Source organism: Plectropomus leopardus, chromosome 20 (genome assembly GCF_008729295.1).
Source record: "Plectropomus leopardus isolate mb chromosome 20, YSFRI_Pleo_2.0, whole genome shotgun sequence".
In the NCBI taxonomy this organism is placed as follows: domain Eukaryota; kingdom Metazoa; phylum Chordata; class Actinopteri; order Perciformes; family Serranidae; genus Plectropomus; species Plectropomus leopardus.
Window position 1 is genome coordinate 19506411 of NC_056482.1, and position 144179 is coordinate 19650589.

The 144179-nt window shown below is 39.3% G+C and overlaps 2 protein-coding genes and 1 long non-coding RNA gene across 6 annotated transcripts; 1 reads left to right on the top strand and 2 right to left on the bottom strand.

The window, feature by feature from the left end:
* Positions 1 to 4288: 4288 nt before the first annotated feature.
* Positions 4289 to 60641, top strand: plppr1 (phospholipid phosphatase related 1). Of its 3 annotated transcripts, none has more exons than XM_042509927.1 (8): positions 4289 to 4482; positions 22186 to 22295; positions 35183 to 35371; positions 44801 to 44933; positions 49258 to 49508; positions 52754 to 52930; positions 58833 to 58964; positions 59335 to 60641. In XM_042509927.1, the coding sequence occupies exons 2-8, from the start codon at positions 22236 to 22238 to the stop codon at positions 59338 to 59340; spliced, it is 948 nt and encodes a 315-aa protein (XP_042365861.1). In that variant the 5' UTR covers positions 4289 to 4482; positions 22186 to 22235; the 3' UTR covers positions 59341 to 60641. The 3 variants fall into 3 exon arrangements, with proteins under 3 accessions (XP_042365861.1, XP_042365862.1, XP_042365859.1); XM_042509928.1 differs by having other exon boundaries at positions 59338 to 60641; XM_042509925.1 differs by having other exon boundaries at positions 59570 to 60641.
* Positions 35301 to 37978, bottom strand: LOC121960278. Of its 2 annotated transcripts, none has more exons than XR_006106954.1 (3): positions 37938 to 37978; positions 35954 to 36111; positions 35301 to 35366 (listed from the first exon to the last, which is right to left on the bottom strand). It is a non-coding gene; the product is annotated as an uncharacterized LOC121960278 (long non-coding RNA). The 2 variants fall into 2 exon arrangements; XR_006106953.1 differs by having other exon boundaries at positions 35954 to 36173; positions 37938 to 37965.
* A 4660-nt stretch (positions 60642 to 65301) lies between the features above and the next one.
* grin3a (glutamate receptor, ionotropic, N-methyl-D-aspartate 3A) lies at positions 65302 to 117149 on the bottom strand. The gene is given in 11 exon segments (XM_042509602.1): positions 65302 to 65884; positions 74321 to 74391; positions 74775 to 74936; positions 82162 to 82313; positions 83160 to 83275; positions 88100 to 88143; positions 88145 to 88246; positions 89328 to 89711; positions 91435 to 92104; positions 107821 to 108536; positions 116391 to 117149. Coding segments are annotated over 11 exon segments (3759 nt in total).
* Positions 117150 to 144179: the final 27030 nt, after the last annotated feature.

A 144179-nucleotide genomic window follows, 5' to 3' on the forward strand; every position in this document is an offset into this window, starting at 1 on the left:
AAACTCATATGTAGACATGACAGAAGACAATGCTTCAGATATCAATGCTGAGGCAAAGATGCAACAAATTCTAAAACATGAGATCACACACATCTGAACCAGACTGCACAGAAAATCTACACGATCACCACAGTTTCAAAGTGGCCACCAAAGATTTAACAATTCACAAGCTGACCAAATGTCTCCCCTTCTGCTCCTGAATTGTAGAACTGAATAATGTCCAGATATGTGTTTTTGTTTAATGATGTCACAGTGAAGTTGACCTTTGGATATAAAATGCCATCACTTCACCAACTTCTTTCATGCATTTATGTGCAATTCTGTCATAATTATTGTACAAATTCTGTTGTGGCCCAAAACATATCTTGTTAGGTCACAGTGACCTTTGACTGCCAAATTCTGATCAGTTCATTCTTGGGTCCAAGTGAATGTTTGCGCCAAATTTAAGAAAACTCCCTTAGTGCCTTCTTGAGATATTCTCTTCATGAGAATGAGACAGATGCAAGGTTACAATGACTTTGGCCTTTAGCCACCAAATTCTAGTCAGGTCATTTTTAGGTCTTAGTGGACGTTTGTGCCAAATTTGTTGAAATTCCCTAAAGGTGTTTCTGAGATACTGCGCTCAAGAGAATGGGAAGTACGGATGGACAACCTGAAAACATACTGTCTCTGGCCATGTTAATTACTGATATTGAGGCATAAAAAATGAATTTATGCATGTTTGACTTCTCACAAGGCACTTAAGATTGGGTTCAAAATGCTGCCTCAGATTTTATTGGAAGTTGATGCTTTATCTGTTCTAACATCATCCTTCTTCACATTCGTACACAGAGACAAACCTCTGGAGTGACTAATACATCCACAGTCTGATTGTGTCAGCAATTAGCCTGAGCCCTGAGCCATTTATAGGTAAAATACCTGGCTCGAGAGTACAGTGTCAGTAATTTAGACAAGATTTTGTAGACTCCGGCCAACTTTCAAGATGATCTGGGAATTTATAACCCTCAACCCTCCAGTCCTGAGCCTGATTGTCTTCCTCTGGGCCACCACTGACCCCATTAAGATCCAGTATAACACCCCAAATTTATCCAACATGCCTTCAAACCACTTTAGCACCACTGTTAAATATAACTTGTGCTGACTGCACATTTCTTGATTTTACAGTAACATCAGTTTTTCTGCTCAGTTTGATTAATGTGACTGAAGGCCACAGATGAGAGACGAGGGGAGGAGTAAAAGAAGTGGGCTGAAAAAGCAGAGGATTGGAAGAGGGGGAGCCTAAGCGCAGAGTGTAATGTAGCGTGCTCCCTGAATCTAGATCACTGAGCACACCAGTGTTTCTTCAGTAATGTCTTGTAGCAGAGATGGGTACACTGGTTTCACTGCAATGTGTCTGTCCCACTTTTGGCAGCAGAGCATTCATAGAGCTAATGCCACAACTAGCCAGGTCACAGAGGTGGGACGGTAGATTTAGACTTTGAGACAAGATATGTTATGCAATAAGACAACTCAGTGGTGTGAAGGAAGGAGACAGAGATGGCTAGGTTCCCTGGTCATAACCTTAAAATCCTTGTGTGTGTGTGACACCACAGTCTGCGGTAAAATTAATCTTAGTTTTGTATTGTTGATTGATTTGGAAGCTATATGTATGTGTGTGTGTGTGTGTTCTTGAAAATCTAAATTAAACAAGTCTTATTAATAAATAAGCAAAGATGATATTTGCTTTTAAGCACCAACATGTTTTTGTAAAATTAGAAGTTTCAGCTAAAAGATTTTTTTCTTTCTTCTTAAATAATTTCAATTCCATCTGAGTTGTCTTGGAAACTACATCTAGTGGTCATTAGAGGAACTGCATTTTAAGCCTCTTTCACGTTAGTTTTAAACAAGTAGTCTTGTACTGTTATTTGCACAGATATCTTTAAATATCTACCAATCATAAAACCAGTTTGTAAAATTTTATTTCTATCAGAATATTTATTTGTTTAGTTATGTGCCATTTACAATATATATACAGTCATGGAAAAAATTATTAGACCACCCCTGTTTTCTTCAATTTCTTGTTCATTCTAATATCTGGTACCACTAAACGTATAATACAATGAACACAACAAAAAATGCAGCTGGTCACATAATACTTATGTCCTATTTGACATTCTTAAGCTTAATTGATTCCCAGGGTATATAAGAGGCCATTTCATGTCACAAGCAGCACTGCACATGCAAAGGCCTAGAGTGGTTTCCTGCTTACATTCAAGCCGTAGCACAACTCAGAAGTTGTCAGCTCTCACATAATGCCTAAAACAAAAGAATTATGTGAAGCCACAAAGGCAGCCATCTTGGCACTGCTGGAAATTGGCAAATTGGAGAGACAGGTAGCGAAAAAACTGAAGATCTCCAAGACAGCCGTTCATTACAACAAAAAAAAACAAGCTGAACATGGCACTACCAAATTGCTACCTGGCCGTGGCAGGAAACGTCTTTCTACCCCACGAGATGACCGTGCACTCATCCGTTCCTGTGTCAGGAATCGTCGTCAGACCTCCAGGGACCTTAAAAATGAGTGGGCACTGTCGAGAAATGTGACTTGTTCCGCAAGGACAGTTCGAAACCGACTTGTTGAAGCTGGTTTGAAGTCACACAGAGCACGCAAGAACCCTTCATCAATGAAAGGCAGAGGAAGGCCCGTTACTCTTTGCTCGAGACCACAAGGATTGGACTGTTGATGATTGGGCTAAGGTTCTCTTCAGTGATGAATCCAATTTTGAATTGATGCCCACTCCAGCCAACTTACTGGTTAGGAGGAAGCCTGGAGAAGCTTACAACCCAGACTGTCTTGCCCCTACAGTAAAACATGGGGGTGGATCAGTCATGATCTGGGGTTGTTTCAGTCTGAGTGGAACAGGGCAAATGCAATTGTGTGAAGGCCGAATGAACCAGGTCATGTACAGGACTACCCTTGAAAACAGTCTTCTTCCATCAGCTGGAAAACTCTTTCCTGCCTCGAATGACTGGATTTTCCAACAAGACAATGCCCCTTGCCACACGGCAAGGTCAGTTAAAGCCTGGATGGAGAACCACAACATTCGCCATGCCTTGGCCTGCTCAATCACCAGATCTTAATCCAATTGAAAACCTGTGGAAAATCATCAAACTCAAAATGGAGAACCACAAGCCCAAAAACAAAGAAAATTTGTTTGAATTTGTCCAACAGGAATGGGCTGCTGTGACAGCAGAACAATGTCAGAAGCTGGTGGAGAGCATGCCAAGACGCATGGCTGCAGTCATCAAAAACAATGGTTATGCAATCAAGTATTAACTCTTGTGTGTATCATGTGTTTAAAGCAAACAGAAAAGAAAACATGGAATGCTTAAAAGTAGTGTGTTTTTGGCGGTGCAATGCCATAGCTATTGATGTAAGAATTTAAGTAATTTTGGTTATTATCAAGAAAACCATGGAAAATGAATAGTTCTTAGTTCTTAAATTAAACTCTCATGAGCTATTTTTGTTGTTATCATTATAATTGTCCAAACAAATGTACCTTTAGTTGAGCCAGGCATTAAAATTAACAAGAAATTGAAGAAAAACAAGGGTGGTCTAATAATTTTTTCCATGACTGTATATATATATATATATATATTTGGATTTATAGTGCATTTGGAGGTGAGGTGTGTGCATTTTATAGCTGTCAGATAAATCTTTTCACTTACAGACTTTTAATGCTCCATACTTTTCTAACTAAGAGAAACATAGTTGAAAAATAACACATTGTAATGAATGAGAAATTACATTCTTTGGCAAATAACATGTTGCGTCTGCTGGCAATCAGATGCTCATGCAGGGCAATGTGTTGGCTACCCTATGGTATAGAATATTTGATACCTAGCCCAGCAAGGAGAAAACCAAAAAGAAAAAGAAAAACAAAAAATATGTTGTAAGTTGTATGTCGTATCAGTTTAAGTTTGGTGGGGCCACTTGACAGTGAACCCCGGGCTGTTTCTTGGTTTCACTCCGCCCCTGCCGACCTCAACAGCAAAGCAGCGTCTCAATGAACGTGTGAAGCTTCATGAATATGAAGCAGCATTGAAAAAAGCCACAAAGCTGCCGCCTCTCCACTCCGGGATAAAGACAGGAGTGTTCCTATAGGACCTGCAGGTCTATAGGGCGGGCTGGCTGGGAGTATGCGGGCTAGACGGCAGACTTGCTTGTAACACAAGGTCCCTACACAGAATTAAGTACGCTCCACTGGACCCGAGTAAGCGTCTTGTCCCCGCCTTCCCCTCCCTCCCGACAAGGCACAGCATCCATCCTCACGCGCTCACACGCTGCGTGATCCCCATCACAAACCGAGAGCTTTGCTGAGCCGATGGAGTAGTAGTATAGTAGTAGTGGGAGTGCTCACGGCTTCCTTTTCGCCCCTTTCTCCTCCTTTTTTTCTTCCATGGATTCGCCTTTTCTCTGGAATATTGCTTCATCAAATCGCGGTAAGTGTGAGTGATGCGTGCAGATGCTGTGGGGGAGAAACAGGAGGAAACGGGACTGTGCTGCTATTGTCTGTTGCTGAGGCAAGTTCGGACCTTAAATCAAGTCACAACGCAGGGGGAGACTCAGCAGATAACAAGAATCAAAGCGCGTAATGAAAACGGTTATGTGAATAGAGCAAATTCAGTACAACATGTGTGTGTAATAGTGTTTTAATGGTTAGAAAGAATCGATATCGGTATTTAGACAGACACCTGTCTCTATCAGCAACAGTGACCGCCCTCCGGGGCTTATTTACGCCCCTTCAAAAATGCATTTTGCCAGATAATGTGCGTTTCCGCGCTGTGCATCCCTCATTTATGGCACTTAGAGAAACATTTGCTCAAATGTTTCGCCCTCGCTGCCGAGCAAATGTGTCTCCAGTCCAGCAAGGAAAAATTTCGGCCCATCTCCCCGCCCCCCAACATCACAGGGTGGCTATTCCTCCCCAACCAACCAGCCAACCAACCAGCCCCCGTAGACACAGAGGCACAGCGCAGTTGATGCTTTTCAGATCTCTGAAAGACTGAAATCCCATGCTTGTTAAGATGCCTTGTTGAGCTGTATGGGGTAATTAATTCAGTGCAGCCTGTGTCATCATCCCATTCTGATTGCTTCTCCTATCATCATATCGAAGAAAACGGCAGCGTGCATGTGCAGGTTTGGCCTTTGCGAATAGAAGACGCGAATCTCAATATTCTTTTATTGCTCCTTAAGGATATGCCAACACAAAATGAGAAAAATCTGGTGCAAAAAGATAGTGCTTTTGTGTGAGAAATGTCTGTCATGCAGCTGCTTTTTGCACATAAGGTCAAATTGCATGAATAGAGTTTACTGTAAGTTGTATCTTAGGCTTTGTAATGCCATCAAACAATGCAGTTCAAATCGTGTGAAAATTTGCAGTTGAGAGGCATTGCAGATGAGCTGAAATGCTCAGCAGACCCATATCCAAATGGTTACTGGACCCTCACTGTAGTAGAAGTCAATCTATTGTCTAAAAAGTGCTGCTTATTCTCTTATTATTGGATATTATGTCTGCAGTGAGGGGGATATATCGCTTTTGATGCTTCCTAACTGCCTGTCTTCATGCTGCCATCTGTATTGAATCCTCCTCATGTCCCTCGGCTGCAAGAAAGATAGTATCACCCACCCAGAGACTCACATATTCCTACCAGCTATTTGCAGCGGGCACCTGTGAATTGGTGCGTTTTGCTGTGTGTGTTTATATTTGACAGCCAGGTGTATTCATACTCGTCCCCGTGGTATCGCAGGCGAATGGTATTATTCAGCAGACAGATGGCAGGTGGCTGGGCATCAGGTGAGCCTTTCCTCGGCTGTCAGTGGGGCCCGCCGAATACAAGAAACCTCTTGGCACACACCCACGGACAAGATGGGCTCTACATAAGTACGCATTGACACAGTATGTGTGTCTGTTTGTTGTAGCTTTGCATACAATTGAATGCACACAGGAGTGCATGTGTAAAAGGTCCTATTCTATACTCATACAGGAGGCCTTGTTTTGTGGTAGGGTGCATGTGTGTGTGTGTGTGTTTGCTCTTCCTTGAAAGGTTATGTCACTTTTGACCAATGAGATGGCAAACCAGGCTGAGGTCACAATGACATCATCATGTCGGGCAGTGAGATACTGTAGTGATGTTGGCCTGTGACATCAGCAGCTGCGTCAAGTGCTCTGATGTGAGGTCTCTGACATCAGCACATCTTTAACTAATCATTATTGTGATTATGTTGTCACAATTTGGACACCTTATTTTAATGGTTTTAGTCTTGTTGTTTTGACAAAAATATGCAAGTTCTGGTGACATTTTAGTCAGTTAAGTATTGTTAGTTTTATTCCAGTTTTGTTTAACATGACAATAGATTTTGTTTTAATTCTTTCAAATTCATGATTAGTCTAATATTGTTTTTTTTACAGTGTGATGGAAACATTTTGGACCTATGGCTACTGTACGCTCCAACTTTAGTGTAAACTGTCCCCTTTCATTATCCTTTGGGACAGTTTTGATTCATTGTTTTCATTTTGGTCGTAGAGAGAAGTCAATGAATATTTTATAGTAGCAGAATTTGTTTTCAAAAATGCCTCTTTGCAGTCTTTTGGCCCTTTAAAAACAAAACAAACAAAAAATATAGATGTTCCAATAACATTTTATCCTTCCTGATACAGACTCTAACCTGAAGTTGCATAGCAGCAGATACAGAGTACTGACCCAATACTACTGTGTTATAAACAAAACAAAACATAACCAAAAAAGCACAAGGCCTATACCTCTAACCCTGTATTGATGTGAAATGATTGATATCTGTATGGCATGGCAACAGTAGTGCCACACCTGGAAACTGAAGCTTTGCATAGCACATGTTGCCTTTTTACTGACGGGACTTTCTAGTGAAAATATTGCCAAATTTTGCTTACAGCCGATGTCACACTATCTAAAATTAATTCTTCTTTGCTGCGTGTTGCAACTTGCTCTGTAGGCTACTTTTCAGAGTCGTGACTAAGAATTGTTTTCAGGAAAAACTGCAGATGTAACCGGGTGTGAAACTACTTGAAAGTAACAGATCACATAGACTGGTGCATATGGTCTATGTCCCATCCAGCACTTTAGGTGGTATTGGAGGAATTGACGATACTAGTATTGTTATCAGAACAAATCTACCAAAAACTCATCTTCATAGGCAAACCTTTTTATAGATCTTCATCCACATCTCATGTTTTGGTTTTGGTTGTCTCTTTGCGCTTTTTAAAAATGTTGTTATTATTTTTTAATTGATGTATTATATTTAGTGTGTGTGTGTGTGTGTGTGTGTGTGTGTGTGAAGCACCTTGTAATTGTGTTTTGAAAAAGTGCTATATAAATAAAGCTTACTCACTCATTTACTTTTGTGTGATTTTGGGATATGGCACATCTAGCTCCGCAACATTTAGAGTAACCCTGCAGAACATGCCTGCCTTATCATCAGATATGTCCATGTGGAGAACAATGAGAGGGTTGCTTGCAACAGAGCAGAGCATCCCAGGAGATCTGTCAAAATGAAAATCAGCTCTAGTGTGTGATTACCTCCTCATATCGTGAGTGATAAATCAAACCATACAAGTGAAATGCAACATGCCGTAGTGAGTGAGTGCTTAGGGAAACTGGATAGACAGAATCACTTCTGGCACTTCTGGCTTCATATATATGCCTATTGGAGCACACAAAGCTGCTGTAGGACATGTAACCTATTGTAACACATGGCAAAAAAAAATCATATAGACAAAGTGCTGTTTCAAAATGTCTTAAAAAATTACAATAATAACACCAGCAGAGGCCTTTTGTTGTTAAAAAACACACCATGCAGACATACTGTAGTAGTGACGCTGCAGGAAACACTGACCTCTGAACTCATGTCTGATATCTAACTCCTCCTCCACTCCCACACTAGAGACTGCTTATTGATCACATACACACACATACATTCAGACTGCCACACACATAAACCATTTCCACGGTCCATTGATAGCAGCTATTTGATTACCACAAGATGTGGGGGCAGTGTTATTAGAGCAGTAGGGTGTTCTGATTGGGTAATATATCTGTCAGTGGGATGTCTCTGGGGAATGCTTAGCCCTAAGGTGAGATAAGGCATGCCTCTGGAGACAGAGTGGCCTTGCCTTTATCTATAAGAATACTGATACATAAGGCTGATATGGTGTCAGTGAGGAGCAGGAAGAGTGGGAGCGCTGTCATGAATATTTTTGCTCGGTTTGCCAGAAGCCACACAATCCTGCTAATGTGGCTGAACATCTATATTTACAAGGACGCTTGATTAATTTGAAGGAAAAATTGTACGTTGTAAAGTGGTTAGTATACAAACACACCCAGTATTTGTAGCATGCCAGAATGCAGCGTGAGCTTCTCAGCTCAGACTTGTGTATATAATTAGTTTGAATGGGAATGGGAGCTAATGGAGAAATACTTGGAATTGCAGCCAAATGTCCCTGCTGGCTGAGAGCCGGGGTTGTGTTTTTATAAACATGGTCACTGACCACATTAAGGATGGATTTGAGATCGCTAGTTTACTTATTTAGGTATACACTAAAAATAGAGTTTGATTTAAAATGTAAATATGTGCAGAGTAACATGATTTTATTTTATTTTTTTTGTTCATCACTAGTTTTCAGTGTCTGTTTATTTGTCTAATCTCATAAACAAATATTGCAGCAAATTAAAATGATATATAATATACAATAACTTTGCCTCCAAAACCTACAGTCAAAACTTGGTTTAAAGTACATTTAATGGCTAAAGAGTGTGTTAAAAGTGTCTATTAGGCATTCAGTGCAAACTCACTCATCGATATCCAAAACTCTGTGGTCTCAGACACATTGAATCTTAAACTTTGGCTTCAGGAACATAATACTTAGAAGACGACAAAGTCCTGTATTATAAACAAGTGATAGTGGCTGGTTAATCAAAGCAAAGTATTGTTTAAGAGCTTTTTGTTTTTTGTGGGTTGTCTTTGGACATTTTTCGATTGCTTCTCCAGTGTTTGCTGCAAAGTTGGTTCTTGCTATCTCCCACTAGTACTGGTGGACTCCTTGAGTTCTTGCATCAACTACTTTAGTCGACATAACTCAACTGACAAGAGGGTAACATCACCCCGTCGTAAAGTGGTATCAGAGGCCGTTGTTTCGGAGCCATTTTATGAGTGTGATTACTAGTACATGCGTGTAGTATTAGACCGATATCTGATATTGGTATCTGTATTGGTGCATCCGCACTCACAGAACTCTGAAGTTTGATATCCAGTTAAACTGTAACAGTAAAGACTGATCAGTCTAAATTGTCAACATCTCACAGGGCAGCACAACAAAGCAAAAGCGAAAACAAACATTAAGTTGATGGATGGCTTTATATGATTACTCTTCATCTTTTCAGAGTTATCACTGTGCTAGTGTTTGTGTAGTTTTAGTCCAAACTGTGATGGTGGGTAGCAATTGTCGATTTCATTATCCTATTTTTGTGATGATTCAGCGGTTTGTGAAGTTGTAGGCAATGGTGTGGTGGTGGTTATCTGCAGAAGATTTATTTAGCTGTATGTGAAATGCCCATTTGGGAAAACTGCACTAACAAGAAGACTTTTGTGTCTTTTAGAAGCATAAAGTCACAAGAGGTTAAGAAAAAGGTTAAGAGCCTTTCTATATACAGTATCTTTACACAACGTGTTACAGAAAGTACAACACATCAGTGCTTGCGAATTAAATTATTGTAAGGGTGATGAAAATACATACAAGCATGATATTGCAGAAAAACTGAGAAATCTCAAAGGGGAAAGACTTCTTTATCTCCAGCTGGGTCAGGATGACGGCGCTGTGATGGCCCTGATGTTGTTATTGGACTGAAAAATAGCTGAACACTTGGAGATCAAGAGCTCGTTTGATCTAAATATAGATCGAAATCTGGAGATGTTACAGCACCATGACAAAAAAACCTTGCATAGTGTCATTCAGCATGCAACACGCAGAGTGAAGACACACACACACACGCAGAAGCCTCGGAGGACTCGTGGAAATGCATTTTCCTAACTTAAGAATTTACATTCATACATATGCAAATGCACCTGAAGCACTTGCAGTTGTTTACTAATGGCATTTGTTGGGATGCAAAACAACAACCAACATTCCTGCAGCAATAATTCACTGCATTAGCTTAACCCAAACTGTTGATTTTAAATATAGAATTTAATTTATGAAAAAGACAATATTATAAAATGTAATTTAACCTTATGAAGACTCAATAAGAAGTCAATAAAAGTAGAGCATATTAGGAATTTCCAACTAAAATGAACCAAAAGCTTCTTAAAGTCACTGCACTGTTTATTCAATAGTAATAATGAAGTAGGTGAATATTGAATTTGACAGTATTTTTTGCATGATTAAAGAAAAAAGCAGACAGAGGTATGACATTGAGGCAGGACTGATCAAGGCCATGGTGGTGAGCTAATATCAAACACCACTTTGCTTAATGTGGAAAAAGATATGAGGTTGAAACTCAGGCCAGCAGCTGCAGGAAATGCTTGATATGTGAAAGTACAGAATAGTGTTTGAAGACTTTTTTGTACGCATTGCTGGTTAGCAGCATCTAGGAAAAGAAAGCTTAATATCTCCTCAGTTCGTCTCTGCTGCGTCTTCATGCCGTGATTCTTTTTCACATACTGTAAGTTTCTCTCTGGGGGAATGTTTTTTTTCTTAGTTTGAGAAGTTTTGATTTTTTTCTAAAAGGATATTCCTGAAGTTTTGATTCGCTTCTAACAGGATATTCCTGATCTTTTACTCTCAACTTCTCTCTGTTTCTGATCTCATTTTACTTGTCTCTGTGTTTGACATTCTTGTGTCCTCTACTGTGCTATTGCAAGCTTTCCCAGTTACACTTTCTGTCATAAAAGATATAAAAAGCAATTCCCATAGCAATTCCTCACCATCAAGTGATGCTTTTCATTATTACTGTAAGAAATAACCATTTAACACGCATTAAAGACACAATGCTCGGCCTGTTATGATAATTACGTTATTATCATCATAAATCAATCAAGCTTTTAAGGTGATCTTTAGGCTGCTTGTAAGATTCTTGCTAGCTACAGTGATACAATACTGTACAATATACTTTTTTGTACCTATAGAGAAATTTGTCAGGACATAATCCCTCACTGGCTTCCCACGAACAACACTAGAAATTAATCGTGTCTTTTGGAATGGGCGACCAAGGCGAGGGCTTGAATCCGCGTCTCTGGGGATGACTGAGTGCTTTGCTGCTGCACAATCTGTGTGTCATCACAGCGAGTTAATGGGATTTGATTGCTAATACTGAAGTTGTAGTTATATAGTTGTTGACTATCTGTTGAAAGAAAAAGGCTTAATTTATCTCCTTTGAAAATGATTTAAAAGTGAAAGCAGTGTTTTTCAAATCATATTTTCTATACAGCACTTAAGAGTTTTTTGGTGACAGAAGGTCTCAGAGGACTTTAAAATCTTTGTAACATATTGCAAGGGGGTGTTGCAATATGTGCTGGTTATTGATTCTTACTATGTTTGTAAAGTAACTGGCAAAATTGAATATAAGCTACATGAGCATCTTCAGTTTGAAAATGTAAGCAACATCATGGGGCTTTAAAATCCACATACTCTATGGTGGACATTAAATATAAGTTTCCATATTCACATATGGTAGGTGTGATTAGTGGTAGAAGTGCCAAGAACTGTGACTGCCAGTAAGACGAGAAAACATAGACTTTTTCTCTAACTCCTGCAGAAAATGACATGCATTATGTCCCAGGAGAGGTAGCAAAAGTTCTTCTCCCTTAACTGAACCACCTTCTCACACATGATTTACGCCTCACTTTATCTTTTTTGTTCCTCTGTTCCTCACTCTCCCGTTCCTTTCGCTCTATCCGCTGTGAGTCACTGTCCTGTCTGATGTGTAGCTCTGAGGGGAGATGGGAGAGGGAGGACGACACTGTTATTTATGTTAACACAGTTCTATGTGTACGAAAGAGTGAGTTCATCATGGCCTGACAAAGTTTGGAATGACATTCGTCAAGAAAAGTAGCACAAAAGCACTGAAATTGATTAGTCATAGAAGCTGTACTGATTTGTCAACAAACACTTTGTGAGAAAACCCATTATTATTGTTTTCAGTGGAAAAAAATAGATTAATTTCCCACAAATCACTTTCAAGAAAGCCACAAGGGAAGTATGAAAACAGACTATTTATAGCAACAAAGATGCTCTGTTGGCAAGAGTGGCAGCCATGGGACAGCTCTGTCTGTGAGAGCGAGTGTGTGCACAGCCGTGCAGTCAGCACACGAGGAATTCAAAATGAGATGTATACACCTTGTTGGCCATGAACCCTAGTTATAATTTCAGGAAGAAATCTTGTAGAAAAAGAGATTTTAAGTAAATGAGGGTTGTATGATAAATGTGAAGAATAACACTTTGGTGACAGCAGGAGCATTTTCAGCATCCAAGAATGATTTGTCTGTAGTCAAATAAAAAGGCACAACGGTGTGTGGAGGCTTGGATATGGGCTGGCATGCTGAGTTGGCGCATTTTCCAACAAAAAATGTTCTTGGGTTTTCATGGGAAAAACAACTTAAAACTTAAAATAACCTCATGATAGCCATCCTTACATAAACCTATGGAAATCAGCAGAGAAAATACTGCTGTAATATTATGATAATATTATATATACAATGGGAACACCTTTTAACCAGGTCTGTAAGGCAGTCACAATGACTGTTATCAAATGGGTTTGGATGGCCATACATCACAGCTAAAGAAAACAGGGGCTGTGTGGTTCTATCTCATAGATAAGTATTGGTACCGAATAAGGAATTTATTTTGACTGATCAGGATCAGCTGTATTGAGCTATCAACCATTATCTGGTCCTTTGTTAAATGTCAGTTGTAACACAGGTTTTTTTACTGGTGAAACTCTCTCCTCCACTCCACAGCCAACCTGCCATGAAATGCCACACGCCATAATTTTACAGCAAAACGCAGTGTTTATTTGTTATTTATCAAAGTTATTAGCAATCGTTTAATCTCAGTATGAGTCTCTTGTGCTTTGCTGTTGTCTCTGGTGCTTGGTGATTCACTACAGATGGTGGAGAGACAGACAGTGGTCTGTTAAACTCGCAACACCACTGCAAGTGGAATAAAGGCCATCAAGCAAAAAAGCCAGCAAGAGCAGACTTATTTATTAACTTAATCCACACAAAAGATGTACCTACAAAAGCCATCTTTCTTTGTATTTCCACTGTTTCAATAAACATCAGCTTGAAATAAAATTTACAGTTTATTTATATGTAGGCTGGTGAGTTTGGCAATTGTGATTTTGGGGATGTTTCTGGTTAAACAAAAGGGATCTTTCTCTTTGTGAAAAGGATCCCTCTTTATTTGTTGAGTTTGAAGATCTTTTTGTTAAGGTTGTCAGACACTTAGAATAATAATCTGAGCTGATCAGTGGATTACTGGACCAGTTTCAAAGATTGTTGTCCCCATTAGTTGCTCAGACATAAAAACGTGAAAAAACAGACACCAGGTTTAAAATAAGTTAACCTTTAAGATTGCTTATGTCCAACCAACAGGCCAAAACCCCAGAATATTCTTATCACTTGTTTTGAAGTGCATTTGAAATTCCAGCATTTGTAAGAGTTCAACGACTGATGCTCCTTCGGTCAAGTACAGAGGGACTGAAGGGCACAGGGCTACTCCTTCAACATGCTGGCGGTGATAACTGAAGGTAATATTTCCCTAGCTCTATCATCAAACTCTGTCATTGTGACAGTTTAGTCCCATTCAGACAGTCAGGCAGAACAACCCAGCGGGAGACCAGGAGATGGTCAATCAGATGATATTTCTGGGCTCAATATTTCACAGCGAGCTCTTGCCGTCTCTGAGAGGCGAGCAGTCACGTCTAGACAAAGTCATCACGGGCCGGCTGAGTGGAGAGGAGAGACTGATGAATCCTGACAAGGCCTGTAGGCAGCTCGTTTGATGAGCTCGCCTCTGGGAAGACAATCTGATCACCTTTCATCCGACTGTAATTAACTGGCTCTTGGAATTGGAAGAAAAATGCTCCTCCGTTATGATCTTTGGAACATCTTTTGAAACTGCAATGTCCCGAGGCGAGGGAAAAAGAGAAATCATGTTAAGGCTTTACTGTGACTAGGTCCGATTGTTCGGCGCTGTGACTCCTCAGAGCTGCGTGGCTGAGTGAGAAATAAGCGAATGTAGTGTAAACTCTTTGACACTGAGTGCGGCCCCCTTAAATTTTCCGATTCAAATCATCTGTCACAGAGCCCCCAGTCAAATCATCAAGCTCACAGTCCAACTGTCAAATTGCCAGTTTTTTCCCTATTCCCTGTGCAGCATTGCCCACAGAAGGAGGCAAAATAAAAAGCATTTACTGCACAGTTTTTCAAAAATAGACCACATGTCCCAGAGATTGAAGGTTTGTAGTCACTTTTAGCTTAAAAAAAGAAAACACTTTCTCACTAATTTTAATCAAATGACACGTTCTCCTTTCAAGGCAGCCATTATTTCTGCTTCTGTCCATACAAAATAAACACCATGAGATTTGGCATGCCTTCTTGCATGGCAATCACTGTATGTTGTCATAGCACTATAATAGACCTCTGGGTTAATTTTGTGATCAGTGTAAAAACAAAAAACAAACAAAAAAAAACCACAAACACTGTTTTGTTAGTTGTTAGTTTGACTAACTGTTAGTTTGATCACTTCCATACGACCATCGCTTGTGTATTTGTAGTTTGGTTTAATTGTTCTACTCAGAAAATACACAGTTCCTCTTTTTCTGGTTTATTGAGATTTTAAAGATTGATAATGAAGAACTGTCAAAATACATAAAGGAAGCAAAGCATACGTATGTTGTACCTTTTGCAACACACTGACATTGGTCAGGGAACATCATGGTTGTTTGCTGGGCTGTATGGTGGCCTTGTGCTTACGATTGCACACTGTATACAATGGCTGCAACATCACCAGTTAGGCCTTTGTTCAGAAGTGTACTAATACAGATACTAGATTTGGATATACCTCAGATTCTGCAGAATTTTTTAAATTTTTTTTTATTTTTGCCGAGTATGCTAGTCTAAGCACTGATCTGATACAGCGTTATTTTTATCAATAAACATAAACGCAGTTTTGCACCCAGATAAAACAGAAGTTTTCCTGGAAATCAATACTCTTTGCTGTGACTGCTCTTGTAGAAAATGTTAGCAGTATTGGCTCTTTGTTACACCAGTGAAAAGGTGTCATTTGCAGTATGCAAGGGTTTCATTTCAGGGTTAGTGGTTTTCAGCTAATACTTTTATTTTTGATGCAATGATTGGTTTTCCTCATTGGCTGATGTGCAAGTTTAGATACTGTATCTGAATCAGTATCGGGTAGGCAAAAATTGTATTGTATGGTACTGTAGCATCTCTACGTTTGTTGCATGTCACTTTGACAGTTCTAATGATCAGCATGATCGTTTAATAGTAGTTTAGCTTTAGAAATTATGCTAAAATCTCTCTTCTACAACAACAAAACCCTGTGGTTGCTCTGCTTTGACTTCATACTACAAACAAATTGCACTATAGTCAAATTAGAAAGAAACCTTTTTAGGTTGTGCTGGTCCAGCTGTTTGACAGCTTTCATTTTGGCCTAAATGAGCTGAAACTAATGGGCTGGAATATGTTTGCAATGTATCAAACAGGTCAGGTGTGAAAGCGCCCTGAAACTGTTATTCACACGTTTTAAACAACCAATCGTTTTAGTTGGGAGATATATATAATTGACAAACTTATTTATTTCTGTTGTCATTTTCAGCTGCAACTGTAACATTTAAAGATATGAATCTAAACAGTGTGCTTCAACCTATCTGATGTTTCTGCTGTGCTTATTTTATGTATTGTGTTGCTTTGCTAGCATCTTTGATCAACCAGATATATAGCTACTGTACTGCTGTGGATGGGGTCAGCAGCAAATGGTAGTTTAGCCACCTAAAAAGACTCACCCAAAAAGATCAATATTAATATAAGTTTATGCTATATTTGCAATATATTCTCCTCTTTACAATACACAGTAAGCGATCAAGGTCCGTACACCAGCAAGTGGTGAAAATTGTAAACAAACACAGTGATATGGTCAGTAAATTATTTTTGGTTTTGATTGTACTTATTCTTCATGGATATATGTTTTTTTGTTTTGTTTAAGTAGTATGACCACAGGCGTTTGCCTTATGATATATTGTGCATTATATGCTGTGGTGCACCTATTGTATCGTATTATATTATGATACATTAAGACTTATCCCATGAGCCCCAACCCCTCTTTTTCTCTGTAGTTATGATCTGTTACTCATTACCGCTGTACATACAAAAAACAATGGTGTAGGTAATGAAAAAACAGAAATCTAATTTTTTCAGTGAGATAAAAATCACAGTTGTCTACATGAACTGTTTCCATTTGACTGGCTTGATAAAACCATGGTTCAGTGGAGCAAGCTGCAGAAATGATGAATAATTCAACTCCCGTTGGTGGTAGTAGAGAAAACTTCACCACATATATTGGAGTATCAGAAGTAGAACGGTGTAAATGTGATTATTATGGTCATTTAATTTTAGGGGCTTTTTAAACTACATTAAAAACATGACTACTTAATTTCCTCTCTGGAGTTGATGCTTCCCAACCTGCCATGATCTGAAAAGTCACTGAGTCACTGGAGGCCGATTACACTGTTAATGTGAACTGAGACGGATCTCAAGGATGTCTAGCAGTAGCATTTTTTATGGATTTATGGAAAGCAATTAAGTGTACATGGCATGTAAGACTTTTAATGTAGGTGTTTGCAGTTTTAGTGAAGTGTGAGACCATCCGTCAACTGGAAAACTTTAGTCCAACCTTGCTCGACAGCTATCCACCCTGCTGAAGTGTCTTTGAGTCTCCACCAGCTCTTTAGCTGGCACTGATTTGATTTTTGTGTGTTTGATCATTTGCAGTAGTATTTTCAAAGATTTTGACTTGGTTTCTATGTATAAAACAGTATTTATTTGTTGCTGGGCCTTTATGGATCTCTAGTGTCATATTCTACTGTCAGGAGACAGTAGACATAGAATATAAAACCATTTTATTGTCATTATGCAAATACTAAAGGCTTTGACTATGGGGTTTGCTTGACCCACAAAATTTATCAGAATGCATGAATCAGTTGCACAATGTGAACAATTTTTATTGTCCAAACTGCAAAAGGAAACAAAAAAGTAGCAACTGTGTGTAGCTCCACTTCCAGCTTGCTTTAATTTTCAGTGTCATGTATAGGGTTAATGTTGAGACAATTTGGCATATTTGCTCTGGTAAAACCTCAAATACAGTGTTGGAATCATGGCTCCTGACTTTTCGGCTTCACTGTTTCACTGGTGCTACTGGTTGATGCTGTCAAATTTTACAACCCTAATTGCATATTTCAGCAGATTTTTTTGCTGAGGTAATGGAGTAAGTTGCAAGTGTTCCTACACTGTGTTTCCTGTGTTTTGTGGACACTATATATCAAACAAAGTCAGAGACTGTATTAGCTTAAAAAAACAACAACAAAAAACGACTGCCTAACTGGAATGAGGAGATTTTTTGCTGCAGTAACCTGAGTGGCCACTTGGAAAAACTGGAGGCAATGCTGATTAGCGTTCATGGGGTCCTGCTCTGGTGCATCTGTGGTCTTTCTTCTTCATCATCCATCTCTCTTTTCTGATCTTAAACTGTAGCAATAAAGCTGCTCAGCAGATTAAGTTTGTAAATTTGTAAATTATTAATGTTACAAACTGTTTATGTGACACAAATTATTGTGTAACATGGTGTATTTACTGTTAAAGAGAGTTAGTTATGGTATATTAATTGTTGTGTTATAGAGTTATAATTGAGGATATATACACAGTCAGTAAGGATCCTCTCAATACGCTCTACACAGCTTACCCCACGCATAACGCTCTTAGTGGCTGCCTATTGAAGAGTTAGAGCAATTGTTTCAGCTCAGTATGACAAAATTCATATTGTACAGGAAATTAAAATGGGTACTGCCCAGAACTAACGCACAGGTGTAAAAATTTTAAGTGCTACACGGCAGGTGCTGAGTTATGTTACATATATAGATGCAAAACAGACGGTTTTTTTCTGTGTGAAAAGCTGTGAGAGTTGAGAGACTGAGGGTCAGATTGTTTCCATCTAACGTCAGGTTGATTAGCTGGGATTGAGTGTTAAATGAGATGAGACAGGCATTTAGGGACTGATTAGACCTGCCAGCATCACTGTCTTCCTGAACCGAATGACTCAGTGAGATTGAAGTGTTTGGTTTCGAACTACGACGAGAGTTTGACTAGTGTTTTCCTTTGTCAGTGTAAGGTTTGCAGTTTGTGCTTATAATACAGCAACTACAAGTAGTGACAATGCTGCTGTCACTGAGCTTAATGGGCTCTTCACGATATACTCTAATTTTACAGAAAGGATGGGTAAGGTTGGAATTTTTCTGTACAGTAGTTTCCATTTTTATATTTTTCTACTATATTACATACTGTTTGAGTTGTTTGTAGATGAACATCAAGATTCTCCTATTTCAGATGCAGCAGAGTTTGAGCAAATTGTGCAGTGAAGTTAAAATGTCAGTATTAAATGTCAGGTTATGGAGTAAGCCCTTCACAATCAAATAGCCACATCATACAGGGTGGATTCAATCAAGGAAGAGGCCAAAACAGACCAGAGCACAAGGCAGCTATGAGACACTTTGGGACTGTCATGACATGCTGTTATGCTCTCCTCCGAGCTAACAAGCTTTCAAATATGTCCAAATATACACCTTCAGTTTAAAAGGTCAAGCTCTCCTTGTGCTTCCATAAAGACTCCCTAGGAAACACACACACACACACACACACACACACACATATATATTTTTAACATGTGGGTCGGGGGTCGGTGGGGATTTACTCTGTTTTGGAGCCAGCCTCTAGTGGCTGCTCAACAAACTGCAGTCTTTGGCACTTTTGCATGGGCTTCACTTTGATATAGGACGGTCACAACCTTTTCTACCTTCAGCATTGACCCATAGAGCAACATTTCGACATTCTGGGAAATATGCTTATTTGCTTTCTTTCCGAGAGCTAGAGGAGGAGTTTGATACCTGTCGGTTAAATATAAGAATACGGTAGTGGGTCTCTCCGTCCTGGATGTTTGGTGTGTTTTGTAATGCTTTCAGATAAGAATTTTTTTTATCACAAAACTCTGTGCTAAAATCCTATATCCTGTAAAAAGGTATAAAGTGAAACAAAGGTGTCAATCTTGTCAACATAAGAGCAGAAATATGTTATGTTGAAATTCAACTGAAGCTGACTTAATCGTCTCTCCAGAGGTTAGAATGAGCAGCCGGTGCTCAAGGACAATTCATTACAAAAAAAAAAACATCAGTTGATAAAAAAATGTTTTAAATGTAGAATTTGAAATGCTCCGCTGCTCCCTTTCTTTCCAATTTGGCTCCACAACAAACCTCCTCTCCACAATCCTTTTTTACACTCGCTGCCTTTCATCAGGCAGAACTGCACAGCAGAAAGAGAGAGAGCTCAAATCAGACACAACGTTACTCTTTAGTGGGAAATTAAGCATGATTAAAGCCCCATAACACATTTATGACCATTAAATATCTGTAGGGGGGGTCATAGCTTTGTTGATTAATACCATTAAATCGATTTCTACAGCAGATACTGTTATATCTGGCTTTTCAGAACTACTTTTATAAACCACATAATCTAGTGACACTGCAAAACACCTCCCACTTGCACTGTCAGTTCTCAGCAATTGAAAAGAACACTACGAGTGAGTGACAAGCCATTTCATCCTTGTCTGGAGCCAGAAAGGCAAACATATCACAGCAATTTCATTTTTCCGATATTCTCCTGTTCTCCACATATTTCCATTTGTTTCCCACTCTCACTAACGAGACAGTTATTGTCTGTGGGGAAATGCCATGGCATTGTTCGTGACAATTAGAAGCTGTAATGAAATGCAGTAAAACACGATGACAGGGCAACGGAGGCGGCACCAGAAACTGTCCTCGAGTGCTGAGGATCAGTTCTATCAGTGTGGTTTTGGTCTCTGCTGGTTGTGTATACCAGCAGAGAGTAGTTAAAGTTAATTCTATGTACATTTAAATAATACTGTTACTTGTGATATGAAAATCTGATGTGTTTGTAACAAATATCTCCAGAGGGCAAATATAGACCCATTGCTGTTGAAAATGCAACAAAATAGGCTTTAACTAATGCTGAGAAATATATTACAGCACAGTATGCAGCCATTCCTTAGCTTAAGTGTTACCAGGGTCTTTAAGGTCCAGTTTGTACGATTTATGGGCAATCTATTGGCAGATAGGATCAGTTGCGTTTTTGTGTTCGTAGTTCTTCTACACACTTTGCCACACAAGAGATCTTTCAGTTCTGCCAGCCTTAACAGATAACTTTTACAAACTATATTTTGTATACTTTGATTAACCCAGTCTTTAACTCTAAGGTCCACAAAACCTTGATTTGCATTGCTGAGTCATTTATCAAGCAAAATGCAAACATTTTTCAAGGTGTAGGTGATCAAATATGAGGATTTGCTATTTTATATTATTGAAAATTGTAGTTTGGAACTTTTCATGCAAGTCAAGCACCTTGTAAGGGGGTAAATCATGTGTTTCATTGCAATATGATATTATATCGATTCTTCAGACCACAATATCATATTTGCTGATATCACAAAGTCTGCCACGACGCAATTTAATTTCAATTCAATTCAGTACAGATGTTTGCTATTGTCCCTAACTGGAACGTCTGCAGGTGCCTCTACCAGGCCTGGCTGTGGCTGATACTAAGGAAGCTTCCAGTCCTTTTCTCTTGAGGTTTTGGGGGCACAGCTGACTGGAAAGTGATGCAAGTGGAGATCTAAGACACAACACAGGGGTTGAATCTCCAAGATGCTCTGGGAGTTTTTTGGATCCCCAGAACGAATTTATGAAAGAAAAACCTCATTCGAGCTGCTATGCTCGCCCTTTTCTGCCACTAGGCGAGAGGTGCTTTATCAAGTTTGCTTCCTAAAAGTAGTATTTGACAATCGTTTTGTCATTGAATCACCTCTGTGTCACCGATCTTTGTATAACAGTTTGTATAAATTACAAAAATGCACATACTAGGGCTCGTATGATATAAAAAATATTAGCACCCAGGAATGGGGTTAGCTGCGTAGACTTACGTAGGTTAGGTTTAGGCAAATAAACTAATGTAGGTAATGTTTCAAATGCTTACAAACAGTGCATGAGAACAGCCTGCTTTGTGCAGAGTAAATGACAGCTGATGTGTTTTTAGGATAGTACTGCTCTATAAAGAAAAGCTCCCCTTATATATTGCTTTTTAGCTTTTATTATTATTATTATTATTTATTTATTTATTTATTCTCACAAATATGGACTGACTTCCAAAAGTTCAATGAACTGTCATCAAGTCTTTGAAATGTGACAGTCAGCAGGGCTGTGCCTGGCAAGAATCAGGTGATACAATATGCATCATCATCATGGTTATGATTTGATATTCATGTGAAATACTGCGATAATGTAAGCAAGGGAATATATTGGGGTTTTCATTTTAAGAGCTGGCAGTGCATCTTTTATGACTATGTTTCATAGGCCTGTGTTCTCTGATATGTTGTTAAGTTGGAGAAGAAGAGTCCAATGGCAAAGATAGATTACATCACTGAGGGATCTAGTGGGCAAGGGTTTTAATGCAAGACACAAAATGAACCACTGCCACAACCTGTGCTTGTATACTCTCAATTAAACATTGATACAGCATCACAAAACATAATATCGTGATACTCAATTGTATTGATCTTTCCTTACACCCCTAATCATCAGTGATAATAAAGCACTTTCATGCTGCAGATGATCAGTGAATACTGCGAGTAGTTCTCATCAATACTTAATTTCTCTGACTGATAATATAGATCCAGTGTAATAGGCAGAGGTGGCATGGCTGTGTTTCTGTCAGTATCAGATAATGAGCACTGACACTCGATGTTCCCTTCTTTGCAGAGTGAGCTGCCGTGAATCCTGAGAGGAGAAGTCTCCCGACAGGAGACAAGATGGCGTCCAACAACACCCTGCGCAGCTACTCCATCATCCCATGTTTCATCTTTGTAGAGGTGAGAGGCCGAGTGTGAATTTTAATCCTGGTTTGAGGGATATGTATGAAGAGTCTGTGTGTGTGTGTGTGTGTGTGTGTGTGTGTGTGTGTGTGTGTGTGACAATTTAACCATTAGCAAATGACCTCCTCTGGTAAATTATACACAGCTAACCAGAGCGTTAAGTGTTGGAATGACTGGAAAGCAGAATGTGTGTGTAAGAATTGTTCTGCTCCTCCATATTTAATTACCATGTTGGCTGAAAGTCCTTAATCAGAGAGATGTCTCAGGACGCCCTGCATTAATCTCTCTCTCACCCTCTTTCACTCTCACACACACACACACACACACGCTGCTCTGATGAAACATCCTGCTTAACAGTCTCAGATGCATTTACACCTCTTCTTTTATCCCATGCCTTCTTCTTGATTGACTTTTGTGTCATATTTTCTGACAGCTTCGCACCATACAACTCTTTCACACTTTAAAGGAATTGTGCGGGTATGTCCTCCAAGATCAGTGAAAGTGACTTTTTTAAAAAATAATTTCCCCTTTGATTCATGATGTTCCCGCTACGTTTTTGGAGAAGCCTTGTGGGATATTTTCTATTTTTGTTGCATTTGTACTTGTTATGTAAGAATCACAGTACTTTTATGCACTTTCAGACACATTAACTTTGAAACCTGGAGTCACATTGCTTTTCTTGTGCTGCATTCAGACACCGTTGGAAATCATTTAAACCTTTGCACCCTGTAGTTTCTCTCAAAAACATGGGGAAAAAGGCAATGAGCAACTTTGTGAGAATTGCTCCACAAATAAAGAAATCAGTAGATTTAGATAATTCTAAAAAAAAATAACAATAATAGAAAAATATCAGGTAATAATAATAATAATAATGATAATAATAACAACAATCATAGCTTTATTTATGTATCACCTTTAAAAAAACTGAGTTTAACTGAGCAATTTTTTAAATTTTTGGTTTAGCTCCTTAAAATTTAACTTTGCACTTTTGCTCTGCATTACCCTCAACACATCAGGAATAACAGGAGCCAGGGAAATCAGTTTTTGACAGTTTAATATCAGGTACAAGCTCTTCTCAGAGTGACTGAGAAGCACTTCACCCTCCCGTGTTCACTCGAGAATGGTGATAGAAATCAGCTGAATACACTGGTACATGGTGCGATGCCGATTCTTATTTGTGTCTGTCAGAATAAGTGAGACATACATGCTATGATTGCCATATTTGAAATCCCACTCGTGTCAATTAAAGTGTCACTTGTACTCCCACAAAATATCGCCCTTTACAGCAACTGTTAACATAGAAAATGTTGTGGATACAGACACATTTTGAGCACCATCCTCATGTTAATTTTTTTTCTGTTAATTGTGACACAATTAATCATCACAAAGTGCTTCATCATCTAAAGACAGTCCTCCTGTTGGACAGCCTGTCATCATTGTACAGCGATTTGCTCATTTGCAGCTTTCAAGTGTCTTGGCTGGAGCTCAGCGTGAAATGCTCAGTTGGACATTGCTAATCATGGTTGTGCAGTGTGTTTAATTGGGATGTGTAACCACAGGGGGGTTAATGAGAACTGATTGGCGATATCTGCACATATTGATGACTCAAAGGTGGTTGTTGCTATGCTGATGTCAAAGCATTTTTTTCTGACTTACTATATAGAGCTAATAATCGGCATAGTCTGTACCCTGCTGTGCATTTGGAACCCCGTAAATAAGCATAAGCGATGGGTGAATTCCTTTATTACAGACTTTTTTTCTGTCTCTTTTCCATGGATCTGACATCCTGCATTTCAACAAAACTTTGCTCAGTTCAGACCAAAGATTATCAACAAGATAAAACTGTTTATTAATGTTGAGGGAGAGAGGGAGCGAGCCAGATCCTGTCTCATTTAAATTCCTGCAGCTTTTGACATATGTCGGTCTCTGTCCTCATGTTGTGTCCATGCCAAACGGTGGGTTGCACACACACTCATTGACAGATTAATTGCTGCCGGTTATTCTGTGGTGTATTTGTTTATGTTTTGGCCGTTTCATCACCACTAGATATGCACCTGTAAGCAAGTACCTCACTATAACTATCTTCATTCTATTTTTTTTACGAAGCTACACAAGATAGTGTGCTACAGAATAAACCCACAGAGCTGAAAATTAGAACAGAAGTAGATAAAGTCATTGCTATGGAAATGATACACTGCCTTGTCTAGTCGCACTTGTGTAAACTGGCAGGTTTTCAGAATGATGCAGACCGGCACATTGCAGAAAGTTGCAAGTTTCAACTCATCTGCTGTCACTATTTTGTCTGGACTGGGCTTAAAAGAACTAAATGTTATAGATATGATTTGGATCATGGAATTAAAGAAAATAATGTCAAACAGGACATAATGCTGGGATGTTGTTGCACCAAACACAGACATGTGAGCTTTTAAGAGGGAGCTGTTCTTTGACTACAGGAGACATTGCTATTAAATAGATTTGTTTGATGTCTGGATAAAACGGTCACAGATGCTGTATTTTTTTTTGACACTAAAAGTAAGTCATCCATGCTGACGTGCTGTGACATAACTTCTCCCAACCTTTCCTTCTCCCCATTGGCAATTTTTGTGTAAGCTAATTGGACGATGTGAAAATATAAACAATCGCAAGTAGATTTAAGTATGAACACTTCTTTTTCTGGTAAAACAGGAGAAACAACATAACCGAACTTCCTGATCATTCATGTCATTTGGAATTTGTGTGGAGTGTGACACTAAGTCAGTATGAGCCATCAGACTGCGAAATGTCGTCACTGTTTATGATGAAACCGTCTGCTAATTCGATTGATGGTCAGATTTTGTGTTAAAAATCAGTTTTGGAGACTTCACTGTTGCCATAGCAATATGTGCATCTTCAAAGTTGTTCATCACAGAATGAAGCAAATCAGCGGGCAGCAGTTATTGGTTATTGAAGAATCTCCACCAGGGTTTGGCTGTCTGTTGAAAAAATTAAAACCATTACAAGTTCCAGAAATGGCTGTGATATTACTGAATTAGTTCATATCACTGCAGAGGATGAGAGAAGGGGAAATGATGTTCACAAGTTTCATAAGGATGATGTCGTCAAGGTTGTCTCATCTATGGTTTGGAGAAGATAATTTTTCTTGCAAAAAATTCTTACCACATTGAGTTTGAAGGACATGAGGGAGATTCAGCTTATCAGCTGTTGACATTTATCCTCTTAAGCGTTACTGGGGGGGCTGGAGGATATCCCAGCAGACATTACGTGAAAGGTGAGGCACAGCCTGGACAGGTTGCCAGACTAACACAGGGCAGGTGGCTCAAATGTGGCTGGGAAATGCCACAGCGGCGCGTAACAAACACTGCTGGGAAAGTTGAAATCAACTACAGTGAGTGTTTTTCTCCCCAGAGAAACAGGACTTTGAAGAAATGGGTGTTTGCCTTTTGACATCACAGTTTGTTGGAGAAATGGGCTTTTGGTCCAATGGGACATTTTTCGGCCTGATGTGGCTTTGGAATTTCGGGTCGCCGGAACAATAACATTGCATTGTCACCCAGCGCTGTGATATTAAAGTTTAAAATAACTTCACAAAAATGTTGATTTTTTTACATTAGAAAGTGTCCTTAAGGATCTTTTGGAGCAAAATACAGTGAAATTTTGTCTCAATATCACTGTCTCAGTATCCAAAAAATGCATCATGTTGTGTGTATTTTCTCCATGTTGCAGCAGAGGAGAGGCAGAGTGCTCTTGAGAGAGACACTGTAACAGCCCATTGAGTAGCAAGCTTTCTTTAATTTTCATGACTCTATTACACTTCCTCCCCCTCTTTTTCACGGACAGCTCTCAGAGGCATCACAACCACCTCCCTGTCTCACTCCTCCTGTCCCTGCTCTCTCTGTCTCTCTCTCTTTGATGTCTCTGTCACACCCTCACAGCCTTGTTTCTCTCTCGCCCCTCCTCCCCTCCATCCCTCCCCTCATCTCTTCCTGTATCTCACTGTGTCATAGGAGCTCTTCCTCCCTTTCACCTTCTTTATCCTCCTCTGTGTCGCTCCATCACTCTTTCCCTGCCCTATGTTTCATCTTTTTTTTGGCTGTCTTTTTCTTACTCACCCTGCCTGTCATGAACAGAGCAAGGGAGAGGGACAGTGCCATCACATGACCGAAACAAAGCCTCCTGATTGGAGTAGCTCCATAGCCAGAGGCAGCGTGACAGCGAAGATGCTTATTTATGGTGATATGTTTATTTAGTCATGTAACTTGTTGCTTTTTGGAAACCTCAAGACGATCATTCGTTGTTGCATTTGCCATTACTGTGAAAGACAAAACAGGATGAAAGGGAATAAAAATAGGATGAGCAGACTGGGATAAAGTGCAACAGGAAGACGGGACACAAGGGAGGCGAAGGAAAGATGAGCTGGGGAGGATGAGGAATCGTGGGAAGGAAGTGAAAGGTTGCAAAAATTATGAGAAATTAATTAAAAGGCAGAGCTGTGGAGGTGAGCAGTGAAGAATGAGGATAGCATAGATATATCCTGTCCCTCCCCTTGGATGAGATTATGTAACACACAGAGCCCCGGGCTTTCATTCATCTAACTAGGACCACTTCTCAGGTTTTGTGTACTGAAAGCGAGGGCCTTGTGAAGTCTTTTCAAAACACCAACCGCACCAAGCTGTAAGGAAATGAACCAATCTCTTGACTATCATTTGTGAAGATTTCCAACTGTCAACCTCAGAGATGATCTCCCTCTTTCATCTCGCTCAGATTCCTCCACCAGTATGGCGTAATCATGTTCTGGGCTGTCATTATTTCAAAAACAAAAAACCCATTCCTGCAGGGAGAGATTGTTTTTGATGTCGCTCCGTCTCTCTCTCTTGGCTGCACTGACGCAATATGATTTTTTAACTTGGGGGATTCTAAAACGGGGCTTTTATCTGGGGAATCGCATGTTAAATTTAGTTTTGGAACAGCGCACAGCCTAATTAAACCTGCTAGTTTTGATTACGTTTGGACAGGGAAGATGGCTGCAAGCTGTGAAGCCGGCAGCTGGAGATTTTGACTTTAGGCTGAGCAGAGGACAGGTAGTCATTTGTGTATGTTACAGCAATGATTTTGTCTTTTGAAATTGGGGGAATATTATCCCTTTAAAACCTGCACTGACATCACTTTCAAACAATGGACTGAGGCTAACAAAAAAATCTGAAAGGTCAGGCTGTGTGGCAGAGGTACAGGCGAAGGTCGGGCAAATTCCTTGTCATATTGAAAACAGAGCAGATTTCACTAACAGGTCACAGAAACAAGGGTTGAGCATGTGGCTTGAGAGTTGGTCATGAACACAAAACAATCTGGGACTTGCTAGAGGGAGACTGAGGCTTATATCCTGAGTGGCTTGATTGCAGTTGATTGTTTGCAGGTGATCACTCTGGCTGGGAGCAGCTCCTAATAGACACACCCTTTTTGATGAGGGAACTAGGCCGATGCCTATTTCCATGTTGCCCTCCATACCCATTCTCTTCTGTCCTTTTGCCTCTTTTCTGTCCTTTTTTCAGCTCTGTGTCAGCAATTTTTGTAGATTCCTCTTGGATGTGTGCTACCAGTGGTTTTGAACCTGGTTGCTACTTTTTAAATGAAGTCCCAACCTGTGGGGGTACAGGCCCATGAAAGTCCCAACCACAGCTAAATAAGGAGAAAATGAGAAAATACAGGCAGAGGGCAGCGTATCTGCAGATAAATATTTCCACACACTTCTAGTGGGTCATAAGTGATGATTGAGGTTTGCACAGCATACCTATAAGACTAATGCCTAAAGACTAATTAATCTGCAAATGTGCAATGCTGTTTTAATCGAATTTGTGGCCACGTACTGCGTTTGTGTATGTGACCCATTAAGGCAGCAGAAGGAGATTTCATACTGCAGGCCCAGTTTAAGAATGGGATTGTTATGACTTTTGTTAAGTTTAAAAAATAGATAATAATGTGGTGATCTTGACTCAACAAAGTTTACTTTGAGTTAAACTTCACCTGAGGAAAGTATCTATAACATTACAGTCTTTAGAACTAGTTATATTCAATCCACACAGAGACAGGTGACCTTTATAGGAAGTGAGAAGTAGATAGAATAAGACACATACAATATAAATAACTGCATGTGGGGCTGAATGAAAAACAGGCATAAAAGTCTTTGCAGTCTGACCCAGACGTACCCTTGAATGGCATAAGATGCTGTATGTAACATAACAATGAGCCTGCATCAAGAAAAGGACGTCTTTGTTATACCTGGAATTTTTTTTATTTGAAACTATTTAATACAACAGTTAATAATTTCATTTTTGAGTAAAGACTGTAAAAGACAGACTCTAGTTTAACAGCTGATTATTCATTATTACACTCTAGCGTTTTGCATAGAAAAAACAGAAATGAGAAGCTGCCTCGTGTGTCACTTAAAGACAATTTTGACAACAGAAGTGTAGCATCATGGTCTAAATCCGGGCAAGCCAGACTAAGATGCCCATTTCTGTCAGTCTCTTTTTCCAGTCTACTAACACAACATGACAGTGAAATGAAAATCTAGGACTTGGTGTAGGATTTATATAACGTTTTCCTGGTTGTTTTCAGGGTGTGAAGGAGGAGATGGGCGGTGGGACTGACAGTAAAAAGATTGCAAAGTGGAGGAGACGTGGAAGGGAAGAGACTGGGAGCGCAGGGGAGTGATGGATAAAAATTTAATTGGGTTTGGGGTTTTATTATGATTAAATTGGCTGCGTAGAAAGCAATTACAATCATAGAACTAACGAATATTGCAAAGTGGTTACAAATCTGTCAGAAAAGCAAACATACAGTAACTCGGTCATGACTAAACCTATAGGCTATGGTACTATGGTAACACCCCCAAAGCCAGTATGGGGGACGGGCTATCACACCTTTGGAACAGTACGTACACATCCAGCATGCACAGAGCATATTAGCATTCATTTGGAGTCATGTCTCTGTCCACCTGATAAAAATAAGTTTAATATTCACTCTCCTTTCAGCTCTGGTTTGATCTGCACCAACTGCTTAAGGAAATATTTGGTTCTTTAGCTGCTAAATGCTCCTCTACTAGCCTGCTTGGACCTGATATTAGCATGCATTATGGGTGATCAGATAACAAGTGGACGGCGCTAAATACAAGTGTAAATAACCACCACAAGTGGTCTGCTGGCGATGCATGATAGACATGTGTGTACAGCGATGTGTCTTGGCTATTCACTTGTGTTCGGATCACTAAAAATGCATGTCAGTACCAGGTCTAAAGAGGCTCTAAGTTCACCAGATAGCTGATAACTCTGTCTGCATTTGGTGTTAGGTAGCAAACAGTGGATTAACCAGAGCATTTTTGCAGAAAATGTCTTCCTGGTGTAGCTGAAAACAAACTTGCTGAGAGCAGTCAATCAAGTCATCCCCAGTAAGGTTGTGATAATATGCTTAAAAATGCTATAAATGAGCTGAGGGGAAATGCAGAATCGGATGATGATTCTCTGTGGGTATGAGCAACCTCTGTATCGTCACAAGCAGTCATGTGATCCAGTTTTAATTTGAAAATATTGATCAGTGCAGTTTCAAGGTTGAGAAAGTTGGAGATTTATCTTTGTTAGAGGCGTAAGTAATTGATTTGTAATGGTGGCAGTAGGTAATTCTTGTCCACTCCTCTGAAGTGATACACTTACCCAAAAGGCACTGAGAAATGTAGCATGTTAGCACTCAACAGCGAGGCTGCACCAAAATGCCCTGCCAGAGTCTCTGGTAAAAGAAGTGAATTGTACCCTCCAAGTGAGGAAGATAATGGCGTGCTGCAGTATCTTTGTATAACCATTTTACGACAGCCAGTCTCGTCAGTCTGCCCTTCACACAGCTAATGCAGCATGACGCCGGCTGGGGAGTGAATATAATGGAGACACAAGTTATGCTTTACAGAGAAAGGGACACTTGTCCAGGTGTAGAACTGTCACAAAAAAAGCCAGCTCATAAAAAAATTACAGAAATGGCCACCGGCCTTCAGTGATTACACTGCACCATTATTTTCATTTCAGTAGTGTTGGCCAGAGGTGGAGGAAGCACTCATATCTTTTACTTTAAAGAATTAGCAATGCTACAATGTAAAAATACATTTAAAGTAACAAAAAAGTGCTTATTGTGCAGAATGTCCCATGCTCTTTTCAAAGCAAGACCCTATTGACAAAAGCAGTAATTTGACGTCACTGAACACTGGAGCTGCTGGTCCACAGCGGCCTTGATTAGTTTATTTGTGTTATGGTGTGATTTTTATTGTTTTAAAGGGTTTGATCAGATAATCAGAGTCATACAATAACACAAACAAACTGACTGATCAAGGGAATGGTAGACCAGCAGCTCCCATGTTGAGTGAGATAAAATTACTGATTTTGTCAATAGAGACTGGCTCTGAAGAGAGCATCGATGGGTTTTACTTTTAGTTCACTTCCAGTTGGAAAAGGCCATCTTTATATTTGGGGATTACTGAGCATGACTGGATAAATGAGACTTGGATTATACTCTGTGTGAGTTATGTGAGAGTTTGTAAATGGATAGTTTAATACAGTTTTGCTGTTGTTAAACGTAGATCCCTATGACTTTAATTCTCAGTTTATGGATTCTTTATTCACCATGGAGGCATGCGAGAAAAACAAAATTTTCTTGACAAAATCAATGCAACATTATGTGAGTAACTGACATATATATATATTATCATTTATGGTGTGAAGTATTCTTTTAAGAGGTTACAAAATAAATGTAGTACCTCAAAATTACATTTAAGTACAGTGCTTGAGTAAATTAAGTATATATTGACCTGACTCAGAACCAAGTGAGGTCTGTTACAGACAACAGGACGGACGAGAGAAGAGGAGAGTAAGATCACGCTGAACAAGCTCAAATTGCTTGTCTCTTGTGGCCTGTTTTGGTAATTTGCTACAGCCCAATGACTCTCATCACATCTAATAGCTCACTGCTTGTTTACGGCTCTCTCTGATTTATAGTTTGGAGAAGTAGATGGAGGCGGGGTGAGTGATAGAGGAAATATAAGTTTTATAGAGATCTAGAAGAGAGAGTGTGATTGGGATGAATGCAGGAGTGTAGAAATGGTTCAAGGGCATCTCGATCTTCCCCACAAGCTCATTGCTTTGCACCAATAGCCTTAACTTCTCAGGCTGAACCCAGGCTGGTTAATGCATACAAATGTGGTTGTGATTCAGCTCAAGGCAAGCTTTGGTATTTTTTTAAAATGCAAATGAGGTAAAGGTCAAATTAAATGAAATCACAGTAATAACAAAGTTCAACATGTGTACTCTAGTGTACACCCTCTTATTAATCTATCCAAGCCGTTTCAGGTATTTCCTTGTAAACCTGACATCCGTAGGTATGTGATCCCACAAGGTATTAACATGGCATTTCTGCAAGCGTAGGTATTTACATATTTTCAGAGGAGACCTATGAATAATGTTTTAGCCGATTACCGTGCTGCAGCGTGTTTGTGGAACAACATAGAATTAGGAAATTATCCCATATCTGTCTGTCTCTGTGATTTGGATGCTGTTTGTTGACAAGTAGCTTAAGGATGAAGGAGCGAGAGGATTTTTTTGATCAATTTGAAAACTTGTGTTCATTTGAGTGGCTTCACTTTGCTGTATGCTGTTATAAATATAGCCATGATCTGGCAAATTCGTGTGCAACCACGGATTATAGTTCCTCAGACCAGTCCTTGCTGATGCATGTCAAGTGTGTAAAAATGTTCTCCATGGCAGGGTACCTTTGTTATAACAGGAGAAAGAAAAAAATATTGCTAACTAGCTCAGTGTTATTCAGAAGTTGGCATAGAAACTGATAAAGCACACCACGCACACATACACACACACTCACACACAGACAAACACACACACACCTGGACATCTCCGCATGGCCATCTGTCACAAGTGTAGATCTGCCAACATTTCTCTCCTCTCCTCTGTAATCACAGTCGTGTTCTTGCCTTCACAGTCTGAACACCACCGACCATATTGTCCAGTCTGGTTCAAACTCCCTCCGTTTATTACAGAGGATAATATTTTTGCATTTGCAACTTGTCCGTTTAGTTAATTGGTAAAGGCTTATTGCTGCAATTCGTTGAAACAGCTCTAGTGTTTCACTTTTGTTGCAGTGTCTGACTCAAGACAGCCATGAGCTGTTTACCATTTGCTGCTGCAAGGGAAATGCATTTTAGGAATCATACGTCAGTGTATATTGTAACATACAACAAAAGTGCTATACAAGCCTAAATGTGGTGGCTTTTTACCCAAGCATGAGGATATCAAACAAAAAGTACACGGGCTCAAGTGCACAGGATGCATCTGTGATTGACAGCTGATCTGACTGATCTGTTTCAACTATAACATTTGTGTAAACTGAAAATGCACAGAAACTCTTACATAATGGTAATAATTTAACTTTCACAGAGGTAACTAAAAACTACTGCTTAAGATGATGTCAGTGGCCTGTTCAATTATCACCTGTAATCACTGGCTTGACAAGTTAAGAGGATGTCAATTTAAAAAAGGGAAGCTTTCCTAAAATGTTGGACATGATTTACGTGATTAATTGACAGTTGATGAATGGCTTGAAAAAGTGAGCTGCTACAAGTGTTAGGTAGTTCCAGGTACTCTCGAAAGACTACAAAAGTATGTGTTACTGTAACACCTTAATCTGTCTCGCCCTTAACCCTGGTCAGTACTCCAAACCAGTCTGAAATAGAGCTTGTGAGGTGTCATCACTGTTAGAAGACGGCGCTCTTATTAGTATAGTAGCTGATTCTAATGTTAAGGGAGTTGTATATGAAATCAGAGCATTTATATTGTGGCAAACCACAGTTGTCTATGTTTAAATATAGTTTGGGAATGTCAGAAACAAAATAAAACTCACCAATACAGTTTTAGTTAGTCAATGTTCCAAAAATCACCAACTCTGGTTTGGTCAGAAGATGTGAAAATGGGCTGGCTCTTTACACGCTGTTTTCCCTGTTGTCTAGTTGTTTTTTTACTCGTCCTTTAACGTCATCCCCACCACTCGCAGTCGCTATCTTTGTTAGTGCAGCTGCCTGTTGCACCAGCAGAGACTGATCTCTGGTGGTGCATGCTGTGCACTACATCACCTCAGTATTTCTGTCTCTTTTGAATAGAAGAAGTGTCTCTATTTAATTTTATTAGAAATCATACTATCAGAATTTTGGAATACTCTGGTATACTGTAGTACTGTGACTCTGCCGAAGCCGAGTGTGTGCCACAGTATATAGAGTAAATATTTGGTAGCACTAAAATTTATTTGAATAGCATGGATATCTTTTGCCATGGTTGGGATGCTGAACATTATGAATCTACTTTTGAGGTTATACTATCTTTTATTTGTTTATTTTTATGAGGTGTAAGCCTATATGACAATATATCAACAGGGGTCACTGAATTTTTTTAAGTGAAAGTCCACAACTCACAGTGGATGCATAAAAACAATTAAACACACTTGTTTTATTTCTTTGTTGTTTTAAACCACACTTGGCTCTTTGTAAGATATGATCAGTGAAATGTGTAACTTCAGATAGACATTTACACCAAACCCAACTCTTGATGCACAAAGTGTTCTCACAAAAACAGTCATAATCAGTGTTCTAGTTAGCAGAGGATGTTTAAAAATTAAAATAGTCCCAGCAGATTATGGAATATAGTCCTTGTACTGTATACAAAACAACCAAAGATGTGTGTCGTCCTTGTTTAGATACGATATGGCTCCATCTGCAGTAGTATTGTGACACCTGGTGTTGGAGAAAAGAATTACAGATGGCTGGTTTGGCTGTGTATCAAAAATCAGGAAGCATTAAGAACACTATTATTACTTCTATAAATAAAAACGCTTTTTTTCAACAAACAAATGTGAAAGGATAGTTAGACAAGAAAGCTTTTAAGACTTGTCTTATTTGTTTGTAACAGTCTACATCATGATATATTGTTAATTCTGTTCTTTTTTTCACATTTCATATTTTCGGTGTGATCACATGGAGCTGAGTAGATCTTACTCTGCTACTCTAATGTTAGCTTTACATGACTAATGTCTACATTTATTGGCAGTACCCACTTCTGACTAAGATCTCCCACTCATTCCACTTCTGGTGACATTATAGGACCTTTCTTCCAACTGGCTGCCTCTTTAGTTTTAAAATAAAGACAAACACACTCATCACTTTCCTTTGATATTAAAACACAGCACTTTGCCAGCTTGTTGGCTAGATTGGCTGCAGTATCGGCACATTAGTGGCTGAATGACACAAATGCAGATGACTAAGAATACCATATATATATCTAAAAAAAAAAAAAAGAAAAAAAAAGAAAAAAGGACTGCCTGAAGCCGATTCTGGAAAGAGAGCGAAAAGAGGCCAGAGACAAAAGATGATGTTAGAGGGATAAAAGGATGAGGGGGTGAGGGAGGAGAGGAGGTGGTAAGTGATGGTGGAGCTGGTGGTGGTGGTGATGGTGGCGGGGGGGCTTGTGCTCAACGAGCAAGTAGAAGAGAGAGAGAGCGAGAGAGGAAAAGAGATGGTTTTAGAGGATTTATGCGGTTGTTTTGTATTAAAAACCTGTTAGACACGTCACAGCTGAGAGAGGAGCGGAGTGATGTTCAGGGATCAGCTACAAAACAACTCATTTAAGGACTTTTGAACATTGAAAACTAAATCAAGGAGGACAGCCTTCACTGCCCTGGATATACAACTAACAAGCCTCCCTTTCCCCCTTCTTGTTCTTCTTCTTCTCCTCTTCTTTTTCAACTTTCTCTACTCTCTTGCTCTGTCTTGCTCCGACATGTTTTTCTTCCAGCTCGTCATCATGTCCGGCACGGTGTTGTTGGCCTACTACATGGAGTGCACGGACCTGTTCAGCGTGCATGTGCAGGGGTTCTTCTGCAATGATGCTGAGCTGATGAAGCCGTACCCTGGCACGGAGGAGTCCAGCTTTGTCCCCCCTCTCATCCTGTACTGCGTTGTTGCTGCTGCTCCCACTGCTATAGTGAGTAAAAAAAACAAACATTTTATGTGTATTTTACTGCAGTGTTTAAAACCTAGCGAGTGTGAAAAGCAGTAATCACATGTGGCATGAATGTGTTTATGCAGACTCTTTATCTGATTTGTTCTTTTATGAGCTACAACCACCAAAAATATGAAAAAAATCTAAGTATTTCACTAAGTATCATAATGTAGGTAGACTAAATTTACAATTAACATATCCCACATACTTAGCTAAATATGATATATCTTGGTGACAGCAGTTGTGAGTGCACGTACATTACTTCAGTGTTGAATATTGTAAGTTTACTTCAATAAATAGGCCATCTATCTACAGAGTAGAAATATGTTATCCGTTTGTGATCTACTGCAATTGTCTATCTTTCCTCGGTAAATTCCATTTTCTCAGCCAAAATATGGAAGAAAATGTCACAGCAAACTGTCTGACTGAACACCGTTTTGATTTTTTTTGTAAATCTGATAAGTTTGGTACCAATTTCACATGCTGAACTGTTGAATCTCAGTTTTGAACTTCATGCAGCATCTCTTAAACATAATTGCTGTGTTGCACGGCAAAACGTCATACCTAGTGCATCAGTGGAGTGTAGAGTCACGCTGTACAAGGAGCAGTGAATGTGGGCTGCATATGAGGACCAAATGTTTTCTTGGACTATGATGTGATTTCTTAAACAGTAGGTCCATGGAGGCGCTCAGTCATCCAGGCCACAGAGTAGCTCCCAGTAGCTAGAAGGAGAGCGAATTTTCAGTTGTGGGTTGTTTTACTACTCATCACGATTCCTTTAGTTCTGCTGAAAGAAAGAGACCCATGCGTCGGGGAAACTTCAGCATCCACAATACGTACAGTTGACTCAGAGCCTATAAGTAGAATGTAACTAATGTCACTGTCCTTTCTGAGGCAGCAACTAACAATTATTTTCATTTTTGATTAATCTTATGATTATTTCTCAATTAATCAATAATATTTGAAAAAAAAGAGAATTGTGAAAAATATAAAGAAGCCCAATATGATGTCCTCAAATGTCCCATTCTGTCCACAACCCAAAAATATTATGTACTCTTTACATGTAAAAATGAGGTGGTGGTGTGGTTGAGGACTGTCTTTATCAAATGAAACTCAAAAAAAAAAAAAAAAAACACTGGCAAAACAAATGCATTTGAGAAGATGTAATTAAAGAATTTTGACTTACTCTACCTACCTGAAATACTCAAACTAATTAATCAATTATCAAGTGAGTTGTCTATTGATTTAATAGCTGACATCTCACTGATAAATCTTTTCAGATCACATCATTTCTCAGCTGTTGTTGAATAGAAAAAATCAAATATTAAATACATACAACACACTAACTCTTCAGCAACTTATGTAGAGTATTCACATTGAAAAAAAGACAAAATAAAGTAAACTCAAGCCAAAGTGTCCATAAATATGGTTGATTTTTCAGTGTGTTGTTTTCCCAAAATGCAATGCATATCTCTTTTTAAATGTATTTTTTAAACAAATTTTCAAGCAATTTTCTCGTACTTTTTGCAATTTTTTTTCTTCTGTTCATTGCCCTCTTCTTATGATTTTGAAAGAAATAAACAATGACAATTGGTATGTAGCACATGCTGTGTAGGATTAGTATGTACAGCTGCATTGATTTGGGACAAGCATTCATATTGACGTGACATTGCAGGAAAACAACAGCTAAGCTCAATGGGCTTTTTTCACAGCAGATATTTATACTTGCCACAGCAGGAAGCACAGGTGTAATTAAAACTGTTAACGACGGCTCAGTGAACCAGCAGCCCTCATTAATGTTATTAATTACACCTGTGGTACCTGCCTGACATTTGCAAATATCTCAGAAGGAAAATATCTGTTAAAATCATTTTTCTGAACACTTCATGACCAAGAAATTTAAGTTTTGTTCAAGCTGTTTTTTGTAAATCTGAGTGACAAAAAAAGGGCGAAGGCAACATGTGCTTTGCTGATTTTAACTCTTCATACTGTAGTAGCAACAAGCTGCCACCAGGTGTCAGTTTAGCTCCATGTTCTTCGACTCCAGCAGCACACCAGACCGGGCACCATATGCCTCTATGCCCCTGGGTCAGTTCATTATTAAACCTGTGTCAGAGATTTTTTCGAACACCTCCTGAAGAGTGTTTGCATGTGTCTGTTTAATATAATTCATTTTTTTCATGTTTGAAACGGGCCATATGTGATGGAAAGAAAGCATCAACCCCAGAATACAGATAGAGTTTGGTTCGGTGTGTTTGAAATAGCTGGCGCTTCATGGTCAGACCCAGGCCTCAGCATATCATAGAATCATGCAGTGCATTAATGAATCAAGTATGCGGTGGAAAATACTATGGTAACAAAAAATACTCTATTTTAAAGGTTTAAGTTGGCAGGTGTTGACCGTAAAGGTGGTTTGATACTCACTAAAGTATTCAAGCAAAAATCCTATTCACCTAAATTATACAATTGACCATTCTTGTCCTTTTTGGGACGTCCATTATTACATTATTATGTTTTGGTTCATTTAATTCAATAAATTTAACCTTACTTGAGAAGTCCCATCCACTGCTGTTAGATGTGTAAGTGTGCAACAATGGACCGTTTTCACAGCACACATTTTGACTTGTCATTGTAACAAAAGCACAGGTGAAATTGATAACATTAACGATGGCTCAGGTCAATAAGTGTCTCAGAAAGCTTTTCTAGTGAGCAAGCATGCACAATACCAGAGCATCCTCTTAGCTATCAATAACATTATTGAATACACCTGTGCTTTTCCTACTATTATATGTCATAATGACTGCAGTAAAAAGGGTCTATTATAATAATATAATAATATAAAATATTGAACAGATGAATGTTATGAAACCATTGTAATTCACCAATATCTAAAGAATACAGTACTGTATAGTTGCCAATTAACTGCAGCCAAAGCGGGATAAGTCCATTAGACATTATGACTAAACCAGCAATGTTTTTTAAATATATTTTTTTTACGATTTTTGTGAACCAGTCAGATCTTTTTTGTTAAATCTGTTGTTTCTCATCAGCTGTCTTATCCAGATCAATTTTTTCATTGTGTGTACTGTGTATTGTTACTTTGACCACTGTGTTTAACACAAGTGAATAGGGTAACACTTTTTACTTTCATGTTGATGACTTATATTGAGACAATTATTTTTTGTATAACACATTTTCATAAATTCTATCTTAAAATACACCATGATGATGCATTGTATGATGCATTATCTAAGTAAATATGCACTAGCTTACATACATTTCAAAATAGAAATCTGAACATTGGATAATGGCAGGTTCAAAGTTCTTGTTAAATTTATTTGACATACCAGAGTCAAAGGTTTTTACTGAGGGATTTTTTCAATATTTCTTTTATCACTGATAATAATAATATGATATAATAATCATAATAATAATAATAATAATAATAATGATAATACAGGAATATAACAAAGAATCTGAACTAAAATTACCACTTAAATATGTGTTTTGGACATTTGCTTTCCACTAGTCTGAAAGAAGACATGTTATGAAAGTGAAACCAAACCTCAAATCTCAAAATTGTCCATTTCAGGTTTTCACCTAGGCTTCCTCCCCTTAAGTCAGGTTTTGAAAATTATGTCTACAAGATTGCAGCATTTGTTTCCTGAATTAATAGCATTACACAATGACATGATTTCCTGATGTGCTCTTTCTAAAAGAGAGGGAATGTTTAGGATATCAACATAAAGAGTCCCAAATCTCAGACATAAGCAGGTCCCAATCAAATGTGCCATTACAGCCACATCACGCACACTTATCTGTGGTGTGAAATGAACCTTTCCTATTCTTACACTATCATTTTATGAACTGTATACTGTAAGCAGGATTTTTAAATGTAGTTATAACAGACTTCTTCAGTAACCTCTGAACCACTGGAGTATGTCTTAATTTGTTGATGTCATTATGAAATGGTGTAATTTGGTGTGTCTTTCTTGGTCGAGTAAGTTATGTTCAATCGAATGCTTCACGGCAAATCTAAAATTTAGTTTAAACTGTGGAGAGCCATGAAAAGGCTTTTAGCAGTGCACTGTAGTATGTGTCCCATTTTATATCCCAGGTCCCTCTCCAAACAGACATCTTCCTTTTCTATTACAATTTCAAGAAGCACTTAATCTGGGATGTGATCATAAAAGATGTCTGGTTTCTGGACACACGCCATGCATTTATTTGTAATGAGATATTACCGTTCTGCTGCCTCTTTGTGTCTCCCGCTTTTTGTGTTTATTATCTGGGACACTTCGTTCTTTGCTCTCGGGCTCTAAACATTGAGTGCAGTTGCTGGTGTGTTAGTCTGAAGTAAAACCTGAATTATTGTCACTTTTATTGAACAAGTAAAGCACGTCCTGTAGCTCGCATTCCCTCCTCTGAGCTAATTGGTGTGCAGACGCATCAGCAGTCCGAAGTGTTACACATCTACACACTCTGACATACACAATAGAATGAAATAAATTAGTTTAAAATCCGGAAGAGTGCTCTGATTGGCCAGGAAATGTGACAGACAGTATTATTCACAGCTGATTTGGTTGGAGTGCATCTGTGTGCGGTTTTGACAGACTCTTCTGCACTGATTAACTTCACAAAGAAAGAAAAGAAAATATAATTAAAGACTGACTGAAAAATAACTTTTTTCTTTATTTTTCATGTGTTAAATGTCTTTTACGGATGCACAATTTAAGTTTTTGTGTTTCTATTTTTATGTAAAACTCATTAAATCCAAATCCTTTCTTCCTTTTTCCTCCTTGTGTCTGATCACACACCCCTCCTCACTGAGTGCTGTGTCAGCTGTTCAACTTTTGTTTAACACTGCTGGTCGTCTCCCGTATTTCAGTCTCTTCTCTCTCTCTCTCTCTCATTGGCCTATATGTGGCCTTCATCTCTATCCATCCGCATGCTATCCCAAACTTTTTAATTGTGCCCTTTGAGAGTGCTGTGTCAGGTGCTAACATTGTGCTTCACACTGTACATCGCTCTGTCGCCGCATGCGTCATAAACTAGAGAAGCAGCCAATCAGAATTAATGATGACAGGACTGGGATGTTGGCCAATTAGCAAAGAGGCAGTAATTTATTCAGTGTTCCACATGGGCGGACCAATGGGAGGCTGTGGAGGTTAGAGAGGTCGTATTCATACAACGGTCGGTAAACCTGTTCAGCCATGGAGGGGCATCAGATAGTTGATCCTTCATCCTCAACATAATGAAAACGTGGTGTTGTTATCGTCTGTCAAGTGTGGATCCAACAGAAACAGGTGGCTGACTAATGTTAGGTACCGAGCTAACCACCGTGACTGAATGAAGAAGCTTCTTAAGATGAACTCTCTCTAAAGAGCAACATCAGTGAAGGATGGTGTTGAAGTTTAAGAACTCCAATGCATTTTTTCCATACTAGTTAAGGTCCTTTATGGCTAATTTTACTTACTGTGTGTATTGGTAGCAATACTGAAAATAATTGACTCATTAGAAAGACATTAAAAGAGCATTAATTGATTTTTATTCTACTTCAGGGAAGCATAACAAGCTGTAAACACAATAACTTTACATTCAGGGAATGTGTCAATGTAGAGGTAGACATGGAGCAGCATTAGCATTTAGGCTTTGGCAGTATCAAGGAATTATGGTATACCAGGGTATTTAAAAAATCTAAAGGTATGGATTTCAATAACATCAAAAATACAGATGCAGTTAGTCTCTACTGTTCAAACAGACAGCTTAGCTAAGAAAAATGGTGACTGCGAGTGCTGGGGATAACATAAAAGGGACAAGTAAAAAAGAAAAAATACGCTAATTGCATAGTAGAAACAAAGTATTGTAGGTGAGACAATGACATACATGCCACAAAGACTGTCATCACTAGCAGCTCAGCTTTTATGTTTATTTATGATTTTTTTACAACATTTATAAAACCCTCATAAAACCCGCCGAAAAAACGACCGGGACATGAGGTCCACTCGGCAAGCAGCTTATTAGTCATTACCTGTACTTACGTTTATTGCAAAACAACGCCCTCTAGTGGCTGTAGTAATTATATCAGGAGCAGGCGAGGAATTTAAGTGATGTAGCATAAAAAGCAACAAAGTCTGCTGAGTGTTGTTCAAATATGAAAAAGGCCCTGTTGAGTGGTGGAAAGGGTCAAACAAACACAGGACTTTTACCTGGTAGAGCTTTTTTTGTCCATAAGTCAATGTTGACTTATTTTAATAACAACATAGCTTACTATGTAAGTATGTGTAGCATGCTACACGAGTTACACGTGTGACATGTTGTACACAATGTATGTCATATGACATACATCTAGTCATGTTAGTGACAAAAGTACTTATATAATGCCAAATCATGATGTCCTTACCCTAACCATGTACTTTTGTTGCATAAACCTAACCATGCAGTTTTTAAGTGGAACTCCAACTGTTTCATGAAGTTAAGGAAGTGTTTAAAACTTTGACTATTTGAACAGTGATGTGTGTTGTTTTGAGGATGGCCATGTAAGTCATTTTGGAAGTCAGTTTATATTGACCTTTTCTGTCATTTGTCCTTGTCCTTTTGGGGAAATTTTTAGTCAGCTACTACATTGTTCTACTAATGTGTTACATATTTCCACATGAACCTTATTCATACTAGATTACTAAGACTTGTTTTTATTAAAAATTGAAAAGATTATCACACATATTTAACAGATTGTAAACTGTAACATTGAAGACAAGTTTTCTGCTGCCTCAGGCTGCTTGATTATTTTTCAAAAATCTCTACTTTTGGCAGTCAGTATGATGGAACGAACCACTCCATGAATCATTTATGCTTCTCCACAGGGGCTGGTTGTCACATTTAATATGTGAGTGGATAAAAACGTGAATAGGGTGAAACACACATACAAAAAAAGGTGCTCCTAAATACTGTGGGCAGCCAGTATCTGTCAGTTTAATGTCACAGGTACTGAATTTTATGGACTTTCAAGGGTACTGCGGACCTGAGTGCCCATAAATTTCTTACACTCTTGGATGGGTCACTGTTATTAAGATAGCAGATGAACAAGGAGTCTGTTCTTTTCATTTCATGTCAGGCAAATGACTCCCTAAGAATTAGATCAGCATGTTCTTTTTTGGTATCTGTTGTTCAACCTTTTCATTTTCTGCAGACACCACACAGTTTTCACTGAATGCCAAGATGTCTTCAGTTTCCTGACATGGTACATTCACAGATAGTTGTTTTCAGTCAGTTTAGTTAAGTTTTTATGACATTTGTGTAAAGGAGAGTTGGGTTTACATGAGTTAAAATGAAACGATCAGTCAGTGGTAACTAACCTTTTTAGCAATCAGGCTGACTCAAGTCTAGAGAGACAAATACTTAAGTACAATGACTAGTTGCATTGAAATGCTAAAATCATCATTATGCCTCTGCACCTGAAATAGCAGTGACTGAATTCAATGTTTTCAGGGTGTTCATCCCAATGAACTGCTTAAAATTCGGTGGTCTCTGTAACCTTGTGTCTATCTCATTCTTGTGAACGCAATATTTCAAGAATACCTTGATAGAATTTCCTCAGATTTGGCACCAACGTCTATTTGAACTCACAATAAGCTGATTCCATTTTGGAGGTCAAAGGTCAAGGTCACTGTGACCTTACATCATTCTCATTCTTGCGAAAGTAAAATCTCAAGAGCACCTTGAGGGAATTTCCTCAAAAATGGCAAATGTTCACATGGACTCAGCAATGAACTGAAGAATTTGTTGGTCAGAAGTCACTGTGACCAAACAAAACACTGTATGTTTTTGGCAGCAACTCAATAATTCATACCCTAATTATGACAAAATTCACACAAATGTCCAATAGGATAAAATGTAGTGATGACATTATATATCCAATGGGTCAAAGGCCAACTTCACTGTGATATCATAAATTTCCTTTGCACTTTTCTAGCCATTATACAAAGAAATAAATCAGGAGCAGAAGGGGAGACGTTTGGTTGGATACTGAATCTGTAACAGTAATCTTGACTGCCCACCTTGAAACTGTGCTGATGGTATTGATCTGTGCTGCTGGAAGTGAGGATGTGTGTGAAGCATTTTTTAACAGATGTGTACGTAAACTGTAACTGCTACTTGCAACGTGGTTTGCAGAGACATACAACTGTGAGGCGGTAATTTTAGCTTAGGAAATGCTTGGAAATGAACTGATTTTAATATAGTTAGTTTAAAAGTCTGCCAATAACTGACACCCAATGGAGATAAAGCTCCCTTCTTGGTTAAACTGACCTATATTTCAGATATAGCCTAACATAGGTTTGTTTGCATATGCACGCTTCAAACAAAATAGTTTGTTGACTTTGATTATGTAATATACACACGGTGCTAAAAGAAGCCCATGAATAATTTTGTTTACATTTAGATCATGATTTTTTTCTTTAAACAACCCATGATTTATTGCCTGTAGTTAAATATTGTTAGCTACCCTCATTTTCAGCCTCTGCAAAAATGCATTTACATTTGTAACAACCACTGCTCAGCCACAACACAACTACATGATATAAGTTGCCTGACTTTTACAGTCACTGTCTGCTTGAAGATAAAGGCCCTTTTGGTTACATTGCCTTTGAAGACAGATGTTTTGGGGTCATTATGCATCAGAAATTGGATTCCTCTGTCATGATACATTAATGAAAGTTTCATTTGGTTTTGCAGGCTTTAAGTCAGTGGCAAAAAAAAGTTTCTGGAAATATTAATTCAGACTTCTTCATGCTGACAAGTCCAGACAGGACTGAATCCAATCCACAACTTTAAAACATTCATATTCTTTTATGTGACTGCTGTCAGTCGCTCTTTCTTCGTTGTTTCTTTGAGTCTCCAACATCACAAAATCAGCCAGTCTTGCTCCTTGCAGCCACAAAAAAAAAAAGAAATAGATTGGAGTCGCATTCACAAGTTGATGATGAAAAAAGTGAGGGATGGAGGAAAACACAAGAGTTTTGTTACCTGTCCTGGGGCTCAAAATAACCTCTTTTATGAACACAAACACACACCAAAGACCAAAACCACATGTGTACACACATACTGTATGCACACACTACCGCTCATAAACACACGCACATTTTTGCAGCAGCCTGCATCACCCAAGGCACCTGGCAATGAGTTTCATTCTGTGTGTCCAGCAGCAGTTTTTCCATTAGAGGTGATGTAATGTCCACACTATAATGGACCTGAAGAAAGGCTGCATTAAGACACAGTGGTTTATGTACACAGGCTAGACAGGGCCAAAATGTCCCTCTGCCCTATAATGGGATGCCTAACTTGACATTTTCTTCTCTTTCTTGTCTGTGTGTGTTTTTTTCTGAATATCTATTTTTGTGTCTTTGTGTGTAGATTTTTATAGGAGAGGTGTCTATGTACGTGATGAAATCGACGAGAGAAGCTCTCTTGGCCCAGGAGAAAACCATTGTGACAGGAGACTGCTGTTACCTCAACCCCCTTATCCGGCGCATCATACGCTTCATAGGTAAGACAGTTTTCATGCCAGGTAGTCCAAACTGCCCTATGCTCCTTCACGCGGATGGTACTAGGCAGTTGCTGACAACTCTTACTGCATCACGCTCACACACACGCACACACACACACACACACACTCATACACACACATCAAAAATATGAGGGCATGTCCTTTCACGTGTACATATGAGGATTTCAATTTGATTACAGCACTTTTTTACATGGCAACATGGCTGAATTGAGTGTCCCTATCTGGCACAGACCCAAAGTGTCAGGGGGCCCCTCTGGCTTTCACCTGCAGAATGTCACACAAATAAACACATACTGTCCAAGGAGAGACTCCAAATAACCATAAAGAGACACAAAAAAACCCACAAAGAGACACAAAATTACTGCAAAGAAGCAAAGCAATAGAGAATAGGATATAAAATTGACCAAAAGAGACACAAAACAACCACAGAGGTTCAAAACAACCACAATGACCAAAAAAGACATAAAGAAACACAAAACAACTACAAAAGACAAGACAAAGAGCTGCTAAACAACAAAAAAAGAGGCAAAGTCTGTGTCACAAAGTCTGTGTCTTGCGTCTATGTAAGAGAGGTAGTGGGGCCTTTTGCATAGCTCTACCCAGGGGCCCATTGTCATGTTATCCGCCCATGCATGGCAAGTTTGTGTTTTTTGGGAAACAATGACTCAGGGCAAACAATAACAATCATTGAATGAAGTTGGGCTGTTGGTAAAACTGCTTTAAACAGTAGTCTCGAGGATAATTTTGCTGTTTTGGATCATTTCACTCAGTTCAATACGAACATCTGCACTCAATGTGTGGTTTGTACATTTTGTTTTCTTGTAGCAAAGTGATCACATTATTGTTCGAATGCATTTCTGTATGCACGTCAGTGATCATATTACAGTGACATTAAGGCACCAAAGCTATATAAGCACCTTTTAAAAGGTGAATAGCTCAGTAAACAATGCATTTGAAACATTTGGATGTTTCTGTGGTTTTCATGGTCTTTGAGTTAGCAGAAAGCAACATGCTGTATATCACAGCTAAGTTGACAGCTGATTGTGGGTGCTGTCAGTTACCTGTGAGGGGAGCTCCAATGCAAAAAGCTACCATTTCAAACAGTAACCCTGATGATTCAGTGCGTGGGGATTTTGGTATTTAAGACAGGTTTGTTTATGTTCCAAACACCTCTAGTATCATTTATAAAGGACTTGCCAAAGCACTCATTTATCCTACGAAGGAGTAAAGGGGATGACCTTCAACAGGGAGTGCAAGCAACATACCAACGGATAGGGTCACCTAGCAACCAGTCTGTGAATAACATGATATATGACAGGATCAGTCATTTTTCTGTTGTGTCTGAGACAGGTTGTTGCACAGTGAAGGATGAAATTAAAGAATTTAGAAGATGAGGATGACAAGGTCGGTCAGGGTTACATGGTAGCAGCTTCCCTGACACAAACATGTAAACCTGAAGTTGTCAATAAATACTAAAAATTTTTTCATCAGCATATTTTTATCCTCCATGTCTGTTATTTGAGAATAAAGTACAATACACATGCCTGTAGCTCACACCTGACCTGCCATGCAGACACTAGTAAAATTACGGCAGCTATGGAGCTAATAGGATACATTTGCTGCTTTGAGGTGTTGATATTTGCGATGCTGGGAAGTAGGACAGTGGTGCAGCCTTAAGTGATGATGCGTGTCAAGATAATGCTAGTGTGTGTGCCCTTCAGTGTATTCAGCAAGCAATAGACTTTGCTTAAAGGGACAGTTCACCCATAAATCAAAAAATATTTTTCCTCCTACCTGTGGTGCTATTTATCAGTCTGGTTCCAATATAATGGAGCTAGATAGTACTCGGCTTGTGGCACTCAAAGTGCCAAAAAAATACATTTGAAAAACTTGGCAATGTCTCTTTCCAGAAATCACGACCCAGTTATTCAAGATAATCCACAGACCTTGTTGTGAGCAGTCTTACTTAGAAACTATTTTTTATCTACCAAACTACACCCACCAACCATATGACCACGCAGAAGAAAGTGTGCATCTTCTCATGGATAGGAGTCTTGTGCTCGTGACAGCGCCAGATATAAACATGAATGTCATCCTCCTCGGTTGAGCTGTAATGTCAGCGAGCTCAGTGGTGCTAGGTGAGCTAATTGCAAACTTCCTTCTGTGCATTGATATGGTTGGGGGATGTGATTAGGTCAAAAGAAAATAGTTCCTATTTATCTAAGGTATCAAGGTCATGACTTTTATAAACAGACATTGCTGTTGAAATTTTTTGGTGCTTTGTGCACCACAAGCCGAGCGCCATCTAGTTCCATTATATTAGAGAGAAGGCAGACATCTCTACAGCTCATATCTCCAACACCCGACAACTCACACTAAAACAATCTAAACTGAAAAATAGCTCTATAGGCAAAAAACCCCCCACAAAAACATGTATTTTTGATTTTGGGTTGAACTGTCACAACTGTCCAAAAATCCAAGGGCTGCAGTTAGCAACTGGCTTTTTGCGTGGTCGCCAACACTTGCAAACACCTCAGCCTTGTTTAAGTGTGAATAAATTTATATTATAGGGCTATTAGATATAGGAAAAAACTATACTAACTGCATGCATGTGCATATAAAGAAAAGATGATCTGACTTTTCTGCATTGCTTTTGAGTTTACTCTTTGATATCTATCCATCCATCGTCTGTAACTGTTTATCCTTAGAGGATTGTGGCTGGCTGGAGCTGATCCAAGCTGACATTTGGCGAGAGGCGGGGTAGACCCTGGACAGGTCGCCAGTCAATCACAGGGCTGACAACCACATAGACAATCATTTATGCTTACATTCACACCTACAGGAAATTTAGAGTCCAGTTAACCTAACCTGCTGTCTCTGGACTGTGGGAGGAAGCGTGGCTTAATTACAACAGGTCATGTCATGTTATGCATCTGGTTTCGTTGTATTTGGATCCTAAATGGCTGACAACACCATCTGCTTTGATTTAAACTTAATCTTAGGTAGGTAAACTTGCTGGTCCAAGCTTTTCAGTTTAAATACAGCAAACTGGCCTGACTGGACGGATTTCAGTAATTCTGCAGTGAATGGAGCCAATTGGGATCAAGTCCAGCTGTGATGCATTCGCTGCAGCTTCTCTAAAACTGCATTAGCCACTGAAACAAAATTGAATTTAAACATCTTTATCAAAGACATTGGATCACACATAGGCAATATATAAAAATATTTCTTACAATAGGGCTGCTTTACACCACAATTACAGGTAAGGTTTGTAACCTCACATTCCATACCTGTGTCACTCATCTAAAAGACCTCACAAGACATCCAGCGACGCCCTTTGAATATAAATTTTTACAGCCACTTTTCCACAAAGCTTGACTGGGCAAACTGACAGACTCTTCGCTATCTGTTCCAGTAAATGAGGTCGTCTGCTGGACTTTCCTGGCGTAATCAGAACTGTATTGTTCATTTTTTAAATAATATCCCTCCAATTTATAAAACACTCATCAGGAATTCATTAGGCAGTTCACATGATTTATGTTTCCGTCTGCTCCCGAACAATCTCTCAAATTTGTAGGGTCACTGAGGCTGAGTTTCCCGCTCTCTTGCTCACTCCCATCTCCTTTCCTCTCACCCTAATTCCCCATCTCTATTTCCCCTCAATGATGCCCTTCACACAATAGTGTCCCTGTACCCCTCACTGGCACCCGAACATTCCCACCCCCACCCCAGCCCTCTGCAGCCCCCCCCCCCCCCCGGGTGAGAATACAAAGCAGAGTAATTTCATGGCTAAGCAGGCCAGATAATCAGCAGTCATATTTCACAGCAAAAGGAATGCAGACGCAGACATTGGTCAGGGTTGGTGGGCTGAAAGTGTCAGTGCAATCATTCATATTAAATGCTATTTTTTCCCCGTGTGTTTATGTTTCTTTCTCTGCCTGTTGTCCACTCCTTTTTCTCTCCATATTAACTTTACTCCATTCCAACATTTTTGCAGCATTACATTATAAAATTAATACAATTTGCATTTTACATTAGATTTTTTTCAGGGGATAAATGTAATTTTGTCAACATTAGATATTCTGGGATTTAGTTCTGCCTAATGACAGTTGGGAGCTTATGTACCAGCGCTGGGAGCCAAATAGTCACAGGCCAATTTAACCCCGGATATAAGGTGATTACCCCGTGATGTTAGGCGGAAATGTGTGTGAAGCATCTATGGCTTTGTGTTTATGTCTTAATGCTTCTTTGCTGTGGGATTTTATGAGCTATAAATTCTCATCTTTGTGTCTGTGTGCCCCAGGTGTGTTTGCATTCGGTCTGTTTGCCACAGACATCTTCGTCAATGCGGGCCAGGTGGTGACAGGAGGTCTTTCGCCCTACTTCCTGTCTGTCTGCAAGCCCAACTATACTGGCACAGAGTGCCGTTTCAATCACCAGTTTATCATCAACGGCAACATCTGCACCGGGAACCCGGTTGTAGTGGAGAACGCTCGTCGGTCGTTCCCATCCAAGGACGCTTCACTGAGTGTTTACTCTGCAGTTTACCTGACGGTGAGGAGAACATATACGAGTACAAGACACTATAGTGGAGTTAAATGTGAGCATTTTACAGGCAGAAAGCTAAAAACAATGGACCAAAACATAACATTGCATACTGTATGTAGTTTGATTACTGTCTGTTTTGCTTATTTTGCTTATTATACATTTAAGACCTCAGAAAAAATGCACATGTATTCTCACATTTGCTTGTGTATTGCTCTGACTCATATACAGTAAATCTATAATACATCTCATTACAGCGACAGGTTTAGAGGGACAGTTCACCCTAAAATCCAAAATAAATGTTTTTCTTCTTATCTGTGGTGCAATTTAATCAATCTAGACTGTTTTGGTGTGAGTTGCTGAGATATCAGCCATAGAGATGTCTACCTCCTATAGTATATAATGGAACTAGATGGCACTTTGGCTTTTTGTGCTCAAAGCGCCAAAAATATATATTTGCAAAACCCAGAAATGATGACCTGGTTGCTCAAGATAATCTACAAACCTTGCTGTGAACAGTTTTAATGTAGTAACCATTTTCACTCTACCAAACTACACTCCCCAACTGTAACACTGTGCAGGAGAAAGTTTGTATCTATTCATCGACCCAAAGCACGTGCTCTTGATGTGCTCTTGACAGCAGGAGATGTAAACATTGATTAGCTGTTAGGTTAGCTCGCTCAGCGGTGCTATGTTAGCTATCAGTTAATTCACGCTTCCTTCTGCATGGTGATACAGTTGGTGGGTGTAGCTTGGTAGAAAGAAAGTAGTTCCTACATGAAACTGCTCACAACAGGGTCTGTGGATTATCATGATTGTCGAATTTTTGAAAAGAGACATTGCTGTTAGGTCTTTTACATGTTTTTTTTTTTTTTTTTTTTTTTTTGAGCACCACAAGCAGGTCGTCATCTACTTCCATTATATTGACGAGAAGGCAGACATCTTTACGGACAATGTCTTTAACACTCGGCAACTAACACCAAAACAACATTAACTGTCATATGGCTCTACAGCTTAGAGGAAAAATCTGCTTTTTGGTTTTGGGGTGGACTGTCCCCTTAAATAAAGGCATGTTGATCCTATAGCACTGTGACAGCAGACCATGCGATGAGTTAGCATCAGTCACACAGGAATGAGCACATTCGTAAGGCTCAACTTTTCTGTTGAATTCTGTAACCAGTAGAGACTCATCAGTTTAAATGTGGACAATTAAAAACTGTTTTAATGCTGAACTAAAATATACAATTAGAAATTTTGTATTCTATATTCTAGTTTGTTTCCACGTACTTGTATTTAGTAAATACAGTTAAAAGTTTAGGCAACTTTGTACAGTATAGTAAATGTATACTGCTGTATACAAACATTTTCCTAAGCTTAAGTGCTTATTTATTTTAATTTGATATCGCTTAATAAAGTGAAAACAAAACATATATTGAAATTCTCCACCAAATTTGCAGATTTCCTTCAACACTATCTGAGCACAGTTAATTAAAAATCAATGTCAAGTGTACTTGTGGCTCGAGAGTTACTCATTTGGGGCTGAATGTAATTAGTTTAAATCTTGGTGTAAACACATTTCTGGAATAGTAAAAAAAAAAAAAAACACCCAAACAATCAGAGATGAATAGAACTTTTTAGTGCGGACTGATTAAAGCTCTGCACAGGATTTGCAATTTAAAAAGGCTGCGAATAAGAGGGAATGTTTGCTGTACCACATCCATCTTTGATGGAGGAATGGGCAAGGGGGGACTTCATATTTCTTGCAAGTGTGTCAAGGAATGTGTAATACAAGCGTAGGGTGGGTTCAGGCAATTTTTAGAAAATTGGCTGGAGGAACACATGAAGAATGGCTTTTTGAAGGGCTATTTGAAGAGCTACTGTGTGATATCAGAGTGACGGAGGGGCTCAGCTGCTGAAAAGTGAAAGGAAAGAGAGCAGAGGTGCAGATTTTATCGGCAGGAGCGAGAGGAATACAAAGACAGGTTGTTGATAAAAAGAGGGTTTGATACGCGCAGCTCTGGCGTGGGAGGAGGTAAGAGGTCAAGAAGTTAGAACATATGTAGGAAGACTGATGTTTTTAAAGGCTGACAGTTTTCTCAAAACCTTCACTCACAGTTTGAGGTTCCCCTATTAGGTTAATCTTGTAATCTTTTATTCCCTGTGAAAAAAAAACCCCAAAAAAACTTTGTTTTGGAAAGGTATTTCACTCACATGATGTAAGTTTTAGACATCTTCCTTTAACCGTTACGCTGTTCAGTGGAGGCTTTGCGCTTTCATGAAATGGTAATATACTCGATTCTATTTTGCGGTAACACCTCTACTTGCTGTGCATGAGATGCTTTTGTTCTTGTTTGCCTAAAAAGAGGTTAAACCTTGATAAAGCGTTGGGACACAGTTAAGAATGAAGGTTGCAATATTGTAACCCTAGTTCTGTTTGCACAGGCTCTGCCCTCTACTGGACTTTTTGGGTAATACACTCCTTCAGCCATAAGCACACACTCACCCAATGAAATTTGCATAAACATAGCTGGCCAATCAGGGCATGCCTACCCAAAGATGTGAGGAGACCACATTATATAGGACATATGTTCAGGATGCAGTGTAGGAGCAAGAGGCAACCTAGGCAGAAGGCTTCACTTTTGTTAATAGAACCAGAACAATATCGTAACCACCCAAGCCGAGTAGCCCAGTTACTTCTTTATAACCTAGGCTGCCAAAGGGGAGAAGTAGGGCGCACTAGCAAACCAAGATAGTACGCAACCGAACTGGGTGGAACCATGGCCTAACCTTGCAAAGAAAATAACAGCAGAAATAGACAGATTTTATAAGTCATCAAGAGGCATAGAAACATGTAGGTGTATCATGCTCAGAGGGGAGTCAGGTGCAACACAGCTGACATACACTCAACCCTTTGTACCAGTCCTGTGTCAACCACAAACCCTGAAAAAGGAGCCCAACATGTCCACGAGATGGAACAGTATCAGTGGGCAATCGCCATCACTGAAAAGAAAAAGGATTTTGATGCAATCACACCACTCATATATGCTGTGGTGGTCGCACGAGTTCGGACAGGCAAGTCCAGTTTGGCTGGCTACGTTTATGCAAAATTCAGTAGGCGATCGTGTGCTCGTGATTGGAGGAGAGTGTTACTCAAAGAGTCTGCAGCCTGTGTGAGACATTTTTTATTTATTTATTTTTTATTTATTTATTTTCAGAGTCTGATTCTTTGTCTTCCTTCTGTCCTCCATTTCTAGATGTACATCACCAGCACCATCAAGACCAAGTCCAGCCGCCTGGCCAAGCCTGTGCTCTGTCTGGGCACGCTCTGTTCGGCCTTCCTCACTGGCCTCAACCGAGTCTCAGAATACCGAAACCACTGTTCAGATGTAGTGGCCGGATTTATACTGGGATCGGCCGTTGCTCTTTTTCTGGTGAGGATGATGGAAGAGTGAAAAGTTTGGGAAAGTGTGGGGGTGGGGATTAGAGGAGAAGAGAGAAGATGATTATTCAGAGGTGGATTCTGGTCATGACTTATTTTCAAATTATAATAATAATTTCCAGCTTCATTTTGGAAGCAACCCAAACCAGTAATTAGATGATTAATTCAGGCTGCAGCCCTTACCAAAGCCTGTATCATGGTTTTGGTGCCATATTTAAAGTCAGTCTGAATGCAGATTTTTGTCCTATAAAATCTTATACACAACAGATTTTTAAATATTAATTTACATTATTTTTTTGTAGAGGATTGTTTGTAGAGGCTGTATAGCATATGCAAAAGTTAGTTGTGTATCAGTTTAGCCTTGTGTAATTTGGTAAAGAAGCTAAAAGGAGTGGTTCATGAAGAGGTGATAGAGGGAGAGGATGTGAAACAGGATGAAGTGTGGTTTATTCTGAGCCTGAAGGAGGTTCAGATACAGGTGAGTTAGGATAGAGGGAAAAGGGTGAGGATGCGCTGGTTGATTGGGGGAATAGGAGAAGATAAGAAAGGAGAGAAAATACTGAGGTGGCTCCTGGATTTCTACTGAGATCAGCAGTCATCTGGTTTTGAAAGAGCTCAGTGAGGAAGGGTAGTGAAAGGCAGAAGAACCAAGAGTGAAAATTTAGGGAAACACTAGGGTTGTTTCTAATTCAAATATAATTAAGGGAACCAGTTAAGGGAATTCGTAATATGATGCATTCTGGTTCTGTACACCATAGGAGGGAAAGGGATCTTTTTTATGTGTCTCATTGAGACAAATGTCATAACAAGGTATAAATTGTTCTTACTGGATTTGAAGAAAATTAATTTCCCTGTCCCACAGCCTTTAATGTAAAATCAATTTGTCAAATAGCCTGGCTTCCACTGAAAATTGAAATCACTTTGTCAACATCTGGCTTTACGCTGGGTGTTTAAATGTAGGGTGGTGATTACAGCTGAAACCCTCATCTGTTTTTGTGGGTGAAGCACATTCAGGAGAAAGGAAAAGTTAAAAACAAGCCCCCACAAATAGAAAAAGATTAATTTAAAAGTCTCAGAGGGCTTCATTACATGTTAATTGCCGCTGGTTCCCGAGCCTCAAAGCAGAAAGGAGCGTAAGAGGAAAGGAAGGGGGAGGAGACATGGTGGAAACAGTGTTGTAGTCAAGACCACCTACACCGAGACAAAGTCATGACCAACATCAAAAAGTATCAAGCCGAGACAAGACCAAGACCAAGGCCAGTCCCAGATTTCATTACACACTTATGATTAAACGTGGAATATGCAAACCGTAGGCACAAAGACCTAAAGAAAACAAATGAAGATCTCTCGTCATTCACCTCTTGTATTGCCATACTGTATATTCGTCACATTTCTGTAGGTGAAGAGATCTCTAAAGAGTTCTGGAGCAGAAACAGATTATTAACTTTAACTAGCTTGCTTTGTGGCATCACACACAGTTAGCTTACTGATATAGGTCACTGAAGTGTCGATTAGTGTTAGACATGGTTCCAGCTGTCTTAGTGAGCATTGCATTGCAGAATTTACGTACTGCTGTGGGCTTTCTTTTGGGTGCTGTTTTTAGGGCTGTACCCAACTCAGAAATATGCGCGCCGAATCAGATTTGGCTGTTCAATGTGAATATTCGACAATTCGATTTGTTTCCCAGAAATCCGGGGGACCAAAACATTTCCAGAGGTACACTGCAATTTCAGTGGACTGAGGATTTCCAACTGATGATTCCAGTCTTTGACCTTCAAGGGGCAGTCCTGGCTATTTCAAAGATGAACCCTTTGTGGTTTAGGTAGCTAAATTTTATTGCTGAAAATGTGGCTGACATCTCCTCCCAGACAGCTCCTGTTTCCAGCGTTCACTTTTTAGGATTGTGAATGAAGCTGGGTTGAAAGGGGTGACAGCTGTTAACATTAGCAAAAAGTTCCATAGGACCATAGAAGATGTTCAGATGATATTAAATTTTACTGAATGGATGGCTACAGAGTTTCCTGTTTCATGAATAGTAGCAGTCATAGTTGCTCTTGTTGTTACTGTTGTGTTGTGGGCCTATAAAGAAGCTAAAATGAAGCAGCTTGTCCTTGGAGCAGAGGGAGGGGAGCCATAGTGCCCCACATTAATGAATGATATTAGCTTTTAATGATTGATCTTTAAAAGTTGACGTACACTTAGTGGATGATCTCCAGAGAAAGACGAACAGAAGAAAGTCAATCATCACATCGACAGTTTTTAACCTGCTCATTTCCAGCTTATTATCAGCAAATTGAGTAGGGCTGCCTCACTCTGACACATTCACCTAATGGTCCTGATGACGCTTATCAAGGTCTTGTCATCTGAAAACTGAAGCGATATGATGGACTGCTATCTGGAGGGAAATTAATTGGTACAGAGAGAGTAGAAAGCAGGTATAGCTCAAATCCCTGCGCTATCAGTGCTGACAGCGAGGAGATCTGAATGGATTCGTCAAACAGCTACTGCCTTTAGTGTTACAAGAGGTTTGTCCTCTGCCAGCAGATTGAGGGATCAGTGTTAAGCACTTGGTCGTGGTGCTGCAGGATGATGTTGGAGACAGAGGTGTCCACTTGATCCAAGACAAAGTAGAGCCACATGCTGACTGCCTGCCAGGTCGGATAGAAGCAAAGCCCTTCGAAATTTAGAATGGCTTACAATCTAAACCTTTAATTCAAGGCTTTCAACGTGTGTAAAATTTCCATGTCTGACACATATTCTATGTTACAACACAACATACAGTCCATGCAGATCTGAAATCTAAAAGAATAGTGTACATGGACTCAGACATGATTTTTTTGGGATCAGATTGGATCCTGTGACAAGAGAATATGCAACTTCTTTTTGAAAGCTCACATCAGATTTTTCAGCTCTTCCATGGCAACAAGCAAATTTCACTTTGCTCACCTGAGACAATGGATGGCAGCTTGGCCGAGCCTGTCTTAACACGGATGACAAGACGCAAAAATGGAAAGAAAGAAGTCCTCCACGGTCTTTTGGGAGGCGCTTCAGTTGAGTGAAGGCAAGAAAGCGGAAACCATACTGATTTGTATTTGAAACAAGCAGGATGGATGTAGCTTAAAAGATAGGTTTCTTCCAAAGGTAGAGAAGAAAATAAAACAATAGAAGGGAGTGTCAGTGTAGAGTTGGGAGCAAAGTAATACACTTACCCATGACTCAGCTTGATCAGCTTTTGGTTATGATTCAATGTGACAGACATTTTTGTAAAGAATTCATATGTTTTAATGAAACGGTGATGCTGGAGTGTTGTTTTCAGATTCTTTCCCAGCAGCTGTGATTCATTTACTTGGTCTAGGATCATTAGAGAAGCACAGCCCATGAACTGCCACAAACAAGGAAACCTTGAGCATCCTCCAGCACTGAATCGCCCCGCTTCATTTTCTCCTTTGCCACTGCCGGAGGGCATGGTTGGCCTGCAGAGGGGGGTTTTCCCTCGGGCTGCCTTCTTTGATTAACCACTCCATGGAGGAGTACAGAAATACGGCAGCCTTGGTGGTATCTCCACTGTTAAACGAACCGGACAAAAAACAAAATTTACAAGTAACTGTAATTTATAAGAATTTTAACAGACATATAAATGAAGAAATAAGGCGACAGTTCACTGCTGGGCGTGGTGCCATGACACAAAGATGAACACCCCAGAGCATCTCTGTCAACTGCATTAAATGATGGCTGCATTTTGTGGACTCATACAATGTTTGATTTTACACCCATATAAACTTTATATCAGGGCGCTAACTGTTCCAAAGTTAAAAATATGGTCACATCTCAACTCATGGGTGCTCTTAATTCCTTCTAATTGGAGCCTAATATCGCAGTGACACCAGGGTTGGCAGACACTCTGATTTAAGGGCACAAGCAATCTCATTTTAATATGGACATTAAGCCATCTCTTTTAACAATGGTATAATGCTCATGCTGCATTCAGTGTATCTGCAGATAGCTGTTGCATTTGTTGAGTAGCACCACTTTATCTACTAATAGGAAGTTTAAATTTGTTTTGAGGAACCAGATGCATAAACACACTCTTGAGTTTTCTTTTAGAGACTGGTGAGATGTAGATATTATGCAGTATGGTGTGAGTGTTAATATTACTTGGTGTATAACGGTTTTACAAAGGCATGAGTATTAGCCATGCAAACGTTATGGTTCTAGAGATGGAAGTGTTAGTTTGTTGGTCCACCACCTGCTTCTAGTGTGAAATATTTTAGCAACTGTTTGATGGATTTGCAAGAGTTTTTCTACAGATATTCATGGTTTCCAGACTTTGGTGATCCCCTGACTTTTCCTCTGGTGCCACCAACAAAATGACTTCCAAATGAAATGTCTCAACCACTGTTTGGTACACACATTAGAAGAGTGAAAAGGGTAAACATTATAGCTAAACTAGCATTATCATTGTTAGCATGTTGACATTTAGATCAAAGCACAGCTATGATTATGCACATCCTCACAGAGCTGCTGGCATGGCTGTAGACTCTAAGGCCCTGTATACACCTAATATTAACATGTGTCTTTGGTGATCAGATCTTAAGTGGACAACTCTAACTACATGTGTGAATGCACTCAATGCGCCTTAAGATTTGATCACTCAGACCACATTCACAGGTGGTCTAGGCCGCATGTGGCCACATTCTATCAGCAGTGTGTATTTTAATCGGTCCTGGGCCACAGTAAAGGACAGCCTACTCAGCAGATGTCCTCTGTGTATGTATGTGTGTGTATTAGTCACTGAGAGAGGTGATCAACCACAGCTTGTAAAATGATGGAATGATGTCTTTGCAATTGAAGTAATTCTTTGCATTGTTGGAGGGGGCAATAATGGGTTATACAGGAGCCATCTATTGCTTCCCTGCATCCACAGTCTCCCACAGCCTATCCTCTTGAGGCAAACCAATAAATTGGCACTGAAGTAAGCATATAGCACAACAATGTCCTGCCTGTCAAAAACAACAACCTATTTGGACTTTCAGACTAAAGTGATGTATGTGTTTATTTGCATATAGAGCAGGGAAGTGAGATCCAATCACAACTGGGCTGCCATGACGATTGTGGAGATGCATTACAATGCCAGGTGTGAACAGGCAGACTTGAAGCTGTCCACTTGTAATTGGATCACCCAGTACATATGCATATAGATGCAAACAGGGCCTCGGTGTTGTTGGAACATTACAAAGAATTGTAAAATATATACAAATAAAATATTTAGGCTGAGTTTAAATTTGTCATTGATTAACCCCTTGAAACCTGGAACAAAATCAGGTTTCTTGTGCTGTGACAAGATGCTTTTTATAAGTTATTTAACCCTTAAAACCTGAGCAAATTGGTTTGATTTTTTTGTTTTTATGTTCCATAAATTGCTAAAAAGTTAAAGGTGACAATAAAATGTCCAGACAACTGTATGTATAATTCGTATAACCATATATTTAAAACTAAATTAAATTTATTTAATTAAAAAAAAAGTTGTTTCTTCTTATTTTTTGCTTATTTTCAGGTAATTTTCTTGTTACTGTTTTTTTTTATTTTTTATTTTATTAATTTCCTGCTAATTTTTGGGCCATGGCTCATTAGGTTGCAAATTTCTTTCTAACCATGTATTTGAAAGAAGTAACCAATCTGCTCAGGTTTTAAGGGTTAATCAAACTTAATCTCTGATAACCTCATGCAAAATCCTAACATGGATTCAGGCTGGTTGTGTTAAAGTCACAATACTGGTCAACACTCCCAAGATGCAGCTAAAACTAACTTTCCCCTTCTGAAAATGAACCCTTGATGTTTCAGGTCCATGTCAGCCTGCCTTGCTGTTAATGTTGAGCTCTCCTCATACCTTACAGGGTATATGTGTTGTAAACAACTTCAAAGGCGTCCACAGTGCAGCAGCTAAACAGAAAACTGAAGACTACCGTGGTCTGCCTCTGATGACTTTCCCCCGTGTAGAGAGCCCTCTGGAGACCCTCAGCGCACAGGTACCTGAAAACACTTAACCTGGATTCCAAAAAAACGTAATCTCTTTGATTCACATTATCTTTCCCAATTAATTGGCGGAGCTCCCTCAGGACTGTGAGCTTAAAACAAAAATACCCCTCTAAAGAATTTAGTCCACTGTCATTTGGTTTGCACTCTAATTTGCCGTTCCTGTCATTTTTGTAATTTCACTTTCATGTGTTGTTTTAATTTGTAATCTCCCACATTTCCCAGAATTCCCATAAATAAAGGCTGTTAGATTAATAAACTAAGGGCAGAGTTTACAGTCACATATTAAGTTAACCATGTGCTCTTTCTTTCCATTTCTTACTTTCTTTCTTTCCTTCCTTCTTTCTTTCTTTCTACACAAAGCAGTGACACATGTTCAGAAGGCCATATAGGCATGATATTTTGCACGACACCCCTTGTCCTTACAAAACACTCACACAGACCCCTCACACAGGGCACTCCTGATACTGTCTGACAATGATTTCCTCTACCTCTTCATTTCCACTCTTTTCCCTCTCCTTTATCCTTTTACTTTCTTCCTTATTTTTCAATCCTCACACCTTTCTCAATCTCTCCCTCCTCCCACATCCATTTTCAGAACCACTCAGCATCGATGACGGAGGTCACATGACTAAGGGGGCAGCACCGGGTCACGTTTGCGTCTCCACAGCACTTCCAGACACAATGACGAGGACGCATGTCACGTGGTTCCGAATGCTTAACAAAAAACACAACTAATATATCTGTTTAATTCACCTGGGGGACAAAATACACCATGTTTCTAATGGTTCTCTTTAGTTGGGCTATGCTCAGTTCAACCTGCCAAGGCACACCTATCGCACCACTGGCAAAAATATCACAAGGCAACTTAAGCACAGATTGTTTCTCCAGATAGTTGAAACCATTTAAAACATGGGACGTTTTTTTTTCCCTCTGTGGTGCGCTGTTTGTAGTTAGAGGACAGTGTTTTGTACATTTTGTATGAGCGAGTGCTGTAGCCTATCCTGACGATGTTAAACCTGCGCACTTCCTGTCAGCTGACTCACTCTGTTTGACATCACATCCTGTCAGGTGACTTGCCTCGTCGATCACCACATCTATTCCCCCTCTCAGTCTAAACAATCTGCTATGGATAAAATATCGATGTTGTTGTTCTGTGATGTTTGTCATTTGTACAGAAAAAAAGACAGAATCCTTCTTTTTATTATCTCTCTGTACATTAACTGACCGTGTCAGGTCACATTTTGTAAAGATTTTTGTCAATCTGTATGATTATTATGATCCATTTGGACCTGTTTGCCTGCTGTGTAAACCTGGATATGTTTTGGTATCAGTTTAGGTGTTTTGGGGAATGAACCCTCTCCCCTTTGGAGGAAACGACAAGGAAGAGTCAGTGACATCCTCCGAGTCAGAAAATGGGGTCTTGGCAATTGTGGCGCCATGCTATCAGCCACAATGAAAATGAAATATGATAGGTTGAAATTCGCACTATAAGTGTGTTTCACCCCAATTTCCTGATTCACTGTGATGTTAATAGGATTTTTTTCTACAGAGAGGTCCAGTGGGGCTAGCCTATGCCAAATCTACCTGAAGATGTCACTGGTGTGGCAGTACAATTAAATTTAAACTGAAATCCCAATGGAAGATATCCTTATAAAACTGACAGAAAAGACAGAAATGCTCTTTGGAGTGAAACTGAGTGACTTACTTAAGGCCTGGCTAGCCCTTATAATGGAAATCAGGCTAATGACTCCTGCTTCACTTTTCCTCCTTGAGGCACCCACCCCCCTCTCCCCGACCCACCAGTGGATTGTGATGCAATGTTGTGACTCCATTTCCCATTGGAAGATATGCCCAGCATGAAGAGAGAAGTCAAGATGTTTTATAGATATTCATGATTTCAATTATACTCATCATTGTGATTATAAACGTCTTTTACTTTAAGAACAAAAAAAAAGCATTTCATTTGAAATGCTACATATATTTTTTTTTTCTTGGTTTGTCCACAAATTAAATAGTCAGTAGCAACAATGAGTTCTCTTGTGTTTTTCATTACGGGTCAAAATGCTCAAATGAATGTAAATATTGTGGCCAAAGACATGGAGGATAACTGGTTAGAAACAATAGTTCCATTTCCCTTCTATTTTAGTTTCAAACGACGATACAAAGAACTGGGACAGACAGCTGGACTCAAACTTGATAGTCTTAACAAATTACCTTCTGAAAAACATGGGAAACATGTCTGCCCTTGTGTTTCTTGGACTATGTTTTGATTTGTTCAAGTAAAATTTTCTGCCTGCCTTGAAGGCATTCCTATAGTAATTCTTGCAATGGAAGAAGTTTGCCTAGAGAAAGCTACTTCCTGTGGAAATCTATCAATTTTTTTTAACCCCAACCAACAGTGCACCCCGAGTCTCTTATTTGTCATTTCCTCTCCTCACTCCTCCCTTGAACTGGATGTTGTTCTGATGCTGAAGCCTGTCCCAAAAGTCTTATTTGTGCTCTGAGGAGCGAGGATCAAGGGTCCAGGAGGGATCTCTAAGCAATGAGTGAGGATACACAAGAGCAGCCTTCAGAAAAGTCTTTTGTTGGCCAGTGTGACCCCTTCATTGGACGTGGGCAGCACTGCATGACTTTTTTTTCTAACTTTACCCAAAAAATCCCTCTCTACCAAAAAAGCCCTCTGGGTAAGCTTCTCCCAACATTGCACTTTTTTTTTCTAATACAACTTTGCTGTGATGTAATGAAAGCTATGCATGGATGTGTGTCAGGTAAGCTGTGGAGGTGTTGAAGGAGCAAAAGCAAAAGGCAGAAATGTAGGGTGAATGTCTGCTGTGGTAGAGAGAGAGGAAGTTAACACATGGGGCAGCTTTTATAGCCAGGAGGACCAGGTGAGCCCAATCAAGCCAACGAGCCTCTTATGTCAGCCAGCTGCCTGATGAGGTTGGCCAAGTGTTTCTCCAAGACAGGGGGAGGGGCGCCACATACTAAAAGTGTAATGGCAATCACTATAAAAATGACTTCTTCATTTGCAAATTCTGTGCATCAGTGTTTCTATTAGCTGATTGTGAACGTCCACACAAGGTTACACAAAGGGGAATTCCCTTTTTAGTTGAAGTGAATGGGCATTGAAATAAGTCAGTGTGCAGTGTGACCCTACCTATAAACATTTGGTTATTTATAGGGCAACAAAGTGCCCTATAAATAACCGAATGGTATAATAGCGCTCCAGATAAATGGTCCAGCTTCTAATTGTGGTGGCCTGCCACAAATAAATAAATGTGGGAAACCCCTCACTTGTTAGGAGGTGCAGTTTGGTGCAGTCTCCTAGAAGTGCTGCAAATGAAAGTGAAAGTATTGAAATGGACCTTGAATGATTAAAATATAATGCATGCATTTTATGTCATGTTCGGGTGCTGCACAAAATGTTTCTGAGGGCAGACCACACTATGGGCAATAATGAAGTAGAGGACGCAGTGGGCAATACACAGTCTGGAGGGAGGTGCTTCCCCGGAGGCTAAGTTTAGGAGGGAAAAAAAACCTTTAAATGTTCTTCTGATATGCATTCAAGCATGCGATGAGTTTATGGTAATGGAAAGTTTCTCTGAGGACTAGTACACCTTCAGGGATGTTCTTGAACAAGAAACTGACATTTATTTTGTGAAGTAACAAATGCTAATGCGTGCAATTTAAAAGGAGAAGCCTAATGCCTCATACTATTGCCTCTGAGAACAAGCAAGCAGAAAAATGTGATTAATTTTCAGCAAATCTATGTTTAGACCCCCCCTCCCAAAAAACAATCAATATCTGTATGACTCTTATTTTTTAATCCCATGTTCCAAGTGTCACATTCTGTGAGGAAGGCCTTTGCTCCTCACAACACACTCCTGCACAACCACACATGCTTCCCAGACAAGTGATTGGAATGAGCACAGATGTGCTAAAACCAGGATCTTATTTAGTTTTTCTGTTGATTCATCCTGTTACAACCGCATAGACTCCAGTGATGTTTATGTCACCGCTAAGCAAGGCACACACACACAGAGACACAAAGGAAGCTGACAGCTCAGCCAGTGCACTTGCTCTTTTGCTCTGTCAGGTATTCATTTCAGCTGTGACAGCCTGCGCTTACCCTGCAGACACACTGGCTAAATAGATAGGGACTGTTTGTGTGTGTGTGTGTGTGTGTGTGTGTGTCGGTGTGTGTATGTGTGTGTGGCAGTATTTGACCATGCCGTGTGTTTATAAAATGTCATCCTTGGCTGTTCTGAGTACGCCTTCCTGCCCAAATTGCTGTCCCCTAGCAATATGAGTGAAGAATAGTGCAACAACCAAATATCGTTTGAAGGCGGGCAGCAAAGCTGTGTGTGGGTTGGTTATGTATATAGCTGCAGGGTGTTTTTTAAACCATAATGGAATCTATTAAGAGGGGAGGAAATGAGTAACTGCAGGTGAATCTCAATGGCCAACTTGGGGAAAAAAATCTATATTCCAGCAAATAAATTCTCAATGCACAGTTTGATTAGTGTGTCCTGGATGTCATCCATTGTTTTGTACCTCTGGTTTTGTTGACTCATCAAAAGCTGGGAACTTTACCTATCAGTGAAAGCACATCACTAAGTCCTTGAACAAAACAAAAAAAAATAAATACTGAAATCGTCAAGAGTCTGATCTTGATTTGAGGTTCGTAGAAAACTGAGAGGAGTTGCATTATGCCTAACACTTTCAAGGGTATGTAGGTGTGATAATTAAAAACTTAACTCAGATGCAACTGTGCACAAAGCTGAAAGACTCATGGTGTCCTACATTATGTTTTTTTAATACATACTGTAAATTGTATATAGATGTGAGAGGTAGAAAAAAAGGTAGAGAAAAAAGTTTCAATTAAATTAAGTGCAAAGAAGAGAGGTAAGTTTTTAATAACAGAACACATCCAAACGCAAACAGAAAAGATGCAAGAAAACAGGTCTCATCACAGAAGGACTGTTTCAGTGTGTTCAGTTGTGAATGATCATCATATTTAAATAAGACGTCAGAGTTTGACTATAGTCGTCTATGTTTTTATTTACTATCCAACAATGGGCTTTCACCAAAAACTGAATCTGTGTTCTTTGTGTCCAGAGATTGCAAGAGCACCGGTATGATCACAAGAGGCTGAGTAAAAAGGTTCTGTTTTGGGTCCCTGACTGAAAAAGGCTCAAGACTCTTAATTTTTTTTTTTTTTTACCATTTTATGTGTTACTTCCTCACATCCCGTGTTTATAACCCTGGAGACATTATGACGATGAAAAACATCCAGACCATAAGTCAAACTCTGACAAGTTAAACGATGACTTGTAGGTGCAGCTTTCTTTAAGAAACTGGAAGTGCATCGGTGAAGTGCAGGACATTATACAGTGATCCCTAAAATAAGATTTTGTCCTATGATCCACCACAAGATGCCAACCAGATGTTTGTGATGAATATAGAGGTGTCTTGCTGATGCTTTGTACCTTTTTTTTTCTTTCTTTACTTACACAACTGCCCCAACAACCAAAAAGGTGCACAAGAAAAACATGACCTAATCCAAATCAAATGCATCGTCAAAGGCTAAACACATAAGGTCATTGATGGTAAAATCAACCAATCACCAGAAGATGCATTTCTTCTCTTTCCCTCTCAAAGATACAAGGTTTCAGCATGAAGCCATAAAGACTTAACTGGATGGGTTCAACCTCAGGTCATTTACACTCTCAATGAGTCTCAACATAAGACTCAGGTGAATTAGCCCATTAAGCTTAAATACCGGTCTTCATATCTAAGATCAAGCTTATCATCATGGCAAGCAAATCTGTACCCTTGAAGAGACAAGGCTTAGAGGGGAGAGATCAGACGGACAAGAGAAAGGAGTAGAGAGGAGTAGGAGGAGGAATGGAAATAAAAGGAAAAAAATGGAGGGATCAGTGAGGTGAAGAAAAAAGGGGGAGGGAGGTTAAGAAGAGGAAGGTTTGCACAGCTCTTCCGTGACAGCAACAAGCTTGTGAGAACAGACTTGGTTCAGGGTCCCTGGTTCACCTTTGTCCAATGCCTGTCGTCTAAGCGAATCTCTCGTTCCAGAAGTCAGTAAATGTTCTAGTGGAGTTACACAGCAGGATCTGATCCCTGGAGATAGTTTTCATCCGGTGTTCAAGGGGCCTCCTGAGCCTGAACGGAAGATTCAGCTTCCTGAAATCTGTGAAGGTTCCCACTCCAAAACTCAGACAAGGATCCTTACCAAAACCTACCGAAGGGTTTTGGAAACTTGTCCCATGTCTAACCAGGTTTGTCTGGGCAGAACAAAGGAGAAAATCTTCAGAACTCCGGGAGCTTGTTTGTGTGTTGGTTAGTCTGCTGGTGGGACTGGGTATACTGAGCAAACTGGTTAGACTGGTGCGTAGTGGGCTGACTGGGTGCAGTCTGATTCGCTTGCTGGTTTTCTGATTGGTACTGTTCTAGCTCTCGCTTCCTCCTCATGGCTGACTGCAACTGCTGCTTGATTACGAGGATTTGACCCTCCAGTTCTGACAGCTCCTGAACCAGAGGGTTCCGGCCCACGCCCAGCCCGGGGCCACAATCGCCCACACCCAAACCCCGGCACGATCCCGGCGTCATGCCCTGCAAGGAGCCCCCCTGTCCTGACCCCAGTCCTTGGCCCAATCCCCGCCCTGACAAGTCGGAGCGACCGTTAGAATTGGTCACTATGGGCAGGTGTTTCTCTAGTAGGGGAAGAGAATGAGGGTGAGGCAGGGGGGAGGGAGGTGGTGGTGGAGGAAGCTCCTGGGAGGATGGGCGTTCCAGGTCATTCTGCATATCTTGTGGAAGGACCCTTCGTCTGTTGGAGTGAGAAGACTCTGCAGGATTCCAAGACGCTGACTGGTTGTTCCCCTCATTGCACCTGAAGATCAGTAAGATACATAGAAAAATGTTAGGTAGCAATTCAGTTTCCCTTCTGAGAGTGCCACTGTGGGAGATTTTGTATCATTTTACCATTTCGTAAAACCAGTAGCTCAGATGGTATATCTTTATCTGATGTCAACCCTGTGCTTACACTATTCATAGCTGCTGCACACAAAGTGTAATTCTAAGTATGCTGTATGATAAAAGTGAATAAGACTGCGAAGTGAAAACCAATTTCCTTAACTACCATATGAGAACATTTCAGACATTATTGTTAAGAGGCTCGCATTGAGATTCTTAGAGGAATACAAGAACACAGCGTGAATGCTTTCCAAGAGAAAGTGCAATCCAAGTGTTCTTCCTAAATGTCCCATTAAAAGAAAAATCCCTTTTTCATATGTCCCTATTGTCCTGCTACTTACTGTGTGATATGTTTTATTTCTCAGCTACACTTGCAGGTTTGGATTTAGGAATTGAAATGTTGGTGTGTCATCCAGTTCACTGCTTTGGTCCAAACTGAAATAAATGTTGAGGTAAAATTTTTTGTTGACTTTTTGTGAAATATCTCGACAAACTTTGGATGGGTTACCATGCAAGTTAGTGCACACCCCAGGGACCCATTGCTCTGACAGCCCATAATTACGAAGCTGCAATAGTTAAAAAAAAAAGCCACATTACCAAACAATTTGGTCTGGAAATGTTCATTAGATTTGACAAAGAAAAGTACATCCAATAAACACAGTGCAGTTGTTGGTGTTGATGAACTGATTCCTGGATCCAGTCATAATCATGTAATGTTTAATGCAAATAAGCATTACTGAATAGCAATGAACAAGCCACCAGATAATGCAGGTACTCAAGACAAAAAAGAAGACAACTGACTGTCCAGGCTCACTGGTAGAAATTGAATCTATGTCCAATTATTTTCTTCTGGCAATAGCACTAACCCGACCAACCTCTTCCAACCAATGTGGAAGTCTACCTTTGTAAGTTAATGAGCGCCGGCAGCAGTAACATGAGTGGGAGGTGTGAGGTGTCAGTCCCACACAACATCACCGATGTCATGTTCTAACCAGGCTTAAACATGCAATATGTCTCCTGACAAATCCTTGCTCTCCGTGCTGCTCCAGGTTGTCTATTTAACAGCAATTGTCTTGCCTTCTTTTCAAGTCACTCATCCTGCAAAATTATGTTTCATGTACCATGAAAACATATATAGAAGAAAAATACCCCAAAGCTATTTCGTTGGGGCTTTAAAGAGACACAAACTTAAAAAAACCCAGCCAGTCATGGTTGTTCTCGGCAACATATCAATTCCTTTGACTTAACTGACCATGAAAAACTCCTGCAACATCAAGTCACCTTTGCCCATCCTCTTTTTTTTCAACATAGCACCAGCATATGGTAGGAAGAAAGCAGAAAAAAGTGGCATCTGCAATATGTGACTGGATATTACACTAGGCTTGTGTCATGTTGGGGTTCCGAGGAAATGCTAGTGAGTTGCTTTTATGTTTTACCAAGCCGCAGAAATGTTTTGATAGATGAATATATAGCTTTTATCCAGATAATGGATTCCAAATATGTAGCTGTTATGAAAATATTTTTTCTATTAGTTAACAAATAATCAACTTTAGGGTATTACTATTTCATTTTTATGTATTTTTATAAAGAACATAAGGTGAGTGGTGAGTTTTTATTCCAAAAAAAGAAAAAAAAGAAAAATTTCCTTCTAAGACAAAATTAAGTTCATAATAACAGAAGAAAAACAAACAGATTAGTATAGGATTTTAATTTTTGAGTACAATATTTAAAAAGTCAACTTTAAAACTCTTTAATGAACATAAACTTTAGGCATTATTTAAAGTCCCTGAGATTACTCAGTGCTTTCCAGCATGGGAAATGAGAACACAACCCAGTAGGTATGTAAAGCACCAATACAACGTAATATATACTGTACTCCCTGTCAGCTCTACAGTTTCCTGCAGTCATTTATAGGACAGTTCTAACTTGCCTGAGACTTACAAAAAGAACTAAATTTGGTTTTCTCTCTCAAAAAGAAACTTTTCAAATCTTTTGGACCAAATCTGCAAGCTGAAAATGCTGAGAAATAACCACGGTTTCATTTAAGGAGTAGAGAAGAGAGATTCCCCCTCATTTGAATTGAAGCCTAACTCAAGAACTCTCTGAATCAAAGGTGTTTTCACCGGTGATAAAATAAAAAAGAAAAAGTGACAAGAAGAAGTTAATGAGATACTCCTGACATCAAAAGAGACTATAAGCTGAAGGATGAGACGTCAGAATATAAGAACTTAAAAAGGATCTTGTCTTAGAATGATATTATGCACCTTTTGACAAGAAGGCACCTGTGCTTACATCATGGCTGCAATGAAAGAGAGACTATTTTGCAATGTGGTTCACATGATTAGATCTCTTTAGTCCTAAGACAATCATTTAATTTTAGCATCTTCATGCAAATACACACGTGTTAGCTTATTTAGACTTTATAGAGTAGATGTTTTCTAACTATATATACTGTGTATCACAGCAGCTAGCGGATCTTGTGGATGTTTTCAGATGGTTAGAGAGGTGGTTGCTTTCTGAGCGATCCATCGCTGTTTTTCCACTAGGATAGTTCCACAAAAAGCTCTTGTTTCTCACAGACATTGACAGCTTCCCCAGCCCTGATCATGCCCTGATGCCAACATGTGGCTCTTATATGGTGCTGCACATATTGAGGTCCTGATTGACTGACGATCTGTATACAAATAGTGGTCAAATACCACAGCTTAGTCAGTGATTTTGGCCACCTTTCTTGGCACTGCCGGGTAGCTTTGGTTTATAATGTTGGAGGGGTAGTGGATGGGTCCAGCAAACCCCAGACTTTCTTCCGGTAGCTCAGTGTTCACTTCTCATATGTATGTAGAGCCAAACCATGATGTTTTTTTCCCCTAAACCTAACCACATGATTCTGTTGCCTAAAGCTAACCAACTATGCCTTTAACGCCTAATCCTAACCATGTGTGTTGACGTCCTGGCGTTCCAGTAGAGGGCAAAGCCTGAGTGACACAGAATGTCAAGTTTTGCTGTATCTACTACGTAATAACATACAAATGTAATGTATTTGTGGTTTGCAGAAATGTCCTATGCTGACATTTTTTACTGGTGATTAGGTTGATCATCTTGATTTAAAACAACTGCTGGCTGAGCTTTTGTGCCATTAGAACTCAATGAATGTGGCAAGTCGGGCTTTTAAAACACATCCCAAAACTATCCTTTACAGACTTGTTTTTAGGCTTTTATCCTTGAATAACTCCTCTTTACCTTTTTTGGCTTTGTGTGCATTGTTTTCCTTCTATTGCTGAATCATCTTTTGTTTCTCATTTATTCTTGTTGAAAGCACTTTGTGTCTGCACTGAAAAGCGTGATGCAAATAAAGATAATGCTTATTATTAGTCAAGCCTCTGATCCTCCCACATAACTAAAAAGCCCCTTTCCTTTGTTGTTCTTCCATCCGGCCTATAAGTTAATTTCGTCAGCATTTAGGGGTTATTCCTATACGAAAGAGGAGCTTTCTCAACTTTCATGATGTGAATAGACGTGATGATTGAGAAAGAGCTCACATCATTTCACTGGAAAATATAAACTCTAACTTTTTTTTTTTTAACTTGATAGAGATTCCCACAAGAAATAATGATATCAAGGTCAGAAAGGGAACTGTGCACTGTGCAGTGTTGGCAAAGTGTGTTTAGCAGATGGAAAGCATGCTGAAATACAAATCATTATTTCTTCCTGCAATGTTAGGATGTCCTTCCCTTCATCATTAGTTTTCAAAAGAAACGACACATACAAGGTTTAAAATGTAATGCTAATTTTTGCGCTCCTCTCTGTGACATCAGAGGGCGTCTTGATTTCTAACTCGAATGCAAACAGAGCTCTTTGGTTTGCATTCTGTATACACACAACTGTGAGTCAGCCTGTTTTTTTCTCATCATTTACAGAAAGACACAGTTTTCACAACAGCTGAGGGTAACCTTGTGCCTTTCCTTCAGAGAGGCCAGATCCTTCATCCTTCACACCATTTACAGATTCCTCCACATAATTTCTGGAGATATCTGGTGCCTCCTACATCCAATTTGTGGGGTCACCAGATTCCTCTCGTTAAAGTATGTCCAGTCCTTCATTTACATTTTCAGAAATGATGAATTTTTTCATATGCAGTGATTTTACAGGTCCTTGCAACCTCCTGTGGATCCAGGGTTGTTAAACCAATGTAGCAAACACAGACTACAAAGCTCCTGCTCTCACAACTTCTAGGTACTTCATGAGACAGAGTATATGATGACTATTTTTCAACCCATCTGTCAGTGCAGATATCTGTCAGTTCGGAGCACACTGACCAGGGATGCTGCCCTTCAACAATCTGGACACAGGTGCGCCAGAAAGACTTGCACCCTGCTGAAGTGTCCTTGAGCACATTATAAAATCATCACCAGCATGTCTGTACAACTTTAAATGACCTCTTTGGCCACCCCGTGGATGGTGAAAACATGATAAATTTGGTCTTCTTGTGATATACAGTAGATAGATGGTGAAAGCGACTATACTTCTTTCAAACTGTTGTAATAGTATGCTATACACGAAATAAACAGCAGGACCAAAACAGGGAAGCACAATCTCGATGCCCATATATTTCAACACTGCAGAGATGCTCTGGTTGCCCGAAAACTGAACTCTTGCTGGAAAGACATATGAGCCAATAGAAGTGAGGAATCATAAGCACAACAATCAGTTTTCTAACTAACACAGACATTAAATGATTTCTTATACATACAGACCAAATCACTGTTTGTTTAAAGATATATAGTTAAACGTGATGGTCTGACCTAACTAATATTTCTGACACTTATTTTAAGTAATATGTTGCTTTGATTGTGTTTTTAATAAACCAAATCTACCGGCACAGAAGATACTGTTGAGGACCGCAGCAAATCGTATTTTAGTCACCTTTTTAGGTGACTTTAAACAAGCCAATTGACCCTCCATTAAGCCCTGCCCCTTTGTGATCGTCAAGCTTTTGTAGCTAACATGGAGCTCACACTGTAACTATCTGCACTCCCTGAAGAAAATGATCTGTTTTTGGGAAAAATTAAAAAGTGATTTCCCACTGAAGCAGACAGAAGAACCTACAATATGTGTTTGAAGGATAGCCAGTATACAGGATGACAACCTCATTCAACAGCAGCAACAGGTTAAAAGCTACAGTCAGCTAAAGCTAAAGCTAATGTACAGATCACACATCAAGAAGAAAGTGAAAAAAATCTGAAATGATTGCATGAAAGTCTCTAGAGCAAAGCCATTGTTGCAGGACCTTTATGAAGCAATTCAGTGCTACACTATGATTGGCCAGTTTGCACTGAGGGGTGGGATTTAGCAAAGGGTCAACTGAGTCAGAATTTCACCCGGGGCTGTTTCATTTCATGTACGTGATGCAGGGGATTTTTACCTGAAAGTTACTGTAAATAAACATTGTGATTCTGTCTATATGACACCCAGAGGGAATGGTGTTCAAAACACAGACCAAGATTTGAAGTAAGACAAAAAAAATGTCAGATATAAATACATACGCCAATTAGGAAAGTTAACCTAAAACTGGAAACAGGAAAACAGTAAAAGTGCTTTAAAATTTAAAAGAAATACAATGTAAAAATAAATAAATAACAACTATTTTTAAAAAGTATAAACAGTGGAGGCAGAGGACCTGTCACATATTGTTTCCCCGTCAAAGAGAGTATAGCAGCTGAATTGCGGCTGATCTACTAAAAGTGACAAATGATCTTGTTTTAGTGTCAGCTAAAGGTCTTTTCTGGAGCTACATGATCTCCACACTGTGTTTGATACTAAATCACAAGATCTTAATTGGACATCAGAGAGTGTTTCACGGTATTACAGACACTGCTCCTAATTCTCTCAGACCGACACTTCTCTGATGCCTTTGGGCTTTTCTACGTCCTTGTTAGCACAGTTAGGAAATGAAATATGTTATGCTTCCACCCTAAGTATTCGTTTTAAGCCAATTTGATTTTTTCCAACATGCTCCATTTGGTTAAATAATGCCTATGCTAATGAAACGCAGGTGTATATGCAGCACTTCTCTGTGAGATGTTGTGGTCGCACTAGAGGTCTATTTTCTGGAAACATGCCCCAAGCTGCAACCTTTTGCAGACCAAAATCTCTCACACATAAATGGAAAAAAGATGATCCTGTCTCAGTGCAGTGCTTGCAAAACAGACATTTCTGATACGCAAGGTTTCTGCGGGACGCTGACAATATGACGGTAATAATTTCTGACTCTTAGACAGCGTGCAGGCACGATGCAGAAGAGCCTGATTGAATGAGCCTAATTATGCAGCAGTAGGTAATCTATCCTCATTACCACAGGCATCCCTCACATGGCCTTGGCTCGAATAATTATTACGTGTATTTAATCCCCACTTTGAGTGCTCCACCTGAGTGTCCCCTCAGTGCGTGGCGCTAAGTGGGGATAGGTGTGAAATAGAGTACAGCTGAATCAAACAGAGAAAGATGAAATGGGACTCTGAGCAAAAGCTTGTGAGTTGTTTTTGATCTCCCCTCAGAGGCCTTAAAAGGAGTAATAAATGTCCCACTTTGCTTGCCCTACATCAGATATGCTTATCTGATAACATGGAGGACGTGACACAGCAATGTGAGCAAATGTGAATAAAACTGAGCTAGACACACACTCGTGTCAAAATGACCGTCCAGATTAGTTACGTAAACCCTGACAAAGTGCGCCTGTGCAACATTTGAAAAGACTTTGACCAAAGAGAGGCTTTCATGATTTCCTAAATCTCTGTCTGTCACCCACTGAGCCAAACAATAGTCTGTGACGTCAGCGTCAGATTAATTCCTCAATTTCCCTTACTGATGATTAGCTTCCAACAGACTGACCATTCTATTTAATTTCTGATTAAAAATGGGTCCCTTAATTGCCACTCGGATGTTAATTGATGTCACTTATTTGCAGTCTGATGATTTGGCCAATGGGCTGTTTTTAAAATTGGCTTCCTGATTTTTTTTTTTTTTTTTTTGTGTGAGTGAAGGTTATAGCAATGGGCTCATATGTGACAAATTCAAGTGATTCCAGAATCTGCATGGTATTTTCTTTTTCTTTGTTTATATGCTGTTCGTAATGAAGTTTTTGTTATTGTAGTTATTAGTGGTTTGCCACCACTCTTTGAGTAGTGACAATACACGACTATAGAGGAACACGACGTGTAAAAATGAGCAGGTTTCAATTAATCTGTTTATATGAGCATCTTCAATTTCAGAGTAAAAGAAACCTTGAGTGGAAAAACTTTGCAGAGGAGGACAAGCTGGTATATCAATAATCACAAAAACTGCAATGGGGATAGATTTCAGTGCTGTACACAGGCAGTCATGTTTTTTTACACTATTTTGGTGAGCTTATGATGCTTTTTAAGTTTATGTATGGAACTGCTGCCTAAAAAGACTTTTACACATTGTCTTACATTGCAAAAGACATACCTGGAAATCAGTGGATACATTGTTTTGAGCATTAAAACCCCAGAAAAATGACTCTCCTTAATATCAGGATTTGATCCATTTGATCCGGTAACATTTTTCAACTCAAGGAGAGCTCCACAATTCAATAATTTTGTCTCTATTCAAGTTAGTGGAGCGCTTAACAGAAAATTTATTTTTCAGCCAGCAGCAGTTATCTGCTCTGCAGTAGTAAGTCGCCGTAAGTCCCTAGTGCACATCATCTATGGGCTGCATGGTGCGGATGTAGAGCCAATCATCTACTTCCATTTTGATTTCATGCGTTACAAAGCAACTTTTATAAATAGGCAGGGCTCTGCCTTTAATGCTGCATCCACTGCTCTTAGTACATCCATGATTATCTCTTGTTGCGCTCTCTTCTGCAGTCATTTAATCATTTAAAGGCACCTAACGGGAGACTTAACACCACCGACTGTTTATCTCAATGAACCTATTAATATTGGTGTAACCATACAAAATTAACATGCATTCATTCGCTTTTTATTTTTTATTTTTTTGCTGATTTTCTGAAATATCACTCAAAACCAGCTATTGTTCTGTCAGCATTACTTACATTTTGGACCTGCATTTCATCATTGGCAAGCCTATTTCTAATGTATTCTTGTGTGACAAGAGTATTAATTAACTAAAGTCGCAAGTCCAAACAAAATGAACTAAATGGGTCATAAATGATTAAAACATAGCTGGGCTCAGTTCATATTCAGTTCACTCCTTTAGAGATGGGATTTCTTTCAAATAAATTTAATTTAAAAGAAAAAAATTACATTAATCATTACTATATTAAAGCAATGGGCTTGTCTGCTGGATTTATTTGATTGAACGGGGACAGTACCTCTTTTCAGGCTTGGTAACAGTCGGCAGTTTGTCATCATTGAAGACTGAGTTGAGGGCCCGATGTAATCTCTGGAAAACAAGGAACACATTAGCTGTCACATGTTTACTGTATAAACTTTTGTCTGTTTCTCTGTGATTTTTCTGATGTTTATTGGGAACTTTAGGCCGTGTGTGTTTTGCATGTAGAAAGGGAGGTCAACAAAATACGTCATTGTCTAAATACATGTGAAGTGCACTACTTTGTATACATTGCTGCAGATACTTCCAAAATTAAAATACAGAGACACATACTTGCAATGGATTATTTTTTTGACATTCTATTATGGCTACTTTTGTACGTAAATAATCAGCATACCTCTCCTGGTGGTTGTATTTTGGCTCTTCAACTTCAAATGACTGAAACACTGCTATACTGTGTTGTAAGTGTGTGTATTTGTGTGTGTGTTCAGTACCTGGCTCGTGTGCAGCCAGTATTTGAAGCGTGGCTCCTTGACCCTCGGGATCACCAGCTTGTACACAATGTGTTCTGCTATTGTGGTCAGCAGAGATAAGGCCACGCCCACACAGAGCATCACAAACAGACCGGAGAAATGCTTTATGCCCATCTGCAGCGTCTGGAGAAGGGAAGAAAGTGGAGGGATGGGAAGAAAAAAGAAAGAGTGCATAGAAGAAGAGATCAGGGATGCACGTCTACAGCTTCTGAAAAAATTCTACCCTGAAAGTCCATGATAAAAAATCCCACAAGTTGAGCTGCACGATGGTAAAATAGTCACATAACAAAACACCTTAGAACCTCAACATGTTTCTTTAATTATTTATCAATGAGGCTGCAACTAAGGATTATTTTTATTGTTGTTTAATCTGTTTATTTTCTCGATTAATCAATTAGTTGTCTGTTCAAGAAAATGTCAGAAAAAGGTGAAAAATTAAAAAAGAAAAAGATGACGCCCTCAAATGTCGTTTTGTTGATAACCAAAAGATATTCAGCTCAGTGGATTCACTGCCTTAATGACACTGAATGTAATTCTCATTAAAGGAGCACTGTGTAGGATTTGGTGGCATCTAGGGGTGGGGTTGCAAATTGCAACCAACTGAATACACCTCCACCCACTCTGTGTTTAGAGAACCTATGGTGGCCTTCAGGTAACCCAAAAAGGCAATCATCCCTATCTAGAGACAGTCCTTGGTTTGTCCGTGCTGTGCTACTGTAGAAACATGGCAGGCTCCGTAGAAGAAGACTGTATGAAGATATGGACAACAAGTTCTCATCCAGTGTTGTCAAATACTGTACTGACACTCTCAAGTCATCACATACAAGCACTTTCTCTCTCCCATCAGCGTGTGATGTTGACACCAAAGGCATCCTTTGGCATCTCTATGAGACATTCCCTTTAGCATCTGTATGTGATGCACAGCTGTCTCCTGAGTGAAACATTGTGTAACACATAACTAACATCAAACAGTCAAGACTACTTTTGCCAACAAAACAACTTAGTTAAAAAAATATTATATCTAAGATTGAAATAAGAACGCAACTTGATGTTAATACATCAGTCAAGTAAGATAGGTACATGACAGATGAATGCAACTTACATAGCATTACATTAAAAGAGCAATGACTTTGTTTCACATGGGACAGCAGTCTACGATGACTTTGTTGTTCTTTATACTCTGTGAGTTGCTCTGAGTGTCAAATATTGCAGCGGATGCATTTACATTGGTGTAAGTTGAAAGTCTTGTGTGACTCAGAGACGCCAAAGGGTGCCTTTGGCCTTAGTATCACATGCTGAGGGGCGTGACAAAGCATCGGTATTTGATGACTAGGAAATGAGAAGAGGCTGATATTAAGGGGCTTTTTCCAAGGTAACGAAAACATGATTCTTATTTTTTCGTTGATTAGAAATTACTGCAAACATAGTTATGAATATTACACTCAATTTCTACTAATAGATCCCCTAAATTTAACTTTTGTCACATTTTTTCTCATGTTATGTTGATATGCAATCTACGGTCTTCTATATTTTGTGCTCTGTCTTTTATCTTTGTGTTGTTTTAAAATTAACTAGGAACAATACTAAACCTGCATGTGTTTGGGTATCCTTATCTTATATAAACAGATGTTTTTAGTCATAGGCGTGGCAGGAGCTTTTGGTCAGTGTATGGAAATTGTTTCTCCAGCAAACACTTTAATGATAACACTAGTGTAATTGTGTTTTTCTTTGCTATTTAGTCCAATGAAATGTGCTAACCCGTTGATGTAGTCAGAAGTTCCTACAGTGCACTGTCTCTATTACAGAGAGTTTGGCCGACCTCCCAGAAGTCATCAGCTCCCATTCTTTTCAAAATTCCATTAAAAACAGCTCACATAGACAAAACGCTGCATTGACAAATGTAATGCATCATGTATTTTTTTTTCTTTCCTTAACTTGACTTTCTAACACCGTAATCACTGCAGCTGCAGTTGTGAAAGCTTTGTACAAAAAAAATGAGTGCGAGGAGACTATTGCTCAGGTTTGCTTTCAACTCCGTTTTCACTCCTATCAGAAGCAAACAAAAAAACTGATAAGTGAATAAGTAACAGCATTACAAAGTCGGTAAACTGCAAAGCCTGTGCACAGTACTGAATTCAGTGTTTCTTTTGCAGAGAATTGGACAATCTAAAACAAGATATCACCTATCCTCAGCTACTTATCCTGGAAAATAAAGCATGAATTTTTTTTAAAGGAGCAGTGTGTGAGATTTAGGGGCATCTAGCAGTGAGGATTGCAGATTGCAACCAGTTGAAACCTTTCCTGGTTATAATTTCTTGACTATTGAGTGGGGGGACTATTCAGGGTTTTACCAGGAGCCAAATTATCTGAAATCGCTTTTTTTTCCAAAACAAATGGACATGGTTATTTAAAGCGGTAATAAAGCAGAATAAAGCAGCTTCACATTACAAGAATTTTTTTTCCAGGAGATTATACACTAAAGGAAACAAACTTGTATTATTTGCCATTTAAGCAATTATATATCCCCCCAAATTCTACTCACTTTACCTTTAAATTGCTGTGAAACCTTTAACATTTTCAGATTTTCCTTAAAATTTTTATTTTATTTTTATTTAACCTTTATTTAACCAGGTCGGTCCCGTTGAGATACAGTGACCTCTTTTTCAAGGGAAGCCTGGCCAAGACAGCAGCCTAGAAATATAAAAGTTGCAACAATTAAATACAAACAACACCAACTCACTTAACAAAATAAGTGAATCCTTCTCCTGAGAAAACCCCTCAGATCATCTCTCTCTGGGATCTCACACGTCTCACTGAGATTATGATTGTTTCCCCTTCACATCTTGATTGGCACTAAATCTGCTTAAAATGTATCACTTTTGAGAAAATGTCTCAGAAACGAGTCTGTAAATGAGACCATCTTTTATTGTGATCACACTTTTCTTAACTGAGCGCCTGTTGCAGTTACCTTAGATGTACATTGTCGTATGAATCTTTTTACTGCTGAGTATGGAACAGCTTGTGATACAGCAGCAGCTGCAATGATTGCCTTATAAGTCATGCTGCTGGGAAAAAAAAATACATGATGGATTAAACTCGTCATTGCAGTATTGTGACTCGGCAAGCTGGCTGTAATGAAATTTTGCAGAGTGGGAGCCGATGATTCCTGGGAAGTCGGGTAATATACATAGACAGTAGTCACATCTGACTGCTGGGAAAGACATATTCAACTTAGAGAATTACAATCACAGTGGTATTTTCACTATAACAGAAAGACAAGCTTACTGAGGAAACATGACATGAATCTTATCTAATACTTAGCTCCAGTGTGCATAAAGCAGTGTAAGTTATTGTGTATCGGCCCTCTCAAATGCTCTCCACAGTTCTGGGTGTTCCTTGAATCAGCACATTTAAGCACATATTCCATATTCTAGTTTTGGCAGCATACACTTCCTCCCCCTTTTACTGCAAGCAATCACATAGAATAATCATTTTTCATAGTGATCTTATAATTCACAACTCCAGTGTTTTTTTTTATACATTCTTTGGTTCATTCATTGATTAGTTGCATAAATTTGCTGCAAAAACCTATGAATGACTTCAATAATAATCTTCATCCCGTTGATCACAATTTATTTCTCTGTAATGTTAAGTTTGGCCCTCTTAATGTTAGGTAATTGAATAATATGTCATTTATTGGCATTGATTTTATTACTTTGAATAGGATCAACTTCCTTTGGGTGACAGAGAGCTGGACAGGTGCCAGTGTGTTTGGCTGCCATTGCTGAAGCCAATCCATCAGATTTTTCATCTTTTCAGAATCCCCGGCTTGCTGCTGCTGCTCGTGGTGTAGAAGTCATTCATCGGAATAAAAGATTGCTAAAAAAAAAAAAAAATATGCTGAGCAGGACTAAAGTGAGCCAGCCTTGTCAGTAATTCATATTTCTTATATCCCCATGAATTTCCCTCTGATTTTGTCCAGTGTTCATTTCCACAGCCCACTGTAACTATGCCAAAACATCAGTGACAGGTCTTTCTATAGGCGACACAGAGGGCCACCTAGGGTGCCACCCACAAGAAGAAAAAAAACTGATGGTGTAAAACAGCCTGTTGTGATTCAGTGTTATGTACTGTAAAATAACATGGATTTTTTTTATGAATAGGCAGATTTATCATTGCTAATAATAATTTGGGCTCATGTTATTGTGCATTTTTACCTATTTTTTTACCTATGTTTTGCACTGCAAAACGTGCAACTCAATTTATGTAGATACAATTTAATGACACATACTCTATTTAACTTACAATACAACTTTATAAGAACTGAAAGTGTGCACTTAGTCATTATACTGTGATGTCTGCACGGCACCTGACACTGTAAGCTGTAAAATTAAATGACATAAAAACTAAGCAAAAATACCGGTCAAGCAGCTTTCTCTGCTGTCAGCACAGACAGGTGGAGGCATGATGCTGCAAAAATGAAATGTACCTGGAGCAATTTAAATGTCTGCAGCTGTAGATAGCATCTGCAACACGTCTAGCTGTTACACAGTGGAAAATGGTTCACTTCAGCGTCACTGAATCTGTTGCACTGCAGTGTACTACTTCTGCTACTCATAGCAGACTCAAAAGACGGTGGTTTACATGTATGTATTAGGTGTTTAGGTGATGCTGTCACTCAAAGGCACACACCATGAGTGCTTCTTAATTAGGCATCATAAGGAGCAACCATTGCACACCTTTGCACACAGAAGTGACGCACAGAAGCTCAGAAAAAATAAATAATTAAAAAGAAAAAGCACAAATATAGGAAGAAGACGGGGCAGAGAGGGGACACAATTTCTCTTTGAAAAGTGAGTTTTTTAATTTATGCTTGATGATAGGGAGTGTGCATCAGCACTGAGCTACGAGCCACTTTTGGGGATTCCAGAGTCACAGCTGGGTGGGGAGATGGCCAGGCTGCTAAGAGAGCTAAGTGCTCAGTAATAGCAGAGCAGGATGGACTGTGGGGTCTGGGCTGTTTAGGAATGAAGTTATGGGGACACAGCTCGGTTAGCAGCTGGAGGGTCAGGGGCCGGAGTCTGAATTAGTAAGGAGCAATTACGGCGCATGAGGGCTGTGGAGGCAGTGCAGGGAAAGGATTCAGCAAGCCAGAAAATTTGTGAAATTAAGAGAAGAGTTCTTGGTAAGGACAATATAACTTTCAGTTACTTAAGTGACAGGAAAACTACTATGCAAAATGGAATAGTTTCTTTAAGACAAATTATAGCCTTTTTCTATATGGTGCTACTTATTTTTTACCACTTTTATGTATTTATGTGTATATATATATATATATGTAATGTCCTAAATTCCCTTTGCATTGCTATATGTACATCTTCATCAAATTACAAAAGTGATGTGTTAGTTTCTTATGAAGTTGTGGGAAACATGTCCACAAACAGTTGTCTATTTACATATTATGGCCATCCATTATGGCCATCTTACAAGTACTGTACGTCCAGTTGCAACTCTCTATATGGTCTCCAACAACTCATATAGACTAATTAACATCAAAGGTTGCAGGCTGGAAAACCAAAATAATGAGCTGGAAGATGCTAAAATTCCCTTTTAGCTGAGTGAAACTGCAGAAATGGGTGGTCCTTTTCAAGCAGCAACCTCCAGGGCTAAAAAGTGAAGCCAGTTCAAAAGTGCCAAAAGGCTGCCGTTCCTCTAATGGCCACCTGAGAATAGCTCTAAAAGTGTGTCAATCCCCATAGACCCCAACATTAAAATGCCCAACTTTACAGCAGAAAAAAAAAAAAATGTTACATGTCTGGCACAAAAACAGTTCTGGTCTCAACACCTAATTTCAACATTCATCACAACTGTACGGGGGGGGGATTTTTTATATAACTCACCCGTTTAAATTTTGATGAGGCTTAAAGTTATGCATAATTAAGAGAAAGACTGCTTTGAGTGACAGGCTGTCTGCAAGGCGTAGCTACAGCCTATGAGTCAGATCCACCCCTTGATCCTCCACAGCTCCAACCTCTTGTCCAAATTTCACCACATTAAAATTATAATGTTCTGAGTTCTGAGGGGCTTTGAGATACAGAGCTTCAAAGTTTCGCATTCCACATTGTTTAGCGCCTGCCCTGGATTGGTTCCTTCTCAAAAGGTGTGGATCTTTGATGGGGAGATTCTGCCAGGAGCACTGTGTTCAATCTTGTTTCCACCGATCAGCTGGGTGCAGTGGAGGCTCACTGACACCGTAAACGCCTGACCAGCCAGACTACCGGGGCAGCCTGAAGCATTCAGACTGCCAGCATGCATCCTGAGTCTGCCCTTTAAGACATAGTTTGTTGATACTATGAGAAGTAGCCTACTTGTAAATGATGTGTTGTGCTCTCTGAGGCACTAGATTGGTAGTTGGGATTGGTCTTAGGTATTACTTTTTAATATGTACTTCATTTAATACTTAATGCATTGCACTCACAAGGTTAGTTTTTTGGTTCAGTTCACTAGGTTTAATGTATTTTTGTTTGCCATGCACTTTAAGATAAACAGAATTTTATTTCCACAATTGTTTTCATTAGATAACCTTAATAGCTCTGCTTTTTAAGAGCCTTGTTTTTGTGATGATTGTTTCTTTGATTTTTCACAGCACCTATGAGCCCTTTCTGTTAGTTTTGCCTCATCTTTTGTTGCATACAGTAATTCTTATTGTCTTGGTTAAAGAAATAACTTTTTTTTTGCGTTGCTTCCCTTTCCCTTCTGGAGCTGCGCCATAACACAAATAGCATAAATGATATGAACCTTTTGGTTTTCTAAATAAAAGTCTAAAAATATATGTTACTTAAAAAAACAAAACAACCCCCCCCCCCCTGAAATGATAAATTTAATAAGCTGCCACAGAATAAGAATATATGAATAACTCAATTTTGACAAAAATGTCAGAACCATATAATTCCAAGGTGGCAATTTGGTCACTTCTAGCTCCAGAAATCCAAGATTGCACCAGCCAAAATGCCAAACTCCAGGCTTCAAAATGTGAGTCTATGAACCAATGGGTGACTTCACAGTTGATATGTCCAGTATTTTTATACAGAGTATGGTTATGGGTGACCCTATTCACATTATTAATGGACGTTTGATTCATTGTTAATACAAACATATTAAATAGTGCAGCTTTAAACTGGGTTTAATATTTGGAAAGAACTCAAAACCTGTAATACCAACTGAAACATATCTTTATATTTGGTGATAGAAGATGTGATATGTCAAAACTCAACATCCATCTAAATATCTCCTCCAACATAACAATACAATAGCAGCTGTTGTTTGCAGCAGGTGGTTCTGCTCCTACCTCAGTGACAGCGAAGCTGCGCTTCCCGCAGGGCACAACCTTGTACCACTTGTCATGCAGCATGTCCATGAAGCCATCTGACTTGTACTGACTAACAAGCTCGGAGATGTTGGAGGTGAGAGGAGAGTTCTGAGGGAGGCCAATGCCATAGCCTGCCAATGGACACACAAACACACCATGTAGTTATTCCTCTGTCACATACAGCAAAATCTTTTTAACTCCACCTCTGTGTGCAGTCATTATATTCTTTCCCGAGTTTACAGCTTTGCTCAGGAATAAAGAAAAAAGCTGACCAGACACAAGGGAGACTTGGCAATTTTTTACCATTGCTTATCAGAAAGAAGCATTGTCATTCAACAAAACAGGTACTTAACATTGTAAGTAAATCTCAGAATGTCTTAGCATGCCAGGAAAGTGTGACAAATCCAGCAATAGCCAATTACAGAAGTACCTTGCCGTGGTCGGAAGGACACTGGTTGATTTGTATTGTATCCTGAAGGCTTAAGGGTGCATTAAGTAATTAACAACAACACTGGAATCTGGGGCTGTGGTGGCCTGTAATGGAAGCAACCACCATGGGAACATTTTCACAGTGGGAGGAAGAAGCTTGCTAAATGGACCAGAGATTAACAGTAGACAGTAGAGAATCTAAGCTGTTGAAAGCAAGAAGATTAACTGCTGTGCAAATGTTGAGTGATTGATATTGTTAAATCTAGGGCTGTTTCGCAATGTTCATGGTCAATTAATCTGCAGTCCTGCAGAAAGATCTGTTCAAATCTACTGATAATTTAAAAATTAAAACACGTTTATGAATACTGTTGTGATGCCAAAAATCAGACTGTTTTCCAGAAATTACAAATTTATTTTTAACACTTTCTTAATCAACCAATACCCTTATTGATTATTCAACAAATCAACTACAAGATGGAAAATATATTAAATACTTCTTTGTGTCCAAAATAAGCAAATCATTTCTGTTATAACAAGCTGTGTGTTACCTTCTATAGCAAAGGGTTTCCCGACTGTTAGTGTTTTACAGTCTGCATCTATGGAGACCTCATAGTCCAGCAGAGCTTTGTCCATGATGAATGCATCCAGTCTCTGAGGGTCAGCCCTGTAAACACACACCAAGTAGATATAATGAAAGTTCAATGCAAGTAGCAGATGGAGCAAAAAGGGGTCATCATTTTTGTGTGTGTTATCTGAAGTGCAGTGATGGGTTAATGAGCACTCAGAACTGACAGGACAGGAGCAGCACAAATATATTTTATCCACCAAAAAAGTCACACCCAAAAAAAATTCAGGTTATTCAGTGCACACTTTATTTAGATCACATTTTTACCTTGCTCTCAGAAAGCCCCTTCCAATGGGAAACTGAACTAAAACCTCGCTGAACATGGGAGCTGCTGGTCTACTGCTGCCTTGGTCATTTAGTTTGTGTTATTGTGTGACTTTCAGAACTGAATTACTGTGGAATCTATGGTAATAAATTACTCCTGTCTGCTTCTCCAAACTCAAAGCATGAGATTGATGAGACACAAGTTTAGTATATGCAGCAACGTCATCATGCAGACACTACATTGATTTCATTACACAAGGAACATTACTGGAAAGCTACAGAATAATATGAAAACCTCAAAAATTAGAATAAATAAATAAATGAGCCACCCTTCAAGAGTTTGTTGAGCTTGTTTGAAACCAGTGGTTCCAAATATTTTTGGCTTCTGACCAACCTCTCAATAGACTACTGTTGTATTTTGACTGGTAAGTAAGGCAAATCTATTTTATTGTGCATGTTATTGTACTTTGGTGTTCAGATCCACCAAAGTCACACAGTAACACAAACAAGCCACTGATCAAAGTAGTGGTAGACCGGCAGTTCCCATGTTCAGTAAAGCAAACTTACATTTTTTGACAATGGAGTCTGGTGGACTTCAAGAGAGTGACTGTTGGAAAGGGCTGTTTGTTGAATATTCTAAATAAAGATTACACTTAAACTAATTTTTTAGGTGGCTAAAATATGTTTTGTCACTGATCCATCCACAGCAATACATCGCCTAGCCGTCTTGGTACTTCTGCTTGCCTCTGCAAATTCTGGGGTGCACTGACCGCCTGTATGTAATGCACCGCAAGTGGATAAGTACCTCAAACAACCCCACTTCAAAAAATTCCAACTATCCCTTTAAGTTTTACGACAATTTGATCAGTGGCATTTGGGATGTTTTTGATGGATGACTGGAGAGCAGAACAGATGGACTGGGACTGATCCATAGTCACTCTCCCAAATTCATTGTGTTGACAGATGTAACCATAGCACTACGAAAAATCTCACATCTCCTGGGAATTTTTCGAGATTGACATTTTAAAGCAACCCTCTGGAAAATTAACCTTTAAAACCTCCCGAGACGCAAACTTAAATGAACCTTACTTTGTCATCTCACTTCTGCTCTGCTACTCTGAGGCTTATTTTCTTCTCTGTCTGTTTGTGTCCTCATGTCACATCTCTGACCTTACAGAGGGAGTGTGAAATATAAGAAAAGTGTCTTGGATGTAAACTTGAGGTGCTTTCACCGACATATGAAATAGGGAGTTTAGAGGTCCTCCACCAGAAAATTTTGAACATCAAATACTTAATTTTCCGGTGTTGGAGTGATTTATTTTATTTTTTTTATTCACCAATTTGTGCCTTTTTTGCATCCATTTTCAGTTTCAATGTCTTCAATGATGATGTGATGATGTGTAAGTATTCTGGTAATCACTTGAAAATGCTGTACCTGTCCTGCCTTCACGAATAAAAACAGTTGCTTTGTGCTTGTTGGTGTTTTTTAGCGCCTTTGAGGTGGCAGTTTACCACATTCAATTAAAACTGGATGTAAAATCAAGAAATTTCTCTCAACCCTTCACCTTGTCTGAACTGAAAATGTTCTCAGGTCGGTTTTGTTAGTGTTTTTTCTTTTAACATAATTTCACTGGCCATATACCAGTAAAATTGCCGCCTGTCTGCCAGTTTCTGCCAATTTACTCACATTCCTCACTCCAATTCTGTTACACAGAGGTGAGATATTAATTCACAACACTCTCAGTAAGGCTTTTACAAATCAACTCAAAATTTCTTTACTGACAGGTACAGCCTACTGGGATACAAAGGCTGCCAAGCCTTTTTCAAGATATTCTCTTTATTTTTTCACTTGTTATCAAGGACAGCGTTTGAAATCCTCTGCTGTCTTCTACCCACAAGCTGGCTGTTCATTATTACAGGTTGAATTAGGTTACAGCTTACGTCCTTGGTCTTTTCCACCATAGTACGGTATTGATGTTATCTATTTTATTATCATAGCACCACGCTGACATCAATTACCAAACCAGTATGATTAAAACATGATGCCTTTCTGCATCATCTCATCATGTATTTGCATCAATGGGAAACTACACTAGTGACAGCCAGGGCACTTCTCTGTGGCATGGCTTTACTTAATACAAAGTGAAGTGCGCCACAGCAGCTCCCTTAATTTTGAGTCTCTGAGGTAGATCAGTGAAAAGTCTTCACATCATGTAGTAAGACCTTGTGGCACCCAGGTTAAAAATACGCTCTAATAAAATGTTCTGTTTCAGCTTGTGTTATGCAAGACTGTATTACGCCGTATAAAAGCAGCATTTCAAACATGTCTGCCACACTAATAAGCGAGCCAAAATAGCCCAAGACAGTTGTGTGATGGCTGATAATACTCCCGTCAGTGCACTTTCCAAAAAAGCTCTAAGACAGGCTGCAGTTAGGAGTTGCTTGTTTCAGTTGCTGTGGTGAGACATGTTCATTAAGCTGAAACAGTGTGGCTGCACAGTGTGAAAGGATGAGAACCAAGCCTGCAAACAGACCTCTAAATTTTAGTACATTTCCACAAGCAGTGGTATTATAGTCATCAGAGTATGTGAGATTTTGTTTCTAATTGTCACAGAGTATAGGGAGAGTTGCAGCGGGGGAAGGACCCATACACTTTCTCATGAAGTAGAAAGTCCAAAGACAAGGGACGAAGAGCTAATTAGGGAGAGTGGATAAAGGTGGAAAAGTCGGAGGGGGGAGGTTACTGCAGGGCTGATGAGGAAAGTGGGAACAGGTGTGTAGATGAATGGGGCAGTCAAAGAGTGGGGGAAGGATGGAGAGTTTAGTGGTTGGATGGGAAATGGCAATTAAGGGGCCTTGGGAAAAAGGAATAGTGCTGAAGAGGAAGGACAGCAAGACAAACTGTGACTAAATAATAATGAAATAAAATTAAATTAAATTAAATTAAATCAAATATACCTGGGGCACATTCAATCTGAAAGCAGTTTGCACTGTTTTGCTACAGTTTCTGGATTGAATGAGATCTTCCTTTTTGACAATGTGAAACAGTTTGCATTGGGCTTTGAGGTGTGTTTTCTCATGTCAACTGATGTGTCCGAGGTGTAACCCAATCAGCAGCGACATGTATATAAACAAATTCCTCATAGATCTTCACTTTCTAATATATATATATATATATATATATATATATATATATATATATATATATATTTTTATTTCACCTTACTGTAAATGTATCCCCATGCCTAATAAGCATGAATTAAATTTAACTCCTGTTAAATCTGCTGTATTAAAAAGCAGCGTTCAATGCAAAAGGGTGTTTCAACACACCACTGTTTCCATTTAAATAAATGTCTTTTTGGGGGCTGAAGGCAGCTCTGCTCTATGTGTAACGATAACCATACCAGTCCCAACATCCACTTTTGCTTTGACCAATTTATGAGTCTCCACATGGGGCTACTCCCATCAATGTGCGTGCAGCAGATGCATTGAACTATAATGAGAAACTTCAATGGGTGTGGTCACAAATAAGCAACTGCAAGCTAGTGACTATTGCTAGCCAAACTCGATATTCGTGCTGAATGTGGGCATTGAATTTCTGGTTAGTTTGCCAGCTTGCTAATAAATGCATTAAAATATAATGTTATTCGTAAACTGACCATTTTCTTATGTTCCTTGCCTGCCTCCTGACTCTCTTCCAGCCATGAAAAATCTCTCATATGAGGCAGTTTGTATTTTTCATGGCCAGTTTTGGCTGGTTAACACAGCAACAATAAATGTCGCCTCCATACATACTTCTGTGCGATTAAACAGGGTTGTGACTTTGCGGGTCAAAGTTCACCAAAGTTGAACTCCATGCGATCTAATGTGAATTTGCTTTGCCAGCAGAAGGGAATGTTTCATCTGTAATCTGAATGGAAGTGAACAGGAGGCGACTATTTCACCAGTGCTTTTTTGCTGGTGTGTGACGGTATCCTTACACTGATAACTAATAGCTGGTTACCTCAGGAGTAAACCCTGAGTGCCCAGTATTCATATTCGCATCGCAGCACACTTGTATGCTGTCTTGTTCCCCAGTTGTAATTTTTTAAAGATGACATTTTCCCTTGAACCCTTTAATCAGCATTTTATAAGCTCAGTTATAAAAAAAAAAAAAAAAATCTGTTTTCATCCATTGAAATTGTGTCCTACCCAGCCCGGGCGTGCATTCAGCTGCCTTTTCTCACTATATTCTGCTTTGCTCCGCGGGGATGCCAGTTGAATGTCGAAGCAGCTTAGGATGACAGCAATGGCAGGGTAAGGAGGAGAGTGAGATCTGAATGCAAACAGGCGGGCTTGTGGTGGGGAGTGACAGGAATTTTTTTCTTCTTCAAATTTTTGACTGTCCTTGGATACACAACTCACATCCCTTTATTTCCAAAGATGATGCAGTTTGTTTTTTCTGTGAGTTGATTTTCAGGTAATGATGACAGCAAGAAAATAACTGGTTGGATAGTTACTCAGATGACAGATGACATATGGGATCAGTGACAACAACCATGGATGTACGCTGAGTGTATAATGATGTATGTGCACTGTACAGTATGTACATTGTCTTACTTGAGTTGATGTATGCCATCTGGAGTCGCTGGGACATTATATCTTTCTCATGTACTCATGCATCTCAGGGAAACTCTTTTTGACGTAGTCCTCGGCGCTGCTTTCTCTCACTGTGGCAAATCGGAATCCCTGAGAGGGATGGTGCAACTGCAGGAAAGAAGAAAGCCAGATGTTACCCTTAGAACGCTTTCAAAAAGCATGAATATTGATTAGTATTGATTTTTTTTTTTTTTTTTGCGTTTAGTCTGCTTTTTCTCTTTCCTTTGCCTAGAATTTTTAATTATCAGATGCTAAGGGAGCACTTTTGTGAAACTTTACACTGATTCTTTTCTGACTCCTAATATGCCTGCACTGTCATGATTCAGAGAGTTGGTGAGTTGACAAAAAAGCATATTACCTCACCCCAACTGTCCCCACAAAGGTTGGTTCAATTAAAAAACCTATTTGCTGATTTAAAGATTAACAGATTGCACTCTTCACAAGAAGGGCTCCTCTAAAATCTACAAAAGATACCTACTGCTTTGGTCTGCAGTTTTTTCAAGCGTACATCAGGGACATTTTTAAAAAGAAAGTCGACAATTGCTTGAATTTGAGAGAACATATTTGGTCATTCTGCTAAAAACTGAACCAACATGCCAATATTGTAATTTAATTTGTAAAGCAAAAATATTATTATATTAAAGCCCCCCAGGGATCCCCATTTGACAAGATTTCACATCAGGGACCTCCATCTAAAAAGATTTTGGTCATTAGATATGGATTAAGACCAGAATTCTGCAGTTGTGAACTCCAGTTAAGGAGATAATCGGGAATGAAGGGAAACCTATTAACAGGATAGTCACTCTTACTCACATTGGGCTTTCTTGGGACCCCTGGGGATCCCGAACCCCTGGTTAAGAACTGATGCTCAAGCACATGAAATATTCATGACTAAATAAGAAGTTCATAATATGTATCTGCAGGTTTGACACTTAAATAATCTGCTCTATCAGGACTTTGTGTTTGGTTTGATCTGATTCGACTCACAGTGACCCGACAACCCTGCAAATGTCATGAGATTCTGATTTAAATGTTGTTGAATCCTGATCAGCTCAGAAAACTACATGACATCATCTTTTTTCTAACTGAATCCTGACCTCTTTTTACCAGTGAGAAAAGCACAGAGAAGCCCCAACACGTTCAAACATCAACTTATGATGCAGTGTTGCACTTGTTCTGACTTGTGTACCTTTGGGTCGTGTATCCCTGACAGTTGTTCGTAGGTCTTCTCCCCGACCATGACAGCAGCAAGGTTAGCGGTGTAGGTGGACAGACAGAACAGACAGAAGATGGCCCAGAGGTTCATCAGCAGGCGGCCTGTCCAGCACTTTGGCGGCTTGATGGCTACCGTCCTCCCGAAGAGAATAGCGTAGCACACGTTGAGCGCAGAGGAGAAGGAGAACACGCGGTCACGGTTGCGTCCACGTGGCGTCATACCAAATGGACTGTGCCACTCGTACAGGGTGAGGAAGATGGCAGTGACATGCAGGGAGACGAAGATGCCGAGCCACATTGACCAGTGGAGTGGCCACATGAAGGCACCGATGGGTGCAGCTGTGTCGCGAGTACGAACCTGGGCAAAGGAGGGGACATGGGAGAGGAAAACTGGTATTATAAAACAAAGGAATTTGTGTCAAAGATTGCTGTTCTTTTTTTTTTTACAGGCTGAAAATAAACTTGCATTGTGTCATCTTTTTCTTTTTTTCTGTTACATACAGTATTGTCTCTTTGTTTTATTAAATGGCACAGCTGTTTTAGCATTGGATTAAGTCTGATTTATTCATCCTAGAAAAAAGTGAAACTGTCCAGTCATGTTGTGTACCTGGGAAATTTAGTTATGTGCGGAGACCATCATATTTTGTTGCACAATTTGACTGATTAGTCACAGCAAGCCTTTTTAACACATCTCCTGGAGTTTTGTGTGTTACGGCTTGAGCAACACAGGGCTGGAATCGGTGGACAAGGGTAAGTTTTCCATGCTCTGGTCAATTTTGAGATTTTGCACTATTTTGCTTTCATAACATGGCTTCTTTCAGACTAGTGGAAAGAAAACAAGTAAATTATACATATACATTTATTTTAAGTGACTTCTGTATTTACTTATTATGCTTATAGAGGTGAGAAAACTTGTTTTGTGCAAACAAAGCTTAAAACCTTTGTACAGATTTCTGTTCTGGAAATTTACGCAACAAGTGCATAATTAAATAATGCCTTCTTTACATATATAATTATAAAATTTCAGTGTAATTTTTATCATCTATCCAGTGTTTGGACTTTTGTCTTGGAAATGCATAAAAATCAGCACATATTTGATAATGCCTCATTTGTATATTTACACATAACATTTCAGAAAATACATTAAATAACTGTCTTAATATGAGTAATCAACTTGAGCTTCATGTTGATATCTATTACTCTAAATGTTTACCCTGTTCACCTGTAGTGTGAATAGAGTATTTTTGCTGTAGGCACATAGGATTAGGGTACTTTATCAAAATGAGTAGTTTTATCTACTCTGAGCCAAAAATCTCCACTTAGAAGCACTTACATACAGTAAACTTTCCAGTTTTATTCCTGTCTATGTTCTGAAGGTTTCCACAGGGGGGGTTTGTTGATATATAATATTCATAGCATGATTCCTATCACATTTTATACCTAAAACATGGCAAAATTTGATTATTATTTTTTTTTAATGGCTGTTGACATAGGAGATGGTCCAAAATTTTTAACCTGGCTCTATCTATTAATCAGATTTTTGTTTTGGAAATGTATGCATATCAGCACATATTTTCTAAGATAATTCATAATTTGCACATTTAAACTTTAAGTTTCAGAAAACTTAAATACAAATACAAAATAAACATCTTAATGTTAATTACCAACGGTGGAAGTTCCATGGTTGTATCAATATGTTAAAAATGTCACCCTAGACACCTGGAGTGTCCCCTTAAAGGGAAGAGAAGGGAGATTTATTACCACCAACACTATGCCTGTCTGCAGGTGGGACTAGGTATATTAATTGTAGTAACAGGGTCACTCTGTACACTCACCCGGGTAGCCTCTTATAGGGAATTGCTTAAGAATCCAATAGCATTGGGCTTGCAGAAATAAAACTCTGCCATATGATACTGACCACCAGCATACCAAGCGGAAAGAGTTGAGGTGAGGTCATGGACAGAGAGCGGTTAAGGATCAGCCAGAGTTACAGAAGTGAGATTTATAAGAAGTGTAGAAAAAAATCTGTTTTAAATGAGGAAAAAGAAGTGTAAGAGGGGAAGCGAGAGAGTAGTACTGACCAGAATTCCCAGGCTGGTGGAGAAGAAGGGTGAGGTGAAGTCAATGACTTGGCTTCTGGCCGAATTAATGCTAAAAGATGTGACTGCCAGGTGGGCAGCACCGCTGAGCAGATCCCCCACCAATCCTGTCCAGCGACCATTCTTGAACCCGCCATATTTCCCATCACCCACAATATAGAGGTCAAACGTAAAGCCCATATCCTCCGCCAGCTTCTCCAGCAGGTCTATGCAGTATCCATAACAACACTTCTTCAGCTCTGTGGGAACAGATCCGTTACGTCCCGAAAGGTTCTGGAAGAATTCTTTCAAAACCGAAGTTTCATTGGTGAGTGGGTCGAGGCACAACTGGCCTGCGGGACACAACCCGTCCCCGTCCACCTCTCGGGTAAATACAAACGGGTGCTCCACCAGCGTCACCACCCGCATGTGCAGCCGCGTGGATCGGCGCCAGTCGCCTCCGCCCCCAGATCCCTGATGGCTTGGCCAGGCCCTCTGGTCCATCAGAACTTTCCCCCTGCGCCAGCGACCCATGCGGGTCCAGGTTGGCTGGCCTAGAGGGTCCAGCTGGAGGGACCAGATGTAGTGATGGGCCTCTGAGATGACATTCTGGCTGCGAGCATCTCTGGATATAAAACCGCTCTGGCCCTCAAATGATGTGTTGGATAGAAATCTGAGGGGAATGAGAGGAGAGAGAAAAAAGAAATGACAAGGGGGAAAGGGGAGATATTGGGAGGAGAAGAGAAGGATCAGAGGGAAAGAGGATAGCAGACGATTTGAAAGAGGAAAATGATTTTTAGTCCTTTGATAATTTGACCTATTGAGACACACAGTATGTCTTGGGTGTTTTCTTCCTTGCAGGAGTTTCCCTGGAAATAAATGAAAGATGCTGCAAACAATATTTCAACAGATCTACAACAACAACAATCTAAAATCATACCACATAATCATGAGCCATGGTAATCATAATTGGTATTAAACAAACAACCTAATCAGTAAAGCTGCAATCACTTGACCGATGTGCTGAAGGGAGTGAAAAATGTAGTAGTAAAATAGGGAAACTCCAAACTCCAAGAAGATAGACTTGCTTGGTGGATGGGTCAAACAAACACAGGACGTTATCCCAAAGGGAGAGTGTTTGTGTCCTGCGTAAAACGAAATGAATCTTAAGTTATTTTAAAGTGTTTTGTCAGTTTGTTTCTAAACCTAACCTATAAGTGTAGTTACCTAAACTTAACCTGCGTAACTTTACTTGCCTGCTTGTTAAGTACATAACTTAACTTAACTGTGTAACATGACAATGGCATTTGTGGGATGCTAATTTGCAAGATATCATAAAAATCATATATGCATTTTCGTAAGATTCATGTTACCCTTAGCACATCAGACATGCTATCACACAAATGTCTGTGAGGCCCCAGTCTTCAAGTCTGGAGGATGGCAAATTGGATTCAATGTTTAAGTACCGTGAAAATAGCACTTGTATGCCTGTTTATCTTATAATGATTATTAGCCAAGCATAATTTTCATACTACCTGCAAAATATATGTATTGTGGTTGACAGAAAAAAGACTACAAATTCAGCATTGTATGTATTATGGTCTTTGCTCATTTCTGAAAAGGATAAAATACATCCAAAAACTGAATAAATTTACAATAAAATCTGGAGTGTGTGCAGTTACTACAGCAAATTTTTAAAGTTTTAAATGACTTTCTTGTACTATAAAGAAGTTGTAGGCCCTCAAACTAAAGTGAGTTTGAGCACTCTTCCATCCCTCCAAACCACTATTCTCTATGGAATGAAAATATGTATGATCAGTGCCAAAAATAATTGCATACTGATTTAACAAACCACAGATTTTGATACATTCTACATGTATAATGTAGAGTAACATTTCACAATTTTGTTGATAGCTGATACAAAAATGTTCAGTCCCTGAGATTATTTGAACGATAGTTGCAAAAAAAAAAAATCCAAAACAATAAAAAAAAATAAATAAAAATACTTGCTTAAAATAAGGGAACATGTTCCCATGAGAATATGATACTAAATCAGGGAGAAATTAACAACATTAGCAAAAAAGATTAGTGTAGCAGTGTAAGCTACAAAATGTAAACACTGGCAGAAGTGTGTGTGAAGCAGAAGGCGTTATTAAGAAATCTTTTACAAGCTGACATAATTTTGTAACCAAAGTGGAAGAATGATAGAAGAGTATTCAGAACATTCTGAGGCCTAAGGTTTTTGCTCACGGGTTACTTTATCTTATGTTGACCTCTGTATTTGAAACTTTGGCCACATTTAATATGACAATTAGACATTGTGCCACTCTACAGAAAATAAGGAAAAAGATAATAGATTGCCCTTCAAAGAAGACATACTTCTTAAAAGTTACTGCTTTTGTGACTGTGGTCATGACTTAAAAAGAAAAACTAACATCTGTTGGAAGTAAATAAGGGTGAGGAACAGCAGTCTGTCTTGTCAAAGTCACACGCTTTGCTGACTCATCGATCCTCTGCAGCCTATATAAAATATGTCAAAGTGGACATTTAAACACACAACCAATACTGCAGTTTTTCATGAGGACAATCTCACCCAAGAGGAAAACACAACTACCCAACAGGGATACGATTACTCAATTCAAAGTGTGGGTGACAACTTCTACAATTGACTGACCTTCCTACTCAAAGACCTTTTTGAATAAAACTACTTGGCTCATCTTTATGCATGGAGTAGGAAAAACAAGTAAACTGCAAGATATACAACTGCTAAAGAAGTTTTCTGCTGGCTTGCTGTTTTATTTTGTACAATTGCCAGAAGAAAAACACCTTTTCCAGACACTTTAGGATTTCTGTAGCTGGGTCTTATAGGCTTAAACCCTCGGTTACATTTTACCCTTGGTTAGTTTATACAAAAATCCCAATTTAATGGTGTACACCAGCACCGGAGAGGTGTATTATTTAGGTGGCCTCAGTAGCTGTCTGGAGTGTGTTTGTGTGTGTATATGTGTGTGTGTGACAGGATAAGACAGCCCACGGTCCAGTGATCACGGCATCTCTCTCACTGAGCCATGCTACTGGCTGTCTGAGAGTGTCAGATACCGGAGCAGGCGCACACACTCACACCCACACACACAAACACACAGAGAAAAAAAACACACGCTCGTCCACTGGAATGGATATGTTTGGATGTAGGAAACAATGCAGGCATACGTCCTGCGCACACCTCTTCAATATGCCTTCAGGGGGTAATGACGTAAATGATGTGACCTTTTCCAAAATGCCTCTTTCATGTCACCTTGCTCACGTTAAAAAAATCCCGTTTTCACCACCTTGTCTGCTTTCCTACATCTTTAACTGGTGTTAAGTCAGCCTGACAGCTCAACTAGTCTGTCTGAAGGTCAGTGTCTTCACTGCAGCTTGTAGCTGTTAAGCTACCTGGGGAATGTGTCTTTTCCTTGTGGTGCACAGTGGAAGTGACATGCTCTTCAACACTCCAGACAGTGCAGAGGGTGTCGTGAAATGTCACTTTCCAGAAAAAGGGCACATAGTCAAGATTTCAATAACATTTTAGTGTAAATCATTGCTGGAATGTGAAGTTTCAGACTAATACCAGTAGGTATGTCAGCAGAGTGGAGTCCTATAAGGTGAGCTGAGTTTCCTGATTTTGCCTGCAGCAGAAAGCCGCTTCTTAGGAAGTCAGAGACGCTCTTCTTCACTCAAAGGTAGCTTTTACATTGCTGTATCCCACAAGTGTAACAAATATGACATGCAGCAACAAACATGGATAAAAATGTTAAACAGATAAGTGCACATGTGGGTTTTTCCACATGTAACACTAAAAGGGATTTAATGGACCATTTTCTGTCATGCATAAATGGGAAGCAGGCAGGGAGCAGTAAGTAGTTGAGCGGAGTGACCGACTGTGCAGCAGGAATTGCTGCCACTCCACTCACATAATCTGAACTCAAGGCTTCTCATTACAACTGAGCTTGATCCTGATTGGCTCCACTCATTAATGAGCTATTTAACTTCTCTAATCAGAGCAGTTGCTGTGGTTGAACTGACTCACCCAAAGACTGCTCGGCCTCTGACAGCTGAGGATATGGTCACACATGAGCCAATGCAGGCGAGTGACCATCACCTGTCGAGGTAATATCAGTATGTGCATGTGGGCAGTGCCAGTGTGAAGGACACGGAAAGCTAGCTTGCTCATAAATACCAAAAAATATGATGTTATTGGTACACCCCATTTTCTTATGTTTCATGTTGGCCTCCCAACTCACTGCCAGCCAGGCAGCATCTCTTCTGTGGGGCAGTTTGTATTTTAAATGGCAAACATCAGACGATATCAAAGTCACCAAAGTTAAACTCTTTGCAATGCAGAGACATGGATTTGTTTTACCACTGGAGGGGAATGTTTTATCTGCCCCCTTTCTCACATTGAATGGAAGTGAAGGGAAGGCTGATATTTGCCAATATTAATTTCGCTCATGTGTGACCGTGCCCTCAGGATGTTTATGAACTCAGGTATGGTCTAGAAACCAGAGCATGCATATACACTGGAAAAAGGCAGCAGTTATAATGGAGATTATATTTCCTGTTTTTTAATATTTATTTACAGTGATTAAGTAGACTTACAAAAATCTCTATACATGTAGCAAAGATTATTGACTGCATAACATTGAGTCATGAAGTTATTATGAAAAATAGTGTGGTTTGAATGTGCAGTTAAACCGTAAAATTAATCAGTTCAGTTTCATGGTAGTTTTGTGTTTTAGTTATCATGTGTGCAAAAGCAAAACTGCAAGCATGTAAACACCTTCAAAACCATTTTAGGTTTGGAGCTCATGTAGTCTGTGCAGATTCATAATTTTCAAGTTCCCTGATTGAGTACTTAATCACATAAGTGTAACGTTTACAAAACTTTGCTTAGCTTGCAATGAATGAGTTGAGTAGCTTGGAAGACAAAAAAGCTTTTGTTCAGCTGATGACTCATGCAAGGACGAGTGCATGTCAGATACAGGAGGTCTTTTTGGGGTTGCTGACTGTCTTACATCTAGATATTGACTTACATCTGGAGCTGCTCCTGCAATGTAAATATCTAAACTATGCTTTAACTTTTCATACAATGCCACATGACTCATTTCCACTCCCTGAATGGAAAAGGTTGGCATCTGAGGCAGAGGGCTCTATGACTGACGTCTGGGTGAATCACATCTTTTACACAGCGGCTTTAACTCAATGTCATGTCCGCCTCGTGTTCTTTTCCCATGAATCATCATCAGATTTTAAGCATATTGTAGCCACAAAGTTGTGATTATACATCACATCACTGGTCACAGTAGAGAAGGGAGTGAGCAAAAATATGAATGAAAAGGGATGGGAATATACTTAAATTTGCATATCTTATATCACTTGCAATATGTAAATCAACAACATAAAACATGTTCTTTTTCAGTTAAGTGTCAAAACATCTTGTTCTTAACACCAAGAGATTCAAAAATAAAACGCTGCTGCCTTTTTAGCGGCATAAAAGTGTCTGCCAAGAGCAACCCTCCTTGTTAAACCAATCCCTCCCTGAAGCAAACAGAAAGGGTTTTATTTACATTGGTTCAAGACATGCAACCCTCAAAGGGGACATTTCTTATATAGCATTTTCTATCTTTATCGCTCAGCTGGCTGGCACATCAGGGTACTAAACTTATTCTTATATCAGGGCTTTGGTGGGCATGCATCACTTTAAAATGATTTTTTTTTTTTTATCACGACGGATTGTCTCCGGTGGGAAAAAATGAATAAGATAAGCTTCTGCTATTCATCCTGGCTATATCTTATCTGTTAATACAGGACTTTTGCCCCCTGTAGTTTATCTATATCTGCATCTCCAGGGGTTATTTACAGTATTTATGGGAAAATGTCTTTCTTTTTTTTTCAGCTCTGTCTTTTTCTTCCTTTCGCTGCTCCCTACTTTCCTCTTCCCCTGTGTTATCTCATCTTTCGCCACCTTTCCAATGAGTCTCCTCCCTCAGCTTCTCAGGCCGGTGGGCAAACCTTATCTGTCCCTCTCATGGGCTTATACACACTATAAATATAGCTACTTTGGAAAAGCATACACTGAACTGTTCTTTACACTTTAAATACAAGGAGCATAAGTATAGCATACTCACATCATGTGTAGGTGCAGATATGCACACTGATCTTCATCTGTTCTGAATGTTTAATAATAGTTACCACATTCAAATATGTATATATGCACTGAATAAACGCAACACTTTTGTTTTTGCTCCCATTTTCAGAGGTTTAACAGGTTAAAATCTGGAGTGGCATCACTTTTCTTGTGCTGCTTTCAGACGCCTTTCATTAGTATATCTATCTTTGAATTTCAAGCAAATTGGTGCGATTTTTATTTTCAAAAACATGGGGAAAAAGGAAATGAGCAACTCTTTAAGAAATATTCCACAAATTGCAAGAAATTGGCAAATTTAGAAAATTATTTTTTAGAAGCTCGGGAAAAATGACAAGCGCAAACAGAAAAAAGCTCTTCATGTTATAATTCAATCTTTGCCATAGTTACATGTTTAAAATTATGTTACAGAATTATCACATTTTTAGCACTTTCCCCTGTTCATTTGCTTGTTGTTTTTTAACTTTTTTTTGTTTTTTTTAAAACTTATTTTTAGGTATGCTTCTTGTACTTTTTTGGTTCATTCCCTACTTAGTTGCTCATTACCCTATTTCCATGTTTTTGAAAGAAATCAAGACAATTTGCTCAGGTTTCAAAGTGTTAAGTAAAAGATCCAGGCCAATTTTTCATGTACTAAATAGATGTACTTCTCCCAAATTCTGGTCACAAATTTGTTAAAACCCATGTTAGTGAGCAATTCTACTTTTCCAAGGTAATCAATCCTCCTGGCAGGTGTGGCATATAAAGAGGCTGATTAAACACCATCATTACTACACAGGTGTGCCTTGGGATGGTCACAATAAAAGGTGCAGTTTCATCACACGACACAATGTGACAGATGTCCCTAGTTTCGAAGGAGCGTGCCATTGGCAGACTGACTGCAGGAATGTCCACCAAAGCGGTTGCCCATGAACTAAATGTGTGTTTCACGACCATAAGCCGTCTCCAATGTCTATCTCTGACTTACTAAAATCAATGAATGAATATAATATACATTCAAAAGGACTGCATTTAATGTCTCCATCTGCTGGCAGGCCATCTCAGTAGGAGTATGCATATGATGTTATTTCCACTACAGAAAAGACTTGATGATCACTAAAATTAGGTGGGAAAGAAAAAAGTGGAAACATCGATGTTGGTACCGACTAGCGGCAGAAAGAGTTGTTATTTGGTGGCATATCGAATATTGGTAAAAATTCCAATATTATGCATCCCTACTAAACATTTTAGAGCGGCCTTTTACTGTGACCATCCCAAGGCGCACCTGTGTAGTAATTATCTGTTTAATCAGCATTTTGATATGCCGCACCTGTCATTTGGATGGATTATCCTGGAAAAGGAGAAGTGCTCACATACACGAAGTTTAACACATTTCTGATCAAAATCTTAGAGAGATATACCTGTTGAATGCATGGAAAAAGTCTTAGATCTTTAACTTAAACCTTTGAAAAAAAGGGAGCAAAAACAAAAGGGGCTAAAATGTTTGTTGAGTAAGAATGGTCTGCTGTTGTCTACCCTTGTTTGAAATCAAAACCCACTGGAAACTGCAAGCGAGAACAAACAGCTTGACAGATGTAGCAGCAGTAACTAAGTGGGGGGGGGGACTTAGCAAATGGTCAATTAGGCAACAGTGGTTAAAATACTATAATCCCAGCTCTTAAAGGTTGTAATTATCCCACCATTACAACTAAAATGGAGAAAACAATAATGTTAAGATTTAAATATTTTAAAGCCTTTCAGAGCTGCCTATTACATAAAGCAGTATTTTGTGTGCAAGTTGGAATTTTGGCCAATTGGCGTCACTATTGGAAAGGACACTAATTAGTTTCATTCTCCGGAGATCATGAATATCTATGTTAGATTCCTGTTAGATTTGGCATTCCTCATGTAAAACAGATTTTGCCATTTCTTTTGAACATTTTTGGCCTGACGACTGCATATCAGAAGTTCATAATGTCTTGGAGTTGAGAGTAAAAAGTCTTTGCACATAAAAGGACACAGTGTTACTGTCTGTGTGCCATCAATGTGCTGCACTATACATTACACTCCAGTGTCCCCAATCTCATAAACATAATGGTAAGTGATGTGCCTTGAATGATTTTTCCCATAGGACCGGCTCAATGATGACCAAAAAGCACAGCTCTTAGAGTGCTCAGTAAATGCTCAATAAATTAAAAAAGATCTGGGTGTGACTATTGGAGTGTATCCATGGTATAGTCTGATCGAAGCCTGAGAAGGCAAATGGAGAGAGAGATGGGAATGAAAGTATTAATAAATTAATTAATTAGCAGAGCAGAAAAAGCCAGAGATAACTGATTAACCCTATTTGAAATAAAGAATAATTAATCATCTAATATCTCATAATGGAATGCTAATCTTTCTACATTATTAGATTAGTTTCATTTAATTTTTCATTCATACCATACATTATTTATGGCAGTGTATGTAGTTTATAAATATTCTAATCGTGCAGAAGAAAATTGATCTTGGGACGTTTTACATTTCAACAGCTGAATACAACTAAGGAAAGCCTCAGCCAGATATTCCTCCATTTTCGGCTGAGAAAGATGGCATAGCACTGCAACATGTGCCTGAAGGTTTAATTAAAATCCCCCTCCACTCACAAATGTGTTTTTCTTCTGTTTATGTCCCCTAAAATGTCTGACCTCGACTATACTGCCTCTCGTCTATGCAGAGTTTTTCTACTGAAGGGGGTGATGTCTGTGCACTTCAAATATGGCGAGCAAGCTAGATTAGATACGTCACAACGGGGAATGGACTTCAACACAACATCAGCAAGAAACCTGGAACCTCCTGCGCAGAGCTGACTTGCCAATGCAGGAGTTTGTGTTCGCGTTGAGAAAGTTATGAACTCAAACATTTGCACCTTTGCACTTTGTGGACTTTTGCACAGTTTTTCATCGTCTTTAAAGCCCTAAAATGCAAATAGAAGCATTTAAAGATCAAGATTCTTGTCTTATTGTCCTTTGTTCTCTGTGTGGGAGTCTCCATAACTGCACCATAGAGGAGGTATAACATCAAACATGGTAGAGTGTGCAGTTTTTGGATGTAAACCAGATCAGTGTGAACACACATTTGTTTTAGTGCCGTGTCAGAGAGCAAAAAGTGGAGGCAAAACCTGCCACAAGCAGAGGCGGTGGGCAGAGCTATAACTTTTCAATGAGAGCAAAAGAGTATATCCGCTTCCAGCCCCTTTTCAGAGTTGTTGTTTTTTTTTACTTTTTATATGGAACACAATGTTATATAAAACATTTAAGTGTCAGGAAGGGGACCTAAAAAGAATTATTTTTTAAAGATCCTGATATTCTACAATATTACTGTTTAGTATTGTGATTGTTATGTAATAAAAATATTTTCCAAAAGCTGTGGTGTGTTTTATGCATGATTGTAATCACAAGGAGTTTGGTTGAATGAGGTCCATATCTATTTTTGTGATATGAAAAGAGCTTATGATGTTTTTCTTAGCATGGATAAATTATAGACCTACATACGCATAACAAAACCCTGTAAAACAGAAAAGAGAATTTAAAAAATCACAATTCAAAAACTGAAAACTTAATACTAATAATTGTCAAATATTTCAGTTCAGCCCTGTCTGATGCCGCTAGAGTTTTCCAAATTAAAATGTGGCCTAGTGCATCTTGATTAATGTGGATCACACACTTACTTAACCAAAAATTAATCTTTGTGTATTTGGTATCCCCCAATAACCCCCTCATCCATTACATATTCACCATCCATGTGGAAGTCTCTTATCTGACACCTGCTCACCTGTTTTATCACATAGCCTGGAGGAAAACATCTGGGTAAATATCTGGCCAAATGCTCCTGTTTTCATTTAACTTCACTCCTCTTTGTGCAGCTGTAATGTGGATTCTGAAGACATCAGTCTGTCCTTAATCTATAATCTTGATTATTGAAAAAAAAATGCAGCTCTTTATTATTTGCTATTCATTTATTCTTGACAAGCTACTTATCTTGCATGGATAAATCTGCAAATCTTTTAAATCTTTTTGGCAATTTAAAATTATGCTTCGTTAATAACAATAATAATAATAAATAATAAATAAAATAATACAAAAAAATCCAATATTTTTTCTTTATACTAAGAGACATATGTATATTGCCATTCAAACACAATAAAATAAAACTTCTTTCTAATCTTTCTCTTCCTGGTAACATCTGGCTTTCAACTTGCTAGGTCACAGTAGAAATGGTTTGGCACCCAGCTGGTGTTTTCTAGATGGCCTCACCTGCCAGAATCCTCAACAACACCACAGTTATCTGATGACAAACACCTCCATATGTCATCAGCTATTTCCTCTTGTGAACGTTTTATTGCCGGCCAGCCACTCTGCTGCAACCGTAAGTCCATAATAATCATGCAAGAGATTCCCTAGAGGGTTTCACTGTCCAGCTTGAGAACCGCTGAAGCTTCTGTGTTGCTCATCTGTCACAAGCTTTCTGGCTTCAACACTATTGACAACACCTCTTTCCAGGTCGGCTCATCCACCAAGCACCTGATACCACAGCTCTGACACCAAACAAGGCAGTCATCTCACTGCAGCAGAAATGTCTAAAATGACCAAAAATGACAACAGCTTGATTAGATAATGTTTCCCAACTAAAGGATTAGGATTTCGAAAAAAATATCAGTCTTGTAGACACATGCAGCTCGTGAAAACAGGCCACAAACAGACATTGCTTCATTTTCAGTGGTCAGGAGCTGTTTTGGAAATCAGCTATAGCGACCGGCCAAGTGCTGGTAAAATATGCAAGTGGCTCCTAGATATGTTTCACTTACCAGGCAAAAAAACAATGGAAATCTTTTGAAAGGCTGGTAAATTTTGGACCCCAACAGCCACAGTGGCAGGTAGACAAAAATTCTTATTTCCAACCCAGGTCAGAAGCCAAAACGCTCAGGGACCACTAGTGTAAAACAAGGTCAAGAAGCTCTTAAAGAGTGGCTAAATTATTTATTTCTTAAAGTGTTATGTGATTCTGTAGCTTCCCAGCAGTGTTCCTTGTGAATTCATATCTGAAAATTCCAATTTAAGGTAAAATAATGCATATATTAGCATTGAAGGCATATTTTCCAAAGCCCATCTAAAAACATTTTTCCACATGACCTGATGTAGTTTCTGCATGAAGATGTTGCTATATAAACTAAACATGTGATATCAGTCATACGCTTTGAGTTCGGAGAAGCGGACAGGAATACCTACACAGAAGCTATGAAATGTACTGCAGTGGACACCATGTTGTCTGCTGGTACCTCTGATCGGTCTGTATTATTTTGTGATTTTTGGAACCAAACAAACATAACATCTACAGCAGAGCAATGCTTCTGAGCCCCAGTACAGCATGCATGCTGACCACCATCTACTGTAGGTGATACACTGACTATTGATCTTAAAATGTTTATGTATATAATATTTATGTCAAAATTAGTTGAAATGCAGCATTAAATTAATCTCAATGTGTGTTCACCTGTTTAAAAAGGCTTAATGATAATAAAATAGCACCACTGCCAACCTCCGAGCTCAAAATTTACATTTGAAAAACAGGGAAAAGAATACAGATGGACTCGCCCTGAATTTAAATATGTATCTATAATTAGCAGCTTGATTCTTAATGTAGTATTACTGCTTTTTACAAAAACTACTCCTAAAAAAGTCTGTTCCCTTTTATTTCCTTCAAAGTCTAAAAAAATGGAGATCAGATTTATCTACCTTCTTGCACAAAAGATATTCACTAAAGACAGTGGAGGTATAAACCCAAGCTTGTCATCATCAGTGCTGTCTGTCATTTTCTTAAATCAGAGTAATCTTGGCAGTTTTTGCAAATACAACTTGCATAACAATTTAAATCACATAACCACTGAACTGCATGCTGGTTGATTGATGCTTTTTTAATTGTAGCGTGCAGCAAATTGCTGGTAACAGGTGGAGATTTTGAAGCAGTTTACAGTAACTCACTTCAGTCCTGCACAGTGCCTCACACACTCTTCCACCTGAGCACCTATAACGTGCCAGAGCACCAGAACAACACTGTGAGGCAGTGACATAAACTGTACTGAACAACTGTGACCCGTTTCTACTGCCACCTTTTTTAGCTGCTTTGTTTGAAGGTAAACATTTCCTATTTGTAAGCTCCTTCTTTTAACACCTGCTTCTCTTTTCCAATGCCAAACGTCTGACTAAGAACTTCTTTTAATATCAAGTCTTTCATTATCTTTGCTTACTTATTTTTGTATTACAGCAGATTGGGGACAAAAGTATACTGTTTCTACCTTTGTTTACCCAAGGGTTCCTCACCCTCTTTGATCACTATTACTTATGTTTATAACCTTCATTATGCAACTTTTGTGAAACAATTGAAACAGGTAAACTAGCATTACTAGTACACTGTATTGAAATGTACTGCATTTAAAAAGCAAACAAACAGGGTTTTAAAGGAAGATTTTACTCTCCCAAATTACCATTTAGTTACCCACTATTTGTGAAGGACACTGTTTTTCTTGCATGGCTTGCTGAATCCAAACTAGCCCATTAAAACACCAAAATCACACAAAAACACAAACAAAATACAGATTGAGGCAGTGGTAGACCAGTAGCTCCAGTGTTCATCAAAATAAAATTACTGTTTTTGTTAATGAAGTCTGACTTTTTAGAAAGCTTAGATAAGTTTCACTTTTAATTTAGTTCCCAGTCCAAAAAGTCTGTTTGGGAAGTACTGAGTACTGACTTTTGATTTTTTTTCCAATATTGAATATTGTATGAAATTAAAATAATATGGGCCTGCAGGTATTTATAACCTCTCTAAAACCTCATCATCCACATTCTATCTTTTATTTTCCAAACTTGCATCCATCGCATTCTCATCCAAAAAAACCCCAGCTAAGCTCCGACTTAATAAAAAAATAGCATTATTATAAACTGATATCAAACTTTAATGTATCTGAGCACTTCTCCTGTGTCTAAATGTCAGCCCTGGAGCAAATAAGTCAAAATTGCTTTCAAAATATAGAAAGTCACACTTTCAGCAACTTTTGTGTGCAAGTATCAGTTTCTTCCTCTGCAGAAACTTGAGGAAAGTCAACTCCAACCTTTCGCCAGACAACTTTATATATATCACTCTACCTGAGGCTGTCTGCAGCCCTCAAGACCTCTGTCACTGTGTGGAATATCACAAGTTAATGAAACAGTCATGGCATGTGCTATGAAAACTGTGAACGACGTGAAAAGGAATGTTACAAAAAAAAATGGCTACACTAGAGACAACAAAATTACTGGTTTCTTGCTTCTTTAAGCACAAAAACACTAACATCTTTAGTGCTCTGTGCATCCACACTGTTACAGGTTAAAAAAAATACAGGTGACAGGGCAGCGTATCTGACAACGAAATTACTCTGCCCCCACAATCCCATTAAAGAACATCGCAAAAACAAAGGGAAACCAATAAAATTGTTAGACTGCACAACAAAAGTTAATGGTAACAGATGATGATCCTGACCTTGATTCAATTTATCGCCAATCTTTATAACCTCGAGAGACATACGGAAATTGGAAAAAGAACAATAAGTCAACATCTATTAATCCCTGTAGCTTGAATGCGATGGGGCAGTCTGAACAATCCCACGGCTTTACAAAAATTGAATTACAAAAAACCGGAATAACAATTCTGAGAACAAACAGTCATTTTTTAAAAAAAAAACCTTTGCAGGTTACATTCAAACATACAGCACGTCATTTTCTTTTCCCCAACATCCACAACTGGGTAGTACATCATTTATTATATATACAGGTTTCCCTGAGCTAAGCGTATGGCTGACTATTACAAATCCCAGGTGTGTGTTACATTTTGGATTAGACTCCCTATCCAACATGGTAAACTAAACCTCTTCGGGTAAATCCCCTGCCTTCACAGGGTCAATGACAGGTCTTTATAATCCTGTTCCTGTAACACATGATCTCCATTCTCTGATATGTAAAAACTGAGAAGACTAATTAACACTTTTCAACAGCTGAAAATGAACCAATGAAACGTAAACACAATCAGGAATCTCCTCTCCTCTCCTCTCCTCTCCTCTCCTCTCCTCTCCTCTCCTCTCTTCTCCGGCCTCGACAAGCTCCTCACATTCACATAATTCCTCAGACAATCTTTCTGCTGATTCAGGTGTTTTGAAGAGAATCTCAGTAGGAAAGGTCAGACTCTTAATGGTAATGCAGTGGTGTGTGATCACACACTCTTCACCGCTCTTATCTTACTGTAGCACGATAAAGTAAAGTGGCCCAGCTGCAGATTAAGTTACTGCTGCTAAATGCAGTTCATCACGTTATCATTTTACCACACTGCTGCAGTTTATACAGTGTACGTTCAAATACGCCGCGTGCTTGCACATGCATGTGCCCTGGCAGATGTGTGCGAATGTGTGTTACTGTGGCAAACTCCAGAGTGAAATTGCAGCTGGACTGATCAAACATCTGCACAATGTGAGAGGCATACATTCTCACAATTAAAGGATTATAGAGGAGAGAAAAAAATATAATCAGGAAGCAAACTCAGAGAGACCGTGTGAGGGGTAGGAGTTAGGGCTGTTGGGATGAGATGACCCAAATTCAATCCCCAAATTATTACAGTGAGAGCTATGTTTTTCTTTATTTAGGACTGACCACAATGGAAAAAATATATTTTAGCCTTGAAGGGACTATACTGCACATTCTGGCATCATGTCATATTGATATGACATAATATCATATATGATGATATAATATATCATAATATGTAATGTTATATATGATATAATATTTCTATTAGAGATGATTTAATAGATGTCATGTAAAGGGATGTGAAATTTTGTTGACCAAAGCTCACTATGCAATTTTAGATGTGTATTTCTTACTGTTATTGTTAAAGTAGCTATAATAATTACTTTTCTATTGTTTATATATTATATTATATTAACAATGTGTGTTACATGTCACATACACACTGTGTGACACAAAGTGCAGTCACCCTGCCTGCAGCCTCTCAGCCACCAAGACTCCTGCAGAGCCTCGCCACAGCACCTCTTAGAAATTAATGTAAAGGGTTTTTGGAGCAGCAGAAGGCCCTAGAGGTGTGTTGCACAGGCCCACTGGTGAGTGGATATGCCCTAGTGTCTGCCAGCCATTGCACCAACTATGGGTCAAATAGCACCTGCTAACTTGTGCATATCCTCTAGTATGGAAATGGCTAAGAGGGGAAACCCTGACAAAAAACATGGCTTGGACCCCATCAGGCACTTCAGTGTTTTTGAGGGATAGCTCTGGCAACTCCTGCAGCTAAACTGACACCAAATGTATTAGTTCAGTGTTCCTTTAGATCGCATTAGAGAGGCTGAGAGGGGAGCACTGCTGCCTGGGCAACAAATGGCCTCAATTTAACTTGCCCATGCTTCCTGTGACCTGGAGAGGAAACTCCTGCAGTGGAGGCACAACATGGAGCGTCAGCACTACAGATGGGTGTCAGGGACATGCTTCAGATGAAAGGAGAGATGCCCAGATTTTACTGGACAGCTACCGCCTGCCTCAAGCTGGGCAGCCCCCAGTCAAATAAGTGCTGTCCTGCTACAGCCTACCTGCTTCACTGGGTGCATGAAGCTTATGGATTTATAAAAATAAGCGAGCTGTGAATTTGAGCACCAAACAAAACACTATAAAGATGTCAGTATGCAAGACCTCAAGTCTTTCAACATCAACACTTTCACCTAAGAAAATGCTGCTCACAACCATCTCTACTTGCAGCAGGCACTCTGCTGACACACCACCTTGTCTCAACACTGAGAAGTAAAGAAAATGAAGACAAGGCATCAACAGGAGCAGCATTCATAATGGATCACATGACTCTTTGTATGTGAATAGGGTCATTTGTAGTGTCAAACTCAGAGAATTATTACCAAACTTATGACCCAAATTGGACTTACATTACCAGGTAGCCAGAAACACAAACCTCATCTTCACTTCAATGTGCTTGTTTTCTGCATGTTGTATCATCTTGCTGAAACACTGCTTTTATGTTGCAAAAACATCATCATCCTCATCATAACATTATCATATCATCCATTTCCTCAACACACGATATCAATCTTGTTGTCACTGCATTTCATGAGAATGTGTGGGTGAATGGGTGTGATTTCCTACCTTGACAAGTATTCTCCCGAGCTGCCGTTGCTCTGTTGTACATCCATACAGTTAGTAGTCCCAGGTATGAGTGCCAGCGCAGGATTCTCTTGGGCTGCACTGCCTACTGCCCTCGCCACCACCTCCACTGAGTCGTGTACATAGTGATCCATAGAAGGGGACCCCATGACCCCGTGTGCCAGTAGCCCCAACGGCAACCCCTCTGTTCTTAGCTCAGCCACATTCTGGCTGTCCCCCAAAACCCAGTGAAAGTCAGGGAGCGTCATTCGACTAGCCAGTGTCCACAGACGCCGCACCTCCCGGATCTCACATCCGAATGTCACCACTCCCTTTGTGGATGAATGCTCTCTTAGGGCCTCCAGCTGCCTCATGAGAGCTTGCTGCTGGTCTGATTTAGAGGATGAAGTAGACGAAGAAGCAGGGGATGAGGCAGCGGGGGAGAAGTAAGGCAAAGACGATGACAATGATGATGCCTCCGCTCCTGAGTGCGATGATGAAGATGATGACAAGGTTGAGGTGGTACTTGTCAGATTGACAAGAGTGCCCAGTTGAAAGCGGGTGTTGTTTTTGATGAGGAGGAGAAAGTCGCTAATGTCCCATTCCTGACAGAGAAGAATACTGATGTCCCACCAGCCATTCATCATCAGCAGGGTAGAGAGGAGACGGGATGGCGGGGCCTCCGTGGTCCGCATTGCCACTTGGAAATGGAGAGGATTCTGTGGCGAGATTGCAAAAAGGGGAACAGGTGAGTGGGCAAGTAGTTTGGACAGGGAAAAGATGGATTAAGGGGAAGACATTAAAAGAAGAATGGATGAGATTTGAAGAAAGAGCATTGGGAATGGGATTGGAGAGATGAGATAGAGACGAGGGACAGCTGAATAAACAGGAGGAAATGGAAGAGTAAGGGTGATGGGAGTGATAAACAAGTAGTGATGGGAAGGTCAAAGGGTTAGTGAGGGTCAGATGGATTTCATAGAGCGTAGAGAGATAGGAGAAAAACAAAGGGTGTTTTTTAAATGATTGCTATAGAAAGGAAGGGAGAAATTAGATAAAGAAAGGCAAAATAAGGACAATAGAAGGACAGTGGAGGGGGAGGTTAGATGCAACTTTAGGGGAGAGGGTTAAAGAGGTGTAGAATAGGAAGATAGGACACCAGGAAGGAGAAACAGATGAAGCAGAGCGTAGAAGAGAAGAAAAAAGAAAAGAAAGAAAGACAGAAAGGCTATAAATTCGACAGCAGAATTACTTTCTCTCTTAGAATTCAATTTGTTCCTAAAGAACAAACACAGTCTGCTGGATATAATGGATTTCAGTCTCCACTTACCTGCTCCCATGAATATCATTATTCACATCATAAGAAATACACTACATCTATTTTTATGTGCATGCTATTTGTATTTTAAGCAACACCTAAAACCTGAAGAAACTCCACGGTGCTGTTCACATACTGTACTTCGGTTAAATCCACGTAATTCAATTCACACCTCTATTTTGCAATTCATGAGTTTATCGGTTGATTGATGAGGCCTGGACAGATCAATGGGTACGAGCATGGCAATGGTGTGATTTCCACCTGGATCAGGAATGATAAAAGTGGGGTCTCTTAGTGGTGTCAGGTGCTGCACTGAAAACCATCCACTGAATGACTGAATGTTCAAGAGAGATAAGAAAATAAGAAACTTGATTATGCTCTGTTTTGTACTTTTGTACTTTACAGAAATCGTAAAGTTAATTCTGAAGTAACACTTATGACTGATGATGTTGAAAGAGTGAATAAAAACAAATTCTTGGGAGTGATAATATGCCATAAACCCTGTTGAAAACTATTACAATTCTGCACAAAACTGAGGAAATCTTGTATCAAAAGTCATTATAATTTATATATTGATTACTCATAGTTTGATACTGACATATGGGGAAAAACTTACAAAACAGCACAAATCCAACCTTTATTCTGCAAAAAAAGAGACATAAAAATGGCCAAAAAGACTGTTGATCAATTAACCTTCTTAACCAAGTCAAGCACTAATTTTCATAACCAAATTAAATAAACTAAAATAACTTTCTGTAAGGTTAAACCATAATCCTGGAAGTATCTGGAAGAATCCTGGAAAACTGTGGGTAGGTTAATTGTAAGTTGTTGTCTAAAACTGTGGAAAATTACCAAATGGGTCCACTGTCTCCCTCAGTGCCGTTATGATCAGACCAGTGCAGACTTATTGCACTCTACACATACAGTCCATTGCACCTACAGGATTATAGTAAGCCAAAAGATCAGAGCAGATATGTTTCAAAGTGGGCACAGTCATCCCCAAAATACTGAGCTGCCAGTTTTGGTTTAGTCCAGCTTGGCATACTGTCCCCAACATACCAGTCACCCAGGCAATCAATCTGTCATGCACTTGCTTGCATGCAGTTACACAAACACAGAACTACACACACTTAAAAGGCCCTTGGCGACTCTGTTTAATTGACTTTACAACTTTTCCACAAGCTTTGCACTTAAAGTCCATTAGATTAATCTATTGGTTAATTTCACATATCCCATTAATCACTCTACCCAATGGGCATGCAAATCAGACAATTATTATTCATCTGCTTATTGCATGTGCATGGAAAGATTATTGCCACTACAAAAGCACCAACAAAAGCAATACTATGTGTTTTATTTCAGTTTTAAAAGTCCTGTTTCAGGGAAAGAAATGGTAATGCAGTCCACAGGGCATCAGACTCTCACCTCCTCTCATCCCCCAGGAGGATTGGGGGATTTATTCTCAGCTGCAGCACTTCTGCACTGTGATCACCACAAATCTGTAACCCCCTCTTTGTTCCTCATGTAAATAAACAGGGAGAAATTTGCTCGCAAGTGCGGCTGCCTGCTCTCTTACATAAATACAGAGATCCGCTGCTTTTGATGCACTGGGAAATCCCAGCTTTGTTGTCACTGTGCTCTCTTTCATCACTCTTCTCTCTTCAGATTTTTTTTTCAGTGACTTCCACAGCCAAAATACATTTGCTGGGAATTTTTTTTATGTGAGGAAACTTGCAACCCTTGCTGTACGGTAAAACTGCAGGGACCGGCAGAATCATGAGCCAGTGGACAAATCAAATAAACTAGTAATGACTCAGTATTGATCTTTTCTTGATTAGATTATTCATTGTTGGGAAAGTGTGAAAACTGATTAAAACGGGTTTCTGGTTTTCTTTTACAAGGTTGCTAAAGTTTTCTTAAATAAACATATAGAATACTGTCCCATCTGTGCAATATCTTGAAATGCTGCATAAATTCCTTTGGGCTACAATTGCTGTCATAGCAAGAAATCCCTACAGCCCCAACCCCCAACTCCATGTACACTCATAGCTTGTAGCCTTTCATCTTACTGGCCTCTGTGTCACTGCAAGTGTTATTTATGAAGGGACAAAGAAAAACTCCACTAACTCTCCCCATTGTCAGCAAAGCCCTATCAGTCATCTCGGGACATAATTACTCCAATATCCTAATCTATCCTAATCAGTGTAATCTACAAATTAATTTACCAGCATCTAATTAAAAAGAGAATTCCAGGCTTATTGTGTGTACCAGTGTACACAAGTGTGTTTTAGAAATCTTTGTTAGTAGAAATATGCATCATGAATACCATCTCTAAATTAATACTACCACCCCCTTATCAGAGACGCCTGTTGGGTATATGAATCATGTGAAACATAGAAATTAGACAAAATTATCATGAAATAGACCTCACTTAAGTCACTATTGAAAGGTGGGTCATTTTAAGTTGCTGCATTCCAAGTGGAAGTATCCGTCAATACGTCACACACTGCCTGTCAGTCTGATTGTTGGTAAGTTTTAATGTGTGCCTGTTGTTCATTTTCATCATGCCCTCACTTGAAAGATCAAGACAATTTTGGGTTGCCAGTTATTTGAAGCTTACAAATTAAAGAGCTAATTGTGATTGTTGACATTGACAAACTCTGCTTAGTGGCATTCAATATGACCCAGTTGTGAGACAGTAACTGTGATGAAGTTGTTCCAGAGCCAATGACACATTTGCCAACAAGTTCTGACTCCCAACTCATCAAATACAGACGTCTGGTTCAACATGATCCCATCCCAACTTATCATATTTTGCTACTTGGGTAGAAGCCCCGGCATTAATATCATGATGCCAAAGCCAGCCTTTTGCATTGTCTTTACAAACAAGGGGATCTTGGTAAGATGGGTTTGGCTTTTAGGGTTAGGCATCAACACTACTGGGTTATGGTAGATTAGATCTAGGAAAGACTCATGGTTCTTCAAGTTACATCCTTGACTTAAAATCACGTACTTAACAAAACTTGAAGACGTCCCTTAAAATACTTAAAGTTGACTTGGTTTCGCATTGGACCAGAACACTGATCTCCTGGGGGGAAGGCCCATGTTTGATAGAGCCATACACGACCCCAACCTGCATGCTTACATGAACTTTTGCTCCTTTTAATACTTCCTTCATTATGCCAGTCAGCCCATCTGTCACATGATCACAGACTTCACAATTATGTGTGATATATACCTGTTACTGGCTTATGATTACATGGCTTATATACAAATTCTGGTGCAATTCTTTTGTAGGTAAAGGTACAAACAGTGCAGATGAACTGCCTGTGATGCAGTTATAGTTGCACCTTTAAAAACAGATGCAGTCCACTACAACAGCACTAACCACAGCCTTAGAAATTACCATAACATTTAATCAACATCTTTCTGATACCATCTGCAAAAACTGAACATGATAAACAAAGGTGGAATTTAAGATTTTTGTACACCAGATTAGATTGTACAAATGTATCTAATCAAGTGGCAACAAGGGTGTCTACCTCAGACATCTATAATTCAATTTGCTTCACATTCCACATATAGTTTTGTATATATTCCCTTTAACATAATGGGAATAATAGCAACACTTTTAATTTTTATGCAGAGAGCATACATTTGTACATAATTAGATCAATTAGCAACAGATATTTGCATATATGCTTCAGGCTGTCTGTGAGGATGCTGTATCTTAATTTCCCTCAAGCTCTAGTGTTGTGGGCCAGCATGGGATAGATTTCTACTTTGAAACTAGTTCCTCCTATCAGAGACAACTGGTCTTTCCCAGGGAGTTTCCTTTCCCCGGGAGTTTCTCAGTCCAAGGTCTTTTATATGCTAAATTTTCAACCCTTTGCTGCCTCCAAAGCCTCTCACCACCTACTCCCAACCCACCTAGTCCCTTTGCTCTGAGGTCACTTTATATTTTGGTCCATAAGCTCCATATTCTTATGCAGCCTCATCATTCCAACACTTACATAACATAATGTGGGAAGAATACAGTGCCAAAGGTTGCTCGCTGGTTTATTAGATTATAAAACTTTTAACAGTGAACTTTATTTAACCTTAACTATAAGACTGCAGAAAAAATAGGCAAAGGTCAAACAAGGTCACCAAATAAACACCTAATGAGATCCTCCCAAGAGATTCAAAAAGTTTTTGCAATTTGAAAACTCTGTTTCGGGGATATTGCTGTCAGCCTTCAGTTAGGATTTGCTAGCAAAACTAGATTGAGTCAGAGGGGAGTTAAGCCATCTCTCCAAAAGTCACACATGAGCACTGCGCAAACTGTGTGTTTGCCTCTCTATTGCTGTGTAAATTATTCCATCCATCCATCCATTAATTAATCAATATTTGTCCATTGGTTTGCCTGCTATCTATACCTGTTTCAATTTTAAGAACCATTTTGAACTTTAAACACCTGCTGACTACTTACAGCAAAATGCTTCCTTGTGCAAAGAGCAGGAAATTAGATATTACCCTGAAAACACACACACACACACACACACACACACACACACACACACACACACGCACACACACACACACACACACACAGTTACTATAGTTCAGTAGGTGGCAAGTGTCCCAGAACCCTTCAGTCTAACTAATGGTTCGGATGTGTGTCTGTGTGTGTGTGTGTGTCTGTGTGTGCGCTGTACGAAAAAAAAACCAAAAAAAAAACAATGATGGTCTTTGCCCCTCCTCGGAAGGTTGTGCATGGAAAGTCAAAAACACACACACTCTTACTGCTATTCAGTACTCATTGATATGCAATAACTGTCCTGTTAGTGCCACATAATTAAAAAGGTTTAAAGTATATAGTTACATTACACATTCTGTGTATGTGTCAGAGTGTGGGTGTGTCTACTTTACCTGTGAGAGCAATTCCTACCTGCGCACACACACACACACACACACACACCACTCAGCAGATGTACTTTCTAGACAATGGTTATTGATGAACCATCACAGTGATTAATTTGGAGTGTTTACACTTTTAACTAATTCTTTCTCTCCTTCTCATTCCAGCTGCAAACTCTACAGATAATCTTCAATAAGAGTATTTGGCACAAAAGCAGCATTTCATTTCATGAAATTCACCACACTCACTTCCTGTCTTCTACAAATTGTCAAGGTTGATTTTCGTCAAACATGAATGCGACTTTTCGCAAACCTTAACCAAAGAAATTGTACTTGTAGAACCTCAACCATCCATCCATATAGGAGACAGATCAGAAAATGTTACAGCATTTTACAGTTATTTTTTCCAGTTTGTCTTAATGTTTTGGGAGAGGTTCACACACTAGCCCTAAGCTAAACAACACAGAAACCACTGACATGTTGATCCATTTAATAGTTAATTTTGAAAAAATGGCATGCCAAATAAGTGATTAATTTTATACAATAGTTGATCTTCATTAAAATAAAACATTGTGGTGTTTTATATTTATTTATATTTATATATGTTGGCCATTAATGGATTGAATCACCAGAAGCCACATATATTATCACAATACCTTAAGACACAATACAATACAGTTACCATATTAAACATGTTGCAATATGCTGAGTATTGTGTTAAAATATACTGCAATATATTGCAATTTATTTGCCTTTCTTCAACTGCAAATTATGTGCCCAAAAGAAAACTTTGTCAACATCCATTTTTATCCAATAAGATTAAGTTGTCAGTCTGTTAATCTCACTTAAACATTTTTATTTCAATAAAATGTATCTAGTGGACTGAAAAAGCTATTAATTATTTTATTCTAGTAGTCTACAAACTATTGATAGTTTGTAAAATTAAAAAGAAGAAGAAAACACTTACACTCCCTATGATACAATATTGCCACAGGAAAAAAATTGCAATACTATGCTGTATCAATTTTTTTCCCTCCAAACCTATGGCCATTGGTTTTTTAAAAAATGATAATGCCACTGGAGACTATATTATACTTAATGACTAAGCTCCTATTATAATGTTTCCTGCCAAATGGGTATATTGTTTAAAGAACAGTATACTGAAGTCCAGCCAAAGCCATAGTGAAGTCATTTGGAGAACAGGTGGGGAAGACCAATTTTCACCTCACTATAAAAGCAGTGAAACACCTTTGAAATTGTCTAGTTGACTCCCTGTATGCTCTTCAGTGTGCTTTCACTGGAATAGGCCAAATGCCAGAAGTGTTATCCAACTTGCTCTCACTTATGGGTGACTCTGCAAACATGGGTTTTTTCTTGTACAGACACAACAGCAGGCCAGAATCTTGTCAGATATTTGACTTCAGATTGATGGTATAAGCATGAACTGTTTGAGCTGGCCAGTTGATTCACATCTCAACATGAAGTGTAATTAGGATTTATGTGATAATTACAAGATGATAGATTGAAAAGTGTCAGTTCATGGTGTCTTTGTAGAACATCAATAGATGTAAGCACAGCTTGAGGTTAGAGCTGCAATAAGTTCTTTTCCACACTGTGCTCTATGGTGGTGAACTTCTGTGTACACACTGGAATGCTGAATACCAACAAAGCGTTTGTTTGTGCAAATATACCTGAGGGCATGTGCTGCTGGGTGCACATAGCCTTCAATCAAAATTTTACTGGAAACCTTGTCTATAAAAGAAGAAAGAAGACACTCTCCTGCTTCTTTTCTGCACAGAAACATCGTGTGATTTTGTAGATCTCAGCACCATGGACAGAGCCTGCGTGTGCTCTCACCACGCTCCTTAATTTTGGTTTCAGTTTAAAGCAACTGCTGTTTTTCTCACTTTTCCCCAATTGTGTGAAAATCAAGATCATCAGCTTGTGCTGCAAATTATGTCGCCACTTTGGCTTAATTTGGGCCATTTAACCAAGGGTGGTGAAATCAATACAGAACAAAAGATGAAAAGAAAAGAAAAAATGTGCTTCATCTGAAATAATGCCTAATACACAGGAGGAGAAGGGAAAGGGACAAGAGGAGGAAGCGTTTCCCCTTTCAGCCTCTGGCTAATGTGGGCCACTGTTGGCACATAGCACCACCCCCAAAAAAATCCACCTGCGCATATTCACGTTTTAAAAACTGAGATTTATGTGAAAATTAAAGTGCTTTGACTGCGTTTTTCTTTATATAGCCTAACCTCTGCTACACTTCGAAACGATCCTCTGTAGCTGTATGCAAAGTGCACCATTCAACAGTTAAAAGCAGCTCAAATTTAATTTAGGAATAACTTTTTCTTACCTCGCTGTGGCGCGTAAACTCCCTCTGCACAACGCTCACCACTGGCACCTGAAGCGCAAGTGAGACGAACTCCAACTTGACAAAGTCGTCCCGGTTCCGTGGAAAGGCGATCATGGCGGAAACCCCCTGCACGATCACAGTGTGACACACGCTCTCCAAGAAGGAGAGCGGGTCCTCGCTATCAGGGCTGCCCGTAGAGGAGGAGGAGAACGCGGGCAGCTCGCCGAGTCCGGACCCTACAGCCATGACGAGCTCCAGGGTCAAATTAAATGGCAGCAATCCGGCCCGGTTGAGGGACTCGACCGCGAGCAGGACCGACTCTCGGGGTGCGAACACGCGGTTCTCCCTCGAGGTGTTCTCCTCCCTCTGCCGCGCTTGGCTCTTATTCTTGCTGGTTCCCCGCTGGCTGTTAACGCCGCCTCTAGTCCTGAGACTCGCATATCCAGGCGCACCACTTGTTTTCACCTGCTTTTCCAACTCCACCCGCCGGTCTCCGCTCCCTGTCAAACCCCTGACGCTGTCCCAGTCCTCAGTACCGCTCCCCGCGGTGGCGGAGAGCAAGCGAGGCTGCACGTGCAGAGCCCCGAGCCGAACCGTGTGGCCGATCCGTTTCAGCACCTGGCACGGCTGAGGGTGCGAGTGAGCGCACAGCGGGAGAAAGACGAGAGCGCACAGCAGTAAACATAATGGTGGCGAGACCCCGGTGCCTGCACGAGCTGCCGGGCCATTCATCATCATCATCGCCACCGTCTTCATCATCCGCGCTCCACAGCTGCACCGGATGCCCCGTCCAACCACAGAACGGCGGAACACCGGGGCCGCTCCGTTGGTCCCCTGCGTGTGGCCCTGGTGCGCCACTCAGACCAGCTGCAGCCCCAACAACTCCAGTTCCGACTCCGGCTCCAGCTCGCGGCAAACTTGTGCGTTTCTCCACGGACACAGACAACAGGCTGCTAAGGCGCGAGATTAGGCAGGAGCCGCGCACAAGCAAAAAATGATCCCCAAAAGTGCTGTTTTTCATCTCAAAAGATTTTCATCATTCACGCCTTTTGATTACTAAACAGGTCGTGGAATCCAACGGTGAAAATTTTCACATATTCCAGTGGCAGAAAAAAATCTCAAGCAGAGTGTGTAGGCAAGCCCAGAGGAGGAAATATCGAAAAAACAAAAAGGTTAATGCGCATCAAACACATTCCAAAACAGTGAAATCCACCGCTGGAAACAGCTGATGGCTTCGAAGGAAAATTATCCAATTATTATCCAGAGCGCAGGAGCCAAAATACATGACTTCGTCCCGGTATTAAAGATGAAAAAAGAAAAAAAAATGTTTTGGGTTTTTTTTTTTAAATCTTTAAACAGCCGAGTAGAAGCTTTTCAGAGCGCGCGCTGCTTGGCTCGAGTCAACCTCTGTACCAACACTTGTACCGGCGAGACCTCAGCACGAGAGCGCGGTCCTCTGCGCGCGTTCCAATAAGATTTAACCCCGTCCTCACTTTACCCCCACCCTATCCCCTTCAACAGAGTCTGGGCTATAGGTTATAAATGAATAAGTTGCGTAAGGCAAGACAGATCGACAGATAAACCAAACACTCCTGGTGGAGAAGAAAAGGTAAATGACAAATCATGGGGGTGGGTGAAGGGGGAGCTCCTGCATCATATCAAATGTCTTTATGTGCTTTATGTCTAGAGCAACAAATCTTAGATTGTCAGCATGGAATAGCAGGCATAATGCTGACTGAATTTACTAGTACACTTTTAACATGCACCTCTGCAGCAAAACTTGACAGTAATCATTGATACAGAAATCCTGCAATAAAAACAGATTTTTTGAAGCTGTCAGAGGTGCTAATTTAGATTTATGCTCTTCTTTTTTACCTGTAGTTGTGTTTGCATAAATGTGCAAGGTGTTTCTAATGGTATTATGTGTGCATAAGACCGAAAGCCTAACAGCCTGATGCAATCCAGTACTCCACCCTGCCCTGTTCATACTAATGTGTCCAGCAGCTGTATTGCTCCCAGGTGTTGCACATTCTGTGGACTTATGGAAGTATGATAGGATGCATTCAACTCTGCTGTTCAGCCATGGGCGGATTATGAGACAATGGGGCCCTGGGAGCTGATATGCAAAAGGCACCACCACCTCTTCACACAGACTTTTTGGAGGTTTTGCCTATTTATTATTTTATTTTCTATTTTATTTATTTATTTGCTCATCTTTGTAGTCATGCATCATTTGTGGATTATGTCTTTGTGGTAACTTTATGTCTCCTTGTGGTTGTTTTGTACCATTATGTAGTTTTGTTTGGTTCCTCCTTGCAAGTTCCTCTGAAACTCTTCATGTTATTTTGTGTCTCATTATGGTCTTTTTGTGTCTCTTCACGGTTGATTTGTCCCTTTTTGTAGTTTGCGAAATCTCTTTGCAGTTACACCTACACCCTTTTCCTATTTTTATAGCTTCTCCTTGCAGTTCCTTTGAGTGTATTTGTGGTTGTTTTATCACTTTTGCAGTTTTTTGTTTTTTCCTTGAAGTTTCTATGAGTCTCTTTGTATTATTTCTATCTTTTGTTATTCTGTGTCTTCTTTTGCTAGTTTTATGTCATTTTGAGTGTCTTTGTGGTTGTATTTTGTAGTGTTTTGGTTTCTCTGTGCAGTTCCTTTTAACGTCTGTGTTTTTTTGTCTCTTTGTGATTGTTTTGAGTCTATTTGTGGTCAGATTGTGTCTTGTGGTTGTTTTGTCCCTTTTTATAGTTTTTAGTTGTATCTTTATGTATTTATTCATTCATCAAATTATTTTTTGTTTTTTCGTTACAGCTCCTTTGAAAATATTTGTGATTTCTGTCTCTCCATAGTCATTTTAAGTCTTGTGTTTTTGTGTATCTTTGCAGTCATTTTGATTCTCTGTTGTTGTTTTGCCCTTTTTCATAGATTTTTTGTTTCTCCTTGCAGTTCTTTTGAATATCACCGTAGTCTTTTTGTCTGTCTTTGTGGTAATTTTAAGTCTTTGTCCTGTCAGTATGTGTTTATTTGAAAGACATTTTACAGATGAGGGCCAGGGGGCCTCTGGGCCTCTGCCTGATTTGCCTGTTCAGTAATTCATCCATGTGGTCAGCTATCAAGGTTTTTGAAAGCAGAGTTAATCTCACAACTGTAATTTTAAATACACGCTCCCACATTTTGCTACAGCATAAAATATCATCCTGCAAAATGTCAAGATGTCCTCTCAGCTCTCTGTCCCTTTTTAAAAGCTCAACACATGTCACAATTTAGTTTCAAAGGAATCACCACTGAGCTGGGAGGAAAATGGTATGATTTGAGGGCGTTGATTGTGAGCATGTGTGGAGAAGGTGGCAGGTTTTAAAAGCAGCATAAGCTCATTTTTCATGCATAATCCAAACATGTCAAAAAAACCCTTACATTGTCCAACACCTTGAGGAGGATTTGTGAGATGTTGCTGTAGATTTGGCCTTCAGTGTGTGTGTGTGTGTGTGTGTGTGTGTGTGCGAGCGTGCCTGCGTGTGTGCAAGTGCTCAGCCAATTTAGACAGCCACCTGCTCCTAAGAGGATTGTTTTATTTAATCATTTCTAAGGACACCCAAATAGATCATTAACAGCTGCAGAAGAAGGGGACTGTGTAACTGATGTGCTGCATGTTGCCGTGATAACCCACAGGTCAGAGGTCACCATTGACCCAATCAGCAGCTTCAGTTTAAATAGCGACCCAGATTAATGATTGGATAATGGTCTGATGTAGATTAATGATTGGCTAATGGTGCGTCTTGAAATGAGAGGCCCGGCTACCAGGATATTGGAAGATCAATGACCCTGATCGATCTGATGCAGCGTGACCTCAGAGGATGAGATAGAAGGAAAAAGGGAGAGACAGAGAGGAAAGATTTTGACAGGGGGGGAAGAGGAGGAGGTGGTGACCAGAGGGGACTTGGGGAGGAGAGGAAGCAGAGGTGATGAAGAGGGAAAAGGATAGGAAGTAAAGATGTAAGTGGGGTGGGGGGGCGAGGATGAGAGAGAGGAGGAGATGATAAGGAGGTGTAAAGACAGGAGAAGACAGAGGAGAACAAATAAATGAAGACTGAAGAATGAGAAGCGATACAAGTGGCTGCTTCAGCTGCAACCTCCTTAAAGAATCGAGGGTATTACAAATACAAGAGTGAGATGTTTTATTGAAGAAGACAAAACAACAGAGGAAAGGGAAAAAAAGGAAGAAAATTGCATTGAGCGAAAGATTCAAGGTGAGATTTAAGAGTGAATCTTTGAAAGAGCCATCATAGTTGTTGTTGCTCCAAAAAAGCAATTCCATTTTTTTTCCCTTTTTGCTATTACATTTTGCACTGCATGGAGGAATAGGATATCAGGCAGCTGTACTGTATGCTGCAAAGGACTTTCAAAAAGGCTTCAGAGTCAGAGTGTTAATTCTAATTCCAGCTCTTGATGAAAAGACAGTTTAATCACACAAATGTCAAAGATTACCTCCGCCATTTGAATTGAGCTCATTGGAGAAAGTTCACTCTTTTAAAATTTATTTTCACCATCCTATCCAAGCTGTTTCACCATGGGCCTGTCCTCAGACATTTTAGGGACTGTATGAACATTCATGAGGGGTGTGAGGGAAGGGAATTGTCATTTTTATTTTTCATGAAGTGAGGGCAGCATGAATTTTTGGAAGAGCAGTTTTATTCCAGCCTTCCCTTGTGAGATTTACTAAACTAAGAAGAGATCAAATAATAACATCAAAAAGACAGCCTTGTGTTCTCCATGGGTCATAACATAAGGCGTGTTTGGCCATATCACATCAAAACATTCCTGCCTCTGGATCACAGCTTTTATTTTCACAACCTACTTGTAGCTAATAGCACCAATATAATGATTTTGTTTAAACACAATACATGTTGAGCTTTTTAGTTATTGATTGAGCATTTTCTCTGACAAAAATACACATCATCTAATTTCTCTGCATTTCACTTTATTCTTATTTGAAAAAGAAAAGGGAATTGTAGGTTATATATTTAAGTTTTTTTTAATAAAGTGTTTGCCTATAATTCAAGTTTAGCATCAATGTGTTCTACTAATGAGTGATGAGAAATGAAACAATAAGAATGGATGTTTAAACTTTGGAACATTACTAATGCGATCAGTTCTCAACACACACAACTTTGTTTCTTCTTCTACAGTTAGCTTATCTGCAAGGGAGGCTGGACCCACTCATTCTATGAAAGTTGCTCAGTGGTGCATGATGCCAAAAATGTTCAACTGCTGATTATAAAAGTAATCAGATTATCGTCATTGCTTCTGCATCATTGAGCCCATAGAGCAGGCGCACTTGAGAACTCCGCCGGAAGAAGTGGATACTTCCAGTTTAGCGCTCCACTAACTTGAATAGGGATTAAATTATTCAGCTGTATGGATTTTCTAGACTTTCAAAATGTGATTGGACTGAATGGATATGATTTTGCAAAGGCTGTGATGCTCAGAAAAATGTATCCACCAAGGATGATAACAATTTATTGACGTTCGACTACTTGGTTAAGAATTGAATCCAACATGTGAAATATATAATCGATCAGTTGATCGGCCATGCAGTGCTGTCAAAGTATATGCAATATGTTTCTGTGAGCTTTGACTGAGGAAAATATGGATTTGGTATTGTTTGACATGAGTAAAGTTTTTTCTTATGTCTTATGTCAGCCCAAAAGCTTCACTTAAGGAACTCGGAAGTTGTAATTTCAGTGTTTGGCCAATAAGAAAATTGGCTTCAAAGCTCGGCACATTTCCTGGGGCCTCCTCGCACAAAGCTGCCTCACTCTCTCCTTCAGGATCAGTTAGCAGTGGACATGAGACATTTTTCAACAAGAACTTGTGTTTTACAATTTGTTCTAAAATCTTTGGCTAAGCTGTCTGGTGGAAACAACACATTTTCATTCAGTCCCTTAAGGAAAAGAAATGCCATAGTCTCATCATTGAGAAACAATGTGACTAAAATACCATTTAACATAAAAGTGGGAAACTATCCAAAACTAAACCTAAAAGCATTCTTTAAAACGTTTTCCCAGCACTTCCTTTGTCATTCTTACTTTTGTTGCTACCAGTCTGCCCATTCCTTCACTTTCGATTTATACATGTTTGCTCGTCTTTGCTTGTACCTGCCAGATCTGCTTGCAGCCTCATCCGATTTCACATGCCTGTGCACCCTCCCAGTTGGGACACATGTAAGTCTGCACTCTCTTTTGTCCCCGTCTGAATACCTGTCTGACCCCTTGTCTGATTGCATATTCATCTACGTCCCTAGTGTCTGCTCTGGTTGTCTGATTTGCTGACCATTTCCTTCACCTGTCTTCCTTCTTCCTCTGTCGGCATCATTGCGTAACTGTCTGCTTGTCTGCCTCCCTACCCGCCTGTCTCACAGTTAGTCTGCTCGCTGTATAGTGATGCTGCAGACTTCGCTGACCCTTACACCTGCCAACCAAATTCCTCCATGGTTCAATTCCCTCTCCAGCAGCGAGGGCTTATGAACAGATAAAACCTGAAGGCTCACACACTCAAAAAAATCAAGGTTAGAGCACCTATTAGACACACGCTTGATCACACGGGCCTAAATGTGCCGACACGCAGAGGTCACAAAGACTCAAAACTCTCCATGCATACAGGTAAACTGATTTACAGGAGCAAATACAGCTAACTAACTAGCTAACTGCATTCTAAAAAAGCTTAAAAAAGTCATCTAGAGAGTGAAAAAGCTGGTAACCAAAAATATATAGATGATTTGTGCATTTAAAGATAGGAATAATTATCTTTTATTTACATGATACATAAATGAAGTAACTTGAAGGCTCTATGATTAGGACAAAGGTAAAGATGGATGAGTGTGTTTGACTTGGCAACTTGAGTATAAATGAAAAACTCTGCCCTTGACGTCTGACTGACACATAACTATTTGTTTTAGTCGTGCTTGCATTGAAGCCTTGATACAGTCGAGCCAGCATGAGCAAACGTCTGGTTTTAATTATTTAATCCCCTCATCAGTCTGCTGTCACAGCCTCAAGCTGCTGCCATAACTTTTAAAGCGACTTTTTGCCTCCCAACTGTTCATTTTTTCCTCATCAAATAAAACTATCGTTCGGACAAGTTTTATTTTATATCTTGTCACATATGTCTTGTAACATCCACACACACTTTCTTCTTTGCTGTTCTCCTCCCTTGTGAGTCTCAAATGAAGAGACTTAGTCAAGCGAGACAGTTGGTGTTTGAAAGCAAAACAAGAAAATATTTCTGTTTTTTGCTGAAAAATCCATAATTAGGCGTGGGTTGAGTGATGAAGAGTGTTCGGTGGAAATCAGATTTATGTAGTGTATACAAATAAACAGTTTGAAGATTTTGATTTCCACCACTTCACACACAGCCAACATTCCCAGAAAAGGAAGCAGGATGAAGAAAAAGAAATGAAGGACTGATACACTTGCAATCAATCAGTCCACCATGGAGTGACTTAAGATTTTACAGCACCGCTCTGTCAAGGTCAAGCTTTCCAGCCACAAAACAAGAAATAAAGTGGTTTCCAGTAGCTTATCCATATGTTTTCATTATGCATTCAAACAACATTTTCATCAAACCATGTTTTTCTTTTACTCATTCTCCAGAGCTTAAACTATTTCAGTGTGCTACTTCTACTGATGAAGAGATCATGCAGCTTGTTTCACACATCAAGTCACTAAGGAGTTCATTCAACATGTTAGAATGTACAGAGTGTATTACACCACACCAAGCACCTCTCATGTATAAAATCTTGAATAAAAGCTATCCTCTAAGGGGAGAACAATTTACATTAAAATCTATTCCACTAATTGCATTTATGCATGCTAACACTCATGATAATACTAGAGGAAAGAAAGTAAAAAAAAACATAAGAACATGGATAGATTACTGAACAGGCCGTGTACAGGCCCAGGGGCCTAAAGTGCCAGCCGCCCCTGGCTTTCAACTGCAAAATGTCAGTCAAACTTACATGCACAAACCAAGATGAGACTCAAAATAACCGCAAAGAGACACAAAACAACCACAAAGAGACTCACAACCACTACAAAAGGGGCAAAGCAATCACAAAAGCCCCTTTCCCACTGCAAAAACCCATAGACACCTGCTAATATCTGGCTTTTGTATGTTAAGGGAAAAGTTACAATTGGCATTCACATCAGGGTCAAATGACTCTACAGTAATCATGGGTATTTATCAGCTCTGGCTCCAATCAACGATGATGAAAATACAACACCTGAGTGAAATCATTCATTTTAGCTCCTTTACTGGCAAGATGCAATGACGCAACACAGCAAATACCAACCATCTCCGCCCAAGCAGCATTTAAACATCGTTCCAAATCAGTCAGCTCTGAGGTTGAAAGGGAGACTGAATAAGTAAGAGATACAAAAAAAAGGTAACCACCGTGCCATTTTCACTGGCCTTCATGCTACTCTCTACTGTTAACTAACTACTTTTCCGGCTTGTCTGCAATGTTGAACGTGACACACCAGCAAAAAAAACCAGAAAGGCATGCCTGTATGCTGCAAAGCTATGTAAACAGCTCTGACTTACTAACAATGGGAAAGAAGTCCATAGCCTATTATTAGTGGGTTTTCCCATGCTTAAAAAAACTGTATACATGCTCAAATTTTCGTGGAAAAGGGGTAAAAGGGATGGAAAATGAGAAAAAAAAAGATGTGCAAAAAAGATGTGTAAAAGGTGCAACAAGATACAAAATTACTACAAAATGACAACAAAGAGATGCAAAGCAACTACAAAGACACACAAAACACAACAACAAAAGTAGGCTAAACAACTATAAAGTCTGTGTGTTTTGCTCCATTGAGGAGAGGTGGTGGGGCCCTCTGCATGTCTGTGCCCAGGGGCCCATTGTCCCATAATCTGCCCATGCATATTTGAATCCAAACAAAAATGATGTCAGAAAAGAGCCCTTTTATCCATTCTTTAAAACTGGCAAGGTATTAATTATCCACTCTAAGGTCACAGACTACAAAGATGCAGTAAAAATACCACTCTCAATGTGCAAACTGCAACACATGCAGTTTAATACAGCAGTGAATAAATAGCTCTCTGCTGTAGTGGAGGCTTTAGTGGAATCCAAAGAAGATAAGGAACAAGACTTTCATATAAAATGGCAGGTTGGGATGATTGGGATCCAGGTTCATAAATAACCTTCAGAGTTTGGAATGAGTCATCTCTGGGTCTTATACTCTTATTTGTGTTGAGACTGTAGCGTGAATAAGAATACAACATGACAAGATAGGCAGCGAGAATATTTGAGAGATTGGAGCTGGGACAGCAGCAGAGACCGGGAAAACACACGAGATGCAGACAGATTCCAGAAAAAGAGCAGGAGAACGAAAGGGGCAAAGTCTGTTTTTTTTTTTTTTTTTTACTATTTCTGCTTTTTTTCTAATCTAATCAGCATTAAACTACAACAGCCCTTCACTCTAAAGCCCTTTTTTATCTCACAGACAGGCAGTCTTTGTCAATCCCGCTTTGGAACATTGCCCCAGATCACAAAACCCAGATTCGGCAGAAGAGAACAATACCCTTGTTTTCAGCCGGCCACCCAAAGGACAGCATGGTGCCACACAGACCAGGAGTCAGAGAGGGCTGAGTCCTGTTGTGCTGTCTCCTCTGCCTGGTCTTATTTTGTCTATTTCTGCTAAATATTCCATTGCTTCTACTTCAACCCTCTTCCTCATTTTTTCCAATTTTCATCTCTTTGTTTTAGAAACTGTCATTTAGTCGAAAGGTAGTAAAGACTCACAGGGCATGATGAATGCTTCAGCCAAATTATTGAACACTGTCTCACCAATATAACATAAAAATTAGGTCACTGCATTGCCATTTTACATAAAACGCCATGTTCGATCCCTAAAATGAGAGACCACAGATCTTCAACTTCTGATTTGAAGCTCAGAACAGTAACAGGAGACACAAGACATCAAGCAATATTAACTGTGGTGTTTTCTGGATATTTTCAAAGTTTGAAGGAAGTAAAAAGACTGCAGGAAGTGGTTTAAAGCTCTGATTTGATGATCATAAGGGACACTTCATATACTGTATCTCTGACTGTTGCAGAAGCAAAGCGGTAGATTCAGGCAAGAGAGAAATGAGCCCAATTATTCATTTCCTCTCATCCATTTACACTGCAAGGATGTTAGAGTGCCTGAGTGGAGTCAAAGATTGTCTGTGAAAGTAGAATGAGGTCCAGGCAGGGCTTTTTTTTTTTTTTTTGCTGTGACCCATTTCTTGCCCTATCCCTCAAGTCTACCCTTTCTGATTTTGCTGCACCTGAGATACAAAACTTTACATAGGAGAAGAGCTGCACTTTGCACTTCACTGGAATTACGCTTTTCTGTGCTTCATGCAGGCGAATGTGCAAGGGTGCAGAGACATTGACATGGCCAGTCTTCACGACCTGTTGTTGAGATTTGAGAGGGGTGAGCCTAAGCTGTTTTGGGAGTCTCTGTGATCTACGGCTACCTATGACATCCCTCTCTGTGTTAGGCTTTACATTCATCTTTGGACAAGCAAAGTTGCATGCACAGCTTTAATTACAACACCCTTCCAAAAAGCTAAAACAGTGAGGTGCTGTAGTACAACGTTTAGCTGTTTCCTACTTAACGTAAAGTTACATGGGAGGAGGTAAGTAAAGTTATGGAAAGGGTAAAGTTAAGTAAAGTTACATAGGTACGGTTTTGGAAAAGAAACATGGTGATGACATACCTTCAAATGACTCCATTTATTTGGTTCAACACCATCCTCCTGGGAGAAAGTCCTATGTTCGTTTAACCCATCCACCATCCCAACCTGCCTTGTCAAATATTGGTTCAGAATGAGACCTAAATGCAGAGCAAAAAGGCAAACAAATGTTCAAACAAAAGACAAGCTGAAATGCTGATAAAACACCAAAAACAAGCATGTAAAAAAACTCAAAGTACAACAGAAATATAACTCAAAACTAACCTGAAACCAACCAGGAAAACACAAGGAACACAGGGAAGAACTCAGGGAGGAAACAGTGATGACTACAGCAGCAAACACAGACAAATTGACAAAGAACAAGGGTAAAGACACAGGTATATATACACAGTAAGTAATCAGAAGAAGGAGACACAGGTAGAGTGGGCGGGAACATGGGTAGAGGGAGGGAAACACAAGGCTTGGTTTACAACAAGGGTGTGGGAGGGAACACGAGAGTGGAGCAAAGAAGATTAAAACAGCAAAGGTGTGCGGGGAAGACTGGGAACAGGAAAGGACGAATCTAACTGATAAAAGACAGGTGTGACAGAAAACAGGTCGGAAACAGACAAAAGCAATAAGAACTAATAACAGCGAAACCACAAAGGAGAGTGAGAACAGATGAGTGGACTGTAGGAATGAGGGACAGTTCAACAACATTAAACAGCAAAAAAACATAACAGAAAATCCAAATCCAAAGTCTACAAAATAAAACAAAACCCAGGATCATGGTACTTATGTAAACTTTCACTCTTTATATTACTTCCTAGATTCCTCCTGCCAGCGCACTGGTCACATGATTGCAGCCTTCCAATTACATGGGTTATACACACATTTCTGGCTCATGATTACATGGGTTTTATACATTGTGGTGCATTACTTCTTCACAGGTATGAACAGTGCAGAGAACAGCGGCACAATGTAGTTTCTGTTGTTCATATGAAGTTTCTGTCCAGTTACTTGGCCTCTGATCTTAAAAGCAAGAAATAGGTGGTATTTTAGCTACATACCAACAGAAGATCTTTTTTATGGTTTATAACTGTGAGTCTGTGTGTGCGCACTACTACACATTTATTGTTTATGGAGAGAAAAGTGCTTAAAAGGCTGCCCATTTCACATTATAATGGCATCCATTTCAACACGTTGTAAGTGCACATCCAAAAGAAGGGAACAGACCATTTTTATTGCAGCAACTATCGACTGTTCCAGTGTTAGACAGAGATTTGTGTCCTTTAGGCATCCTTATGCCATGGTTAATGTGCCATTTTAACAACTTGGAAATAATTTTTACTGGATTACAAGTAAAGCATTCAGAATCTACAATCTCATCCGAAATGCCACATCATGATCCATACTGTGTTAGGTAATTGCTTTTGCAAACACCAGCAATACTCAATCAATAGCTCTCGCTCATCTCAGTGAGATGCTTATTACACCAGCTCATGTGCATTTTCATTTATCCAGCAGATGACACTGGCAGAGACAAGGGAATGCTAATATTGACACAGACCAGAAGCCATCATCCCTGCGATGCTAATCTCATGCTGACGTAAGCTTCATGCCAATCACTTGCATGTCGCCGTCTATTAGAAAAGGGGCGAAGCTTTACTTATGAGCCCGAGTGCTGAATTTGGAGCTCACATAATAATCTGACTATGAAAATAGCAATGTACTGGAGTGCTACAGTACATTCTAAGAAAACATTTGGCTCATGCCTCTCTAAGAAATACCCTAAACTAATCTCAACTTTACACAATGTGTTAAACATTGCTCTGAAGGTTGCATTAATACAATGAAACCTTTTAAAAAGTAGAAAGTTTAGAAATGTTCTTGAACACCATAAAGGCTTAGTGAGGAATTCACAAGACTAAAACTCTGTGGACTGAAAGGCAAAGAATCCCACACACTGCTGATCACTTAAACTCACTTTACTCAATAATGACCTTCGTGCGGTACGAAAACCTGTATATGAACAGGCTATGCTGATGTTTCTAAACTGAATAAAGAAGAAAGATTGCACTGCTTTATTCAAGCGGATCTTTAAAGTAAAGTTATTAGATAACTTTTGCACCAATATAAAGCGAGTCCTTACATCTAGGCCGTCTCTGCAGTAGAAAGATGCAAATATTTTTGAAACTGGTGCTACATGACCAGAGGAAACAAAGAACAGGGATGCTTTTGCTCATGACCAGGGTGCTTAATGCCTGACGTAATGTGGCATGGTCCGTGTGAAACAATGGCGACCATATTACATCATATTACGAATATCATATTACAGTTAAACAATAAGCTAAAACATGTTTATGAAAACATTTGAGGCGAGAAATATGCAACTCAGTAACTGACATCTTGGTTCATATTTGATCAGCTCTGCTTAGTTTTACTGTTTGATCTCTGTTTCTTCGGTTTGAATTTTCACTGTGCAGAAATTAGTGTGGTGCCAGCTTCCTGTTCACACAGTCGTGCCATTATGGTGAAACAGGGCATTAAAATACGTTTTGGAAAACAATTTAGGTGAGAAAAAGACAGTGCTGCCTAGTTTTACCATATGATACGACTTCAGTCCCAGTTTAAGAGACAGAGAGAAGGGCGGTTAAGTCTCTCCATCAGCTGCGTACTCTCTGAGGGTGCAACTGACAGCAGGCAACACAAAAATGCGAAAGCCTGTAGTTCAAGCAACAGCCCCAAGAGCCAGCAAAACCTCCAAATGATGCAATTTCATTGAGGAGGGATATTTAGGAACTGGTTAGATGGAGGAAAGACCACTACAGTTTATCTATACATACTACCCACATTCTCCTCAAAAATCTGCAGAATTTCAGCGCTTGAATGTTTGTTAAATAGATAGACAGCATGCATACAAATTATTTTGCCAGGTAGATGCATGGAAAGAGAAATGAGGATGGGGCCTATCAGAGTTGTGGTGAACCCCAGAGGTGATGCTACCTGGTGAGGATGATGGATTGCCTGTCATGACAGATGGTTGTACTGGAGAGATGGGATGTGAGCCAGCAGAGCGCTCAGCATGAAATGTCCAAGCATACTGTATATGTTAAATACGGGGAAAATCTAATGAACTAATTCAGTGTTTAAATTCATCTTCAATGCCTTTGAATGCATGTTGGATTTGATTCCAGAGTATTCTATGTAGTTTTGTTCTGGGTGACTTTATGTTCCTTAATTATAAAGTGTGCTCTGCAACTAAGGATTGATACATTGCTTGTTTTTGTTATGTAAAATTTTGCAATAATTTTGATGCCCTTATATTCATGACCACAAAGCATTCATGTGCGCCAAGACAGAGTTAAAAGCAGTTGTAAAATAAACTGGCCGAATATACCAGGTACAGCTGATTTTTTAAAGCCGAATGTGAGAGCAAAGAGTAGTCATCGGAGAGAAGAACATGCTATCCGTCTAATTCTTGAAAAGAAGATTGTTTTGGTCTAAAAAGTTCAGTACGCCTGAGAGTGAGAGTTCCTTTGACAGTGGGAAGGTCAGTACACCATTGGCAGGACGCAGAAGGGTCGAGTCTGCCTGAAAAGAAATGTCAGAATTCAGAGCACAGCCCTGATGGGTTCGGGCACATTTTGCCTGGGAGGTATATGGGCAAAGGGCTGGATCATGGCCTGGAGATATGCAGGTGTCAATCCCCGTGCAGTGCTGCCAAAGGAGGGGATCTACGAGACGAATGACACGGGAGATTTTAGAAAGGTTGAAGCTGATATCGGCTGCAGCATTCTGCGTTTTAGGAGGAGTGCACACGGCAGATCAATATTGCTCAAACAAGGAGCTGGGCAAGGAAACCAGTACCCCGACTTTATATTTGATTAAAGATTACGGTGTCATTATGAACTCCTGTAGTTTTTTCATAATAATGGAGTTCTTACATATATAAGGCAGCTTAAAATGTGTGGCTTTTCCCCATAATTACAACCTAAAATGCTGTAAAGTTTGTCTTAACCAGTGCGTGGTATTAACATCCCCCTTGTCCTCAGCGTCAAAAATGATCGGCCATTACTAAACTCATAAAATTGAATTTTAATCTCCAAATCTATTTTGCATGAAGTAACCACTCGCTATTTATCACAAACTTTATATCTTAGTTTTCCTTCTTTGCAGTGAAGAAAGACTGCATTTATTCAGTGGACATCACTCATTGTCACAGCTGTCTTTTTTTTCTTTTTTCTTTTCTTTTTTTTTTACAAAAGTAAAGGTTTTATTTTTAATACTAATATTTCTTAAGGTACTGCGTAAGTGTAAAAATTGTTTTTAATCAAGAGATAGTACTTGTATAGCCTAAGAAAGTAGCAAAAACATGTAGATGTGTAGACAAAGGCTCTGAGTTCTGTTAAGTAGATATGATTGCTAAATTTGTTTGTCTAGTTTTTACACATCTGAATCATCTGTAAACAATGAACATTTAGGCTAAGATTTTGGTCAGTTGCGTATATATATGTATATATATATATATACATATATATATATTTAAATATAGGCTATTTATAGACATTTACACAGTACCTACTTATATGGCCTGTATTAAGGGACGTTAGGTGTTAGCTACGTCCCTGAGATGGGGGGAATTGAATTCACAAAAGTACAAAGGATGCTTCCTAATGGTTTTCCAGAAATACAACAAGTTTCAAGGAAGTAGTCTACAACTTCAGAAAACATGTCTTTTGTGCTTAACCATACACTGTATATAAAGATGGACGACATGACAGCTCCATGGAGTACAGGTCCTAAGACCCGCCCCCCCATGTTAGTGAATGGTCATAGACTGAACTAAAAACTGAAAATACACGCCAAATATTTTTTCCCAAAGATGGTTTCTGTCACTGAAGGTAGTTCTCATCACACTAATGTCTGTTCAAGTGTTTGTCCTCATGATAAGTTCGGTTTTAATGAGTTTTTACATTATACATGAGAGGCGTTTCTGCCATGATTGTCAGCTGTAACAGCCAATCCGTGCGCTCACATTCAATGGCGCTGCTCACGATTGGTCGCAGTTTTTGGGCGGGAACTCCCCCACCGCGGATATCATTACTGCGCAGATGCAGGGCTCCCAATGACATGACTCCTAATACATCCATACATTACCCTCGCAAGATGGCAACGCTCGTATCCGGAATATTTAAACCTCACCTCAGCAGAGCGGAGGTAAGTGGGGGCGCGTCGTCCATCTTTATGTACAGTCTATGGTCATAAAATACTCAGTGTGTAACTGTAACTCCTACACTTTCAAACTTTCTCACTGAACACAAAACATCTTTTGTTCAGTGAACTCTCACAAAAGTCATTAAAATGCTCGCAAGAAAACATCCTATATAGACAACAGGGTAAGAAATATCACAATATAGCCTGTGTACGTGTGAGCTAACAGTTTAGACAAACTAGTAGCAGCACTGTACGTTGGTCTATGCTACAAAGCGGGGACCTCGCTCACACGCGCCATTACTACACTGTGACTCAAATTCATTCAAAATGTCACACTTTTAAACTCTTGCCGTGTTTACAAGTTGTTACAGTCATGTTAACGTTGTTTGAAAGCGACAACATACCCGAAAAAGGGGGGAACAACCAGTATGAGAGCGACGTTGATGTTTCCGCAGTCAGAGATGAATTACCGCCACAGGTGTGTGGTTGGAGACAGAAGCAATCGATTTAAGTATCTTGGATTAAGACCACGGTGTAGAGCACAGGTACAACAATTTACATCTTAAATCAATCGATGAAGAACAAAGCAAACAATGTAATATAAACAACCTTGTTATTATTATTGTTATTGTTATTGTTATTATTATTATAATTATTTTTTATTAACAATTTTAACTATATGACTGATTCCAACTATTTTATCCAGTTGTATGATTTTATTCATTCTACACTGTAACAATATGCTGAACACATATGGCCAAATTCTGGTAGTTATGTACAGTTCTTCGAAAATACAGTAAAACACTGTAAATCTTAATTCTTTTTGGAACCAGTACTACATTGTGGACCTTGCAGTCTACACCAGTATACTTAAATAAATTTAATTTATGGTTATGGCGTTGTAGGATGCTGGCAACTACAGCTGCCATTATTTTTTGTAGTTTTACAGGAACATTTGTTGTAGGGTATGAACTGGTACTCATAAATCAATGTTTTTAACCTCATTAAAGATGTTAACATTAAAGCTCATGAACCTCAGAGGTTTTTTTATAAACAGGCTATGGGTGTATTGTCTTTTGACTTGTCACATAGGCATAAGGAATATTATATTGCTGGAACTAAAGAAACAGAAGCAATACATTTTTTCTCAGTTTCTCTTAGAGATGAGGCTTAAACATTATGTAATAATGCAGATGTCACCTTGAGGCCCTGTCATTTGTGTTTTTTTTTTTGTGGTCTAAACTTTCTAGACAAATAAACATTGCTTTACAGAATGTAATTTAAAACTATTCAAAAAGCAAAATTTTGACAAAGTTTCACACTGTTTTCTTTAGATTAAAATGATGAGGTTATTGCCAGATGGAAACCTACTCTACTTATGAGAGAGGGTCTGAATTGACAGATGTTATGCCATATTCATCTCTTTGTGTTATTTACACTCCCATATGGTCTAACAGCAGTAGCAGTGTGTGTTTATGTGAACTGTATGTGCGAGAGAGTGGTTGCACATGACCAGCACATGATTCCTTACTGTTTTCTGTCGATAATGAGGGAATGTCTATCCAGACAGATTGTCGTCGACAATAAGCACTATCCCATCAGCTAAGACCAACACAGCTGTCTGAGATTGTGGACCCATACCCAGAAATATTTAATTGGTGGGTAAACTCAGACTGAGTAAAACCACACTGCTAGTGTAAGGGATTTATAAAAAGGCTTAAGACATATGCCAGGGATAAGATAGTAGTATTTGGCTTGGTTCTATATAGTGCGCTAATGCAAGTTCTTCAGCAAAAGACAGCTCTTAAAATTTGTTTTCACTTTGGCGTTCTCTGTCGGAAAACACTCGTGGCCCCAGGGCTGACAGTCTGTGTATTTGTCAACCCCCAAACTTTACCATATCTCTGTCACATGCTTTTTTCAGCAGCCAAAAAACTGCATTGCCAAAAAACTGCTCTTTACGCAATGCACTGGAGAGGGACTGCACCTCTGCCTTTGAATTGAGAGAAGCAAAGTCAATTTTCTACCCCAATTTCTCATCATTACAGAGCCATTTTCACTAAAAATAGATGCAAAACCCGAGCGAGCACAGAATTACACACACAAACACAGTCACACGTTATTAGACACAATCGCTTATCAATAGATTCGACAGGTTAGAGCATTATGCCACCTCTCCCCCGCTGTGTAATTGTGTTTTTCCGTCATCTAACACACCTGTGTGAATGACTCCAAGCTTGAAATTCAGTCAGTCAGGCACATGTTTAACAGAAAATAAATAGATTTTTTTTGTCCCACAGAGATGCTGGTGGAAACAGGCAAACGATGAGGTAAACAACGGGAAACAGCTTTGGGGCGATAAGCTGCACGTAAGCTGTGAAAGCTGTCTGGGATGCAGCTAAATTACCTTTTTTAATGAGGCAAATGTGAGTGTAGCATACCACATGAACGTGATGTGATACAAACCTGGTGACAAAACATGGAGTCAAACTGTAGTTTAGAGTGAGATACATTGTTAAGATGTGTGTGCAGGCATGTCAATTTTTTCTGCTATCTAAGATGCTGTCGATATGGCAAAGAAAAACAATATATAGACAATTAACTCTTTAAAGATTGGGTCACAATAACTGATATATTGACATGATAACTAACAATAATGGGCTGACTCATTTGCATGTTGTTTTGGATGATTTTGCGAATACACCAAAAATAGACCTTGTTAGCATGGAGCTTATAATGGACCTTTCAGCTCATGTTCAGGCTAAATCCAAACTACATAACTGCAGGGGCATCTACAGCAGTGACAAAGTCAAGGCAAATTAAAACAATCTCACCAGGAACAGTTGCTGAGGTGATGATCTCCAGAAGTCTGAGTGGAAAACTTAATCAAATCATTAATTGCGCTACTTAGCTGTGCAAAATTCTGCTCGACATGAGGGGAAAGTCGAGTGACATTTAGAGTGAACTGAGCTGCTCAAGTGTCAGTCAGAAGGTGAGGCAGAGAGGAGAGCTTTGCATAAACCTCTTATTACACTTAAATATGCACTTACATAAATGAAGTTTTGCAGAGAATGTACAGGAAGTAGCGATTGCAGTGAACACACTGTCAGATGAGTCATCCCTCACTGTGTTTGCAGCACAATTCAGGACTCCACTGACAACAACAACGCACAGTATTTCTTTACACTGGTGGTTAAAGGTGTAATATGCGATTCTGAGAAGATTGTTGATTATCATTCTAAGGTTATAAAATGCTTTGGGTTGGTTGTTCAGTCCAGCTGCCACCTCAGAGTGCTGGTATTTGATGACCTGCACTTTAAAAATTAATTTGGAAAAAATAAAACTCATGCATATCATTAAATTTTTACAGAAGTATATTAATCAGCAGGTGAAAAAAATATACAGTGCAAATCCTACCCACTTAACCAACTGCAACATAAAATACACTCCAAAATATTGTTTAATCCCTGCACTGCAACGTGCAGCCATGCACAGAGGCTCAGTCTAGCTTCCCTCCACAGTCCAAAGACATGCACCTTTGGTCTATTGGTGGCTCCACAGATGTGAATGTGAGCGTGAATAGGTGTCTGTCTCTATGTGTCAGCCCTGTGATAGTTTGGCGACGTCCAGGGTGTACCACGCCTCTCGCCCAATATCAGCTGGGATAGACTCCAGCCCCCCTTCCCATAACCCTGAACCAGAATATGCAGTTACAGAACATTTAATGATTGAATGAAGTACTGTCTCCTGTATGTATGACATTTTTTCAGGTAAATCTAACCTTATTAATTATCTGATTAGTCATATTACTTACTTATTAAGAATAATTATTAAGTAGATGAACAATCACCTACTTACAATCAAAGTTAATATTACTTTTTTATGGGTTGTTAGTTGTGTAATGTATTGAAAATGTTAGGAATGCTTTACCAATTAGTTTTTGTGTGTCATAGAGGTTAAATTTAAGTACTCTTTACTCAATATGTGACTTGAAGTCCACTCAAACAAATTTAGTGCAAATTGTTACCTAACATTTCTTGGGTAGATTCTACAGAGTAGTTTTAACGATGTGGGGTTGATTGAAAAAACTTTCTCCAGGATTTGAATACACAGACTATACACAGAATTCAGGCTGGAAAAAGTTTGCTTCAACAACAAAGTACTGTTGAAGAAAACTGCCATCAGCAACAATTTCACTTTTTAAACTCAAGAATGTCAAACGTCAGCCTCTTTCATACACAGAAGAACCAATTTCACATTTATTTTCCCAAAGTCCATGTGTGCCTTTTGCTATTGTTTGCCCTCCTGGTTCGATAGTCTAATAAACATGCTCATTTTTCAACATATGACTCAAATTCCACAGCAGCGCATTTGGAGTATCCTTGAATGCACCACAGAGTATTCAAGCCCACTGCACAACAATGAACACTGCAAATTTGGAGTCTTTAAGTTAATTTTCATACTGCATTGAAAAACAAGATTTTCAGTTTATGGGGTAAAACTACTGGGATGGTTCCTCAACCCAAATTAGAAAAAGCTGGCAATGAACCAGACTGCTATATGCATACAGTGTGAAGTAAACATCGCCAGCAAAGGTTTCAGACATATCTGTTATAATGAGAAGTGCATTTCCTCGCAAAGTTTATTCTAACTAAAATCCTTTGGGACATCACAAATGTTAACAAATAATTTAGCATTTATTCTACAGTATGGTGAAACAATTCTTTTATGTTTGGAAAAGTCTCCCCAAATGACAAGTGCATGAGGGGTCATTGAAAGGTCAGATGGAGGAGTGTGGAGAGGATTAAAAACTCTCATCCGTTGTTGTCGAAGTCTTTAGATATAAACTGAACTTAGCAGTGAGTTCACCAAGTCCAAATATTAATACATAGACATGTTGGGGACACATAACCATCAAGACAATTAGCTTTTATTGCAATTTAGGCTCTGGGTGGATTTAGAGTCCAATGTCAATATTGTAGTTTAGAGTATTCTTTTACCAAATAAATGGTTTTTTTTAATATATTTTTTTAAAAGAAATAATGAAATGAGAAAAGTGGAAATATTATGTCAGTATGCCAATTTAGATCATGTTATACCGTTTAAAAGTTTAAGTTTAAGTTTAAAAAAAAAAAAAAAAAAAATCTGTCCACCTTTATTCTTAGATTTTCAACCAGGTAACATGATCACCAGGGTTATGACAAATATTGTGTGAAATGTAACTCAATAAAATTTGAAAAAATATTTTAGAAAAAGAAAATGTATTTTAAAATGTACTGTCAAGTTTTTTTATGGAACAATGGTGGTCTTTAACTGCAGCTGATTATTCTATCAATCGTCAGTGTGACAAATGACAAATTAAATGGCACCCGGTGCATTAAAAACTTGACCATAGGATCTTTGGGCAAAATATTTATCATGCATGAAGAGACTAGGAATTTCCTACTGACGCCTGAGCCACTGCAACCAAACCCTGCAGTGGATTATTCAGTCATAACCTCACCTTCACCTGAATGTAATTCTCCAGGTGAAAAGAAGCAGACGCTTTACAAATGGAATTACGTGTCTACATTACACATAAAAGCGGATGAGAGGCACTTGAGACGGCTAATGCCACACCATAATAATGATATACTGCATTGAATGTAACCAGTTATGCAAATGGGATATTAATGAATAAGAACGTCAAGTTGTCCTCACACAGTATGTATCTTAAAACAATTAGCAGTTAGGCCTACAGTTGTTCCAACAAAATTGTTTTCCCCTCTAATTAATATTTTAAAATATGTAAAACCTGCTCCAGAATCTAATCAGGTCACCAACTCTATTAGGGGAGCCTGTGGCGTCAGTATGAAGAAGATCTTATATTGCTCTTTAGGTATTGTGCTGCATATTAATCTAATTTTTTAGTAAGTGGAGGAAGAAGAATGCAGATCCTTTACTTAAATAAAAGTACTAAACCCACACTGTGAAAATACTCTTTTACATATAAAAGTCCTGCTTGTAAAAGAAAAGTATAGTCAGGAACATGTAGTATTATTTTAAGTATATAGTATATTAAAAGTATTAAAAATATAAACACCCAATTTAAAAAAAAAAAGAAAACAACACAACCAAAAAATTCAAAATTATATTAAAAAATAGAAAAAACACCCCCAAACCTTAAAATTGCAGAAAAAAAAGAAATAAAACAACACATCCAAAACCCTCAAAATTATAAATAATGAAAAAAGCACCCAGAAAATTTTAAATTGTATAAAAAATAATTTAAACCCTTCAAATTTCAAATGATTAAAAGTTACAAGTCATATGGATAACTGACTAATCAACCATTTTTTTCAGCTGTACTTTTATAAACTTGGGTAGTTTAATTTATAACAAGAAATCATATTTTATAAACCCTTCTGATATTTTTTTTATGCAAAAAAACTTACTTTATAAATTAACTAAAGCTGTCAGATAAATGTAGTGAAGTAAAAAGTACAGCATTTGCCTCTGAAGTAAAGTAAAGTCAAAGTATAAAGTGGCATACAAATAAAATACTCACATAAAGTACCTCAAATGCATACTTGTTCAAGTACAGTGCCTGAGTAAATATATGTGGTTACATTCCACCACTGTTTACAGTCGGTGCTACTAAGCAGGTTATATGCATCAGCTTTCTAACATCTCTGGCAATTGGTTTTTGGCTGAAAATAGTCAAACACAATGCCAGTAAGCAGGTCAGAGTGTGCAGTGTTCACTGAACAAAACCCTCAGTATCGGCCTGTCTTTTTGTGAAATCAGCTAAATAATCCAATAATATTTTGGACCCTCTTATTTCGAAGAGGCACTGGAGTCAGCATTTAGTTGATTTCTCAAACTTTCTCTATTTTCTGTTTTGTAGAGGCAGGGGGATTACTGGCTCGGCAGGGGGGCTCCCTCACTGAGGTATTACACCACAAGCTGGCCTGAAATGATCTGCTACTCTCACACTGCTACTTTTTTTTGAATCCCCGTTCCCTATTTCTGTATGTCACTCTGGCTGTCTGTCCCTGCCCATCTTTGAAATTTATGCTGCCATTTCTCTTTTACTACCCATTACTACCTTATACTGTATACCCTCCTTTCATCATAAATCTCCCCCTCCTTCGTCCTCCTACCAATTGCACCTCCCTCTTGCGCTTTGCTTTTCTCCCCTGATTTGGTTATGTGAGCGTCCTTTTGCCATTGACCATCCATTTATTCATCCATCCATCTATTCATCCCCAGTAAAGAGCGAATCATAGCAGGGAAGGAGGAGAAGGAATGAGGGTTCTTTCTGTCTCCACTCTGTCACTCTTTGATTGCCCCACTGAGTCTATTTCAGTAATAGAGTCATCACAAACTTACAGGGACTTAATGAGGCAGCAATTAACCACCAGCCAGTGTGTGTGTGTATGTGTGTGTGTCGGGGTAAGCTGATTTAAACTGTGTATATATCAGTTGTGTATATTTGACTGCACATGTGCATTCATCACGCACTAAGTGTTTCTCTGCTGAGTATAGAGTGGCAGTTTAGTTGTATGTGAGCGTGTGCATGTGAGATCGGCTTAAACTCCACGTGACGCTCCTCATTCATCATTTCAACAGTTTAAATTACGAGGACACTTTGGCAGCATAATCCATTACAGATTTCACATCTTGTTATTTCTGTTAAATTATATGTGATAATTTAAAATGATGTTGAAATAATCACAGAGGAGTTAAATGTAATTTATGATAAACGTCACATATGTTCTATCTTCACCATAAAGACCAACATTCAAAACAGTATCACTTTCTTTAAGCAGGATCCCTACTAGTCATTACCTCTACAGCCATTCTTCAGGTTGTGGCCAAAAGTCATTTTGTTCTAAAATAGTAAAAGAGTGGTTTAAATGACAGAGACTAATACATCAATCATCTTATTCTGTTAGTTCTATTTAAAAAGGACTTAATTTATCATTTACAAAAGGAAAAGAGCTTGTTGGGTGTACCTATCACCCAGATGAGAAATGTACATCTAGTAACTGCAGCAGCACAACAGTTGTTAAAAAATCGATGTGACTGAATGTTGGTGGACTGTATCCAATCTGTACTGATGGTGAGGATCATTCATTGGTTTAAGCAGAAGTCCTCTGACCTTTACTTGACATTGCTCGCCAGTCCAACTGTCAGAATGATAGACTGATGTCCTTTTGTGAGCCCAGTGTAACTTCTCCATTTATTAACATGTGCACTGTTTCTTTCTTGCTCTACTGTATATTCCCCTATCCCTTCCAATTTCTCTTAGTCACACTCCCTCTTCTATTCATTTGCTTTGGAAGCCTGTTGATCCATAACATAAAAGACAACCCCCAGAGAGCTCAGGCAGTAATGAAAATATTTCGATAAGCTCCCAGCTCTTTTGCACTCCGTGGAACTGTATTCTGCTCTCAGTTCTGAGCTAAATGAACCTTGGTGGGTCCTTGATGTGGCATCAAGTGGGTTTGAGTTTAGATTTCTTAATGCGCAGGCCTTGGAACCAGTCTATCGCCTGCTCTAATTTGCAGTCAGTTGTCACTTCTTGCTCCATGAGAATCTGCCTCCACTAAGTGAAAAACAGTTTTGGATTACTGCCATTACGCCTACTCATATTCAAGTGCATGTTTTTGACAGTGTTATTTATCCAGGAAAACAATAGTGGCAGAAGAGGTATGCTGAACAAGTCCTTAAAAATTTAAAAGGTGCCATTTTTTCTGCCTCTTGACTCACCTTGGCTTTCTACTTCATTTCAGTGAGCCTCAACCAACTCTCCTATGAGTTAATGTGAAACTATACTGCATTAATCAAGGTAAAATGAAACTTCCACCAAAACATGTTTTCCTGATTCAAAGTATTTGCTTAAAAGTTCATTGTATGAAGACATTTAGTGACATGTAGCGCGGGGATGCAGATTAGAGCCAGCTGAATCTTCTCTAGGTTAAGATTGCGTTAGTGTTAATTGTTTAGGAGGGTTTTTTTTTACCATGAGCTAAATTATCAGCAGAGGTCTCTTCCTCTCCTATGGATCAGGTGATTCAAACCAGTAAAACACTAGATAAAGCAGTTTTACATTACAAACCAGTGTTTCTCTGATGTGGAGGACAGCTCACCCACAACATACTCATTCTCATCCCAAAGTCTTTTGCAGTGATTTCCACATAAGATCCCGACACCAAAATCCACCTTTTGTGGCTGTTTGATACATGAATACACTGTGTCATGATACGCGGCCACAAGCATGATGAAATGATGCCAGTAAGGACGTAATATAAGGCGTAAAAAGGTCCCTATAGGGTGAGTGGGAGGGGCAGTGGATGTGTCCGACAAAGCAGCATGTGCTTGTGTTGACATCCTGGCATTGGTTGCCACGTGCTTTTGTGGCCTGAACATAACCATGTGCTTTTGTAGTGTAATCCCACCATGTGCATGTGTTGATATCCTGGCATCGGTAGCAGCATCCCCAAACAACAACAGCAGACACAGGATACCTGGAGTGCAATATATAGACGTGGAAGTCCACTGACGAAGCAGCAATATGTGATGACTCAGCTAGTGTGTCAAATCTCTTCCTCTCCAAAACAAACAGACCTTGTGATTAAAACCGGTAATGTGTTTTTCTGACATTACTGGTGACAGACGGGCCTCACAGAGGTACTAGTTGCCCTATCTAGAGCCCGTATTTGGCTCGTCCATTGTGGACTACTGTAAAACCGTGGTGGTGAACATGTTAATCTCCATAAACAAGGATCTGCTTCCTAATGGTTCTTTCGAAGGTAAAAATAACCCCACAATGTTTCTTAAATTAGGTGATTATACACTAAAGAAAATATACTTATATTATTATATTCCATCTCTTCCAATATATCCCTCGAAATCCTACACACCGGACTTTCAGCATAACAACAGTTTTGGAGAACCATCTTTAAGAATAAGATCTGTAAATTAACTGTATGAACACATCTTTAAATACATAGATTATCTGTTTCTGCAGAACGTTAAAGTGTCATGAAAAGTTAAAACATGATGAAGGCCTCAGTGGGTTTATAGTGCTGCTGAGGCTGTAGAGTCAATTCACTCAATTAACCAACAACGACTCATTAAGTAAGTGGTCAATGTGGTGAGTCACAGATGAAAAATCATTACACACTGATTCATTAGCATAGTAGTCTGATCTTAAGTGACGTATAAGTGCAAATTTTTTTAATCATTTTTTCTGAATGTGCACAGGCAGGAGTCAAAGGAAATATGCTGATATGTCCCTAACATTATGATCTACATATCATGTCTCTTCTCATTTAATGATTTTCCTCTTTGCAAAGAACAGCAGACAATACATCCTGATTTTTCCTTTAACTGTTCCTTGTTAAGTACTTCAAACTGTGTGTCCCTTAAGGCAAATAATAGCTTGTTTTATTTTTATAAAGATGTTGGATCCTGGATTTGTATTCGTGTCAGTAGTTCAGAAGTTTCCCTCCCCCCTCCAACTTTTTTATTCCAGGGTTTTCCTCTCTGTCACGCACGTTATCAGGTTTCTTTCTTCTGTCTCCCTCTGTCTCTCTCTGACTTCCCTTCATCTCTTCTACCTGCAGGGATGAAACAGTGGGAGTTCCAGTTTGGTGAAAGAAGATACTGGGGGAACTCCAGCTACCTTATGTAAGATTTTTATACACACAGTACACATGCAACTTTGTGAGGGCAACATTCAATTTCTGTTAACATGTCTTTGATTTAGAGTACCAAAATAAAAGAGGATCAAAATAAAGGAAAAGGTAACAAAAGTTGGAAAGACAAAGAAACAGAGAAAAGAATATGAAAAGAAAGGTGAATTATGTCATTGTGAGCTTGAACTGCTTCAGAGAGACAGAAAGAGACAGAGAGACAGGTAAACAAAGAGACAGGAGTAGAGGTTTTCAGCTGCTCCTCATCTGGTTGTGTGTCCAGCCAGGAGGTTTTGGCTTTGGCCTCTCATTCAATGCAAATGGGGTTTCCACCATCCTGCCTGTTACTGTACTGCTACATTATATCTGGTGAGGCTGCCGTGCCCTGATAACACCACACTTCTCCACTGCTCACTTGCTTTATTCTTTTCTTTTCATGATGCTGCTCTGTCAGTCCTTTCTGTTCTTTTTACCTTTTCATCCACTGTCTGTCTGGCGTCCGTTTCTGTGTTGGAGTGTCAAACTCGCTTCTTTTCTTCTCCTGATTCTCCCCATTATCCGGCTGCCATCGTGGGAATGGATGAAGCCCCTCTGCTGTTCAAAAGAAGATTTAATGAGGCTTTCTCAAGGCGTGTAACACACACAAATTCTTTTACCTTTGAGTACCTTTAAGCATTGATTAGCCCAGTAGGAGTTTAACCCTTAACCCTGACAGTGCAGAGTTTTGATCATTTGACTACCACTACTCACCACAAAAGAGTCCAACACATTCTCATCACAATTCGTCAAATATTGGGGTGTGGTCAGTGCTGTGCCAGCCCATTCTCATTCTGAACTTGCAAAATAGTGCCGCTCTGTCAGTGCTTTTGGCATAAGTATGCAATACCAAAAGGCACCTTTCGCATGATCATGAAAGTAGTCCAATGTTTGCTTCCTGTGGGAATGTCATGTTTTTTTTACATCTTAATGTGCCAACATGTGGGTTTGTTGACACCACGGTAGCGACATCTCGGAAAGTAAATAGCAGATGCAGAAGGATACCTAACTCGTAATGTAGATGCGGATGTCCACTGACGAGGCTGTGAATTGTGACGAGTTAGGAAGAGAATTTGTTGGCTGTTCATGTCTATATTTAAAGCGCTGGGGATCCTCC

What these genes read in the sequence shown, in the direction of transcription:
- plppr1 (XM_042509925.1), top strand. Translation starts at nt 22,236, where the DNA reads ATGGCGTCCAACAACACCCTGCGCAGCTACTCCATCATCCCATGTTTC. An exon ending in ACTCTGCAGTTTACCTGACG is followed by an intron (nt 49,509 to 52,753) that starts GTGAGGAGAACA and finishes CTCCATTTCTAG; the next exon opens with ATGTACATCACCAGCACCAT. An exon ending in CGGCCGTTGCTCTTTTTCTG is followed by an intron (nt 52,931 to 58,832) that starts GTGAGGATGATG and finishes CATACCTTACAG; the next exon opens with GGTATATGTGTTGTAAACAA.